This window comes from Odontesthes bonariensis, chromosome 8 (assembly GCF_027942865.1).
Source record: "Odontesthes bonariensis isolate fOdoBon6 chromosome 8, fOdoBon6.hap1, whole genome shotgun sequence".
Lineage (NCBI taxonomy): Eukaryota > Metazoa > Chordata > Actinopteri > Atheriniformes > Atherinopsidae > Odontesthes > Odontesthes bonariensis.
In genome coordinates, this window is record NC_134513.1 from 34462776 (window position 1) to 34586370 (window position 123595).

At 41.5% G+C, this 123595-nt stretch overlaps 6 protein-coding genes across 9 annotated transcripts; 4 read left to right on the forward strand and 2 right to left on the reverse strand.

Annotated features, from left to right (window-relative positions):
- Nucleotides 1-2335: 2335 nt before the first annotated feature.
- On the reverse strand, nt 2336-20182 carry LOC142385598 (tetraspanin-8-like). The gene is made up of 8 exons (XM_075472256.1): nt 20042-20182; nt 6918-6980; nt 6568-6687; nt 6107-6181; nt 5897-5992; nt 3841-3951; nt 3592-3675; nt 2336-3400 (listed from the first exon to the last, which is right to left on the reverse strand). Exons 1-8 carry the CDS (start codon nt 20096-20098, stop codon nt 3329-3331), a joined length of 678 nt encoding a protein of 225 aa, XP_075328371.1. The 5' UTR covers nt 20099-20182; the 3' UTR covers nt 2336-3328.
- A 10938-nt stretch (nt 20183-31120) lies between these two features.
- LOC142385601 (pyrin-like) lies at nt 31121-36763 on the forward strand. Its single transcript, XM_075472262.1, has 3 exons — nt 31121-31211; nt 35001-35302; nt 35485-36763. The coding sequence occupies exons 2-3, from the start codon at nt 35026-35028 to the stop codon at nt 36567-36569; spliced, it is 1362 nt and encodes a 453-aa protein (XP_075328377.1). The 5' UTR covers nt 31121-31211; nt 35001-35025; the 3' UTR covers nt 36570-36763.
- A 1593-nt stretch (nt 36764-38356) lies between these two features.
- On the forward strand, nt 38357-46815 carry LOC142385599 (uncharacterized). The gene is made up of 3 exons (XM_075472257.1): nt 38357-38476; nt 41859-42151; nt 43612-46815. The coding sequence occupies exons 2-3, from the start codon at nt 41875-41877 to the stop codon at nt 44838-44840; spliced, it is 1506 nt and encodes a 501-aa protein (XP_075328372.1). The 5' UTR covers nt 38357-38476; nt 41859-41874; the 3' UTR covers nt 44841-46815.
- A 105-nt stretch (nt 46816-46920) lies between these two features.
- On the forward strand, nt 46921-51791 carry LOC142385600 (uncharacterized). 3 transcript variants are annotated; one of them, XM_075472260.1, is made up of 3 exons: nt 46921-47090; nt 49111-49414; nt 49521-51791. In XM_075472260.1, exons 2-3 carry the CDS (start codon nt 49114-49116, stop codon nt 50720-50722), a joined length of 1503 nt encoding a protein of 500 aa, XP_075328375.1. In that variant the 5' UTR covers nt 46921-47090; nt 49111-49113; the 3' UTR covers nt 50723-51791. The 3 variants fall into 3 exon arrangements, with proteins under 3 accessions (XP_075328375.1, XP_075328373.1, XP_075328376.1); XM_075472258.1 differs by having other exon boundaries at nt 46922-47400; XM_075472261.1 differs by having other exon boundaries at nt 46935-47019.
- A 2877-nt stretch (nt 51792-54668) lies between these two features.
- LOC142385723 (F-box only protein 15) lies at nt 54669-65590 on the reverse strand. The gene is made up of 10 exons (XM_075472435.1): nt 65373-65590; nt 64302-64367; nt 63310-63414; nt 62763-62993; nt 60841-61038; nt 59591-59714; nt 59408-59490; nt 58393-58538; nt 55483-55607; nt 54669-55075 (listed from the first exon to the last, which is right to left on the reverse strand). The coding sequence occupies exons 1-10, from the start codon at nt 65588-65590 to the stop codon at nt 54809-54811; spliced, it is 1563 nt and encodes a 520-aa protein (XP_075328550.1). The 3' UTR covers nt 54669-54808.
- A 4500-nt stretch (nt 65591-70090) lies between these two features.
- On the forward strand, nt 70091-101942 carry dyrk2 (dual-specificity tyrosine-(Y)-phosphorylation regulated kinase 2). 2 transcript variants are annotated; one of them, XM_075472264.1, is made up of 7 exons: nt 70091-70194; nt 85720-85823; nt 92018-92360; nt 92460-92623; nt 93197-93586; nt 93672-93762; nt 93903-101942. In XM_075472264.1, the coding sequence occupies exons 1-7, from the start codon at nt 70155-70157 to the stop codon at nt 94547-94549; spliced, it is 1779 nt and encodes a 592-aa protein (XP_075328379.1). In that variant the 5' UTR covers nt 70091-70154; the 3' UTR covers nt 94550-101942. The 2 variants fall into 2 exon arrangements, with proteins under 2 accessions (XP_075328379.1, XP_075328378.1); XM_075472263.1 differs by lacking the exon at nt 70091-70194 and adding an exon at nt 81682-81989.
- The last annotated feature ends 21653 nt before the right edge of the window (nt 101943-123595 follow it).

The following is a 123595-nucleotide window of genomic DNA, read 5'->3' on the forward strand; positions in this document are numbered from 1 at the left end:
GCATCTTTTGATTCTTCTCCTTACATATAAAGCTCTTAATCACCGAGCTCCATCATATCTTTAAGATCTCATTGTAAGATATTTTCCTAACAGAGCACTTTGTTCCCACACTGCAGGTTTACTTGAGGTTCCCAGAGTTTCTAAAAGTAGAATGGGAGGCAGAGCCTTCAGTTATCAGGCCCCTCTCTTGTGGAATAAGCTGCCAGTAAATGTCCGGGAAGCAGAAAACCCTTTCCACTTTTAAGACCAGGCTTAAAACTTTCCTTTTTGATAAAGCTTATAGTTAGGGATGGCTCAGGTGATCCTGAAACATCCCATAGTTAAGCTGCTATAGGCCTAGACTGCTGGGGGGCCTCATCTGTCACACCTTTCCTCACTTTACTCTCTTTATGTATATGTGACATTATTGTGGTCATTAACTTGTGTTTCCCTGTTCCAACAGATATCCTTTGAATGGTGTTACAGTGCCCCCCCTCAGATTGCACTGAAAAAAAGTTTCAGTGCAATCTGTTGGTTTCCTTAGCTAGGAAATTGTTTTTGAATTGGCTCTATATGAACGAATTGGATTATTTTATGAATAATTATGAATACAATTAATTGAATTCCAATTGGCTTGAATTGGACTTTATTATCTAAGTGCCTTGAGATGACATGTTGTATTTGGCGCTATATAAATAAAAATGAATTGAAAAAATGAACTGAATCTTGGTCTGAGATTGACCCAGCATCTTCGTCATGGCCTCGACAGAGAACATTCTGGCCCTGCTCTCTCACACATTGCGAATACATTGTTTGGTATCTTGATCACTGTGGGAGGTGTGGGACCACTGACAGACAGAATGGACAAGCTGTAGGAATATCAAGAACGATCCTTTTCTCAAAGAGACATGAGGACACCTCTCTCCTCAGCTTTAGGACCATCCGGGCAGCCGGAGAGATGTTGAACTGTCGGCTGTGAGCTTCTGTCCCATGTTGTCTATTGAGAGAGTTCACCTGTGTTACCTGCCAATGTTGTGTGTGACATCTTGTGCCAAGTTGTTGCCAAGCAACAAAAACACCCCAGGCCATAGATGGCGATCTCTGAAGATTTCTACAACACCTTCCTCTCTGCAACACTTCAACTTTCTACTTGTTTGTCAGCTGATTTATTTTGTTATCTATCTGTAACAATAGAATTTTTTTTTATATGAACACTGCAGCAATATCATTTTCCAGCTGGAAATACATTGTGTTAAACTAAATGGTGGTGGATGGGAGAAGCTGAAAATACTGATCTGTAGAAGCAGAAGCTGCAGTTTTTTTCACTTTTCAGTTAAAACGAGGAACGTTTGCAGATTTCTATCTAGAAATCACATCTTGTTTAAATTGTTAAAGCATAAAAAGACTGTGGAGAAGCTTCAAATGCACAGAAATGGCATCCAAAATGTGCATCTGATGCTGGACAATATGGTTTATTTTCAAAGAGAATATTTTATTCAGCCATCCTACTAAGATGCTTTGGCTCTCACAGATGTTCATTTTTCAGTGTGGACACGAGATAAACCTCCGAGATAAACCTCCATTTAATTCATGCAGTGGATGAAGAGAAGCAAGGAAAGTGAGCTCTGGCATTTATCAGAAATGCACTATTTACCCTCTTTGCCTGTAACAGACCAACACACACACAGACACTCACAGATGGAGGCGGCCTGCTGCAGTTCCATTCATCACGTATTGTGTTTAGACAGCTGGAACAGTGATAAAACTTGTTTAAACAGCAGCGGGCTGCAGACACTCACGGCAGCTTCAGCACATCAACAAACGTCATCGTCTCTCACACTTAAGCTCAGCAGGCAGATCAAACTCCGGCCCGGGGACCAACAGCAGTGCAGCAGTGGAGGTCAGGGGTCTCCACAGAAAAATGTCCACAGAAGCTGGATTAGCTTGGATTCTTTCACCTCCTAATTCACTATAAATTACTAAAGAATTTGCTGGATTAAACAAATGGGTTCATAAACCATTATCAGTTTTATGGCTGAGGCAGAAATGTCAGATTAATATTTAATGAACATTTTTAATACTCAAACGTGTGAAAAATCTAAATTTGGTTAGCTTTTCTCTGACAAACATTTCACCAATGAAAACACATTAACTTCTTTTTTTTTTCTTAGAAAACCACCTGTTCTAAGTAACTAACACGTTTTCCTTTTCACTTATGAGTGCCACAATGAGTGAAACTGTTAGGTAAATGATGAGGAATATCTCCATATTACCAACTTGACTTTGGAACATACAGACTTTAGAATATGGTTTGTTCTTGTAAGATGATGTAAAAATTCCAATTGATAATTATCAATTCATAGAATACATATTTTCTTTTTAATCAAGGTTTAATCATGGGACAAAGAAACTGATTCATTCAATAGATTCAGTCTGAAACTAAGTAAAGCTAAACTGTTGTATAATATGACCCTTGATTTAAAGATACATGAAGATAAAAACACCCTTCCACCAGTGAGTGTTTAATAAAAAGCAACTAGAATACAAAAATCAAGCTTTGTGCCATAGGAACCACAATGTAAGAATGTTCAAAACAATAATAATGAAGCAGCAGCAATGAATTTAAGGCTTATTCTGGCATAAAGAGGCAATAATCAAGAGTATGAAAGCCCATCGCTGTCCAAAAAGCAACAAACAAAGAAAAAAGATTTCATGTCCCTTAGGAAAAAAAGAAATATGAAATAAAACTGAGTTGAGATATTTAGGTGAGAATTTTTATTATGAGCAACAAATAAAACTTACACATGGTTTTAATTGATCAGTAATGGGCTTCCATATATATATATTAAGCTCCAGTATTTGAGAAAGTCACTTCGTCCAATTTGTGTTCTTTTAAGGCTTTAATATGAACACAATTGTTGCGTTTGTTAAAAACATTAGCTTACTTTATACAGGACACTTGTTCACCAAAATGCTCATACAGCTACAACATCACAGGGTATCGATACGGCTCAAAGGAACACCGATATTCTGGGAAACAATTTTAACAACAAATTCTTGGCCTCAGTGTATGTTGAATAGAAGGAATGATATTATTAAAATAAATTTACTCTTCACTTCAATGATAATCGAATTGGTCAACTTTAAAATCATTTACCGTTTTACATCAGAGCAATTCTTTGTGCAAAACACTGATTGTATTGGACCTCAGTGTATTTTTGTCACTACTGGGACTCTGTACAACATATACCAGCCAACATATCAGAGAGCTCCTTCTTGTTGAAAGCGCAGGATAAGTTACAGTAGCACTGAGGTTAGGTGGAGGTTACATGGGTCCTTAGGCGGCGACTCAGGCAGTGGTGGCGTCATCCTTCCGGCCGACCTGACAGTATAACATCATAGAGAAGACCATGCCGAAAATCTGTGGAGAGAAGAACACACAAGACTTAAAACTGAATTCTGATGGCGTGGAAGCAACTGGTGCCTTCTGAGAGACAAAAAGCCCTCATAGCATCAACAGTGAAAAATCAGGGTTCAGCTCATCGTCCAAGAAATTAAAGTAAATGTCCTCTGAAGTGCTGTGAACACGACTGTGTTTGTGTGTGAGCTGACCAGCAGGATGGCAATTGCGAAGGCGATTCCTAACACCACCTCCAGGTTATCCTGCATCAGTTCGATGATTTTGTCGGAGCAGGGCTGCAGGATGACACCACACGCATGACATTCATCAATCTGAACAGCACACATATTCAATCCTTCATTTCAGTTGATGGAATTAAATCTTGTTTTCCTCCACAAGTGCACTCTTTCAGAAATGCACTGAGATCATTTCAGACCCAGCGGTCACGCCCTTGCTCTCACCGTCAGGTTGTAGGTGGACTCGCACTTGACGCTTTCAGTGGAGTTGCAGCGACAGGACTCTGGGATTCTCTCCCAGTCACCTGGTCCTTTCGTGAGGCCACAGCACTTGAGCTGGAAGGAAAACACATGAGAGAGAGATTGGAACCACACAAACAGTTCAGATTGTTTCCCGTTTTAAGACAAATAGCCAAACTAAATTGTACACTGAAAAAAACAACTCATAAGATTTACTTAAAAAACTCTTTGTAAGTATTTGCACTCAAATGATTTAAGTAATATTTAATGCTGCAATATCAAGTAACACTCACTTGCCAGTATCAAGTACATTTTACTCACCATAAAACATAACAGTTTTGAAGATACTAAGTAACATTTACTTAATTACATCTAAGTTTTAAGTTATATTTATTTAAACAAATTCAGTAAAGTCTACTTGTTTTTCATAGGTGGGAACATCATTTTACTCAAAATTTTAAGTAAATTTTATGCATCTGTAGTATTTGCTGTTATGAAGTAACTTAGTAGATTTTAAGGATACACTTTCAGAGTAAAGTTTATGTAGTATTTCTAGGTTTATGTACATACAACTATTAAACATTTAAATTGTATGAGGAAACCTAAGTAAAACTAACTCTTCCCCCATAATTCATGTATTACGTTAATAAAATGTTTAATTTTACTTAAGAAGCTCTAGTTCTTACTGAATCTTAAAAATACAAGGTAGAAATGATGACAGCTACTCTAATAGAGTTTACTTCACCAAAAAGTCACTTTTTTCAGTGTATCTTTAAAAACTCAGAGTTCCTTCTATCCCAGTACACATTTGTTACTTTTAAAGGTTTCTTTTAGATAAATATTATACTCAGTTGTGGCTCAGGTGAACCTGAACCACTCCCTATGCTCGGCCCAGGCTGCTGGTGGACCTCTTTCACTGCTCACTACCCATGTCAGTACTGTTGATCTGATCTAAAATGCTGTTTTTCTACATCACATGTGATATCAAAATGAGTACATTTGGGTTCTGGTCTGATGGTCCAATAACAAGAAAGCCAGATGATGAGAAACTCAACTGGTTCCAGCGCTCCCGCCTTATTGGCTGACCATCTGTTTTATCTCTTGTTTAAACTGCATTGCTCAAGAGGCCTGTGAGAGCAACCCTGAAGTAAGGCTGCCCTCTTGTGGTCACTCATGGAACTACAGTGTGATTGAAAGCAGGTCAACACATTCAAAGGACACTCACTGTTACTGTCAGCTTTATTAAAAGTTGATTATTTTTTCTTTAATCAAGTATTAATTAGTATTAATTAAGTATTAATCTATTATTCATAATCACCAGAGTTTTATCAGATTTTCATCTTGTGACGAAGGTTATATTATGGGCTACAAAGCCATTTTTGTTGTGCAACTGCTGGATTAACCAATTCTTATGTAATGTAAATGTAAATAATATCTTATTTACATTTCATTTGGAAGTATTCCACAGTAAACCACAACCTACACTGAAAATTGACTTTTATCAACATTTATTTTAAGCTGAATCTGCATCTTTTGTTTCCAGTTTGGCACATGTTCTTTCCTAGTTATTTTTGTTCTGAGATAAACCAAAACTTTGTGCGCTTGTTAAACTGCTGACTTTGAGGAAAACATATCTTTGACAATATACTCACAATCTCTAAAAGATTCAGTGAAGACTACAATTTTGGCATGTCCCATAGAACCACCAGACCCTTGGAACTGGAAGTTAACTTAGCTGAAATGATGGTTGGGGTTGGCTTAGCATGCAGAAAGAACATGGGAAACTTCTGTCCTTGTTATTCTCTTAAATGACACACTTGTTCCATGATTACAGTTTATTTAAAAAAAAAAAAATACAACTTGTGGTTTTATGTGGTGTTTTTTAGACTTAACCAGAAGTCCAGAAGTCAATGAATTGTAATACGGGCGATATTGGCGCTTTTGAGGACATTTTGACTGGTTTATGGCATTTCAAAGGGCTCTGTAGTGATTTGGATTTGCATGACGTTGGGTGTTTAGTTAGAGGAAAAATGAGTGTTACCTGACGCTGCAGTTTCTCCAGGTCGTCCTTCACATTTTGCGGTTGGTTGGTCAGCGGGGTGAACTTGTCCAGACGCTTCTTCACCCAGTTTTTCACCTGCAGATAGACCAGCACATGACATGAAATGTGAGAAGACCCATTCCCATTTTAAACTGATTAAAGAAGACGGGTTGTTTTGTCATTTTGTCCACATGTCTCTTCCTGCTTTACCTTCTTCTCTTCCACGGCTCCCACGATGCCTGCCGCCAGCAGGAGGATGAAGATGATGAGGAGGCTGATGAAGAACTGAGGGAACAGAATGAACAATTATCTCCGTCTTACAGAATGTCCTCCCAATGTCACCGATCACAAAAGGATTTATTCATATTCTTACAACTTTTCACCTTTAAATCCAAGTTATCCCTATTCTCTTGTTCCTCTTGCCTTTATTTGAGACTATGCCTTATGAAAACTATTTCAACCACCAAAACTCCTTCATTTCCTCACTGAATATCATCTCCTCATTGAACTATCAGGGAACAAAACATCTATTTATGTTTCTATCATCTGCTTTCATGTAGATTTTTAATTTGTGATGTAAAAAGACTGAAGATACAAATAACTCGACAATAAAGCAACAGCTAAACTGTAGTTCCCCAAGTAAACTCCATTCAATCAAAGACAGTCCTCACCACCAGCAGCAGGCAGCGGTTCTCTCTGATGGCGCCACAGCAGCCCAGGAAGCCGAGAAGCATGATGATCACTCCGATGGCGATCATCAGGTCAATGCCAGGAAGAGCTTCGCTTGTGAGCTGTGGACAGAAAGAGGCGGGGGGCAGAGGTTTAGCCACTGCTGGCTGTGGAAGATAAAAGCTTAAACAGCTGATATATCTGCACTGTGAGGAATGAGGGAATGAGGTGGGTGTGAATGTTTCAGACACTCGCAGCGTTGATCAGACACAGACACCACTGAGTCCGAGGCGTTTCCAAAACTGTCATGTAGTTAAGGAGGGTGCATTTATTCTCATTCAGGGTGTCATACCTCATTTCCATCCTTGCTAACTTTCAGGTAGATGGAGACACCCAGGATGATACAACCGCTGATCTGGAAAGAAAAAGATGACAATGAAATAACTAAATAAGCGACATCTGGTGGAGTAAACCAGCAGAACTACAAAGCGGCATCTATGTGTGGGATTGTTTTCCTCTTTAACAAGCACATTGACCTTTTTCACATTTTCCGAGTTTCTAAGGGTAGAATGGGAGATTGGATTTGATTGGATTAGGCCTACAATGAATTGGATTCCAATTGCTTTGAACTGGATTGCAGTGCCTTGAGATGATATTTGTTGTAATTTGGCTCTATAAAAATAAAATAAAATTGAATTGAATGTGATCCTTACAAGGTGGACAGGGCAACTTAACTTGATTCATTCAATTCAATTCAATTCAATTCAATTCAAAATACTTTATTTATCCCAGAGGGAAATTAAATGTTGATGTAGCTCAATTAAATCAAAGAGTTATTATAGATGCTGATGGCTGTGGGCAGGAAAGATTTCCTGTAGCGGTCCGTTTTGCATCCAAACTGAAGAAGCCTTTGACTGAAGAGACTCTGTTTTCTGATAACAGTCTCATGGAGAGGATGTTCAGGGTTGTCCATAATTCTCTTGATTTTATGCAAAATCCTTCTTTGCATTATTGTCTCCAGAGGTTCCACAGTCGTTCCCAGAACAGAACCAGCCTTCTTTATCAGGTTGTTGAGTCTTTTTAGGTCCCTGGTTCTGATGCTGCTGCCCCAACAGATGACGCAAGAGGAAATGACGCTCTCAACAACAGACTTGTAGAAGATCTGCAACATCTTGTTGCAAACCTTGAAGGACCTTAGCTTCCTCAAGAAGTACAGTCTGCTCTGTCCTTTCTTGTAGATTGCTTCACTGTTGTGCCTCCAGTCCAGTCTGTTGTCCACATGAACACCAAGGTATTTATATTCCTCAACCACCTCCACTTCTTCTCCCATGATGGAAACAGGGTTTGATCTGACCTTGTTTCTCCTGAAATCTACAATCATCTCCTTTGTTTTGTTAACATTCAAGATGAGATGATTGTTCCCACACCATGCCACAAAGCGGTCCACCAGCTCTCTGTACTCAGCTTCTTGTCCATCTCTGATACACCCGACCACTGCAGAGTCATCTGAATATTTCTGTAGATGACAGGAGTCTGACTTGTACTGGAAGTCTGAAGTGTACAGAGTGAAAAGGAATGGTGAGAGTACAGTCAACAGACAGTCATAAAGACAACAGAAAGATTAGGAGGAAAAATGATAAGGTGACATAAACTAATCCAATAAATAGACGGAGTCAACTAAACTTAGGTTTCATTGATGCTTTCGAACAAATAAGGAGACACTTGCTCTGACTTGTTGGAATGTAAAACTCAAAAGCACAACACTGTGAGGACTGCTGTCCAGCTGCTCTGTGGGCGCGGCTCAGATGGATGAAAGACATGCATTATTGAACGCTCACACAATTAGCCGCCGCAAACAAGCTGCTGTGAGAAATTATCTGTCATCAATATTTCATCATTAGAGCAGAGAGAAGACAGAGCCGGAAAACAGAGAGCAGGCATCTGCTTCTCCACGGATAAAGAGCCGCCTGCAACAGGGCGGCCGGGATTAAATTAGGAAACATTTCAAGAAAAGGAAGAACTTTAAGGCCAGAGCTCATAGGAAGTTTGTGTTGGTCTTTTCTGAAGCAACAGCTGGGATTTATGCAATGAAATGTATCATGAACATCTGGCTTGAACAACTTTGCAGTTAAAATAATTTCAAAGATAAACTAATCCAAAAAAGGATGAATTTCACTCCCAGTTTAAGTTTATTCATGTAGCTCAGTCCAAAATCGTAGATTACAATGAAGCGGTCTCCAAAAACCAACGTATAAAATTGATGGAAAAAAGCTCATTTACAGGGAGAATGGCAGAAATAATGGAAAAGATGTCCCTAAAACACTAAAATACACATAGAAAATGGTGATTCACCATAAGTATGATGTATCCCCGGGTCCTTTAACCCTGTAACCCTGACCATCACAAGGCAATGCAACATGCGGTTCCCCCAGAACACATTGGACCCCGCAAGTACAGTGGGCTCCTCATTTTTTAACCTTCTAAATATAGACACATTTATATGAAAGTAGTTCAAATCAGACCAGTCATTTTTAGATTAGTTTACTTTCTCTTTATTTAAACAACAATCAGCACCATCCATTTCATACAGCCGAGAACATACTTTTATTTAGATTTTTAAGTATGCTGAGTATCTACAAACTACAAGTCTAAGCATTTATTTAGATCAAATCATTTGCAGATAGCTCACTATTAAAACTGACCGCTAGTTGTCGCTCTGACTTGTTGAATAACAGCCCATCCATATTTCCCCTTCACGGTTCATTTGAGGCTAGAATGTTTCAAACTATTAATAAGTAGTGAAGGATGCATGAAGTTTACTTTTATAAGAGGATGATGGATCACTCGTTCCACCTCTGAATGAACGGAAACAGACGTGACATCCCAAATAGGACGTGACCTCACAGTGGCAGCAAACACACCAGCACCACACCCAGAGTCACAAAAAAAAAAAAAAACAGCCACCGACTCCCAGCATGTCGAGGATTTCCCACACGTGCACACGCCCCACCAGTCAAGCCACAACCTGATGCTCCATTGGGATTTTTCACACCAAAGTCTTCCATGTGTAGAGATTTAAACAAGTTTTACTGACAACCAAGAGTGAATTAAACACCTTCAGTATAAATAGAACAAAGCCAGCGCTTGGTTTAGAAAGAGTCAAATAAAAAAAAGGAGCAGATTTAACTTTGAGCTGCGTATGAAAAGATTAAGTGGATGGTAATAATTTGGACATTTTCAGCAGTGTTACAGTTTAGAAGAACAATCCTAATTGTTGATCTTCTGGAAAAGTGTGAATTTCATTTAGGAAACATGTGGGAAGCTGAAACATTCTGCTCTCATTTCTAAAGTCCTTCTCCACCAAACAAAGTTTTAGCCTTCTTTACATCACCTCTTGTTTTTGTTGGCAAGACATATCATGAGTAGAATAAGCCATCAGCGCTATAGCTAAGGCTTCCTGCAGAGAGGCGAGGGTGGACAGCCCATATTTTCCACATGGAACATTGGAGGAACCTATTCCGACGACCTGCTCGATGGGATGGGGAAGTTCATTTGAATGGCTGAGGAACCAATTAAATGAGGGTCCAAGCAAGCTACAACTGAAGTTAACACAAGCTAGGTCAAAAAGCTAGTAGAAGCAAGAACAAGAAGTTACATATTTACTCCTGGAAACCGGAAACAGCTCTGCGCTGTGTCGCTAAAAGGGAAACACAAGCACCTCTTTAACAACAGCAGGACTGAGATGTGGGCAGGGCCAGGTTAGCATTTTCATAGATCCCCATTCACTGACTCAGGCAGAAAGCACTTTTCAGGTTACTGTGGGACAGGTTGGTGGACAGAGATTAGAAAAATGCTCCATCTCAACCCGAGCGGTCGAATAAAAGCTCCAGATCCAAGTGATGAACTGTGTCTCCTCTTATTTCCTAAATAAATCCTCCTTTCAACGGTTTGATTGGGCCTCTGAAAGCATTACAGAGATAACCGTCTAATATGCAACTGAGGTCTCGCTCTGAAACTTTTTTGGGATAAGGGGTGACTGTAAGATCATCCCAAACCCCATGTGTGCTCTATTTGGATGCACCCCTGAAATCCGTGGCCTTAAAGGCAAAGCAGGGGTAGTCATAGTCATAGCATTTACTTCCCTGTTTGCAAGACGGCTCATTCTTCTCTCCTGGAAGAAAGCCACTCCTCCCACCTTTCCAAAATGGATAAAAGATATAATGCCCTTTCTTACTCTTGAGAAAATCAGATATAAAAATTATAATATAAAAAAATTATAAAAATTATTATAAATTATAAAAATTTGAGAGGATTTGGACCCCCTTTCTAGAATATTACAAAAGCTTACAAACTCCGTTAAATGAGGATTAAGACACCAATACAGAAGTGAGAACGGAATCCCCCCTCCCTTTCCCTCTTCAAACTATTATTACTATTATTTACTTTATTTTATTTATTCATTTTAATTTTATCTTTTAATTAATCTTACTTTATTCTATTTTACCCTTATTATCATTATTATTACTACTATTGTTATTACACATTTATTTATCCTTTTTAAATATATACTGTATATGTATATTTCTTAAGATATCTGAATGTACTTATCTATTACTTATTTTTTTCCATTATTATTATTGCTGTCTGTGTGTCTGTTCAATAATTCATTGTGAAAAATCAATAAAAATTGTTGAAACTAGAAGTGACTAAGTATGAGTTTGTTTGTTTTCTACATTAAATAATCTTCTCCTGGAGAAAAATGGACAGAGCTGCTGCAGTCGGGCTGGAGGTGACCCATGGACACTCCTGAGAATGGCTGAACATCAGTGAAAACATCGACACTGAGGCGTCTCACAGCTGCTGTCTGTGTTCTTGCTCAAGATTGAATTTCTTGTTGCACTTTTACAGGATATTTTTGTCCCCATTAACAATTCAGCTCCTAATGGATTAAAACTGGACCGACAAACTGTAATTTTCCTTTAAGTGTACTTTCTGTAAGTGGTTCATTCCTGTGTGATTGAACGTCAGGCACTAAAAGGAACGAAAGGTTTTAAATAGAAAGATTTCATTTTAAATCAACATAAATCAACAGGTTACTTTAAATGAATGGTATCATAGAAGTATATTAATTGGGTTGTACTGTAATTGATTCAAATTGGATTGAATCGGACCGCATGGAGCTGGGACAGATTGGAAACCTGTTTACATTGTTTTTAAAAGTAGTTTCAAGTGGACAAGACTGTTGAGTGGTCAATCAGGAATTTTCCAACAGTTCCCGATCGGCCACTTCAGCTCTGAATCGAATGCGTAGCAGCGATATTTGTCCTCAGTACAGATGGGGGCTGGTTGTGCAGTCAGAAAAAATGACCCATCCTCTCTTCCTCCGCTCTTTTTTCCTCTACCTTGATGGTCACGGGGTTAAGGTAAGGCAGCCACACTCTGCTCTGATGTGGATCTGCGACTCTGAAACCTCAAATGTTCAATAAATATTTTACAAAAAGGGTTTTAGATATTTCATCTATTACAGTCTCACCACATTGTTACACAAAGTGGACAATATAGTATATTACTTTATCATCAAAGGTGATTTTAAGATTTTAAAAGTGAAATATAGTGCTGTCACATTCACTCTCCTGTCCTCATATTTATTCAATTCAATTCATTTTTATTTATATAGCGCCAAATACAACAAATGTCATCTCAAGGCACTTAGATAATAAAGACCAATTCAAGCCAATTGGAATTCAATTAATTGTAATCATAATTATTCATAAAATAATCCAATTCGTTCATATAGAGCCAATTCAAAAACAATTTCCTAGCTAAGGAAACCAACAGATTGCACTGAATGACAGTTAGTACGACTGGATGGAAATAATTGAGCGCTTTAAACGTTGCAGCTGCAAAGAATTGTGGGAGGGAATTATCTCCTTTATCTCAAAGGATGGCTCAGTGTATCCGATGCAAAAGGAGATCATTAAGGAAGCATGGGAGCTTCTTTCCTCAGTATCTGCAACATTCAAACAGCTCTTATCGCGGTTCTTTCCAGGTTGTTTCATCTACCGCCAGTTAGGATGGTCCATAAACAAATACTGGACCGCACCCATGGCTGCACAATCGAGGCTCTAAAACTGTAAAATTCCTATATTGTTATGGCATATTCATAGGGTGGGAGTTGTTACTACAGCTTTCTAACATCTGCTTAACTCTGTGAAGGAGTCCATTTAAACCAAAATATTTCCCAGAAGCTAACCTGGTAGTTTTGGAGCTGCAGACTGGACTGATCCAGTCTCCTGGGTCAAACATGTACTTATCTGCATGGAGAAAGAAACCTGACAGTCTTGCAATTGCAAAAATACCCTAACCCACACACACAGTGTTTTCCCCTTCCCAATTAAGACCTGACAGCAGGGGCGATTTTAGGATCTGGTCTTTAGGGGTGCCCAGCCCCCAGTGCTCACAGAGGCACATTATTTCTCCCTAATTGAGGCAAACTAGTACATTTATAAATTTTGGAGCCGTATTAGTTTTGCTTTGAGTAGTGTTTTCACCTACAGCATTCAGTTTTGACCTCTTCATTTTAAAAGACTGTGGCTTGACAGGGATAACAGAGAGCCTGAGACAAATATTGAAGATAACTCAACATTTAATGTGGGAGTAAAGAGTTAAAACAAAAACAAATGCTAGAAAATAAATAAAATGGTCACTAAAATAATGCATCCTTGAGCAAAAAAAAAGTGTTTTTGCATAATACTATATTTTAAAAATGTGCTGAGCCAGGCGGTGCCGACCTATCTCACGGTGGTGCCTTGGCACCACTAAAAATACCTTAGCCTCGGCCCTGCCTGACAGCATTTAGTCCCGAGTTCAATTGTTGAACTGAATCTTCTGAAACAGTGCAGATGTTTTGAAACTCTTGAAAGGATCCTTTAATCCCCCTTTAGGGGGGGCTACATCCAGCTTTGTCTCTGTGGTGCCTGCAGACGGGAGCTCAGATCGGTTGAGTGACAAACAAAAGCCTGTTGATGGCGACACAGCCTCAGGGAAAAACCTCCATCGTTCTGCTCATGTTGTGCTTGTTGTGGAGACATCTGTTCTGAGATTATAGATCACAAAAACAAAAAGGGTTTCTTTACATCATCGCCATCAGCTGACACACGGTTTGGTGTTTGAGAAGAGAGGACAGCCATGAACTGGAAACCAGTCTATTTCTGGATGTCTGACTGGGCAGTGCTGGGGTGTTTTACCTGCTTTATCAATGAGAAGAAAAACACGCCTGAACAAAGCTGCTGTTTTCTTTAAAGGCGGTTACAGGGGACATTCAGTGAAAAGCTTCTTCTCAGAGCTGTGCATGTTTGTCAGACGTGCATTACTGAGGCAGCACCGTGACGTGAACGCTCAGGTAAACCCGCAGAACCGCATAGCGATCGCAGGTCGGAAAAACAAACACACCCTTTGTGCTCGCAGTGGTTGCGACAGAGCCAACAAAGACCAGAGAAGACGGCCCAGTTCAGACATGATAAAATATGTCCCCACATACATCTCCAGAGACATCTTGAGACTGGATCTCAGTTACCTGCTCTGTAACGCTGAGCCTCAGGATGCTCACAGCCACAGTTAAGCTTTGGTTTCAGCTCGACGTGGCCAGTTAACTGGACAAATCTTTGTCTCAGTAAACATACACGGGAACAGATAGACTCACTGATGCATGTGTGACGCCGCAGTGCTGTGGACTGTGTGAGAAAAGCCATTCTGCTGCTTCGGAAACTGAAAAAACACACATTAGATGGTTCCTGTCAGAGGCCAAATCTGACCAGACAGACCTGAGCTGTGGTCACGTTCTCAGTTTTTAATTAGAAAAATGGATGTTTTGATCTCTAACATTATGTCTTGAAAGCAGCAGATTCCCCTACATAGCTGGGGAACATGTGATGGGAATTTCATCTGAAAACAACTGCAGTTAATCAGGATTAGAAATGGTCGACTTTTTTCCTGGATGCCATATAGTCCATATTAAGATAACTCAGGATTGGAGTCGATCAGAATTACATTTACCCAGGATTTTAGGTTTATTTAGGTAAAAATGATTTATTATCAGTTCCTCAGGATTACATTGCTTTTCCTCTGGATTAAACCTGATAAATGTCAAAGTTTCGGACCATAAGAAGCCCTCCAAAGTGCATCTGATGACTATCATTGTTGATAAAGTTATTGGGATCATCTCTGTTCTGGCATAAAGTTAAAATGATTACTGTAATCATGGTCTATCGAGGTGATAGTTGGGTGTTAGAGGGGTTAGAGTTTATCACCATAAATTCAGAACAGGTTTACATCTATTCAGGTTTAAAGCTGAATTAACTAAATTTGGAATTTCTCAAAAGTAGATCTGGTTAAATCTGACTGCATTATATCCCATCAGAGTAGTTTAAGTGTATAGTTTCAGTAAAGTATTCTTCTTACTTTAACATTTGTATTTGAGTCACAGCAGGAAGGTGTACTGTTGACTGTCACCTGTTTGCATGTCCACCTTCACAACCAAACACTGAGCTGCACTGAGTGATGAGAGCATGCTGTTATTTACACGGCAGCCATTTCTCTGTCATAATAGTGATGATAGTAGGTGGTTTCATTGTTCCACAGCAGTGACTCACAGGCAGAAATACCACCGCAGTACTGAGTGGTAAACTCATGAAACTGAGCTGATGAGGCAACGCCACCACACAAGTACAGTTTCTAAGGAATTACAGCAGTGATGCAGCCGATAAGCATCCAGGGGTGTACAGTCATGCCTCAGTATCTGTGTGGCTCAACAGGTATCGCATTCAAACAAACGCCACTTCTGTTCTTAAGCAGACTTCACTTTGAGCTCTTCTTCCTTCTGACAGTCACTGACCTCAGTGTTCTATTCAGTCAGGTAACAATAGCCGCATTCGGACAAAGCAGTTCTAAGAACGGTCCTCCTCGAATTTCGTTCTGATAACAGCCCTTCCCCAGGGGAACTGCTGGGGGAACAGCATCAGAGCCGGTGACACCAGCAGTCTTATAAACTTATTAAGAAGGCTGGCTCTGTCATCGGCTGCAAACTGGACTCATTTGAATCGGTGGTGGAGAGGAGGACACTGAACAAACTGTTATCCATCATGGATAACCCCACTCATCCTCTCCACCAGCTGCTGGTTGGACAGCGGAGCTCCTTTTCCAAAAGGCTCATCCAGCCCCGCTGTCACAAGGAACGATTCAGGAAATCCTTCCTACCAGCAGCCATCACCATCTACAACACCTCCCCTCTGGCTGGAAGAGAACTTCAACCTCAATAGGCTTGAAGTCTCTCCTTAAAAAAAAAAAAAAACCTCTTCATACTGTCTATAGCTAATGTTTATTCACTATTTTTATTTTGTTTAATTCTATTATTTTTGCTTGTTTTACTTTAATTGCTTACATATCTTTTACTGTATGCTGCTGCAACACAACAATTTCCCAAATTGGGATGAATAAAGGACTTATCTATCTATCCGTTTCAGTCTGCATTCGCACATTAGTTGGGTCCTGATAGAGACTGATGGGACGCAACCGTCTGCGACTGAGATGTGTTACTTTAGCGCCACATTCAACAACAAAACAAAACAAAACCAAACCCGCGAAAAGTAAGGAGAGAAGAAAAAAACACCACAAAGAAGCTAATATGGAGAGCGGGGAGGCCACCGTGTTCATGGTCTGTATGATGGTGATATTAATCATGGACGATCACATCGGGCGTCTAACATGGAGGCTGGAAGAGCTCACAGAGAGAGTCAGGAGACGAAGGATGGAGCGCAGGCCATTTAAGCCATATTCTGTTTGTTTTTTTTGTGATTCTTCCAGGTTGTTCTGCATCTGTTATTAGCTCGGATCCTCCCATCCATTATCCTCTCTTTGTGAACGGTTTTCTTTGTGCCTCATTTGATCATTTGCTGTCTCAGATTTATTTGCATATCTTTGTGGTTATCTTTTGTGACCTTCTAACATCTTACCAGAATCTGACACGGTAAAACATATATGTTGAGAACAGTCTGTGATCTGTTGGGTTTCTCTACATATTCAGCATTATCAGCTGACTCGGGGCTTTTTGTAAAGTTCACGTAGTTTTTTTGTTGTAATCCGATGCCTGCTGGATGAGTGACACATTTAAAAAAAAGGAACTGCAAGGATAAGTGTGCAACCAAGTCTGCCTCTAAAGACACCTGTGCAACCATCAAAACCCAACAAGTACAATCATCAACCATACAACCAAATCATCAAATGCCATTTAGAAAAAGTTGAAGAGAACAGATAGACTTGGCTGTGTTCGAAACCGCAGACTTCTCCTACTACTCATACTAACTTTAACTTTTTTAAGTTCCCGGATGTATACTAGATGCATACTAGATTCACCGAAATGTTGAGTATTCATCATGAGGTTACTTGTCATACTCAAACTACCCAGGATGCAACGTAACTTGACGTCGCCGATCATCATTTCCTGTCAAAACGGCAGTTTCAAGCTAGCTACAACGAGGGTAGGTTCACTTCCTGTTTTAAAAAAAAAAGCACCAATTGTATCGTAATGGCTTTCCCTATGATAAAAGGCAACGGGTATTTTATTTTGTGAAAATAACCGGAGTAAGTGCGTTACTCACTGCGGCTAGCTTTAGTAGCGCCGAATTCGTGGGAAGGAAATTGTAAATAGCCGGTATTTTGTCAGATTTTCAACACGTTGGGGGTCTAAACGACTACTTTCTCGCCTGAAAATGTTTCAAATGTTGCTAAAGTTATATATTTACAGAGTTTATAGCCCGAGCCGAAATCCGCTTCAGGCCAGCTGATTTCGGCTCGGGCAGGAGCAAAATGCATTGTGGGTAAACACTCTGCATTCTGTCTGATCGATGAGTATGCCGTTTGCAAGTATGTAGTATGCGGTTTCGAACACAGTGTCGTTCTATTTGTGTAAAAGCATTGTACTTCCTGTATGACCTCTGGTGCTTTTCTTGCAGCGTAATTTGCTCAGTGACACCTACTGTTAAGGAGGAAGACTGCAGTGAAAGCAGCTGATGCTTTTCCAGTTCAGCCGCGCTCTGAGCAATGCTAAAATCATATCAAATCAAACAAAATCAGGAAATTTAGGAAAACTGGAAAGTTAATAACTTCATACATAAAAAAACTAATTTAATTATTGAAACTGAGAGGGTTAGGGTTTGGCAGACAAACTGTCCACATGTGGTTTGCCAGAGAGCTCAACGTGCTTTCTTTCTGTTTGGATCATCGGTTTCCTCTACAATGGGAGGAAAGAAGCTGTTTGCACTCTAACTGGCACTAATATGCAGAGACAGAGCGGCTGTAATTGTTTTCCTCTTCTCTCCAGGGACCATGAAACAACACGTGTTTGTATATTTTCATGCAGTCTACATGCTGCTGGATTGTGGAGGATGCAGCCACAGATATTATTTTAGCATTTAGGACCACTGTAATGTATCCGTTCTTATTTACAGTAAAGCACAGAGCAATAAGAGAAGAGTGACAACTCTTAGTCGAACCAACAGCAACGCTTCAGCTGGGAGAAACAGATGGATCATTTCCTTTGTGTCCATGCTTATGACTACAGTGCTCCTTATGACTGTGTTTCAGTGGATGGAACAATCAGTTTGGACGTGAAAGCTACTGCGGCGCCACAATTAAAAAACATGCCGCAAATAGGCCTTACAGTAAAAAACGAGCCCACTCCACCCTCACAATCACCATCATGATGTAAACACATCAGGTCCAGCCCGTCCACTGAGTGCTTCGAATCGTGTTAACATTGATTTCGCATTGTTTCTGGGAGACGAGAACTGAAAGGACCTCAGCAGCAACAGGAGGTTATTCTGAAGGGGACACAGCCAAAGGTGAACTTCAAATCTGCAGAGAATATTTCTAGCTCGCTGGAAGATGAAAGAACAGGAGGGATGGGGTGCAGGGGGTGCACAGTTTGAAGAATCTGAAACAGGAGAGCCTCCAAAGACCAACTGCATACTCTAATTCTCAGATGAACGTCTTTACAGTACCAGATGCCACAGAGACCAAACACAGTCCAACTTCTTGGGGGTTACTTTAAGAAGCATTTGACAGACCAAATAGAAGAATCATGGATGTTTGAGTCTTCTTCCTAGTTTTCTGATTGATGACCACTACTGTTTATTGCAGCCATGTGGGATGTAGCCTATAGCGCCACCTGCTGACCACACTCCAGTCCAAACCTGCTGGTGACGTTTAAAAAGTCGACTTTAAAATTCTGTCAACGGCTGAATGGAAGAAGAAGACTAATGACCTCTTTGGCTCAGTAGGCTGCCCCATCTTTACTTTTTCTTTATCAGAGGCACACCTCACCAGCTCTGCTTTTTAAAAACAATGCCTTGAACTGGTCGTGTCGCTCCGGATGTAACTGATCCTCAGTAATAGAGCCACCGTGGAACCAGTTTTCCTGGTTGAGAGCCGGTTCTTTTGTCCTTGGAACATGAAGAACCAGTTTGTGATGAGGTTCTGGCCCCTGAACAAAGTCACCAGTTTCCTAAAACCAGCTATTTAGCCAAGACACAAGATGAAAGTGTTAGACCATTTTCCTGGGATCTCTCTCTTGAAAGCACCCGGAGGCTTTTACCGTCACCAGGAAACACCAGGAAAAGCTGGTGTGTCACAACTGAAATATTAAGCTGCTGACAGGTCAAACATCTTCTGATTGAACACCAGAGAGTCCCTCTGTTCCTTCACTTTTTAGAAAAACAGAAACAGCATCACTCAAACAAGCACCATAAGGTTTGTGTTGAGCATTAAGTTCATCTAAAATGACTTTGTGGAGCTAAACATTAACTGACATGGGCCATTTGGTTTGAATGGGGAGCCTCCCAGCATGTATGGGGAAATGCAAGCAGGTGAAGCAACTGAATCAAACTTTCACTCAAAGAATTATACAAACAGTCACTACTGAAAAGCAGAAGCAGCTTCAAACAATATAATGTTTGTTTATAACATTTCCATCCCTCACATTCAGCTTTTAAAAGAGTTAAACCAGACTGCAGAGGAGGTGAGGCCAAGCAGCCACGCCCTGAAACCGAGCACATGTTTGTTTGTGGAGGGAGAGGCAAAGGCATGAAAGAGCCAACAAAACCAGTTCTACACAATTTACATGACAGACGGAACATTACGATGTCAGAGAAGAGAGGGAAGCAACGCTAACAACTGAAAACAAGTCAAACTAAAGTGAAAAATAATCAAAACCCCACTAAAAGAAAGCCAAACTCATCTTTAGTGAACACAATAAGCTGCATCTCAGCTTCACTTTAAAACCAACAAACACTGTTAAATACACAAATTCTGCCTCAAAACTGACACAAAATTCAAATGAGATGTGTGGCTCAAACTCTCAGAAACTGGAGTGCCATCATCTCAACGTGGAGCTTTGAAGCAGGTTTTGTAGTCCAGACTCACCCAGAACAGAAGGTTGAAGAAGAAGAGCAGATATTTGACACATTTATTCACAGCCATGGCTTTTCTTTTCCTTTACTCCTCACACACAGCAGCAGCAGCTTACAGGCTGAAGGCAGAGACGCAGTAAGTCAGCCTGTTTCACCTGTTTCCTTTCCCTCCCTCAGCTGAGACCTCCCTCCCTCAGCTGAGACCTCCCTCCCTGTTCTGCCTCCTCATCTCCCTCCCATTTTCCAACAGACCTCCCTTTTGTGACGAAGAGGACTGACAACATGTGAGCAAGGTGACTTTTGTGAGACTAAAGCATTGAGAAGTTGTCTCAACGATTACTTAGAGTACATGAGGAGGATGTAAACACATGTATGGTGAAGAAAAGGAGAGCTATACGGGATGAAAAGCAACCGAACAGCCCTGATACAGCATCATGTGACAAAAGGCTCCGCCATGCAGTATGTTTAAAACAGTAGTATTTGTTATACCATACTCAGATGTTTAGGGTGTTAGAAATGTAACAAAAGTGTTGAGGGATAGTTTTAACAAGTGGTACAATCCATCTCAATAGAGCAGAAATGAACAGAAATGAATAACTTGGTTATATTTTCAAAATAAATAAATAGATAGATAAAAAATTTTGAAAATATCAGAGAAAAGTAAAACCTGAACTCTTTACCTCACGAGAGCGCTGCAGTGAGAATTCAGTCACACTCACACTCAGTGGTAACGTGGATCTGAAGCACTGAAAATACAGATGTTCAGTTATATTTGACAAAAAGTGCCTCATATACTTCATCTAATGCAATTAAACAGAAGCTGTATCCCAGATAGATCATATTAGTAAATTAAGATATGATGTAAATACTTTCTTTTATCAAAGTTCATCTGAAAGGAAAGAAAAAGGCACTGCAGTAAAAGATGTTGCAGGCTGTTCATACTCCTCCTGCTCATTTTTGTCCACATGAATCCCAGTTGGTGTCCCCATGAAAGTTGCTGCTGCAAGGAATTGTGGGAAAGAATTATCTCTCTTTCATAAAGGATTGGTTCAATTTGTTCTGCATTCAAACAATTTCATGACATTTAAACAGTTGCAATCATGGTTGTGACTTACTGTACATTTAACTCTGTTGGGAACCTTCTAATGCAAAACCTTTTTTTAATTTTTTTATTTCACTGGAGACCAGCATGCCGATCAGCCTGTGAGCCACACCAGGCATTTATCCACACCTTCAAATGTGAAGCCCAAATACTGACTCTGCTCCTTTTGTCTTTGACAACCATCATGCATATATATATATTTATGTATATATCACTGTATTATAGTACATGCCGTCCTAAACTGTAAATACCATATTTATCTATTTATGCATTGCTATTATGCTCCCATAAAACTTCTACATCTCATGGTTTATAGATGTTCTTCCTGTAAATACCTGTCCATATACGTCATAAATATGTGCCCTCTGCACAGCACATGTTATACTCTTTAAATCATTGCACACTTCTTACAAAGACACCACATATCTGGATATTATTCTTGTTATTATCCTTGTTTTCTGTTTCATTTCAATTCTACAAACTCCATCTGTATCTCTGTACCAAGAAAACCTCATCTTTGCAAAGACAATAAAGCTTTTTCTATTCTATACGAACATATTTTCTTTTATCATAAAAACTTTAAGCAGGGATGAAATCAGTGTAGAAATCACTGTGCAGCGCATGTTATATTTGAGCACAGACGTGAGGCAGTTAAACTGCCGTTTTATCGTAGTTTTATCTAATCCCTGAAATCGTCAATAGCTCACAGTAATAAAGCGAGAGAAGGCGCTGATCTAATCCAGCATTTGCCACTTTGTAGGACTTTGTAATGTGAGCAAGTTGAAAAGAATTCATCTTCTGCTCAGTTCAGTTTCTACGGAGCCCCTAAAGGGACATGGAGGGATTTTTTTTTTTTGCGAGATCTCGCAAAAGTTTTTTTCCCACGTCAGTGAACCGGAAGTAAAACAGACACAGCGATGGAGGAGCCTACCCATCATCCGTGGGAGAAGTTTATTGATTTCTATTTTAGTATTGGCCTAACAAATAAAGACATCAAATCCGTTCTTGCACGTAGACATGGCTTTGACATAAGTGAGAGACATCTGAAATCGCTGTGTCTGTTGTACTTCCAGTTCACTGACGTGGGAAAAAAACTTTTGCGAGATCTCGCAAAAAAAAAAAAATCCCTCCATGTCCCTTTAGGGGCTCCGTAAGTTCCCCCACACAAACATGACAAACATCATAAAGAAACCATTAAAGAAGTTAATGAGACATGCAGAACGTGTTTTTGGATCAAGGAGAATCCTAGAAGTAACCCAAACATTTGGCAAAAAGCAAGTTGTTTGCATCAATGAAAATGAAGCAAATGAGTCTGCTTAAATATGAACAGCCCGACAGTCACTGCTCCTCAGAGGAAAGCTACATTCAAAGTCTATTTGTGTCATGGCTGTTTTAAAAGGCCTGCAGTTTAACAATGCTGCAGGAAACGCTGGCGTATTTTCCCAGTTTGACACATTCAGTGCAGATAAGCTGCGTTTTGATTGCTGGAAATCTTTCCAGGTATGTAGAAGGTTCTTTCTCTGATCACCATCACTGTGTCTGGGGTCAGTTAGGTTGTACTGACAGGTCCAGAACAAACTTACAGGCTTAGACCACAGGAGAACATGGCTTAAACTGTTGGCCCCATGAAAGTTAGTTTTTGACCAAACACCTGGAAGGGAGACAACCTGTAAATGTTACACACTTGAAACTAAGAAAATCCTCCTGAAAAACAGCTGGTTTATAGTAATACTTCCATATTCTTAAATCAGGACTTTCTCTTCAACGGATGACAAGTATTTTCTTTTCCAGCACTTGCAAAAGTGGCATCAAACCTGAAAGATAACTCAGACAAATGTCCCTCCAGTCTGAATGTGTTAAACCCTTCCATGAACCAAATGATGAGGCCTTACCACCAGGGCCGTATTAAGTCAATGTGGTGCCCCTGGGCACTAAACCTCAAGTGCCCCTAGGCTACATTTTCAAACGTATTCATTCAAAATCAGTAACAATTAAAGCAGCATCCATCTATATACAGTATGTAGGATTATTCAAATATCTCCATTTAAAACCAATCAATTCAATTCACTATCAATCCAAACAGCATCCATATATTAAAATGTACAGATTCAAAATGTGTATCAATTCGAAGAGCATTTGTCTATATTGAAATATATTATCAATTCAAAGAGCATCCACCTATGCAGCACTAACAACACTCCTATTATCCAGGGGGACGTCATTGCCACAGCCGTCCCAGAGCACCATAAGTTGTCTCCCCGGAATGCCAAACCACGCACACTTAAAAACTTAATCAGGGTGCTTGCTCTTTTTCCAAATCAAAATTCCAGACTTTTTCCAGACTTTTTTAAAACTGATACTTTTTTTCCCCAAGACCTTAACTTTATGTACTTGTAACTTGTGTGCCTACTGCCTACTTCAGATTGTACCAACTGTGTTTATTAGAAATGTTAATTTTTATAGGCTAGTATTCAATGAACAAATGCATTATTCACAGTAAATTATGCTTTTACTGATGAAAACGTTTCAAAACATGAAAATCACAAGTACATGAATTTCACATCAAACAAGTGTCACAAAAACTATCTATAAAAATGAATGGATGGATGAATGTATGTAGAATTCAGTCTCTTCACTCACATCTCATCCCATTAGGCTAATACAGTACGTGACCAGTTAGTAAAATTATAGTTTTACAGCCTACCTTCCTATTTCTCATTTCACAATGCCTTTGAGCATACTGTAACATTCTACCATACATTTATTTTCCATACTTTATTAAGACTTTCACACAAAATCCAAGACTTTTCAAGGTCTGGAAAACAGTGCTTCAAAATTCCATACTTATTAAGACTTTCAAGACTTGCGCAAGCACCCTGTTCATCACGGCCACAATGCGTCGCAACACCTCTCTCCAATACTTCGCCGCATCCTCTTTTTGTTGTCTGAGAACAACATTAACCGTACCCGCATTCCGTGACCTCCTGAGAAGTGAGAGCAGACACTCGCGGTGGCTTGCGCTCTTCTCGTGGGCTGTGACTGTCCGGGTCACTGCACGAAAAGAGGGATTTGTGTCACTGTGGACGGCAGTGAACATCCGAGAATTTGCCTAATTTTCGGACGCACCTGGGCGCTTGCAGACAGACAAACTTTAGGTTTGTGGAGCGAGAAAATCGTCACAAACGAACCCGACTCGCGGCGAGCTCTCACAGCAGGGTGCTAATGGCCCAGCGATTAGCATATGAAAAGCAGTGAGAGTGCCTGGACCTCTCACTGGCCTCGCTGGTATTGGACGAAAAAGGCATGTGATTACATGTAAAAGCTCCTGTACTGTCAGTAAAGGCTCGTGTATACTTCGCAGCAGTGTGTCGCAGTGAGCTTGTCGCAGACACGTCGCAGTTATTTTTTATTTATGCCTTGAAGCGCTGTCTGCGCTATGTTAATCCCACGCCACAACGCAAGAGGGACAATCACGAACAAGCTAGGATTGTGGGTGTTACGGTTACGGAGGTCATTCAACAACAATGGCGACTGGACGAATGCGCACTTTGATTGAGATGCAGCTGATCGATCTAGAAATAGAAGAAATATTGCTACTACTGGAGCTGGCAGAGAGGGAAAGAATCGTCACGGTTAGCACGGTTAGCGTCAGCCGGTTAGCAAACCGGAAATAAGCATAGTGTAGAGCGGATGTAGAGTTGACCAATCAGAGGCCTCCTTTCTCTCCTCCCTGCGGCAATGTCTGCGGCACTGTCTGCGGTGAGTTACAATTTTGAGGAGGTGCACCAGAGTGTCTGCATAGTGTCTGCGTAGGGGGGGGCATGTCTGTGTTAACTGCGACACACACGCAGACGACCTGGTTTCCGAGTATAAATCAGGCTTAAAGCTGACCGCCCATTGGCCCATTAGGTTAATATATGCATACTTTATATGGGCAAATCATTCAGCAATTATGATTAATAATTGTGATTATGATTACTAATATTCCTGGGATGTTCGTGTACTTAATATATTCACGTCACTCTTATAAGCTGCACTATGACTAGGCTAATGCAGGCATGAATGACGTGAATTTATTGAGGAAATGAAAAAGGAAACTTTTTTTAAAAAAGCGCTTTTATTGTCACACCACACAATGTACACCTTACATTGTAATAAGAACCATGTTGATAATAAAGAATTGAAAACTATATACACACACTAGCAATAGTAGGCCTAATCAATACATCGCACGTCATAGCCTATTGGCACAACGAATCCATTACCGAACACAATCTCAAAGCTTGGGCCGTGTATACTCCCGCAGCAGTGTGTCGCAGTGACCCTCTTCCTCCTTGAGCAACTTTTAACCGATGCCTTGCTGCCTCCGCCTTCAATGAAAACTCAGGCTTGCTGTAGCGGTAATTCCTCCGTATAATCTCGAAGTAGGTCTTACACGCAGCTAAAAAACAACAACAAGAGGAATGAATAAAATGACCAGTGCTTAAAAGTGTCAGTGCCAGAGCCGTGGTAAAAGTCAGCGCCGCTCACCCTCGATAGTGTCCCCGTCTACCTCTCTGAAGTTCGGACTGTTTGACACCGCCTCCTTCAAGCGACTCGTTACATCCATATTGTGAGGTGACAGTAGCCAGTAAAAACAATAGTTGAAGTTGAAAGCCTTTATTGTCATTATACACAGTAGTACAATGAGATTTAAAGAGCATCTCCTTAAAAGTGCACACAGTTTGCAAAATATAAAAGACTATACAGTAAAAAACGTATAAATACACAGGAAAAACACAAACATAATGTAACGAGCACAGACTTGAGTTCAAGAGCGACTGAAAGGGTATTGAAGATGGAGGTAGCTTGTGTCGGGTAGTGCAGTGGTCAGTGCCAATATTGTCAGTGCAGTTTATATTAGTGCATATTTGCATTGAGTATGGTGACCGCTTTGGGGACTTTCTGGCCCGTATGGACCTGAAGCGCCTGCCAGAGGGCAACAGGTCAAAGAAATGAAAGCCAGGGTGTGTGATGTCCTTCAAGATGTTCCTGGCCCTGCTGAGACAGCGGGAGTTGTAGATGTCAGTCAAGGAAGGCAGAGGGCAGCCAGTGATCTTTTGTGCAGTGTTTGCCACCCTCTGCAGTCTCTTCCTATTGGCCTCTGTGCAGCTGGAGTGCCACACTGTCACAGCGTAGGTCAGCAAGCTCTCAATGGTGGAATGGTAGAAGGTCACCAGCAGGTGAGTGTTTAGTTGCTCCTTTCTGAGCACCCTCAGAAAGTGTAGCCGCTGCTGGGCCTTCTTGACCAGCGCTGTGGTGTTGACCGACCAGGAGAGGTCTGCAGAGAGGTGGACGCCGAGGTATTTAAAGGACTCCACTCGCTCTACACATTCGCCGTTGATGTACAGGGGGGCAGGGTCGGCTCTGTTCCGCCTGAAGTCCAGGATGAGTTCCTTGGTCTTGGTGATGTTCAGTGCCAAGTTGTTTGATTCACACCACTCCCCAAGTCTCAGGACCTCATCTCTGTAGGCCGCCTCATTTCCCCCTGTGATCAGCCCCACCACCGTGGTGTCGTCAGCAAATTTGACAATGGTGTTATCTGGGTGGGCGGGACTGCAGTCAGATGTGTAGAGGGAGTAGAGTAGTGGGCTCAGCACACAGCCCTGGGGAGAGCCAGTGCTGAGAGTGCGGGAGGAGGAGAGGTGAGGACCCAGTTTCACCTGCTGGGGTCGGTTGACCAAAAAGTCTTTTATCCAGCAGCAGGTGGATGGTGGGAGCCCCAGGTTGTGGGTGACTTTTTAGGGATCGGAATGATTATGGCAGATTTCAAGCAGGGTGGGATGATGGCTTGTTCCAGAGACAGGTTGAAATGTCAGTGAAGACCTGTGATAGCTGGCTGGCACATGCCTTAAAGGATAAGACCGTTTTTTTGACATTGGGCCCTTGATTTCACATTATAACATGATGTTCTACTCACCCCTGCTTGTTGTTGGTCATTTGGAGCTGTTCCGAAGATATTCGCGAGGCGTCTGGCTGCTCTCTTGCGATATTCGGCCATGAAACGGTTTCCTATGGGCAAGCTTATACAGGCACAAACTATGCTGTTTATAATTTATTAATTACTGTACATTAGCACTGATAACGTGGAGGTGCGTCGCTTACTTAAAAAAATCCGGGTTACTAATTTTGAATTTTAGCCGAATGAATAAACAGGCAGCAGGTCTGTGGGCTGTCTGTGGCAGTAGCACGACGAGGACGTCAGTAACACCCACTTTACGACAAAAAAATCAAAATTACAATAACCCGGATTTTTTTAAGTAAGCGACGCACCTCCACGTTATCAGTGCTAATGTACAGTAATTAATAAATTATAAACAGCATAGTTTGTGCCTGTATAAGCTTGCCCATAGGAAACCGTTTCATGGCCGAATATCGCAAGAGAGCAGCCAGACGCCTCTCGAATATCTTCGGAACAGCTCCAAATGTTCAACAACAAGCAGGGGTGAGTAGAACATCATGTTATAATGTGAAATCAAGGGCCCAATGTCAAAAAACCGGTCTTATCCTTTAAGCACCTTCCCAGGTACTCCATCCGGACCTGCAGCCTTGCTGGGGTTCACTGCACAGAGCACCCGCCTCACATCCTGTACCTCAAGAGTGAGCGAGGGGGGGGTGCTGAGGGCTGGTGGGGGTTGTAGTGGATGTTGGAGTGGCGTGGCTGAGGCTGAGTGCTGTGTTTGGGACTCAAAGCGGGCAAAAAAGCTGTTCAGCTCCTCTGCCAACCCCACATCTGAGTCCCCGGGTGTCACAGCACAGCCTCTGTAGTTGGTGATGGTCTGTATGCCCCGCCACACCTCCCTGGGGTTGTTGAGATGTTCCTCTATACTCCTCTTGTATTCTGCCTTAGCAGTCCTGATGCCTCTCCTCAGGTCGGCACGAGCGGCACTGTAAAAGGCTCTGTCACCTGACCTGAAGGCTGAGTCACGGGCCCGTAGGAGCATGAGGACCTGGTTCGTCATCCAGGGTTTTCGGTTTGGGAACGCCCAGATGTTCTTTTCCACAGTGACATTCCCAATACAGTACTTGATGTAGGACAGTACTGTCTCTGTGAATGTTGCCAGGTCTTCATGGTAGAATGCATCCCACTGTGTGCCTATGGTTAATAAAAAAACCTGCGTTGACGTAACGTAACATCGGGTCCAACTCAACTAGATATTGGGAGAACATTCACTTATTCTTACCCTTGATCTGGATTATAATGCCACGTTGTATTCTCCGAGTTATGCAGGCGGCAAACTGCTTCCTTTATTGAAAACACGAAATAATTTTTTTTTAAATAAAGCAACTCACACTGGTTTTCACGTGATGGACACAATTAAGTTGAGTTTAGCCTAAAGCCACAGTCAACAACCTACTCTTACCGCGATTTTCGGATTCTGTATCCGCCTTCTCTTGTGCGCTCTTCAACTTCTCTGGAATGTCCACATTCCAGTGCGTTTTCGACGGCCTCCAATCTTGCCTCCAACCTAGCGAATCTCTGGTCGATTCCCTCCAGCACCCTCTCCACGACCGTATCCACAGTGCTGGCCACCATACGAGACATCCCGGTCATAGCATTCAACAGGACTTTCATTTGATCTGCCTGTAAGCAAGTGAGTAAGTAAGTTTAATATATAGCACATTTAAAATCAGCGAGAACTGTCCCAAGTGCTGTACAGTGTCAACAAGACTAAAATTAAACAATCAAACTCTCTTTATGTATATGTGATATTATTGTGGTCATTAACTCGTGTTTCCCTGTTCCAACAGATATCCTTTGAATGGTGTTACAGTGCCGCCGCCGCTGCGGCCCTCCCCCCCTTTCTGTCTTTTCAAAGCCCAGCTGGTGGAGGCGGATGGCCACCCTTCCTGAGTCTGGTTCTGCCAGAGGTTTCTTCCTGTTAAAAGAGGGTCGTTTCTCTCCACAGTCCCCTCAGGCACGCTCAGGCCGGGAGATTGGACTGAATAACAAAAAGTTTTCAGTGCAATCTGTTGGTTTTCTTAGCTAGGAAATTGTTTTTGAATTGGCTCTATATGAACGAATTGGATTATTTTATGAATTATGATTATTATTAATTAATTGAATTCCAATTGGCTTGAATTGGACTTACTATCTAAGTGCCTTGAGATGACATTTGTTGTATTTGGCGCTATATAAATAAAAAAAAAAAAATGAATTGAAAATGGTCATGTGCAAGTAGAAAAAAACACACAAACCTGTAGACCCGCAGAGAGTTGCTGGGGAGTTGAAAGCAAGTCGTCTTCCAGCCATTGTATTCCGCAAACCAGGGCAGTTTTCACAGCACGGGACCTCAGCGATTTCTGTCTCCCTTGCTGCCGCCAGATCTGCTCTTTAAACTTTTTGTTTACACTGCACGACACAATGCTTCTCATACGTGATTGGACGAGAGCTTATGCGAGCCGTTAAGCTCCACCAATCATATGCGTATACGTCATTACACGGAATACTCGCGAGACAACCTCCCGTCCTTTTGCTATTTAATGTTGTCTGACCACAGCTGGCAATTTGCACTGTTTTGACACAAAAAATGGACTCTGCAAGGACAAAGAAAAGACCTCGGCGATATTGTGACCATTGTGACACCGAATTAAGCCATACACAATATTTTGCCCACAAAAAGCGGTATTACAAAAGAGGTGTTTGGGAGAAAAAAAAAACAGATATGCATCACCTGTCACCAGCAGACAGCGTGCACCTCTTCTTTTTCAAGACAACACAGCAACAAACTTGGCTGGAGTTGGAGGTGATGGTGATGAACGTGAAATAGGGCCCCCAAAATCCTAGAAACAGGCCTGCCCACCCCCCACCCCACTTGAAAATGACTGTGGCAGCTCCCGACCTGATCACATTGGCATTTACATATTAAAGGCTCTCCTAAGTAGGGGAGGGGAGGGGGGCATGGGGGAGCAGTTGCCAGGTCAATTTGCGACAACTTGGGCCAAAATTTTCACTTTTACCACCGCAAATGCAGGGGCTTAACGTATGCGGACATGTAAGGGGCCACACACATCCAGAAATCCCTCTTTTCATGCAGTGGGTGTTTCCAGTCACTGTACCCCTCGGTGAAAGCATTTTGCTGCCCGGCCAGGCATTTACACGCAAAACAATACACCATGCCGGTTGAAGGGGAATATATTAGCCAATCTCTAGACACTGACTGTTTGTTCGGCAGCTGGCATTGGAAGAGATCATTTGTAAGAAACCTGGTTTTCTTACCGTCGTGCCGTGCTGATGCTGCATATTTAGCCGCCCGGTTGTGGTAGATGGTGGGACCGTTAGCAATAGCCAGCTGGTTGTCAGCAGTTGTCGATGTTTTTATAAAGAAACGATCTAACACTGGAACATTTTTAATTCCCGCTAAACGCCTGGAGTATTTTTATTTTTTTATTTTTCTCTTCGCACAACCACTCAATTTATGTCTATCCATTTATTTTTATTTTTACCGCGTTTTTTAAAAAACATGATGCATTTCACCATAGGTGGACTGGCTCAACTGACAGGTTGAGGGAGGGGGGTTAATGTTCACATTAGGCCACTATTGCTCAGAATTATGATATATCGTTGCTGTTCTTATCACATTAGTTTTAATAATGAATTTTATATGAATATTTATGTCAAGTGTCAAGTGTAATCATTTTAAGTGTACAAACATTCATGAAAAAACTATTTTTAAAGTTTGTCGTGTGGTGCCCCCCCACTGGCTGTGAATGGTTGGTGCCCCTGGGCACTGTGCCGCAGGCCCATATAGTTAATCCGGCCTTGCTTACCACCTTCTGTCACTCATTTACTTGTGAGTTGTTCATCATGATCACTGGAACCTTTTCAAACAGAAAGGTTGGCGGTTGTTACCATCTAGTGGCAGCTTTGCAGAAGTACAACCAGCAGATGCCACGTCCACAGTTCCCTCCCACTTTAATCTCTTTATTTCTTTTCATGGTCCCTCTTATAAACCTGCTGAACAGAGGTGTGTGATAAGCTCTGCCGCCACGTGTGAGCACATCAGCCCGGACTTTGAGTTTTTAGCCACATTTGATTCTGGTAAGTCTGCACATTTACACGAACCTGACTTAAGCGGTCACTGATGGAATCACCACAGACTTTTACAACTCAGCTGGTTAATATTTAACAGTAAACCAACTGCTTGTGTGTTGCCAGCTCACTGGAAAAAAAATCTAAATTACCAATTATATTTGTCTCATTTCTGGTCAAATATCTCATTACACTTAATATAAGACACAATTGCCTAACAAGTACCATTTCAGCCAGATATTGGGACTTGTTTTAAGACAATACGTATTGAATATCTTGTTAAGTGAAATCTTGACAAGCCGATTTTCACTAGTTCCATTGGCAGATTTTACTGCTTATTTCAAGAAAAAAAGTCTTGTATTTGTTGTGTTTTTACTTATTTTTGGTGGGGCATTTTTTCCAGTGCTGATGGTCATGATTTTAAATTCAGGAAGTCTTTTACTCGCCTGAGGCACTATTTACAACCATGTTCAGTTTGTCTTGGTCCTCTGCCATTACTAGGATTTTACTGACAGCAACAGAAAAAAATATATTTTAGAGATCAGGTCAACATAATGGTCTCAGTGGAAGCGTTTTTTTCAAGGTAACAAGTCATCATGGTAACAGTAAGATATGCAATACTATTGGCACATTGTGTTGTTGGTTAGGAAGAGCCTTAAAATTGAGTATTAACAAAGTGAATATCAACAGAGGTAAAAAAAAAAAAAAAGCGATCCATCCTTGGTGTCAGGGCTTTTTAATGTTACATAAGAATGGCATGTTTTACATGTAAGTTAAAGCACTATACAAGATGGACATTGTCACTTGCTGTCATAAGCGAATAAGGAAGTGCCTTAAAGTTTATTGTCACCGATGGCCAATGAATGCTGGTTCCAATAAAACCATAAGCGCGACTCTCTCAGCTTCCCCCTCTTGTCCAAATATGGTCACAGGTAGCCAACAGTCAAATGCTGAACTAGCCATCAGTGTGAAAATGGCTCTAGAACTGCATTACTGGAGCTGCTACAGTAACATGACAGTTAAATGTAGCAGAAGGGTGTAGGGGGCCACCCAGGGTGTCTTTGATATGAATTGTTCGCTCCATGTAGGGATGCACAGATATTTCAGCCTAACTTTGGCATCGGCCAGTATTCAGCTGGATGACTGCAATCAACCTATTAGCAAAAAAGATAATGAAAACCGATGGCTGTAGCTGATGTTGCACTGACTTTGCCCTGAAACCGACGGGATTAGCCTGCAGCAAATATCCAGTAGATGGCAGCTTAATTCTATACAGAGCATTTTCTATTTTTTGAGAATATCTAGTTTGGTTAGTCAGGGTCATTGAGTAGATCAATTGGGTTCAAAGTTTCAGTTTCATTTCAGCTCCTGTCCGTCTTAAAAGAAACCCGAAACATTTGACCGTACAGTGTCACAGCTTTACAGCATTCCGTCATCCTGCACATAATATCCCCGAAGAGATCAAATATAAAAAAGCTGATTTAGATGTAAAATTAAGCTTCTTCAGCCTGACTTGCACAGATTAATTTAAATATCCTCTTAGGTAGATTCTCAGTGCAAGCAGCATTCACATACATGTTTCCTTAGCTTTGGAAGATTTCCACATGATCTGTCTGATGATTGCAGTAAGTAACCCATCCTTTGAACTTTATTCCAAGTCAGAAATCTCCTGGCCAAACAGATCAGGTAGCATGTCTTTCAGGGAAATGAATTATCCCTAAAAACGAGTTACTTTATGCTATGATTCAGTTTAGTGTAGCAGAGTAGCTTTGAAAAAGAAGGATTGATTGTCATGGGATACGGAATGTTTGATATGTTTCCAAGGTGATTAAAATGCTGTTTTAACTATGAACGATCCAGCATGTTTCAGCTAGCCTCGGAATCATTTTGGCTCTTTTAAAAGCAGAGTTTTTGTCCTTTCGTTGGGACAAAATCTGGTCTTCTTTTTACTTTGTTTGAGAGATTCAAACAAAAACATGTTTGTACATGACAGCATCAGCCACACGAATAAAGCAAGCAGATGTTGTAAGTCTTTCAGTCGGTTTCATCAGAGGATAGTTTTTTTCCCACCAGGATTTCAGGGAATCCTGCAGTTTAAATGGTGGAACCAGCATCTACATGTAGACATACGTTTATTGGCAACAGTTTCTATAGTAACCAGAATCTTTTTTTTTTTTAAAAGTCAACAGTGGTAATAGACACTATCTTCTCCAATAGCCAATGATCCTCTGTCCAAATACAATGAAGGTAGATAACATAAAGTAGGAGCTCAAAGCCGCCATGTGGGTACATCCAGAGTGAAGCTTTAGTTTGAACTGCAGACATGAATGCTGCCTGAGGGTAACTTACAATCTGAGGGGGCTCATGAAACCCACACTGTGATTTTAACATCAATCTTTAGTGTGAAACTGCGTGAAATGTGTTCTAAATGCAGCCTTTTTAAACCGATGAAACGTTAAAACACACGTGTTTAATTGTTTTGATCATTCATTCAGTTGAAGGCAGAAAGAGAGACGATGATTCTCTTTCTTGACAGTCGTGCTCTGGTATGTGAAACATGGTCTACTTGAAATGTTGTGTACAGACTGTAGATTTAAAAAAAAAGTTACTTCCTGTTTTAATACACACGGAGAAGTACTTATGGTCAAATAAAAATAAAAAGAACACACTTTTTCAGTTCTGACAATAAAATCATAATCTGGTCTTTAACGTGTCTTAAAATGAGGTAAATACAGCCTCACAAGAGCAACAACAGATGAAATATTACACTGTGTCAGTATTTATTGAACAAAAACTGAGACAAAATGCAGAAGTCCACCATTACTGCTTCCAGAGGAATTCTCTGATGAATAAATCATCAGTCAGTGTGAGCAGCTCTATAAAAGCAGAAGTTCTGCAGCATTCAGGTGTGTGTTAACACGATGCCAAGGAGGAAAGACATCAGCAATGATCTCAGAGAAGCAGTTGTTGCTGCCCATCAATCTGGGAAGGGTTAGAAGGCCATTTCCAAACTATTTGGAGTCCATCGTTCTACAGAGAGAAAGATTATTCACAAGTGGAAAATATTCAGGACAGCTGTCAATCTTCCCAGGAGTGGACGTCCCAGCAAGGTCACCCCAAGGTCAAAAACCCAAGAGCTACATCTCAGACTCTGCAGGCCTCAGTTAGCATGTTAAAGGTTAAAGTTCAGGACAGCACAGTTAGAAAAAGACTGAACAAGTATGGCTTGTTTGGAAGGGTTGCAGGAGAAAGCCTCTTCTCTCTAAAAAGAACATGGCAGCACAGCTTAGGTTTCCAAAGCTGCATCTGAACAAACCACAAGACTTCTGGAACAATGTCCTTTGGACAGACCAGACCAAAGTGGAGATGTTTGCTCATAAGTTGTTGCAATGGTCCAGTCAAAGTCTGGACCTCAGCCTGACTGAAATCAATAAGTTCAAAATAAGATTGAGCCAAAATTCCTCCACACCTGAAAATTATTATGATTATCATTATTATAAAATACTTTTTATACACAATTGTAAAATGCTGCTGTTCATCTGAGGTTGTATTCACTTCATTTAAAAACCTGGTAAGGACTGCACTTTCTTTTTCTGTCACTGTTGGAATTTTTTTAATGCTTGCAGCAGTAACAGCTGATATTCAAAACAGTTTTCACTGATTGTTTCATTCTTGTTCTGAGAAACATTAAAACAGCAGGTTAATATCAGTTTGTTTGTGTCTTGTTGCCGTTTCAGTTTTCTCAACTCATTATCAAACTGATTTTCAAGTTACTCTGTGTGGATACATGCTTTACAGGTCTGACTGAGTCTCTGGATCCAGGATGGCGACTCGGGAGGATCTCTGGAAGATTCTGCAGAACTTGACAAATGAGGAGTTCAAGCAGTTCCAGTGGTTCCTAAAAGAGAGTGATACAGAAGACGGCTTCTCAGCCATCCCAGTGGCCCGGCTGGAGAGGGCAGACCGGCAAGACACAGTGGATCTTATGGTGCAAAACTATGGCTGCCCTGGAGCTGTCCAGAAATCCACCAGGATTCTAGGGAAGATCGGCAGGAACGATCTGAGTCAGGATTTGTCAAACATCAGCTTAGAGCTGAGAGGTGAGTTCAGGGAGCGTAAAGCTATCACTGGAAAAAAGAAAAATGCATGCATTTCATAAATGATTGGAGTCATATTTGTTATGCTTCAGAGTCGGTGTAATAGCGGTTCGAAAGGAATTTACTAAAGGGAACAGAGATTTCTGTAAGACTGACCAATTCTTTTCTGCTCTGCTTTGATTTAGACCTGAAGAATATTGACTCTGTTGGTTTGGAACGTGCATCTGACAACAAGAAGGCCAAACTAGGGCAGGTAAAGGCTGAAATTCGGTTGATGATACAGGACAGACGGATGATGATCCGTCAAATTCAACGCTCGGCAGAGATCAGCAGGAGATCATCAGATCGACAGACCGCAGACTGTGTGCCGGTCTTCACCGTTTTAATGCAGTCAATCGAGAGAAGTCTGGCTGACGTCATCGAACAGATTGAGGAAAAGCAGAGAACGACACAGAAACAGGCGGATGGGCTCATCCGGGAGCTGGAGAAGGACATCTCTGAGCTGACCAAGAGAGCAGCTGAGGTGGAACACCTTCCCCTAACAGAAGATGATCTCAACCCCCTCCAAAGCTTCTCATACACCCCTAAGAACCTGACACAAGAAAGTATTTCTCTGCCATCATATGGAACAATTGTGATGACCAAGGTGAAGGAACTGCAGAAGAAAATCGACAAAGAGATGGAGAACCTCCTCAATAAGGCCAAGCTGAACCGGGTCCAGCAGTTTGCAAAGGATGTGACTCTGGATCCTGATACAGCACATCCCAATCTCATTCTGTCTGAGGATGGCCAACAGGTTTACTGTGGTTACGAGAAGCTAAATCTCCCAGACAACCCGGAGAGATTTAACTCTGCTGTCAACGTCTTGGGAAAACAGAGCTTTTCCTCAGGAAGATTTTACTTTGAGGTTCAGGTGAGAGGAAAGACCGCCTGGGATTTAGGGGTCGTCAAAGAGTCGATCAGCAGGAAAGGCTCCATCAGAGCGAGCCCCAAAGGCGGTCACTGGACCATTTGTTTAAGAGAGGGACCTAAATACCAGGCATCTGCTGTCTCTCTCAGTGTAAAAGCGCCACTAAATAAAGTGGGCGTGTTTGTGGATTATGAGGAGGGCTCAGTCTCGTTTTATAATGTTGATTCCGCAGAACCCATTCACTCTTTTAGTGAATGCTCCTTTAAAGAGAAACTCTACCCATTTTTCAGTCCTAGTGTTTATCATGACGGTCTGAACTCAGCCCCTCTGGTCATCTCTCCTGTCAATTACACTGACTAGATTCTGCCTTTTAAAAAAACACCACAAGTCAAAGTCATCAGCCATAGTAATTACGGTTTGTCAACAAACTCTCATTGATAATGTTAGAGATAAGGGTCAGGCTTTCTATCAGGGAATATCACCGTTTTCGCCACTAGATGGCGCCACTTCCTCTTTGATGCCGTTACAGTTGTGTACAGAACAATAAAGAAACCGTGTGACAAATGCCTGGTCTGTTTTCTACACCCACAAGCACATTGTTCTGTCTTCATCTAGTTATGGGTTCATGTATTTTCAGAACAAAGCACTTCTTTTGTTATACAATTTAAGCTTCAGTGCAGAAGAAAACTGGGGAAACGTATCGGGGGGCCAAGTAAGGCTAGGGCTGGTGTAAATCAGGAGGGGCAATGGTTTTCTTCCAGTCAGAAGGTGTCTGGTTCCATCTCCAGCTTCTCCAGTCTGCAAATTGAAATGTCTTTTCTAAAACAGCCCGAAGTGTCGGCTGAATAGATGTGAAAAAGGTAAAGTATGTGGGAGTTATGCATGTTAGATGTGTAAGGAGATGGGCAACACCTAGAACAGATGGATCTTTTTAGAGATCCATGAAAGTAGAACAAGTAATCTTGTTGGGTTCCATCTGAAGGCAAGTTTAGTGACTTGAATTTGATATTTGGGTATGGGTGGTTGCCAGTGGAAGCAAACTTGCTGCTGCATTGTGAACCATCTGTAGATGGATCCCAGGTGAAAGATAATTGCACTACATAACTGTGGCTTGAATCAAGAGGGATGGGAATGTTTGTTCCTGCCTTGACACGTTTAAAGGAAAGCAGTATGGTAGGATGTCACAGTTTACTGTGTCAAAAGCAGCGTAATGATGTTTTATATGTGAATCATTTACAGGATAGGACAAATAACTGGAGAAAATATGGGAAAGAAGATAAATACACCTTGAAATACAAATAAATAAATCATCCAGAACACTGAAAAAGTACAGAGCACCATTACAATGTGTATTATTTGCAGACAACACTGGTGATGCTTGTCCTAGTAAGGATTTAAACCAACTTTTGCACATCATGGAAAAATAATTGAACATGATGGATTCAACTCGGACCTGTCCAGGGTTTACCCCGCCTCTCACCCATTGACCGCTGGGATAGGCTCCAGCCCCCCCCCCCTGCGACCCGACCGACGGATTCAGCGGTATAGAAAATGGATGGATGGATTCAACTCGAGCAAATCTGATCTTTTGTACAGAGTAGTTAATCTGATCTGTTTTTTATTCTCTAACTGCTGAACACACAGTACAGTCTGAAATATATCTATTAGATATGTTTATTTCAGGTGTCATATAATGCCCTTTTTAATTCAACACAACTGTCTGAGGTCTTATTGAGATGTGTGAAACAGGCTTTGGGCAAAATAAGATATGGGGAAGTTTCTTATCACTTTTCCACTCACATTCTATGTCAGTTTTAGCTGTTTTTCACCCTGAAATATCAAATGTTCTCTGTGATGCTCACATGAGCAGAACCTTTAAAGCCAGAAGAAAGGGTCAGTTTGGTGTCCCTCCTATCTGTGAACAGCTGTGTGGCTGAGGGAGATGTTTAAGAAGAGGCACAGCCATATGAAAACTGCAATTTTAACATTAAACTTATTATTATTATACAGAAATAAAAAGCTTTGAGAGGGAAAAGGTTTTGTGCTGGATTATATAAGCTGCCCTGACAGCATTGCTTGAACTTTATATTGAAAGAGTGATGAAGGAAGAGGAGGTGACTCTGAAGTTACTAAAGCAGGAAGTTACTCAGACCGTAAACTGTGTCTCTCACTCTATTTTTATCTAGTCATTTTGAGCTGAAGATGGAATCTTCTTGACACAGCCTTCACGCCTACTACATTCCTGGTAATGCGTTGGGTTGAGCCGGGTGAGTTTTTCAGGACCTGTTTTCCTTTGTTCCAAGAGCTGACTGGTCAGCACTCGGAGTTTCAGTTGGTCATTTCCAGCCTGATTCTGTCAGCAGAGTAAGAACGACCCTGAAGTTAGCTTCAGATTCGTGGATTAAAGGGGTGGGCATAGAGAGCCAGTTCACTGCATTCTTTGCATGAGTGGCAGAAAAGAGCTGTTTTACTGAAAAAAATCATTTCAATCCTTACTTCAACAATATCTTAAACAGAGAAATGGAAACCAAAAGGGGTTCACAAAGTTCTAAAGAGATAAGAGGACTGGCAATTTGAAAGAAACTTGAGCCAAATAGACAGTTTTTAATCTTATTATTACAGTGGCAGGTAATCACATTCACAGACAGTAAAGGGATGCAAGACTAAGACTAGGTTGAACAGGTGATTTACAGGCATCTGTTCATAAGAAAGTGTTAATAAAGGGATGAAGAAGGTCTCGTCTGTAAGGTAAGATGACTGTGATGGGAGCAGGAGAAGACAAGCAGGGTCTGAAATGAATGCAGATATCATCAAAGCAGCCAATGCAGAACAGGGCATATTAATGGTTGAACCATGGGACGTCTGATGCAGGCAACAATAAAGGCTCTGGAGGTATTTAGAATAATGACACGGATCGATGCGGTGGCAGAAGTTCACCACGGGCAGATGAGGGTGACAGAACAGCCGTCACTGTTTCTAGATTAAAGAACAGAAGAAGAAAGTCAACAAGTGATGAAGAAGTTCTAGTAATGAGGTAAAATGCATGAAGTTTTTATTTTTCCTGTAGCCAAAGGCAGGAGATCCTCATGGAAATAAAGATGAACATGGAGAGACGAGAACCTCCATGACTTTTGGGACAAATAAAGGTTTCACAAATCCCAAACTAGTTAATAATGAATCTACAGCCTCTTTAGAATAACTGTGTCCAGATTTGAGCAGTCTTACTGTTGTAGTTTTCATACGGGACCTTAACTCATGTGATCCGCATGCAGAAAATGCAGTGAAATGGCCCTTTATGCCCATCCCTTTAATTCATGAATTTGAAACTGTGAATCGGAAGCCAACTTCAGTTTGATGTTTAGAAATGTTTCAGAGTGAAGAACAGGGTGATGTTCACTGTTTGGAACGGATCCCAGACAGCACTTGATCTGTTTAACCGCTTCCACTTCTGGGGAAATGATCCTAAAATGTGTAACCATGGTAACCATAACCAACCTGAATGATGTGCAGTAGAAGTTTGACTGCAGTTAGAGTTAGGTTTAAGGTTAGAAACCCACCCTAACACATTTGAAGGCTAAGACTTTGAGGAACAGATGTTTGAGCAGTGGAATGATGTTGGTGCCAAAAAAAACAAAAATAATAAATCTGTAAAAGACTCAAAGCATTTTTATTTCTTTTCACATTTTTAAAATATGTTTATGTAATTAATGCCTGTGTTTTCCTTCTAGCGTTTGCTCTAAGCCAATCAAATGAAATAGTTGTAATAATTAAATAACTTTCCACTTTGGGATTATTAAAGTTTCATTTGATTTAATCTCATTCAGTTTGAGCCGCAGTTGGCTTCCATAATATTCTACCTACATCATATAAGGTAAGAATTAAAGACAATAATTTTGCAAACAGTCACTCATTTTACACTTACAAGGCCTAATATAAAAGTGCGATTTGACTTATGTAAGATTGGTGTTTAGCTGCACTGTTTGGGTCTGATGAAACAAACTTTTAATTTAGGTCTTGAAAATGTAATGTTGAGTGATATGAATCTACAAGTTCTAAACCTGTGCTGATATGTTTAAGATGGGCCGCATTTGCACCACAGAAACAGAAACTGTTGGGTCAAACACCAGGAGGGCCGAACAGATGGAACAAATACAATAGATCAAGGAGCTCGACTGCTCATTTCTTGCCTCAGACATGTTCAAAAAACAGATTTTGAGGTAAAGTTAAGGTTATATAAGTGGTAGATGCGGTAGTCTTTTCAAACAATTCATCATACATTCGGATGCAGATAAAAGAAAGCAGGCGACCTAATGAACTCGACATGAGAGAAAAAATCCAGCTAGTTTATTTCAGTTAAATTTGAATTATTTTTCGTCAAATATTCACTCTTATATAACTTTTCAAATGAAAAATTTTTTTTCCTCCAGTTTCAATTTTTATACTTTCAGTTTCAGAATTATCTATCTATTCATCCATCCATCCATCTGTCCTCCCCAGTCATATAACCTATCCTCCTTAAATGTTACAGAACACATAGCAGTGAAGAAATGACCTGCCTCCACCTGTAACAAACCAGATCAGATCCAAAACGCTCTGGAGCCAATCCTCACTGCATTACTTTTAGAAGGACATTCATGGCAATGGATTTATTTAAAGAAAAGAACTGAGCATTGTGCCAACTAGATAATGATATTTGTTTTAAAATGGATTAGAAATGTATGGATCAACAAATATCTGTGATATAGAAGCAGCCACAGAAAATTATGGATACAACGCAAACCAAAAGCCAGAATGAAACTTGTCAAGAATGCTGTATACGGGGCGGTCGGTGGCATAGTGGGTTAAACAGACACCCCATGTACAGAGGCTACAGTCCTCACTGCAGCTGGCCCCGGTTCGAGTCCCGCACCAGATGGCCCTTTGCTGCATGTCATTCCCCCTCTCTCTGCCCCCTGCTTCCTGTCTCTCTTGAACTGTTCTGTCCATCAAAGGCATAAAAGCCCCAAAAAAAAGAATGCTGTATATGTCCGAAACAGCTGTACGATGCTTAGCAACAACAAGAGATTGATCTGTAGATACTAAAAGAGAAGGATCAAACTTGTTTTTCAAGAGTAGCTGAATGACAGCGTTGTTAGAATAAACAGGGACTGGACCAGACACCAGTGAAATGTTGAATACAGAGAGCACACAGGGACTGATAGACTGAAATACAGTGAACCAGTTAGGAGGTTAAGATTTCACTGAAACAGAAAGGTGGAGATAAAACGCTGGGCAGATTGGATACACTCTGGAAGTCCCAACCCAACGCTTCTGGGAAAAGAACTTCTCAAAAGAACCACCTCCCTACCAGGACTGTTCTTAGGAATTAAATGTTGTCCATTTAAGTCAAAACGCATGAGATGGAGGAAATTACCACCTAAAAGATGCTGGTTCATGGAAATGAGGTGTCAATCAAAAGCGAAGACAGTCATCTAAAAAAGAATGTTTACATGACAAAAGACAATGTGTAAAGGATATGTCAGCTCATTCCACAAGAGTTTCATAGGCAGCCTGTGGGAATATATTGAAGATATGAGAAAGAATATAAGATCTGCCCAAAGATTTGTACTGAACTACACTACTCAATCTGTTTTCATATCTGTTTTCCAGGACTGACAGAGACAACATGGCTAAGCTTTCCCTGGAGCTCTGGAACATTCTGCAGGAACTAGAACAAGAAGACTTTCAGAAATTCAAGTGGCGGTTGAAGCAGCACAATGTCTTGGAAGGCAATCCTGGCATCCCACCAGCTGAGCTGGAGGGGGCAGAAAGGTGGAAGACTGTTGATCTCATGATTGGGAGATTTAAGAGTGCAGGAGCTAAACAGCTAACAATGAATATTTTAAAAGAAATCGGGCACAATTATCTAGTGGAGCGTCTGAAAAACTACCAAGAACCAGAAGGTAAGTCAGAGAAAAGTAAAAGCAACCTGACATACAACCCCTGGCAAAAATGATGGAATCACCGGCCTCGGAGGATGTTCATTCAGTTGTTTCATTTTGTAGAAAAAAAGCAGATCACAGACATGACACAAAACTAAAGTCATTTCAAATGGCAACTTTCTGGCTTTAAGAAACACTAAAAGAAATCAAGTAAAAAAATAGTGGCAGTCAGTAATGGTTACTTTTTTAGACCAAGCAGAGGGAAAAAAATATGGAATCACCCTGTAAATTTTCATCCCCAAAACTAACACCTGCAGCAATATGTCTCAAAATACGAAAATGCACAACAAAACAAATGAGGAACAAATGGGAGGAAACTGGAGTCAACGTCTGTGACTGTAAGAAACCGCCTAAAGGAAATGGGATTTACATACAGAAAAGGTCAACGAAAGCCATCACTAACACCAAAACAGAAAATAACAAGGTTACAATGGGCTAAGGAAAAGGAAACATGGACTGTGAATGACTGGATGAAAGTCATATTCAGTGACGAATCTCCAATCTGCATTGGGCAAGGTGATGATGCTGGAACTTTTGTTTTGTGCCGTTCCAATGAGATTTATAAAGATGACTGCCTGAAGAGAACATGCAAATTTCCACAGTCATTGATGATATGGGGCTGCATGTCAGGTGAAGGCACTGGGGAGATGGCTGTCATACATCTTCAATAAATGCACGAGTTTACGTTGATTTTTGGACACTTTTCCTATCCCATCAATTGAAAGGATGTTTGGGGATGATGAAATCATTTTTCAAGATGATAATGCATCTTGCCATAGAGCAAAAACTGTGAAAACATTCCTTGAAAAAAGACATATAAGGTCATAATGTCATGGCCTGCAAATAGTCCGGATCTTAATCCAATTGAAAATCTTTGGTGGAACTTGGAAGTTGAAGAAAATGGTCCGTGACAAGGCTCCAACCTGCAAAGCTGATCTGGCAACAGCAATCAGAGAAAGTTGGAGCCAGATTGATGAAGAGTTCTGTTTGTCACTCATTAAGTCCATGCTTCAGAGACTGAAAGCTGTTATAAAAGCCAGAGGTGGTGCAACAAAATACTAGTGACGTGTTGGAGCGTTCTTTTGTTTTTCATGATTCCATCATTTTTTCCTCAGAATTGAGTGATTCCATATTTTTTTCCCTCTGCTTGGTCTAAAAAAGTAACCGTTACTGACTGCCACAATGTTTTTTCTTGATTTCTTTTAGTGTTTCTGAAAGCCAGAAAGTTGCCATTTGAAATGACTTTAGTTTTGTGTCATGTCTGTGATCTGCTTTTTTTCTACAAAATGAAACAACTGAGTGAACATCATCCGAGGCCGGTGATTCCATCATTTTTGCCAGGGGTTGTATATCTCACCAACTATTGAGCCTAAAGGCTTTTGTTGCTCTGTGTCTACATACTGTGCTTTGTTTGGTTTTAGATTTGGAGGCCAATTATTTTGGTAATGAGACAGATGACGTTGCAACAAACAAGAACGAGCTGGAGAGAGTCCAGCAGTCTGCAGTGGATGTGACTCTGGATCCTGATACAGCTCATCCCGATCTAGTCCTGTCCAAAGATGGGAAACAAGCATACGACAGTGATGTGACCAAGGATCTCCCAGACAGCCCCAAGAGATTTAACAAATGTGTCAGTGTTTTAGGAAAGGAGAAATTCTCTTCAGGAATATTTTACTACGAGGTTCTGGTCAAAGAGAAGAGTGCCTGGACTGTAGGGGTGGTCAGAGAGTCCATCAACAGGAAGGGAGACATCAATATGAGCCCTGACAAAGGCTTCTGGACGATATGGTTAAGAAACAAAGTGTATGAAGCTATTGATGACCCTTCAGTGCGACTCCCGCTGAAGTCCCGCCTTCAGAAGGTGGGCGTGTGTGTGAACTATCAAGATGGTCTGGTCTCCTTTTATAACGTAGATACGGCAGATCTTCTCTATTCCTTCAGCGACTGTCGCTTCAACGGGAATCTCCTCCCATACCTCAATCCTTGTGTTAATAAGAACGGCACAAACTCCGCCCCTTTGATCATCTGTCCTGTGATTAAAAAGGAAAATATTGCAAAGCTGAGGAGAGTCCAGCAGTTTGCAGTCGAGGTGACTCTGGATCCTGATACAGCTCATCCTGATCTCGTCCTGTCCGGTGATGGCAAACGAGTACATGACAGCGATGTGAGAAAGGAACTCCCAGACAACCCCGAGAGATTTAACGACTCCTGCAGTGTTTTAGGAAAGGAGAGTTTCTTAGGAAACTTTTACTACGAGGTTCAGGTAGAGGGGAAGACTGACTGGAGCGTAGGAGTCAGCACAGAGTCCGTTTTCAGGAAGGGAAGTATCACACTCAAACCTGAAAATGGCTTCTGGACGATTAGTTTAAGGAACGGAGATGAATATGAGGCTGACGATACCCCTACAGTGTGTCTGTCTCTGAGGGCGCATCCTCAGAAGGTGGGGGTGTTTGTGGATAACTGGAAAGGCCTGGTCTCCTTTTATGACGTAGATACTGCAGATCTCCTCTACTCCTTTACAGGCTGCTACTTCGCTGAGAGACTCCTGCCATATTTCAGCCCCTGTACCAATGTGGGGGGCCTAAACTCTGCCCCCCTGATCATTTCTACGCTCAATCAGTATGATTGGATAAATGGTAGTGTCATCTGAGGGACACCCAAACTACTGTTTTTCTTACGTTAGTTGATTACACTTCAACTCTTCTTTTGATTGGCCAAATATGTCACTGAAAATGACCTAAACTGCCAATAAGAACAATAATGGCTCTAACTGACTCTGGACCAAAAGATCTCATGACAGAATGTTTCACATTGGTCCAAACTGTAAAGTGTTCCAGTTAATGGCTCACAAATTGTACGACTACAAACATTTTCTTTCTCTGTTCGTTACATAGATACAGTTTGGACTTGCTGGCACATCAACTTTCTTCGTCAGAACTTAGATTGCCTAACCTCTACGCACTCTAAGGGTCAGCTTAGGTGTTGAAAGTAGGCTACATGTTTAGTTTTAGGGATGATTTTCTTTCTATCTATCTATCTATCTATCTATCTATCTATCTATCTATCTATCTATCTATCTATCTATCTATCTATCTATCTATCGCAAATGGAGGGTCATGAAGCAAGTGAGGAGATGTAATACCACCAACTGCCACCAGGGCTACAAAACATCTCTGGTGCCAATAGATATTAGTTAAAAGAAGCGCTCTTCCACCCTGAAATATCAAGGCAGTAAGTTTTTACAACACATCTTTCGAACAGTCTTCTGAAAGCGACCCCATAAAAAATGTAAATTTGAATATTTTTTTAAACATATCCAATCAGGTTTTAGAGTGCACTGGAGTGGTTCGCAGCTGATTGCGGAGCAACTGAAACTTATGTTCCAAAGCTGGAGGCCATTGTTCTCACCCGGGTCGGGGATGAGTCTCCCTCGCGCCGCCGAGAAGTTGAATTATCTCGAGATCTTGTTGTCTAGAAGAATTTCACTTTTAAAACTAATGGGGGATGTCACTGTGACTGCACCCACTTCTTTTATATTATTATAGGATGTAAATGTAGCGCTTCGGACTGTATCTTTCTCCCTCCTGTAGATCCATCAGAAATAAATGGTAGGAACCCCTGGCTGCTTGATCTGACACTGAATGTCCCTGGTTTGTCTAAGCCTGTCCAGTGGTCTTTGTTTCCCTCCTGAGAAGTGTTTTAGAAATGCTCCTTGTCCTCTGAGACAGAAGACAGCTGTTGTACGACAGGACTTTTGCTGACTGGAGTCTCCATTCTTTATTTTGTAAGTTCTGCATTTGTGATGAAGTATTCTACCGCTTTGAGAGCAAAGAATAATACAGGTATATTGATTTATGTGGATTCAACTAATCCAGTTTCCACAGTCTTTTGGAGCTCCATGCACTGCCCTCTAAGAAATCTCTAGTCTATCCATGATGTGATGTGAAAAAGTCCATCTGTTCAGAATTATAAGTTCTGATAACATGTGTCCAGCTTTCACAGTGCTACAACGCCTGCAATGATCTGCTGAAAGCACGAGGCACGGGCATAATTAGAACAATGAAATGATGGCTGCTAGTTGCTGCTGAACTAAAAGTCTGTTTTTTTTCCTGAATCAAACTTTTTTTTATCTCCAAATGCTCATGAAAATATGACAAATTTATAATGTGGTCTCAAAGTTTTGGATTCAACTGTGTCGATAACTGAAAAAGTGAAGAATCAGAGGCACAGAAAGTGTTGTTCTCTCAGATGCCGGTTTACACCACAAACTACATCCCGTCAAAGTTTAAGTAGCTCTTTATCTTGTGTAACATATTAGAAAACGACTGCTTGTTGCAAAGATAACTGAAGTGACGTCACTTTTCCGCTGACCCAGCTTTAGCAGCTTCTCACCATGAGATATTCAACGTTCCCTTTTGTGCTCGTGCTGTATGAGCAGAACTGCTAGGGCTGCAGCAAAGGGAAATTTGGTATCTTTCCTGTCTGTAAACAACTCAGTGCCTGAGGGAGAACAGCAAAATAAAAACTGTATTTTTTTTCTATCATACTGACTGATTATGTGCCTTATACAGGCCTCCTGTTGTACTAAATGTTTTGCAGAAATAAAACCGTTTTAGAAGCAAAAAGTTTTGGTTGTGTACTGGATTATATGACCTGCCCTGACAGCATTACTTGAACTCGCAGGGTTGCATCATCTAGAAGGAGTGATGGAGGAAGAGGAGGAGACTCTATGAACTTCCACCAAACAGGAAGTTACTCAGAGAGTCGAAACCGTGACCGTTACTGCCTCTCACACACTGAGGATCGTACTTTTATCCGGACAATTCGAGGTGAAGATGGGATCTGCTTCACACATTCTTCATGCCTTCTACATTCATGGAAATGTTTCGGGTTGAACTGAGTAAGCCTTTTATGGCCTGTTTTTCTTTGTTCAAGTGTGGACTTGTTAACACATGCAGTTTCTGTCGGGTGACGGCATCTCCAGCCTAATTCTGTCAGCAGTGTAAGATCAAGAGTTTATAGAAATGAAAAAGCTGTGAAGGGAATGATCCTGCAGGCTGGAAATGTTACAGAGTGAAGAACAAGGCGGTTTTTACTGTTTGGAACGGATCCCAGGCAGCACTTCATCTGTTTAACCCCTTCCACTTCTGGGGAAATGATCCTAAAGCGTGTAACCACGGCAACTCAAAGTGAAGCTGAAGCTGAATGAGGTGCTGTAGATGCTTTTTTTTTAAATCTCTAGAAATGTCGGAGAGTGTGGAAAAGGGGAGGTTTCCATTTTAAGCTGATCTATTTTTAATTCATCTTTTTAAATGGTTGTAAGGTAAAAGGAAATTCATTTTAAAACCACGTTTAACTTTAATTTTGTATTTCAATGACTGGTATGCAAAGTATATGAAGACAGTACAGTTTTACATCCTGAACCAACCCGGATTTCTTTATATATTTCAGAAAAAAAAAAGAAAACTTTTTGTAGTCCATCCATCCATCCATCATCTTCCGCTTCTCCGGGGGTCAGGTAGCTTGAGCAAAGAGACCCAGACGTCCTTGTCCCCGGCCGCTTCCTCCAGCTCTTCTGGGGGGTCCCCGAGGCGTTCCCAGGCCAGCCGAGAAACATAGTCCCTCCAATGTGTCCTGGGTCTTCCCCAGGGTCTCCTCCCAGTGGAACGGGCCCGGAACACCTCACCAGGGAGGCGTCCAGGTTTTTGTAGTCATTTATTGAAATATGCCCAAACACAAAAGTAGATACTAGGGGTGGGTGAAAAAAATCGATTCATGTACATATCGCGATTTTTTAATGGGATGATTTTAAAAATCGATTTTTCTCCCCTGAATCGATTATATTACGTCATATCCGTGTCCAGATAAACTTCATCAATTCATCAAATTAAGTTATGTTAAAACTAGCCCACATTTGTGCTGTGTGGACATTTCAATTCATTTTGTAACTGTAAACTTTAAAAAATGCCTCTTTTTGTCCCAGATGAAATAAATGTCAGCTGCTGGACTGACTGACACAGACTGATGTGCATTGCTTTTTGGGAACGACATTCATTCTAGAAGTGTATGATTGAACTTGTTTGTTTTTTTAAGGAGGAACAAAATTGCAATTACAGATTATATCGAATCGCAATTATCAAGAATCGTGATACAATCGAATCGTGACCAAAGCATATCGTCCCACCCCTAGTAGATACAGTAAATAAGGTAAAAAAAACTGTGAAAGACCTTCAGAAAGCTGGAGAACTATTGATCAGGACCACATTAAGATATTAGAAGAAAGTCTGAGTCCTTAAGGCAAAATTTACAGAAATGAAGGCTACATCGGGGCTGCACGGTGGTGTGGTGGTTAGCACTGTCACCTCACAGCGAGAGGGTTCCAGGTTCAACTCCCAGCTGGGGCCTTTCTGTGTGGAGTTTGCATGTTCTCTCTGTGTATACGTGGGTTCTCTCTGGGTAATCTGGCTTCCTCCCACTGTCCAAAAACATGCATGTTAGGTTAATTGGTGTCTCTAAAAAATTGTCCCTAGGAGTGTGTGTGTGTGGTTGTTTGTCTCATTTGTCTCTGTGTGGCCCTGTGATGGCCACAGGGATGGATGTGGACTGTCCAGGGTGTATCTTGCCTGATGACCACTGGGACAGGCTCCTGCGACCTGACTGGCGGATTAAGTGGGTATAGAAAATGGATGGATGGCATGGAAGGCTGGATCAACACTGCATTCTCTCTCTCTCTGCATTACTCTACAGAGTGATGCAGGTCACTACTTAATAATCAGTTTCTAACTTATTGTGATCCTTGAACAATGTTGTTGGCTCAGATATGTTCTGGTTTATTTCTGTGAAAGATGACAAAGTCAAAATCATTTTAACTCAGCTCATATTTGCAATAACTGCAATGAATCTCTTCTGTTTATATGCAGAAAATGGCCAGGACTGACAGAGACAACATGGCTAAGCTTTCCCTGGAGCTCTGGAACATTCTGCAGGAACTAGAACAAGAAGACTTTCAGAAATTCAAGTGGCGGTTGAAGCAGCACAATGTCTTGGAAGGCAATCCTGGCATCCCACCAGCTGAGCTGGAGGGGGCACAAAGGTGGAAGACTGTTGAGCTCATGATTGGGAGATTTAACAGTGCAGGAGCTAAGCAGCTAACAACGAATATTTTAAAAGAAATCGGGCACAATGATCTAGTGGAGCGTCTGAGAAACTACCAAGAACCAGAAGGTAAGTCAGAGAAAAGTAAAAGCAACCTGACATGTATCTCACCAACTATTGAGCCTAAAGGCTTTTGTTGCTCTGTGTCTACATACTGTGCTCTGCTTGGTTTTAGATTTGGAGGCCAATTATTTTGGTAATGAGACAGATGACGTTGCAACAAACAAGGACGAGCTGGAGAGAGTCCAGCAGTCTGCAGTGGATGTGACTCTGGATCCTGATACAGCTCATCCCGATCTAGTCCTGTCCAAAGATGGGAAACAAGCATACGACAGTGATGTGACCAAGGATCTCCCAGACAGCCCCAAGAGATTTAACAAATGTGTCAGTGTTTTAGGAAAGGAGAAATTCTCTTCAGGAATATTTTACTATGAGGTTCTGGTCAAAGAGAAGAGTGCCTGGACTGTAGGGGTGGTCAGAGAGTCCATCAACAGGAAGGGAGACATCAATATGAGCCCTGACAAAGGCTTCTGGACGATATGGTTAAGAAACAAAGTGTATGAAGCTATTGATGACCCTTCAGTGCGACTCCCGCTGAAGTCCCGCCTTCAGAAGGTGGGCGTGTGTGTGAACTATCAAGATGGTCTGGTCTCCTTTTATAACGTAGATACGGCAGATCTTCTCTATTCCTTCAGCGACTGTCGCTTCAACGGGAATCTCCTCCCATACCTCAATCCTTGTGGTAATAAGAACGGCACAAACTCCGCCCCTTTGATCATCTGTCCTGTGATTAAGAAGGAAAATATTGCAAAGCTGAGGAGAGTCCAGCAGTTTGCAGTCGAGGTGACTCTGGATCCTGATACAGCTCATCCTGATCTCGTCCTGTCCGGTGATGGCAAACGAGTACATGACAGCGATGTGAGAAAGGAACTCCCAGACAACCCCGAGAGATTTAACGACTCCTGCAGTGTTTTAGGAAAGGAGAGTTTCTTAGGAAACTTTTACTACGAGGTTCAGGTAGAGGGGAAGACTGACTGGAGCGTAGGAGTCAGCACAGAGTCCGTTTTCAGGAAGGGAAGTATCACACTCAAACCTGAAAATGGCTTCTGGACGATTAGTTTAAGGAACGGAGATGAATATGAGGCTGACGATACCCCTACAGTGTGTCTGTCTCTGAGGGCGCATCCTCAGAAGGTGGGGGTGTTTGTGGATAACTGGAAAGGCCTGGTCTCCTTTTATGACGTAGATACTGCAGATCTCCTCTACTCCTTTACAGGCTGCTACTTCGCTGAGAGACTCCTGCCATATTTCAGCCCCTGTACCAATGTGGGGGGCCTAAACTCTGCCCCCCTGATCATTTCTACGCTCAATCAGTAGGATTGGATGACTCGACAGAACAGTACTACACCTGAGCCCAAAGTTGTCACTAAAGGTGGTCTAAACCAGGGGTTCCCAAACTTTTCCATGCCAAGGCCCCCCAAACAGTATTAGCTTCTGGCCGGGGACCCCCTTTGCAAACCACAAACAATGCTACAAAATATGTAAAGAAACATCAACTTTTAGAACGTATTTTCTTTCTTTTCTTCACGGACAGTAGCTTGCCGTGTGAATGCAGCCTGACTAAATGCTCTTCTTTACGTATGAAGAAGTCGACCGTTTTTTCGGACTCTGCCGGATGTTTTTGTATCAAGTGACGCTGAAGTTTCGAAGGTTTTGAACACTCATTTGAGAGGGTCTCCAGACAGAGGACGCATTTCGGGCAATCGTGGCCATTCTTCTGTATGGCTGGATAACCAAACTTAATGTACGCTGCCTCATACTTTCTGATTTTAGTTGGAAGAGACTGAAAGAACTGGCCAAGTCAAAAATCTGTCCATTTTTGCTAGCTACCTACACGCTAGCTTGAGGAGCAGAGCAGCTTCAGAACAGGCGCAAACCGCCAGGTCTACGATGTTTTGACTGGCAGCCAATCAGAAAGACAAGCATGGCAAATAACATTTCGATGATATATTATTATAAATTGTATTTTACAATACTGATTAAAAAAGTGACAATTTTTTATGTTTAAAAAAAATTGAATTCTATTTTTGCATTTTTTTCTTATCTTCACTCCAATTTTCTGAGGCCCCCCCAGCGGCCCCCACTTTGAAAACAACTGGTCTAAACTATCAGACAAAGGCTGACTCCATGTCAAGACAACAGCTGCATAAAGTGTGACATTTCTTATAGTTAGATGAGCATTTGATCGAACACCATTACCCCCATCCCACAAAATAAGCTTCACAGTTATATTGAAAACACCTGACCAAAGCAATAGATGCAATATTTCTCCTCACAGATATCTAACAATGGGATTTAGAGCAGTGATTTATTTTTGATGAAACAGTGCTGACATTTGAATTTTGTGCAACTCTGTGTTTAGTAAATAAAGACGTTGTAGCATTTCCTCCCTGGTGTCATTCTACCAGCTACAGTTGAACTGCAGTTCAGGTCAAACGTGGGACACATTTAAACACGTGTTCATCCTTCACCGGCAGGTCGATAGACTACAGTGAGGAACGCTCTTTGATAAATGGTTTATTTCAGTGTGGTTTCCTGCCATTAGCAGCAGCTGCCTGCCATGTTTCCTGTAAGTGAACTCATTTGAAACGCTGTATGGCAGCGCAGGAAATACCACTTTAGAGACAAGTTTCGAGTTTTTTATTTTTTTATTTGACAGAACACAAAGTGCAGCGGGATGTTATGTGTTAAATACCAGAGTCCTGAGCAACAAAAAAAAATGTTTTTTCATATTTTTACATTTTCTTCCAAGCAGCCAGATTTTGTTTTAATCTTTTAAAGTGGTCCTGATCAATTGTTCTCCAGCTTTCTGAAGGTCTTTCAAACTTTTTCTTTGGATAGATATATATATATATATATATATATATATATATATGGAAACAGAAAATCCGAAGCTGATGACATGTCCTTCTACAAATCCCGTAGTTTTAAAATGGCAGAGCAACATGGAGACATTCATTGGAGTGTAACACTCTTATGTACATTCGTATGCTGAATATAAAGAATATAAGAACACTGCACTTTAGTGATGGAGGTAATTAATTACGATTGAGGTAATACTTGTGAATGATAAGACTCAAATTTGTTAATAGACAACGTGAAATATTACACATTATGGCTTTAAGTAGTGTATATCTTTTAGCATTTAGTTTTATTTTAAATGTGCTGCCATATGAATGAAAGTGCCATAACATTTGTTGTGCAAACACACTTTTAACATCAGCATCTTTCTGTAGGTTTTATGTAGAAGCCTCGCTCCACTGTCTGTTTCCTTGAATGACTTGCTGCTATCAGTTGTGTGTTTTGCCTTTAAGTGATATTTTAGACTGGAACTACTACGCTGAGAAGACAATTCAACTTGGCAGTGTTTACAGATGACTGTAAGAACTTTAAAATGAGAATGGCCGAGTAAAAGTTCCGTACCCTTCTCCATGTTTGGTGGATCCGCCGATTACTTTCTTTTCCGGTTCCGCAGCAGACAGCAACAGACTTTTACAAAATAAAAGCCTGTGAGCAACAGACTTTTACAATGATAAAAATTTTAAAAAATAAATAAATAATTTAAAAAAAAAAGAAAAAATGTGCGATAAAATATTTATCGGCGCTAAATAATTAGCGAGTTAACGCGATAATAACGAGGAAAAACGCTCCTAATCTAACTTTACAGACAGGGAGAAAAGGCTGAGCTGTCCTCCCTCTCAACACTATAAATCAACTGAAATCTTTCAAATGCAACTTTATTGTTAGTTTCTGTTCCCTTGTGGGATTTATGCATGCTGCCTCTGTGGGAATATACAGCTGTTCAAAGGAATGAGCATTCTGCTTTATATTAAACTCTTATCCATGAGTAAAACCTTTCAGATAATCACAGCATACTCCAAATGCCTAAGAACTCTCAAATGATGTCACTTCTAAACAAACTAATACAAACACTGTTTTAACAAACACTCTGAGACATGTATCAACTGGATTTCTACAGCTAACAAAGATGATGATGTGTGACAGAGGAGCTGCACTGCATCCTGTAAAACAGGACGTCACGTGGAGAGTCAGAGCCACTCAGACTGGCTCACCATTCAAACTCGTCCAGTTTAAGTCGAGAACACGATCAATAAATGCTTCTCTGTGTGGGACTCAGCTTGGGGGAATTATTGGTTGAATTGCAGTGCTTTCTGTGTGAATAAATTGCGGTTTAAAGAGCAACACAAACCATTGTCTGACATGAATGGTTGTTGAAATTAGAAAAGCTGGATTCTCTCAGAGCAGAACAGGGTGTGGTCTCAGATTCTTCCTGATAAAGTCAGAAACATGTAAACAAAACAGCCTCTTGGACAGCAATGCATGGCTTAAAGCGTCTGAGAGGGAGATTAATGATTCAGAAACTTCCAGTCCAAACAGTAAATACACAAGCGCCTACTTAGACCTTTTCTTCCTTTTTTTTGGCATAGTTCTAGTCCCTCATCCCAGAGTCTGCTTAAGTTAGTTGTACTTTGGACATTTTTTCCTTGACAGCTCAAATTTATTTTTTTATTTTTTCTAATCACCTCAACAGCAACAAGAATGGCACAGCTGCTCTCTGATCAGACAGAATTCAGACAGAAGAGAATCTTCTTGATTTCAGAGTTTTAAAGGAAGACTATGAAAAGGAAGATGGCGTCCAGCGGTTTGCTCATCCTGTCCCAGGATGGGGAAGAAGTACAGCACTGAAATGTGAGGCAGAAACGACCGAATAAGCCCAGGAAGTTTTACCCCTGGAAGCAGAGCAGAGGTCTGAGGGCTCGTATGCACCAAACCAACAACAACAACAACAACAACCAGCAGCAAAGGCCAAGTCCCACTGCAGGCTGTGACACACTGAGATTCACTTTATCATTGTTATGGAGTAAAACATTGCATCAAAGGAACTGGCAGGTATAAAACGCACACCAATGCAAGAGAAATAAAGTTTTTTTTTTTTTTTTTAAATGCAGGATCTGACCCAGAGATCATGGTGGTGGTCCTCACGGACCGGCTCCATCACCACAAAATCCCCCCAGAAGAAAAATGTTTTGTCAATAAATAAAATGAAAAAAAATGGACACTCACGACTTGAATTCCGTTTTTATCATGTTGAAATTAAAATGAAACTGCTCAGCGTAACAAAACATCCAACCAAAGGGAATTAATCTGACTGAATCCAACAGTTAATGCATCACTGCTCATCTTCTGTCGACTTTAAGCACGTTTGCATTTGCAGTTTAACAAAACATTCTGCATCATGAACCAACTAAAAATCATTTCAAAAGCCCCTTATTCAAATCTAAATTTCGTCTTTTGAAAACAAGCCCGTGTCACGCCAGGCTCTCACATTCTCTGTTTTCACACGACGACCCTCCTTAAACTAAATCTGAGTCCGGCCCAGCGTCAGTACGCTCTGCTGAAACGCTGGTTGACTTTGACCACCGCAACATAGACGGTGAGACTGATGAGGAAAAACTGCTTCTGCTCCTTCAACCAGACCAGCTTCATCCTCACCTCCCCGTCAGGGTTTCCGTACTGCATCAGGAAGTGATCGCCCTTGTAGTCGAAGGACAGCGACGTCTTGGTCATCGTGATGTAAATGGGCGCGCTGACGCACCAGAAGGGTTTCTGGAACTCGTCCAGCAGAGTCAGAGTCATGAAGCAGCAGTTCTACGCGACACAAGAGAGACAGATCAGAGGATCTAAAAGGTCTGGAGTTAGAGGAGTTGCCAACACAAGTAAAGCTTAAAAACATACAAAAGAATAAAACTTATTCTACGTTTAAGCCAGTGGAGAGATGTCTTTTTCTGGTGCCGGTTAAGAGTCTGAACCAACTGCAGTCAGGCTTAAAGAGGCCGGCTGATACCAAAGTGAAAGTGGTTAAAGTAATCCAGATGGTTCCGACCATTTAAGGCGGGGCCGTGCATACAATTTTCTATTTAACATAAATCAGTTGAAATGCGCCACACGTTCTCTCAAACAACATCAGCTCTAAGCAGCAAAGAAAAAAAAAAAGTTCAGAGGTCACAAGTGAATCAAAGCGTTACGAAAGGCAGCTTTGTGTTGGGCAGCGGTACCTCCACAGCGCCCTCCAGATCCTGGAACTTCCAGGGCAGCTTGATGCTTCCTGAAAGCGATCTGTGCTGCGACAGGTTGGTCCTGTTGATGACCCTCAGCTCCACCAGACCACGCTGAAACTGAACTGATCGCCAACAAACAAACACAACAACCACGACAACTTTCATTAAAGTCCCACGAAATAAAGGTGAAGTCAAAAACAGACAAGAAATGATCAGTCTTTAGTAAAAGATCAATGTGAGAACGTATTTAAGAGTCGAGATGAAAAGATCTCAGGAGACACAGAGAAAAGAATCAAAGAATCAATTCTGAGCCTAAACAGGACATAGTGTGTCCTTTTTTTTTTTTTTAACACAATGGGAGTCAGATCCTGAACAAGAAGGAGCTCCAAGTGAGGTTCAACCATAAAGGCTTCAACAGGGACAAGGACAAACCGTCATGACACCAGTTTATATCAGTCTGTGTTTACATACCGTCATCAAAACCTGGACATCCGGTGAGTGATTTAATGCAGAAACACAAACATCATGAAGCTGTTCCTCCAGTCAGACCAACAACAGATACAGATAGTTCCTCTGTTGTTTAGCAGTGTAGCTGTAAGCTAGCAGCAGATACTAGCAAACAATGCTTTCTCGTCAACAGTGAAGGACCAAGCTGGAGATGTACACAGCGTAACTCGTAGTAATGCATGTGTACCGTTAATTACTGCGTTTTGTCCTGTGGTTTAAGGTCATCTGTATCCACAGTTGTATTATCTGAGATTGTTGCTGTTTGTGCTTTTTTTGTTTGTTTGTTTGTGTGTTTGTTCTCTGCTTGTCTGCTTACAGGTGCTCCTGGTGCCTCTAAGGCTGGATTCCCCACAAAAGCCGTGGATTGTCTTCAGTATTGTTTCTACAGTTGTAGCAGCTGGTTGTCTGATTTTTTATTATTTTCTATGTTTGTCTCTTCCTATTTCTGTTCCTTTTTTCTCCTCTTCGCTCTCCCTCTCTCTCTGTCCCCCGGTCGGGTTCAACACTATCACATCATGTTAAGTATTGTAACAAAAATAAATAAATAAATAAATAAATAAATAAATAAGGAGTTGATGGGCATCAAGGGGAGCTTTACATTCATAAAGCTTCCCTTGGCATCGCAAATGTGTTTGGTATAAACGGTATTCAGATTACAATTCTGCTGCCATAATGCTGGACAGGACGAGGGGTTAAAAAATAAATAAATAAAAAAAATAATAAAATTACTGCGTTTAAACATTTTGGACATGTTAAACTCATTAAACAATAGTACTCGGACACCTTCATCTTTATCAGAAACATACCAGTGACGTTAACACACCGAGAGCGGTATAGAAAGCTTCAGCTAACAAAGTAATGTGGGAACAATATTCATCTTTCAGAGAGGAACAGCAATAACTCCTTAGAAGTTGGTGTGCGTCATCTTCATTAGCTAAGCTGTTAGCGTTAGCTGCTGCTAAAGGAGAAAATGCATCAATAAATAAACCATGAGGAATTATTTCACAGATGCTTCCATTTCCTTGCTCTGAAGTTCAGGCTCTGACAGTTGGAACTGATTCCTCTTTAGCCGCTTTCGGACAGAAGAGCGGTCCTCCTCGAATTTCGTTCTGATAACTGTCCTTCCCCAGGGGAACTGTTTCAGTTTGCATTCGCACATGAGTCGGGACTGATGCGGCGCAACCGTCTGCGACAGCGACGTGTTACTTTAGCGCCACATTCAACAACAAAACAAAACCAAACCCGCAAAAAGTAAGGAGAGAAGAACAAACGCCACCAAGAAGCTTACATGGAGAGCGGGTAGGCCACCGTGTTCATGGTCTGCATGATGGTGATATTAATCATAGACGATCACATCAGGCGTCTAACATGGAGGCTGGAAGAGCTCACAGAGAGAGTCAGGATGGAGCGCAGGCCATACTTCTTGGTTTCATGAAGGAAGGAGAGCAGAGCGCCGCAGACAAAGGAGACCACGTGTAAGTGTCCGTGTCGTATGAGGAAACATTTCAGCCGTGACCGCATGACAAAGGGGCGTAGCTACCGACCACCAAACACCTCAGATGTGTTCCTATAGAACCCAGAACAGACACAGCTTCAGAGAAGGAGCTAAAATGGTTCCAGGAACTGAGGGTCATGGTCCCGAGTTCCTGTATGTCCGAATGCGGGAGAAAACGGCCCCATGGATTAAAAGATTATAGGAACTGCCAAAGTTCCTGATATATGCTCCCAGGAACAGGAAGAAGGAGTTTTACACCTGCTGATGACTTCAGACGCCCTGATATATGCTCCCAGGAACAGGAAGAAGGAGTTTTACACCTGCTGGTGACCTCAGACACCCTGATATATGCTCCCAGGAACAGGAAGAAGGAGTTTTACACCTGCTGGTGACCTCAGACGCCCTGATATATGCTCCCAGGAACAGGAAGGAGTTTTACACCTGCTGGTGACTTCAGACGCCCTGATATATGCTCCCAGGAACAGGAAGAAGGAGTTTTACACAACATGTCACCTTTAACCAAGATTTAGCTGAATTATCAATATTTTGATCGAGTAAGGAAGACGAGTATAGAACTGTTTTTACAGCATTCTGCTGCACAGACTGTAGTGAACATGTGCTCTCCATGTTGCTGTCCATGCAAACATTGTCAATGAGAACAAAATATCTGAGGAGCAGAATCAAACTCGTCTCCAGCGTAGGAAAATAATGGGATGAAGCTGACCCACAGCGTCCTCACATAGAGAGAGGACCAATGCAACTGCTTAGCCAACAAGAAATACACAATCTGTAGATTTCAAAATGTTTCTGCATGTGCTGAAAACAGAGCTGATGATGAATTACATTAAAACTCATAATCTGATCACCCAACAGTGGGTTTCTGCTTCTCTGAGTAATCAGATTACCTGTGCGACAGGAGAGCTGCCGAAAGTGTCCCGACATGATCTCAGTGCCGGTGTTGTGCAGGACGAAGTGCAGAGTGTAGCCACGAAGGCCCAAGTCAGCGTCCGAGTCGTCCACAGGTGGAGGGTCCACGGGCTCAGAGTACGGGCTGCGGGAGGGACAAACAGAACACAGGGCGAGGAAGCAAAGCAAAGGTCTTAGATCAGTGTTGTCTCTTAGCTGTTAGCTTCTGTTAGTTTTCTGTTCCGTTAGTAAGATATTTAAATGATGGAAACAAGTATCAGAAATTTGAGCTCAACAGCTCATTAGAAAGTTTTCACTCAAAACAAGGCTTTTAAATTTAAATGCATAACAAAATAGTTTTTTGGACATTATATGATTAAAAAAAATAATAATAATAAAAAAAAAATCCCATCCCATATTGGACATTATTGAATTCATCAGAAGAGATTTCCCAGCAGCTGCAGTGACGTGTCGTGTCCAGCAGATGGAGCTCTGACCTCTGCATTAGTGCAGCTGAACGCCACCAACCTGATCTCCGGTTTAACAGTTTAACCCGCTGATGAAAAATTTGATCAGGGTTTGATGTGTAGTTAAATTTCTCATTACTGCAATTGAATCGGTTTGAACTGAACTCTGAACTAGTTCTGGTGAACACTTCCTGGTTCTGGTTCTGCTGGACGTCTCCTCCTTTTACTGTAATGATGCCGAGTGATCTGTTGGTTTCCCCAGCTGTGGAACATTTTAATAAATGGACATTTCATAAGAACTAATATTCTGAACTGAATAAGAATACATTTAACTGGACTTGCATTAAACTTTTATAAAGTACTCCGAGACTCCTGTTGGAAATCAAATTGAATTAAAGTGACTTTCTATAAGTACATTCCAGTAAACTGCTACATTATTCTGTTTTTTTTATTTATCTCCAATGAAAGTGGGCAGTAAACTCACAGGATAAGAATGAAAACACAAAGAAGAAACTGTGAAGCCTCCTTTAATGAGACGCGAGCTCACCAGGCGGGAGATCCCAGCAGACTCTTCTCCACCAGTTTGTGGAAGTGCAGGCTGACCATGATGAAGGCCACCCTGTTCTGACCCTGCGCAATGAAGGAACAAACAGGACAGATTTTCTGCCACCAACAGACAACCCGACTTACAGCTGTTAAACATCATGTGGATTTTCTGCTGACATCTTACCCTCCAGATGCCCACGATGACGCCCGGCTGCAGAAGCAACATTTTGATCAGTCCGTCTTTGCCGATGACGCGATGCCGCTGAGTCTTTGTGTCAAGCTTTAAAATAAGAGAGCGCCAGTGGGGCCTGCAAGAGGAGGGGGGGTGGGGGGTCGTTAGGTCTTTGTCAATACAGAACACAAGTCCTGCTGACCAGAAGAGGTGCTACAACCGAGCTCGACTTTGAGCCAAGAATGTGGACACAGATGCTCGGTACCCCAGACCCCTACAGCCCCCCCCCACAGAATCCTTCAGGGGACCCGGTCAGAAGCCGTCTCTCAGCCAGTAAAACACATGTAGACTGGATGCTCAAACTCCCTCAACCCCCATGAATCCGACATTATGGGGCTTTTTAGGCTGACGACACCTGTGGAGTGGGAGACCGAGGTGGTGGTTCCTACTTTTAAAGGGGTAGTTCGCCTCTTTTGACATGAAGCTGTATGACATCCCATATTAGCAATATCATTTATTAAATTCGACTTACCTCCTGCTGCGTCCTGTGAGCCGAGTTTTGGCGTTGATGAAGGTAGTTCGGCTAGTTGGCTGGGGTTTAAAAAATAAAGCGTTGTGCTTCTCAAAACAATATGCGTTCAAAAGAGTAATACATTTGCATCACAAAATCATTCATCCAGTAAAAAGTCAGACCTCACAATTGCTTGGCGCCATTTTCTCTCCCTTCGTATCACTGCCGCCTGCCGCGCTGTTACGGCGTTTGCTGCTCGGAAGCAGGGGACTGCTCGGTCTGCACGGTCTACATAGCCCGTAGTGATACGTAGGTAGAGAGAAAATAGGTCTGACTTTTTCTGGATGAACGATTTTGTGATGCAAATGTATCACTCTTTTGAACGCATATTGTTTTGAGAAGCAAAACACTTTATTTTTTAAACCCCAGCCAACTAGCCGGACTACCTTCGTCAACACCAAAACGAGGCTGGAACTCAGCTCACAGGACGCAGCAGGGGGTAATCAATGTTCATAAATGATATTGCTAATATGGGATGTCATACAGATTCATGTCAAAAGATGCGAACTATCCCTTTAAGATGGGGGAGTGTGTGGAGAGGAGCTCCGACTGACCGTTGAACCTCGGTTTCAGTTTACATGTCATCACAGCTTCTTTGTATGCACACAGGAACAAAATGTTTCCTTCAAACATGAGAGCTCTAAACAGAATCTAATGGAACTGGTTAAACTGCGCGGGACGTGTTTCTTACTTCCTGGCTTTGGGGCTCTTCAGCGGCTCCTTCCTGACGCCGTACAGCTGGATGCTGCGGATGTGATGGTATTGGACGTAGCCTCCGCTCCAGCGGACGATCACAGAGGACTCGAAGAAAAACACTCGGCTGTGCTCCAGCGTGCTCTCCCGTCCCAGGTGGTCGCACAGTGTCAGCTCCCAGCTCACATTCAGGCTCCTGGAAGAAAAACACACAACCAACATTCAGGCTTTTTATGTCCACAGCTTCCAGGTTTACGACGTGGGCAGAACCCATTTGTCCATCATACAGACTGATGCAAGGTCAATGAAAAAGACAAATAATCTACAACGTTGAGCTGAGCAATGAGCTGAGCCAGGTAGAAAACGGTCTCCAGGGCAGCTTTAAGTAGAGCTTTCCCAAAGCTCGTCTCTCATCAGTCACATTACTACATAAGGGTGAACAAATAAATGACCAATTATCTGTCAAATCAATGTTTTCCATCCATGTGATAAAAATAAAGTGAACCCTCTTTCAATTCTAAGTTTTTATGAATGAGGAAAACAATATCATCTGGTCTTCCCATCATCATGTGAGCAGATCGAGGCATTCAGCTCCGGTTGCCTGGAAACCCCCCACGGTGACGTGCGAGCTTCAGGGCCTGACATGCGGCGGAGGACTGTGGATATCACACAAACCTTTTATGGAAAGAAAAATGTAACTTCCAATGTGGGACAGCGGTGCAGAACGCAGGAGGAATGCACAGAAATGTCCTGGAGAGCAGAGATTTAGTTCCCGCTGCTCCTGCAGCATCTTTCAGGAAGTTCGAGCGCTAAGAACTTGAAGACAAAAGGCGATGTCGGGTCTGCAGGACTGTATACGTTTGTTTAAAGAAAGCAACAGAATGTCAAATGTTCAGACTTCGTGTTGATGATTATTTTGAAATGGCACAGTACTCAGTTTCTCAGTTCTGTGTTGACGAGCCTGCAGTTGACCTTCCTCAATCATTTACGGTCTAAAATCTAAAACTTCCAAAAACAGCTTCTCAGGACAGCTCAGTTCACCGGTTTCCTCCACTTTAAAGCAACTTAGCAAATACCATTGGCGTATTTGTTCAATAAATAACAACACAGTGTGGGGCTGAACGAGAGGGACAAAATTTCATACGATACAATACGACATGACTATGGGTTCAGTGAAAACTAAGCATCTGCATTCGTGGGGTCTTGAGTTGGAAGTTTGTCGTTATAGAATGGAGCGTTAAACTGACGTACGGTTCAGTCGTCCGGCTCGACCACAGGTCCGTGGTTGCGGCAAAATGTTCAATTTCACGGAGGTCGGATTCAACATTCATTTTACATGCGTTATAGATTTTTGGAATGGCCACTCGATTAAAATATGTTCGGGATGGTATTTTGTAGCGTTTGTCCAGCGTCCGAACCATATTCTGAAAGCCCTCTTTTGTGACGGTGTACACGGGCACCACGTCTTTTGCAATGTGGTATGTTGTAGCATCTGTAGGTCTTTGTGCCTGTGGCATCGACTCATATGGCGTAACGCTACTGAAGGCATCAGCAATCAAACTTTGCTGGGGCTTCACTTTGGATGACTGAGAAGTCTCAGCCGTTTCTCTCGTTGCGATTTCAGGTGGTGGAACATGTTGCCTTACCTCGACCTGCACAACACCTCGCTCTGGTTCACATCCTCTTTTCTGAATCCAAAACACCTCCAAATAATGGAGAATAACTTGTTTTTTTACACTAAATCCATCGCATGCGCAGATTCTGCACCGGCCTCATCTTCCGCACTCATGTTTCTCTTTTTAATTTTAGTGTGTGTGTGTCTCAAAAATAAAAAAATAAAAAAGATCTGAAGGACTGCTGCTTTCAATTTTTACAGTGGTAACCACTTCAAACTGTTCACAAAAGTCCGAAGTCTGGTACCTGAGGACCCACTCCGTCTGTCTGGGCAGGCCGGTGTACGGACTGATGTCCTTCAGCTCTTTCCTCCACTTGTTCATGTCCTGTCCAGCCATCGCTCTGAAGTACATCTTCTTCCAGCGGCCCGCTGACTGATCCCCCGCCGCATCTTCCTTCACCGCCGCGTCAGCCGCCGTCTTCGGCTTCCACTTCTGACTCCCAAACTCCGGCGTGTAAAGCTTCTGCCACATGACGCTGCCACGGAAAAAAAAGCTCACAGATGGACACAGATTCTGCCAGATGAACGAACGGATCCTGCGATCCGCTTTTACAACTTTCTGTCCTGAGACTGGATCGGAACAGCTTTATTTTAGCAGTTATACAGTTTGTATTTCAGGCTCAGTTCTGGGCTGCGTCACACAAAAGGAGACACAGAGATGAACATGCGAATATTACCAGGCCTAAGGTATTACCAGATTAATGTTAGGTGTATCGGTGACTCCACAGGTTTTTGGACCCGATGCCCTGATCTGCACGGGCACACACAGCTCAGATGAAACAAAGCACTCACTCGTCGTTGGCGAGCCGGTGGAGGAGCTTGCTGACGTGGCTGACGCAGAACAAGGAGGCGGCGTCCAGGTACGACAGAATCTTAATCAGAATCTCAGACGGGAGCCTGAGGAGGAGATAAGAAGGTGTTAGAATGAGGACATGATGTTACTCGGCTAAGATGCAGTTTGTATGCTGCCGCTGAGCAGTTCAGCATCACTGCGTCCCCAACTTTATCTTAGACATTTGGACAGTTTTCTGACATAAACATAAACAAAGACCAGTCATAACCCTCTGCTACAAACTGGGCTTTCTTTTTAAGTGTTGTGTCACCAAACAGATTTATTTCTGTACTATATATTTTAATTGAATTAATTGGATTTGATTGGATTATGATTACAATGAATTGGACTCTAATTGGCTTGATTGGACTGTACCATTGAAGTGCCTTGAGATGACATTTGTTGTGATTTGGTGCTATATAAATAAACTGAATTGAATTTAATTGAATTTGTAACTGCTTCAGAAAGTGTCTGAGGTAAAGGAAACTATGTTGGAACCAGCTGCTCAGCTCTGTGACCGAACAAGAGGTCAAAACTGGAATTAAGACCTGAAATTCAAAGACATTTACATTGCAAATCTGATCAGGAAATAAACCGGAAGGATTCAACTCGTTACACACCCCTTAATCATCTAAAATAATCTTAAATCGACCCAACAATTCTGTGTAGCTTCTCTAATGCCAATCGTTAATTATCTTATCAAATCAAATTTATTTGTATAGCACATTTCATGTACAAAACAATTCAAAGTGCTTTACATAAAATAAAAGCATTGCAGCAGGGAGTGGAAGAAGCATTAAAAATACATAAAAGAATATAAAGAGAAACAAATAAAATAAGTTAAATGAATTTAAAAACAAGCAACAGTCCAGATTAGTTAAAACATATTGTGCAGATTTCATGCATAGACACATGAGAAAAGAAATGTTTTTAACCTGGATTTTAATCTTACCTTTCCAACCAGTTTTCTTTGGAGGAAGATTTTATTTGAGGAAAGCCTGCTGCCTGACCCGAGCAGCTGAGATAAAGAAAAAAAAATTAATTAAAAAAAAAAAAAAAAGGCGTATCGCACATAAATTAAATCCAGGGGTGGAAAGTAACGAATTACATTTACTCACATTACTGTAATTGAGTACTTTTAATGAGTAATTTGTAATTTTCTGAGTAGTTTTTGAAATGTGTCATTTTTACTTTTACTCAAGTACATTTTGACCCAAGTACTTTTACTTTACTACATTTGAAACCCCTCACGTTACTGAGTAAAACAAATATTGATGGTGAAAAATAACAGCTGTCCCGGAACTGAAAGTTCACAGAGTAACACATTGCTTAGCTCTTCTCTTTACTCGTTTCCATCAGCCCACAGAACGTTAGCTCCCTCTAGGAATTAAATGGTAGCCCTGTCACATTCAGTTTGAAGGAGTTAATCTTTTTACCTGAGACTGCATTTATGCAGCAATTGACCGACCCCTTCTGAAACAACTCGCTTTGCTGTAGTTTTGAAAAAAAAATACGGAATAATTGAATAATTAAATTAATTTAATGCCTAGCTAACTGCAGCAATCCTACAGTAGGCCTATTACAATCTGCATTTTTGATAACCGTGACAGTAAAGCACTTTTTTTTTTTCAAAAGGATGAGATTGTTCTATCTTAAAAAATGTATTTTAAAAATAGTATTTCCTCAATATGAGTGTGCCTACGAATACACAACTATACACTTTAATACACCTCGAAATCGATTAAAACAACTTGTACTGAATTTTGATTCATGACTCCTTTTTTGCTTTAAGAAACTGAAAGTAATTAAGTAACTTTTACTCAAATTACATTTTAAATGAAGTAATTTTGTACTTTTACTCGAGTAAATTTTGAGATGGGTAATTTTACTTTTACTCTGAGTAGAATTTAGGCAAAGTAAAGATACTTTTACTTAATTACAATTGTTTAGTACTCTTTCCACCTCTGATTAAATCTATCAAAAAAGACGTCGAGTAAAATCCATTTGAATGAACGCCCATCACCTTGGCTCAGTCCCCCTGACGGGGCTCTGCGGCGCCCCAGGCCGCCTCCTCGTCCTCCTGCCGCCCGCCTGTCCTCTATCCGGGCCCGCAAACCTTCCATCAGCACCCGGTCTTCCTCCTCCGCCATTCTTTTGTCGTGTCACCGCAACAGGTTGGGCAGGGATTCTATCTAAACCCTCCATGAAACTCCGAAAAAACTCACCTCTTCCAGTCGCCATCGCAGAGTTGTTTGAACGACGGAGGAAGGCTGACTTCCGGTTGATTTCCTAATAAAAGTCCGATTGGCGTGCAGTAGGGCAGCCGATGCACTAGATGCCAGTGTAGATTTATCTACGTATTAATTGGCTATTTCGTCCATTAACTTAACAATTTGATTTATTTTGATTATTTATTGAGAATAGTTGTTATCATGCATTTTATCGTCATTTTTAAGCATTTTTATGTGTTTTATGGGGCAAATTCACAATGTTGTATTTTCTCATTTGTTTAAAGTGTAATCTGTTTGGCCTGGTGGACCACCTAAACCTCTAAATGTCTGTGTTGACCCCTTCAGACAGACTTTTGGTGATGAGGTGATGAGGAAAGACTGATCAAAGTTATCCAGATAAATTCCAACAGTGTGCTTATTAATTCAATATAGCTGTGTATGAAGCACTTACTTTGTTTCATAAGTGTACTTAAAACAGATTTCAAAGTTGCTTCTAATAAATATATTTAACAAAACCTTTGAAATGATACACTTCAGTAACAGCAAATAACTTTAACTTATAGAAAATTTTCTTTTAGTATTTTCCAATGAAGTGTTCTATAATACAATTATTTCAAACGAGAGAAAATTGTTCTTGTGAAAAACATGACAATTGAATAACTGTGGCAATGATCCTAATTAGCCTGATAGTTGAACAGTAATCGGGTTTCTCTTTTGTTTAGTTATTTGAGTTGCTGTGTGTGTCTGTGTGTGTGTTACATAAGTACGCTCCAGTGTTTAATTTACCTAAAAGCTGTGAAACCTGAGATCTCTTTCACACACATACACACGTGGTGATTGAACAAACTTTATTGTCCGCAGCAGCACCATCTCTTCGCCTGTGGTGTAAACATGTTGCCGGTCTCCAAGCAGCTTCATAAACAAGGTGTAAAGTGACAATGTCCTCATATGGGCTTCAGGACAAAGGCAAACCATCGTCCTCAGACAGTTGGTTCAGACAGATGTGGTGAGAGCGGCATCTCTGATATCTTTAAATATGTTTTGTATATACATATATTAGATAAAATGTGAACGTTATTCCACATTCTTTTCCTTCATCAAGCAGTTTACAGAGTGTATTGGTCTCTTTATCCTGTGTGTTCATACTGAATTGCATGGCTGCTGTTTGTCTAAAGATGCTTTAAAGCTGAACTGAACTACAACCACAGAGTCACACATGTTGAAAATATAGTTGTCTATCTGAATATGCTGTTTGAATAAAAACTACAATCTAAGAACCTTAAATCAGCACATTTCTTAAAGATCAGATGCCCATCCTCTTCTGTGCTGTCATCAGCTGCACCAGTTTGCTATTCTATGGGTTAGTTTTCTTCTTTCAGTCTGAATCTTCTTTGGATTTCCAGTTTTGTTGTTCTTGGCGGCCAACTTTCTGTTTCGGCTTTAAGTCAGTTTTCCTTCTGCATCTGAGCTAAACTTCCTGTTTTATCTTGTAGTATCTCTTGCAGTATCTCTTTATGTTTGCTTCCTGTCCTTGTTGCTCTCCTGGACTGATTTCACAGATTACAATCCGCCTGGTTTGTATTTTTCATAAACTCCCTCAGTCTTTGTATTCCCTGGTTTTTGGGTTTCATTTGAAAAATCCCCGTTGTTATTTCTTGATCTGTTTGTGTGGATTCATGTCCTCTTTTCCGGGTTTTCATTTTTCGGTTTTTATTTCCATATACAAATCACATTTCCAGAAAAGTTTAAAAAAAAATTCTAAAATGCAACGAAAACTTAAATTTGTAGATTGTTGATTGGGTCTGAAACTTAAAATGAACTGACAAGGGTCCAAAGAGAAAAACTGACGTCGACTTCTACAAAGATGAGAAAGAGCATCCAGGCTGTTCTCAGAGAAAGGTTTAAAACCAGCGTCTGTGATGGTGTGGGGGGGCATCGGGGTCCATGGCATGGAGGGCTCCATCTGTGTGAAGGTACCACTGATGCAGAGCTGGATGTTGAAGGTTTGCTTGACTGACCTGTCTGCAGTCCACATCTGTCTCCTATTGAAAATGTATGGAGCATCACAAAGAGGTGAATCAAACAACCACGGACCAAACATCTCCACTTTGGTCCGAAACATCTCCACTTTGGTCTGGTCTGTCCAAAGGACATTGTTCCAGAAGTCTTGTGTTTTGTTCAGATGCAGCTTTGCAAACCTAAGCTGTGCTGCCATGTTCTTTTTAGAGAGAAGAGGCTTTCTCCTGCAGCCCTTCCAAACAAGTCATACTTGTTCAGTCTTTTTCTAATTGTACTGTCATGAACTTTAACCTTTAACATGCTAACTGAGGCCTGCAGAGTCTGAGATGTAGCTCTTGGGTTTTTGACCTTGGGGTGACCTTGCTGGGACGTCCACTCCTGGGCAGACTGACAGCTGTCCTGAATGTTTTCCACTTGTGAATAATCTTTCTCTCTGTAGAACGATGGACTCCAGATAGTTTGGAAATGGCCTTCTAACCCTTCCCAGATTGATGGGCAGCAACAGCTGCTTCTCTGAGATCATTGCTGATGTCTTTCCTCCTTGGCATCGTGTTAACACACACCTGAATGCTGCAGAGCAGCAAACTGACAGAACTTCTGCTTTTATAGAGGAGCTCACACTGACTGATGATCAGTTAATCAGAGCATTGATCAGCAGCCCTGGCTGCAACTTACCCTCTCAGTTCCTGTGGAAGCAGTAATGGTGGACTTCTGTCCAGTGTAATATGTCATGTGATGCTGTTCGTCTGAAGTTGCATTCACTGCATCTTTGGGACTTAAAACTTTCTGATTGAAAGAAAATTTACTTTCTGTTTCATTTGACAGTAGATATAAAAATAGAAATAGAATAGAAAAATACATTATTCATCCCCCAATGGGGGAAATTAAAAAAATAACTGCAAAGAAACTCAAAAAAAAGAACAAAGACAAGGAAAGAACAAAAAGGCACTAAGTGAAAATAAACAGATGCAAAACAGCCACAACGAACTGACTCAAATAGGAACACAGGATTAATATTCATTGATGCAAAAGCATTGCAAAGACAAAATGAGTGCAAAGAGATCATTACAAAATGCAAAAAAAAAAAAAAAGGACATGGCTGATTAAAAAGATGCTAAATTATCACAAAGAGCTTCTTTCAGTTTTCTATCCATGTGAGATGGAGGGCCTCTTACAAAGCTGTACCCTGGGGCACTTTGTGTCATTATCAAACCTACAGAGGGATTTCTAATACTCAGACTAGAAATACTCAGTTGAGACAGTTCAAACAAAGTCGTGTATTACATAGCTATAGTTCTGAATGGGCACAAACTGTGTTGTGGTAACAATGTAGTTAGACACAGTACTGTGCAAAGAGCTTTAAGGAGTCTTCAGGAATAGTTCTCCAGGCTTCTTGAAGGACATCCCAAAGCTCTTCTTTGGATGTGGGCTGCCTTTTGTTCCGTTCTCTGCCAACATGATCCCACACTGCTTCAGTAATGTTGAGGTCTGGGCTCTGGGGAGGATTCATCCCTCCATCAGACCTGCTGCCACTGATTTTCAGCCCACTTCTTGTGTCCTTTGGCACAGCTCAGCCTTTTCTCCCTGTTTCCCTTCCTTAAGAACGGCTTCTTGACAGCCACACTTCCATGGAGCCCATTTCGATGAGGCTTGGGCCAACAGCAGATGGATCAGCTGAAGGTCCAGATGCATCTCTCAGCTCCTGTGTCAGGTCTTTGCTGGATTTTTTCCTCTTTCTTAAGGACATCACTTTCAGATCCTGTTCATCTGCTGTAGATAGTTCTTTAGGCCTGACACTTCTTCTTCTGTCCTCCACTTGTCCAGTTTCCTCAGATGTTTTAAGGACACACTGCACACCGTGCTGAGATATGCCAAGTTTTCAGCTAACAGCTCTTTGGGAATCACCTTGTTGCTGCAGAAATCCTGTTTTGTGCCTAATGATCCAATTTAAAATGGCTTCTTTGCTAAGTTGCCTGTTCATTTGAAATGGTCATGTGCAAGAACTGGACTAAAAATGAAGAAAAACGTGTAAAGACCTTAAGAAATTCTATTCCTCAAGACCATATTTAGAAAATTACAAGAAGGAAATATAAAGAAATGAGGGCTGGATCAAGAATTCTGCAGAGTAATTGGGATTTAAGCAGAAATACAGCACCTCAGTTCTAAGAAAACATACAATGAAGTGGCAATATTTGTGAATTTCTTCTAAATATATGTTATATACATAATGCCATCCCAAGTTCCAAAAACTCATTTCAGGGAGATGCTTATCGAACTTCCATTGCAAGCAATATTAAAATCAATACATTTATTTATGGATTAGGTTTTTCGGTAAAATAGCAAAATAATCGGGTTTTTAATTAAGCTTGATTACATTTAGATTCATTATAAAACTGAGTAACTCTCTGTAGAAATTGAGGTAAAGGGAGTGTCGAGAGAGATTTGGAAGAGGAGGAGAAATGGGAGGTGTAGGAGGAGGAAGAGGAGGAGCTGAAGATGGAGGAAGAGGAGGCGTCCTGCTAGTTCTGTGACCAGAGGAGAGGAGCGGCGCCGCCATGTTAACCAAGAAGCCCGGAGCCTCGGTCCTCCCGACGGGTGAGCACTGTTTCTGTAGCCGCTTTTAAAGAGCCTGGTACCGCCCGTTGTGGCGGAGACACGCCGCTGTTTCTCCGCCTCGTTTGGACGTGACCGCAATGAGTCCGAAACACGAAAACACTGCTGGAGAGGCTGGAGAGGCTCTGCTAGCTGTCTGGCAGCAGCTCACAGTCCCAGTGGCTCGCCTTTCTGCTTCCCTGCTCATTAAATGATATGTAATCTCATAATGGCAGGCAGACAAGAAGCTGCGCTCCGAGTGTAGCAACTAAACTGATAATAAGCAGCTAAATCGGAGGCACCTCCGGACGTCTTCCTCGCTGTCTGTCATGTTTATTTTTAGCCATCAGATGAGAAGTGACAGCAGCAGAAGCAAAAGCAGCTTTCCTGCTGGTGTCCTGCTGTTCGCTGCCTATGTTTTTGTCACCATTAGCCATTTATAAAGCACTCACAGCAGTTCTCGGGCTCTGTTTGTTTCATTTTGGCGTCTGTTCGGTTGGTGGGTGTAACGGTGACTTTGGTATTCGGTGGTGTTTTGTGTGTGTTTTCGGTTGCTTGGTAATTCTTGGCCTTCAGGTTGGTTGATTGGTTGGTTGGTTGGCAAGAATAAAGCTTCCGTTTCAGTTCGGACTGAGGTCAGTTTATTTCTCTTTGGTCCCTAAAATGTCTTTTATTGGATGTAGGTTGTCTCGTTTAAAAAGGTTGACAACGCAGTAAGGGTTGTTATGGCGTGTTACAGCTGTGTTTGTACTCGTATTAAAGTGGCTGCTGGAGCTGTGTGTTAGCTTGAAACCTGCTAATGTCTCAGGAAACCCTGAAATAAGCGAACCGTTCCGAACCGACCCGTACCGGACTGCATAGTGGAAACGGGGCTTAATAAAACCATCAGAAGAAATTGTACTTTTCTCTTTAGAGATCTGTCGATTTATTTTTTGTATAGTGTTTAATGCTTCATCATATTTTAGATTCAAATGTTTAACTGGTTAGAAACAGTTTATGTTTAGCATGTGGAATCTTAACTAAGATGATTGTTTTGGGAATTAGAGATGTTTTAACACAATTAAACACTATGGTATTAGAGATGCTATCCTCTAACAATCCTATAATCTCTTGTAATTACATAATACCACAGATGCATTATATTTCGACAGATTTAACTGTAATGTATTTAGAAACTGTTATAGGCTATTACTGTCTTAATATAGACAAGACACCATAAGCTTCTTTGTTAGCTTCAGAAAAAACCACAATAGAGCTTGGAAATTTGATGTCAAAAGTTGTGGAAACTGCTAACATCTGGCTTTTGGGAAAGCATGTCTCAGCAGTCGTAGTGGGTATTTATTGGCTAGGGTTCCCATCAGCATTAATGAGAACACAACACATTTCATAGGCCAAGTTTAGCTGAAAGTGCTGCGCACTGGGTTGCAAGAGTCAACACAGCTCAGCACAGAGGTAGTAGTAGTTAACAGACGGTTAACGCTGACCGTTAACATGTTCATGCTTTAACTATGTCTTTAAACAGTTAAAACATCCTAATTTTGGTATGAAAAAAAACACCAAAAAATCAACAATGATTCTGTATTGCTCTGACACAAATGTTATGACCAGCTTATAGAAATGACACCAGAAGATGTGCCTCTGTTTATTGACAGTAACGTACCTTTGTGAGAATGACATTTTTCATTGTTAGGTTGGAAATTCAGCAAAGATTGAAGATGGGCTTCAAACGATTTATAGTTGTTGAACTGCTCAAATGCGTAAGCCCACCCTCCACAGACAAGACGGGGAAACTCATCTGAAAAGATTACATGCAGTAGTTAATTGAGATCACTCAGTCTCTTTGTTCTCATACAGATCAGCACCTTTGTATTTTTTCAATTTTCTCAGTGCTGTTTTGCTTCATTTTTTAACTTTTCTCTGCAAAAATTCTTAACTTAATCTTGACCTGGTCCATATGTGTTTTTTCTATTATAATGATGAATCTCTGTCATTCCCTGATGCCTAATGTGCTGTTTATCCATGTCTGTTTTGGTTGTGAGCTTGACAGGCATGACAAACGATATGACAATCACTAACTAGAATGCAATGTCCCGGGATGTCGTCGCCTATTCTCTATTGATGCATCCCTGTCAGTAAACAAACTACTATCTGTAAACCCGGGACATCTACAGCCATACAGATAAAGTTGTTGTCATGTTGGTGAGGCCACAAAGAAAAAAAAGACTAAATCAAAAGCCCAAAAGAATTACAAGCGACCGTAAAGCAAAGCGTGTAGTGCAGGGCTCCAAACCGAAGTCGTCAATTGCGGTATCTCAGCCACCGGGTTCTCCGGAGGAGTTTCAGGCCTGGGAATGTGCATAACAAAGACAGTCCGCTTCAAAACGAGTCAGAAGCGGGTTTTTTTGCGACTCACAAACTTCTCAAGTGTTGCTTTAATATTCTCAACTGCTTTGTTAGTTAAACAAAATACCTTTAACTTCTATCTTAGCCCAAATGAGATACCTTTAGCTGCTATATTTACCCACTTAAGAAACCTTTAGCTGCTGTATTAACCTAAATAAGATATATTTAGCTGCTATTATAGCCTAAATAAGATACCTTTAGCTGCTGTGTTAGCCTAAATGAGATGCATGTTAGCTGCTATATTAGTCTAAATGAGATATGTGTAGTTGCTATGTTAGACTAAATAAGTTAACTTAAGCTGCTATGTTAGCTAGCATAATATATTTGTTAGCTGCTATGTTAGTCTAATTGAAATACCTTCAGCTGCTCTGTTAGCCCAAACAAGATGCAGTTAACTTCTATATTAGCTCCTTGTCAATATTTTGTCCCAAACGAAATACAGCTGGCTTCCGTGTTAGCCTGAAGAAGCAATTGTTAGCTGCTTTGTTATCATTGATATGTCCACTTGCTGCTGCTTTGCTATCCTAAACAAAGAACTTTACCTTCTACGCTATCTTAAACAAGATACTACAGCATTTTTTACAATGAAAGCTGATAAAATGACATTAATTGTGATTATAGCTCACCATATTCATGCCTGCCAGTCATCTGAACATTTCATTTGTTAGCTGCCCTGTAAGTTTAAACAGCTTTAGAGCCTACATCAGTGTTAGCAAGAAACTAATATCTGCTATATAGGGCATTACAAAAATAACCTTGACTTTGATAAACTAATGAAGATACTTCTAATAGATTAATTTTAATTATGGAAGGATTTTTGGCATTAGCTGCTATATTAGCCTAAACAGGATACCTTAGCAGCTATGTTAGCTTCAATAAACCCTCAGTTGCTTTCCTGTCTTAAACATTTTCTATGTCATCACAAGTAAAACTGTTTGTAGTTTCACCAGCTATTTTATTTTTTTCTATTTGTCATGAGCTGCTTTGTTTTACTTTCGACTTTGGCTCGTATAAGATACTATTAGCTGTGATGTTATAACAAATATAGTGTTGACTTTTATGAATCATTTGTGTGGAGCATCTGCCTCAGACATGAAAATCTTGTTGACAATTAATAGTCATACAAATAACTGAATTAGATTTTTTAAATGATGGGGTCTTGGCACCTTTGTCCACCACATGGTGTTCCAAATCTGATCAAATACCTCCTCCATGTTACATGGCTCTCTGTTGTCCTTTGGCTAAAAAAACAAAGTGTGCCAGCTGTAGTGTTTGGCTTTGCAATTAAATCTGTCTTGCTAATATCCCAAAAAGACTATGAAAATGCAGTTAATGAAATGTTACAAGTTCAACTCCTCTAGATGGAATGTCCATAGCACCATGGCAGAAGAGGTTTCATTGAGATGACAACCTCTTGGTTTTGGAAGGAAATGCACTTATGATTTCTTGTGACCTGAAGTTCTTTTGCCTACCGATGTTGAACGCACTTATTGTAAGTCGCTTTGGTTAAAAGCGTCTGCAAAATGACCGTAATGTAATGTAATAAGAGTTCAAACCTCAAATCATAGAAGATGAAATGAAAATACTACCAGGACATTACTGGAAGTCCATTCCAACTGTCTAAAGATGATTGGTGGTCAGCCTGACTAAAATAAACACTGTATTGGCCAGATGTGTTCTAAATACTGGGAACACTCTGTCTGTCCGTTAGACCTGAAAAAACCTCTTGGACGAAGGTGAACCATCTTCAAAAGCCAAAACAAAGTCCAGTTGTCTTCTACTTAAGTTCTTAGGATTATCATGACCTGGATGATTACAGACATGTTATACAGCAGAGCTGATCCGATCCAGTACCAGGCGACTTATCCCTTGAATGCCAAGCATTTCATCTACACATCTTCACATGCTGTAATCACAAGCTGAAGAGTTCCATTTGAAGGCTGCATAACGCTAGCATTACAGGATGTGAATGCTGTGATGACATGTTGTTAATATGAAATTAACGCCTGAAGTCATCTCACCTTGAACTCTGTCCAGAACCAATCTACTGGGTTGGTTGTATTTTTAGCAGCTTGTAGAGGGTTTTATGGGCATATGTTGCAGAGGGAATCTGAAATTAAATGTTTTGGCAAAGAGAAAGGTGGTGGCTCGGACACATGGTGACATTTGGCTTGCGTGGCGTTACTCTTGATACGTGCCGGCACAACAACCTGGAGTTTTTAAGGTGGATAATATCTCAGGTTAAGATAAACAGAGTTGTCCTAGCCTGACGTAACTAAGTAATGTCGGATGAATGCTGAAATGTTCAGTGTCCTTGAGATGGCTACACACCAGACATACTGAGTCACTGAGTTGCCATCTTGCTACTTCTTGCCAGTCAAGTAGTACAATGTTGTAGCTTTGCAGTTGTGGCCGCCTCTGGTCTGCTGTTTTGCTAAAATCTGTGTTATTTTTGTTTGTTTGGATATGTTAATTGATTATAGCTCAGAGATGCTTGCTGACATAGCTCTGTGGTTATTATTAGCCTACTTTAAGCCTGTTCTATATTGTCCATATATACCGTTTACTTTGGTTCAAATCCTGAGTATGTTTTCTGAGTATCTGCTTCTTTAGAGCTCCACATCTTTGTTTTTCATCCCAGGTGTGTGGCAGACCTCCCCTACGTGTTTCTCCCTGTAAACTGTGTTCTCCGTCCCCCTCGTATCACGTTTTGTAACCGGTTCGTTGGTGTTTTGAATTTCCAGCCTGCATTTTCTCCCCCTGGCTCTGGCGACAGTTTGTGCTGCCTCGGGCTGTGTTCCAGTTTTGTTCCATTTTCTGTCACGGCTTCATATTGAACACTAACAAGCACAGACTTTGCTGTACGAAGAATTGTTGTCGGTTGAGAAGAACTATGAGAAGAACTATGCTGCACGGTGACAAATGCCTGTCAAACTGGCTTTAGAAAATTGCAATTTTCAGTAGCTTTCAAGGGAATTTTGATAGAATAATTAAGTTTTCTAAGCTGTCTGCAGAGCTAAAGATTGGGTTATTTTCAGCCTAAACTGAATGTTTTGTCTGATATGAATCAGTATGAAAACTTTTTTTTTACAGAACATCATGTTTGTCAAGCAGAGCAGCTCTGGCTGGAGTTTACAAGACTCAGTATTGTCTGAACTGACGGTGGTGGAGTGAAACGCTGTCTTCGTTGAAAAGTTACTAATTTGTAAAATTCAGTTTTATCTTGTCAGTCCAACGACAAAACCAGCAACAAAGAGCTTCTCTCAAACCTTTGAAAACCTTTGCTGTTGCCTTTTACTGAAAAATCTTCTGAACTGCTCATAAAAGTTTGAACGGGTGAAAAATGAAAAATAGAAACCTAATTGAAAGTCCAACATCTGAACCAGTTTCCTGTAAGAAGTGATGGAGGTTGCATCGCTCCGCAGCATGTTGAAGAGGAAAGGATACCTTTTCACATGAGATGCGTAACATAAATTACCTCATCATTCTGTTAGAGTGACACCATTCAGTCATTCATTGGTCACTTTTGCATTAATGTTGCAAATGATTCATTCAGATGTGAAAGTGATGGAAAGAGAGCCACAGTGCGTGCCATGTTCACCATTTTTGTGAAATCGGACAGTATAATAGAAAAGTCTTCATAGAGTCACATTTTTTCTTTCAACAACATGTCATGCCATGCCAAATTGGTATTGAAGCTGTCTTGTTTGAATTGATATTGAATCAAATTGGAAATCAAAATTTAAATTCTGACGTGGAATTGAATCGATTCCGGAAAACGGAAGCAACACGTTGTTGAAATGTCACAGAAAAGCACCATAAGTTTAATGAACACTTAAAGCTGCAGTCGGCAGGTTTTCAAAATTGCGAGTCAAAGTCGGAAAATTCGAACTGATACAACTTTCAGGTCCCTCCCCCAACCTCTAACAAGCTCCGATCGCCCCCCAAACCCCTCCCCCTCTGTGGACGAGGTTGTGCACGTGAGTTCACACCAGTGTGAGCGCACACAAGCTGGGGCAGACTCACGCTCAGCAGCGTGTGCACAAGCTGTGATTGACAGGAAGGATTCCTCCACCTTAACTTGATTGGTTGAAAACAGCCGGGAGCGCTCGGTTTTTGCAAGCATGATTACAGGCTTCAGAGGGAGCTACAGATTTCGTTATTTTTCCTAAACAGCCTATTTAATATTCTACTTCCAGAATCCCATGACAGTTCAAGCTAATATGACTAAAAAAAAGTTGCCGACCGCAGCTTTAACAGTAGTGGTGCAACGGATCATCATTGATCCGTGGTCCGTTCGGATCAATTATTTCGGTTCGGCACACACATGATCCGCGGATTGATTTATGAAAAAAAAAAAAATTGTGCGCATGTTCAGTCCTCACACAGCCGTTATACTAGTTTGGATGCAAAATGGACCGCTACAGGAAATCATTCCTGCCCACAGCCATCAGCATCTATAATAACTCCTTGATTTAATTGAGCTACATCAACATTTAATTTCCCTCTGGGATAAATAAAGTATTTTTTTAATTTAATTGAATTGAATTTTGAATTGAATTGAATATACTAGTGCTACGTCTGTTTCCATATACTCGCGCTGCCACACAAACATAGGTTAGGCTAGGTTACCACACAGACATAACACGGAGCTGACATAGCGATAGCTAACATAAAGAAAACCCCTAACCTGCAACACAGCGTGGTCATGGCGATCGGAGGAACAGAAGAGCTTCACGCCCCACGTCATTTAAATCCCCTGTTTGGGAGCATTTTGGCTTCCCTGTCAAATTTAATGAAGAAGGAAAGAGGTTGGTGGATAAAACCGTGATGGTGTGTAGGCACTGTGGCACAAGAAAGCCACACAACAGTGCAAACACATCGAGCATGGCCACGCCTTTGCAGCGACATCCCCCCGGTGTTTCACTGACAGGAGTGAAACCGAAAGCGGGTGAACAACCGCTCATCACCGCGGCATTTAAGCAGCCCCTTCCTTCACAATCCGACCGGGCTAAAGCGATCACAAACGCTATCGGTGTGTTTATAGGTGCAGACATGAGACATGTTGAAAAGAAGATGTTAATTGTGCACTTTAAGTTGATTTTATATATTTCAATTTAATAATTTAAAAGTGTTAATAAACAAAAAGACAAAACATGTTTATTTGTCTTGTCTATTTTTTTATTTTTTAATTTTTTATTTTTTTGCTGATCCAAAAAATACTCTGATCCGAGGAACGATCCGAACCGTGAGTTTTTTTGATCCGTTGCACCCCTACTTAACAGCAGCGCGTTCTGTTGCCATCTCCCTGCGCATGTTGCAATGCATTTTGGGCCACGGGTAGTTTTTTGGTTACAGCACCATGAGTGACCACTGGGGAAACCGCCGCTGTCTCCGGCTCCCTGAATGCAACGTGCTCCGTACAGATCGGATGTTTCCATTCATCTTTCTTTGCTTCGGTTAATAATTTGTTGAGTTTGTTTTCTTTGGACTTTTCCTTTATTAATGCATCTATTGTTGCAACTTTTCCACTTCAATCCATAAGTGAAGCTTGAGTGAATTTGAATTAGCTGGTTATTGTTGTTTTTAAACCCCGACCTGTACCACGGAACACTGCCTTCTCAGTGCAGTTTGGCAGGTTTGTCTTTGCTGCCTTGTTTCTGTCCGTGATGTGGAACTGTAAGTGCTTTGTACCGCTCACCAGAGGCCTTCATTCTTATTGATTATCTCAGATTACTGATGGCTCAATAAGGCGAAGATTTAAACCCTTGATTTGTACGTTTTGAGTTGGAACAGAAGCTTACTGTTTAGTGTTTTGAGACAATGAGAAGACAGGAGACCGGTGTCAGCTGATCACATTGTAGAGCAGCATTTCTTCCAAGAACTAAAAAAAAAAAGAGATTTTAAAGGTGTAGAATTTTCTAAGATATTCAGCAACGGCTCTGCATTTCATAAAATGCTGTCAGAACACAACCATATGCATCTCAGACACACACACATACCAGACGGTCGTGATCATTTTCCATCTGTGAGCAGTTCAACGCCACATTCTGATTTCTGACTATACCTACCTGTTCGTATGGAGACAGTGCAGATGTTTGAGCAGCGATTCATGTAAGGGAGCCTGTGAGGGACAGAAAGAAAAAGGATAAACGCTGTCGTTTCCAGGTCATTTTCTGAACTTGGTTAGCTGTCTTTTAGCCCTGTGCTGCCGTGCCACATCACTGGATGGTCACGTTGCTGCACATCTCCTCACTCGTCCTGTCGAGCAGCATGCCAGGCGTACTCGCCGGCGCGCTGGCATTTCCAGCCCAGTGTCGGGTTCACATTCAGCATGCTGCTGTTCCACTCTGGTAGCATGCGTCTGTCAGGCTCGCAGCAGAGGATACAGTATGTGCTTTCCAGTATAGATCCATGTTACGTTATCAGTATGTGCTGCAGGGGTGAAGTCATGTATTGTGGCGAGCTGCAGGGCTGGAGCGTGTACAGCTGATGAAGCTCTGAGAGGAAACCTCAGGGACAGCTTTAGGAGGAGCCTGAGCAGAGCTTTGGGTTTCAGGCTGAGTTTGATCGGGATATATTTGCTGATATACTGTGTGAAAGTCCTGATCCAGCCCTCATTTCTTCATATTTTCCCTCCAAGCAGCCAGACTTTCTTGTAATCTTTAAAGTGGTCCTGATCAACAGTCTTTCAGAGTTTTTCTTTGGACATTTTCTGCTTTTTCCCTCATCCTCAGTCCAGTCCTTGTACCTGAGCATCTTCAGAGGAATGTGTTATTTATCTGTTAAGCTACTTAACTCTGACCTATGAACCATTCAGGCAGGAAAAAACGCTCCTAACTCAAGGGCTGAACCAGTGTTGTGTCCACACAGAACAGACAACTTAGCAAAGAAGCCATTTTAAACTGGATTTTTAGGCACTTTACATGTCGTCATACAGACAGTTTACACTTTGTGATATACTATACTATAGCTGTTGTGATATGCTACTGTTAATAACAGGCAGCGTTACAAATGGTTCAGATTGATGTGTTCTTAAATCTGCTGTGACATGAGGACATTTAGTTTGTTGAAAATTCGATGTTTTTTTTACCTTTTTTCTTTTTTTTAATGTGATTGGTTCAGACGGTCTGCTTGGCCTCTGCAGAGGCTGTGCTGTCTGAGGCTTTTACATATTTTGATGTTATCTCACAAATAAGGATGAAAGACATGAGATGAAAATGTCAGAGCTTGTGTTCTTTCTCAGTTGATCTAATTATTTCTCCATGGGCAGGGCTGGACGTACAGGGTTGTTGCAGTTGGCGTTGCTAACAAGATTACGAAAGATCTACCAAGCTGAATTTCAAGAACGCTGCAGATCTGGATTTCTTTTGATAGAATTGTGAAATACAGCCTTATGTTTGTTGCATAATGTCTGAAAATGCAGTAAACGAATTGAGTTGTTATGTTGGTTCAGTTCAGCTCTTCAATAGCCCCTTTCACACTGCGACCCGCTATCTTAGCGGGTCCAAATTGCACCTTCGACCCGCGTCGAGCAATGTGAACGCTTGGCGTGTCAGGGTGACCCGTGTCGCCTGAAGCCGAGTTCAGGGGGAGTTGCCTAGTGACAGAGCGTCACATGAAACACATAAAATGCTGGGCGTGTACAATGACGTAGTCACAAGCCATGCGCCGGAGGTAGGGTATACACCTGTCTGCATCAAATTTTTCAAACAAACGATGGCGGGACACCTTGAGAACTCGTTTTTGCAATGCAGTTCATGGAGATGTTACTTTACGGTGCGTCTTGCTGCGTGGGAAACCGCGCTCTCCCATCTTTCTCGCCAGCCCTTCCAGCAGATGTCCATCTTTCACCGTCCCCGACATGTGGCGGAAAATAACGTCCTCTGCTCGGGGGCTGAGGAGCTCGCGGACCTCCTTGTCTCCCCAGTTGGCCATATTAAAAAATGTCTCGAACTTGATGTAGGCTAAAACAGAGTAAAACTTGTCCTCACCTGTCGCTGTTGTTCTGAATCAGCTGTCCATTCTGTCTTTTAAACTCCTCACGTCACGCCCACGTCCGACCCGCGTCGATTGCGTTCACATCAAACTCGGCTCGGCAAAAAGACTAGGGTCCGACGCGGGTCGAAAGGCGAGTCGAGTTGACGCGGCAGCCCGGGTCGGCAGTGTGAACACAACAGCGGACACGCTAAATTCGCGAATTAAACGCGGGTTATTCGGCAGTGTGAAAGGGGCTAATGTCTTACAGCCCAGAATCAGAAAAAGTTTCTGAAAAATCTCAATAATGTAAAGAAAAAGTGAGTTCCGTGTTTACTTAGATTTTTGTTTGATTGCAGACGGTATGAGATGTTTTTTCTCGTCTGTCCTCGTTTAATTTGGGAATACCCTCGTCTTCCTCAGCCGGGCCTTTGGAACGTGTGCAGAATGTGCTTTTCCATGGTCTGCTTGAACAGTGCACGTACGTCCCTGGAACAGATGTGGTCCTGAAGGTAGCACATGTTGCTGTAAAACCTCAGTGAACTTTTCTGCATCAATGCTGCTATCCCAGAAGTGGAAATGAGCTTTGCTCATTGGGGCCCTGATCCAAGCCCATCCCATCCCAGAGCCTGGCTGCAGGGACTGCTTGCTGACAGCAGGCTGGATGCTCCTTTGGCTCTTTGCTCCATTTCTTCCAACAAAGATCTGGAACACTGATGGCTCTGACCACAGCACACGTTTCCACCGTGTGACGCTCCATCCCAGACGCCTCCGAGCCCAGAGAAGTGGACGCCGCCTTTCTGGGCCTAAAGAGCAAAAATTGATGTATATTGAAAAAAAAATACTGTTTACAGACTGTAATTTCACACCCTTACGTTACAATCCTCACATCTCAGAGTCTGTAAACAACAGAACTTTCTGTAATCGTTTGTCTGGTGTCACATTTTCACTCAGGAAATGAGAAGTTGATGTAGTCTGTGGCAGAGTGAGGAAACGCTTCTGTTTCCGTATCAAAGAACCACAGCACTGTGGAGCCTGTGTTTTGGTCACAGCAGCAGGATATATCGTGTTGTTTTCATCACGTTCAGGCAGCGTCTGCAGGTTTTTACGGCTTTCTTCCTCCTTTGTAGCAGTGTTTGCTTGGACTTTGTCACGTTGGGTTGGGCCATGTTGGCGGCCTGCAGGGCGGCTCGTCTCTTTCTCGGAGTTGTCCTGATTAGTAGGATTACAGCGTTCAGATTAAAGCTGGAGAGCAGCAGCAGATACCATCTGTCTGCTGGAGCCAGGAGCCGGACGGTGGCCTGCGAGGGTCCTGCCAACACTTTGACTTGACTCTGAACCATCTGGAGACTCCTTCATGCCATGCGCAGCAGTTCCAGTATCAGAAAACATGTTGTTGATCCGGAAGCTTACCTCAGGTATCATATTTCTCAGAGAACATCCTTATGAAACCTTGTAAAAACATTCGACTTGGATCTGGCTTTATTATTTAAAATGTGTTGTATTTATTTACCTTCCTTCCTTTTATGACTATTTGCTTTTGACTTAGTGGAGGGTTCACTAATGAATTCCTAAAACAAATAAGATCCGTTGCTTTAAATAGTCTTTTTCTCCTAAAACCTTGCGTTTCCTCTTTTATCATCTAAGAGCAACAGCAGTCAGCTGCTTGGTAACCGTTCAGGAAACAGACGTGTCGAAACTGAATAAATCACCAACGTGTGACACTTCTCTGCCGCGTAAGCTCCATGAGCTGGATTTATGGCTGGATATCACATTGTTGAGTAGTCATAGATTCCATCCCACACACCTTTCCGATGTCAGAGAAGCAATATCTGTAACTTCCTGAAATCCCAACGTTGGCGGCCTGATTGGCTGCGTAGAAGTGGGAGGAGCCTGACGCTGTGTTCCCTTTTTCTAGCCGACCCTTTTCACTCAAGATTCAGTTAAATTATCCAAAATCATCTGAAAGTGTACACCGTTCTCCTTGTTTTTAGTATCTGAAAGCTTCTCATTTGCATTTAAAAACCAAACGCCAACCTTTAGTTCTCCGATCTTGATCAACTTCAGCCGTTTTTCTGCATTTTTCATTTGATATCCCACAAACATTCTAACATAAGTCATCTTTTCAGTCAAACTTGATGTTTCTGAAGACTTCTGGACTGAAGCAGTTGCTTTTGAAGTGTTTTGGACACACTTTGTGTACAGGCGTCCTCGTTCAGGCCTGTTCTATGTTTATCGTGCCACACTAATGTTAGAAGTTGCTTCTGCAAGCATGTGAACTGCTGCCAGATTAGCAGAGAGGGACTGAGACAGGTTTTGAAATGTCAGTTTCTCTTTTCTGGCTGCCGAACCTTCGCTGTGTCTGGATTTCTTGCTTCTGCTTTTGCTGTTCTGTCTGAAGCCAAAAACAGATGAGAATGCTGGAGGGAAAGTTGGTCAAAGTACACCACTATCAGCTGCCGCTGGCCTCTCAGCTGTGCGCTGAATCTTTCACTCTGACCTTTGACCGCTGACCTCTGTGTTGTTGCTGTTTTAGGAGGTGAGTGTAACGGCAGGCATCAAATCGGGGGATTATCAGACTATATTAAAGCCTTCATCCTCCTTAGACCGAGTCAATCTGCTGGACCGACTGCAGACTGGACCAGCTCACTTTAGCATGGGTCAGTCCAGTCCAAAGCTGCAAAGCCGTCCGTCTGCTGCAGTCTGTCCAAAACGAAGCAAACATTTTAAACTGGTCTCCTGCTGATTTCAGTTAATGCATTGGTGTTGAGCTCAAACACTGCCAGAGTACAGCTTCCAGAAGCTTTACTTTGCTCATGCTGTACAGACTGTAATTAAGAGCTTCAGAGCTGCTGACGACTCGCAGTGTTACTGTCATTTAACAAAAAAAAAAGAAAAGTTTCAGAATCAGGAGACGGCACGGATGCATCACCACAGCTTAGCTTGGATCAACAGGAAATGTATCTGCACTTCTGGGTGAACTTCTCATAGAATCCAGCCTCTTAAATTTACAGCTTTTGATACTTTCCTTTATAAGAATGGATGAAACACAGAAAATATTGGGTTTGTTGCTGAGACAAAGCCTCCCTGAAGCATCACACTAAGATTTTTGGAATAGAAACAAGTGTTTTTCCTTTACAGAATCACGACTTGAATCTTGGCTTTGCCAGAGCTAATTCTGCTGACCGTGTAAAACGTCTCCATGAGCCAGGTGGACTCAGTCGTGTTGTTCGGTGTGTGTCCTTTATGAAAGCTGTGTTTCTGTAGCAGGATTCAAGGAGCTTCAACCTTTAGTTTGTTTTCTTCTTTCATTGTTTGGTCATAGACCACTTTGTGACTGAATTTCAAGTGGAGGAGTTTAACAAATCTTGGTTAATATTTTCACTCCTACTGAGCGCTCCTGGGGATCAGGATTGAAGTGACAGCAACATGGCGTGTCGCACAATGGTCGTTTCTGGTTGATTACACTGTTTTTGTAAATGTGAGAAGTCTAAATCGCACCTGAAACTGAAATTCACTCCTCTGTAGTTACGTACTGTGCAGCTTCTTTATATTTATCTTTGTTTTTTCTTCTTTAATAACCCCTTCATCCGTCATCTGACGCTGAATCCTTTCTGCAAACCAGGCAAACAACCGTTATTTGAATTCAGTTAATCCAATGATAATTAACTTCTATAATGTCTGAAAGTATAAAGAATTCGAGCCACTAAAATTCCTTTGACTGTTTAATTGACCGAGCAGAAAAGCGGATGTAGTACAGCATGATTTATACTATCTGAACATGTGAATCAGGGTTTCCTCTGCAACATGGGCGTCCACTTTCTGAACCCCGGTAGAGTTTATTTGTTTATTGGATTTAGGTGGAGCCTTTAAGTGGTGTACATAATATAGAGGAAGGGATGGAATGAAACATTAAATCTTTGGAAACTGACGAGCATGCATCCTGGTTGATGAGTGGAGTTATCAATAAATTATTTCCTTTTTTTTTTATTCTGTATCGAATGTAAAGCTCCAGCCGAGGAAAAGAGGTAAAAGCCTTGAATTCTACCTCTCCAACGAAAAGGACTGCCAGAATAAACTGCGAAGTTAAGGTTAAAAAAAGTAATCCTGTCAGCTTTGTTTTATTTATTCAAGTCATATGAATCAAATGAAGAATTTCAACAAAATGATTGTTTGAGCTGGCCTTCATTTGTTATTTCATTAGTTGTTTGGATGTAAAGGACTGTTCAGTGCATCACATGACAGCAGAATCTCTTAACTTGTTACTGAGTTTGAATCTTTGTTTAAATGACACAAGGATTTTCAGTGTCTTCACTGACCAACTTAATTGTATTTAGGATATTTTAACAAATATAGAATCTGACGCATCTACTGTAACAGCGTGAGAAACCGTCATCACGCCACCATGAGCCATACAGCCACATGGGCTCAGGAGGAGCTGGGAGAATCATTTCCACTCAACACGGTCCACGGCCGCATCCAGAAATGTGAGCTGAAGCTGCACCACACCAGGAGGAAGCCATATATCAGCTGTGTGCAGGAACACGGCCCAGTTCTCTGGACACCAGCTCGTCTCAGATGGACAGAAAGACAGAGGACACGTGTTCTGTGGGCAGATGAGTCCACGTTTCAGCTGCTTCTGGGACAAACTGCTGAGAAAGAGCATCCAGGCTGTTCTCAGAGAAAGGTTTAAAGCCAGCGTCAGTATCAGTATCCTCAGTTCCCAAAGCATTAAAAAGTGTCATTAAAAGGAAGCTGATGAAACATGACTCTGGAACAGCTTCTACTGAGTGTGTTGCTGCATCTGATGCTACATTTCTTTCTATTTTATAAATACAATGAAGTTGGTCAGTGAAGACGCTGAAAATCATTTCTTTGGTCTTGTTTCTGTTATATAAAGGTTCAAAATGATCAACAAAATACAGATTTAAGTTTTTGTTGCATTTTCTAAAAAACTTCTGCAGCTCTAAAGTGTGCTTGATTGCTCCTTTGAAGCTGATAGTTTGATGTGAATACTTCCTGAAACTATCGAAGGAAATCAAAAGCGTTGAAAGATCCTCTGACGTCTACAGAAAAAAAAAAGAATAAATAAAAATCTCAGCAGATCTCCTTGAAATTCCTGAACTTTTGTCTCTGTTTGTCCTTCAGGCAAATCGGGCGAGCCGGTCTACTCTCCTGGTCACAGTGGCTCTCAGACAACGTCACCCGTCACCCTGCCGCCACTCCGCAACAACAACCATAACCCACTGACGGTACAAACACACTCACACACACACACACACACACACACACACACACACACACACACACACTCGCTTCCTCTTCAGTCACATGTGCAGCATATTTCTCACAGCTGCAGATGTAGTAATCCTGATGATGGATCTGGGTTCTTTCCAGCGAGTGGAGCTAAAAGCTGCATCATAAGCATGAAAAGTGTTCAGTTTTGAATAGATCCTGTTAAAGTTTCTGTTCGAGTTGTAATGTAAGACTGTGAATTCATCTGACCTGCTGTAGTTCAGAGAAGGGTTCAAGGGGAACTCCGGGGCATTTGAAGCGCAATCCCATTGCTAGAGGTTGTCAAATACTGACAGTAGGACACAGACTGGTGCAAATCGGCGCTCCCTGTGCGGCGATTGCGCTGTTTGCGCAGCCTGTCATGCTCGCCAAATACGTGGTGGCCAAGGGGCAAATAATAAACCTTCCACGTAAAACAACAACTTGCACACTGCAGAAACGTCACACCACTTTATAAACCATCCGACAATAAAGTCACAAGCCTTAACATCAAAACCATATGCATGGTTCTCACATTACTGGCATGGGGACATTACAAAACAACTTTATAAACAGCATGTCACTTACCTCTTGTCGGTATGCGCGCGCACGTTAAAGCCCAAAAGAGTCAATGGACGATACTCCCATATACAAAGCAATTATCTTCTCTAGAAAAACTGCGTTCAAGTATTTAAAACATTACAACAATATTACTGGGCATGTATTGTTGTGCGGAGATTTTGGAAATTTAAGGTAAAAATTGGCCATTCTAGGGGTACCCAAAGGGAGAAATTGTACTTTAAAAACAATAAAGTCTTAATGGGAGATGTTCCCATCTTTGCTTTTGGTTAATTAATTCAGTTAATAGAGGTGAAGGTTTGAAGCCCCCGGCATCAACAGAGTGTCTGCCCTCTTCTTTGCCTTCACGTATCTGTCCCGTAGCTTCTTCCACACATTCTTACAGAACTCTCCCTCTTTCCCCAAAGTTCTGCCAATCTCTCTGCACCAGTTTTGGGAGTTTACGTGGTCCCTGTGCTGTTTCACTGCAGTTTCGTACAGCTGCCTGTACAAACGCACCTCCTGACTGAGCCTGGTCTCACATCGGTCCATTCGATTCGTTGTTCTCGGCGCAGCCAAGTTACAAAAATCAACTGGTGCACGACAACGCGCTGCGCCGTCTTTTCAAGGCAAGCGCCATGCCTGAAACGTCATTTTGACGCCACGGTCCGCCACCACCGTGACAGACGCGGCAACCATGCTAGCGCCTTCAGTCAATCGCGCCTCGTGGAGAGGACTGCTTTCTGTTCTTTTCTCGAGCGCCAAGTCAACTGCACGTTCAGCTTAAATGATAACCTGATCAGCTCATCACATATTGTATGTAAGAAGCTTTGAAAAGGCACAGCAACCTTGACCGTTTTTGCTTACTTCAAATAGGGACGGGTAAAATAGGCTACAGCTATTCTAACATGATTTCTGCCGAATCCCCTTACGTGTGCGCTTCTGTGTGTGTGGGTAACCATGGCTACGGAGCACTCTTACCAGAGATTCTAGGAGCCACGGACGCGGAGTGCCTCTGCCTGGAGCTACAGTTTCGTCTGCGGTTGTACTGACAGGCAGCGCAACCTTTCTTGGCTGCCATCGCGAAAAATGTGTCAAGTTTGTCAGAAAGGTGAAAATGGCATTGATCTGGCGTTATTGTACAAATAAATACAGACAAAATGCCGCTACGCTGTATTGAAAATAATCGTAGCGGTCCAAAATTATAGCGTAGCGGGCCGCGCCGCAAGTTTGCCCTAGCTAGAACCCTGGTATTTGACAACCTCCAGCAATGGGATTGCGCTTCAAATGCCCCGGAGTTCCCATTTCACTTGATGGCAATCTGCAAATCCACCACAAGATGTCGCTAAAGCCCTCACCATCAAACCTTAAACAAACTGCTCCGAGTAATAGACGTTGTGTGGAGGTGGGCTGAGTTGTTTCTGTCATCAATTCTCCTCATAAAGAATGCTCCTAGCTTCCTTCTGCTCTCTCCTAGCTTCCTTCTGTTCTTCCCTAGCTTCCTTCTGTTCTTCCGTAGCTTCCTTCTGTCCTCTCTGCTAGCTTCCTTCTGCTCTCTCCTAGCTTCCTTCTGTTCTTCCCTAGCGTCCTTCTGCTCTTTCCTAGCGTCATTCTATTCTCTCCTAGCTTCCTTCTGTTCTTCCCTAGCGTCCTTCTACTCTCTGCTAGCGTCCTACTGCTCTCTCCTAGCATACTTCTGTTCTTCCCCAGCGTCCTTCTGCTCTCTGCTAGCGTCCTTCTGCTCTCTGCTAGCGTCCTTCTCAGCAAACAAGCCGACTGATTTCCATTAAAATGCTAGCGTGAAATGTTCCCTTGTGTTTGTTCCGCTCAGTGGACTCGATATGTGAACCGGCTGCTTTCTGCTGAGATGCTGTAGCATTGACATTGTGCTATCCTGCTAAGCTAACCGGCTGCTTTCTGCTGAGATGCTGTAGCATTGACGTTGTGCTATCCTGCTAAGCTAACCGGCTGCTTTCTGCTGAGATGCATTGATGGCAGCATTATTTGTCTGGAAATGGAGGGATTGTTGTGGTATTCTGATCTCTCCAGCACACCTAAATCTGTAAACCAACAGGGTTTTCTTTATCTGAATCAAAATTATTTAAATCAAACTGTAAGTGAAGAAGTAAGAACATAGTAAAGTAGTGACAAACATGTGAAAAAAACCAGAACCTGCTGCTCTTCTACCTTCACAACTCGGTACAACACTTCTCCTTGAACATCTTAAAGTGCCATCTAAGTGCTAGATGAAGGCAACTGGACGTACTCTCATGTGAGAAGCTTCTTTACCTCTAACTCACTGCTGTGAGATCCAGGCATTTAACCTCTTGTGGGGTTGTAAATGCCTGCGACTCCACACCAGTCAATTAGGACTCAAGTGCTTCATAACTTCTCGAAGAAACTCGATTACGTTTGTTTGACGCCAGAAAAAACACGAGCTGGATGACTTCTGTTTCCCAGGAACAGAAAACCTGCTCGGTTCAAACGAAAGTCGGCGTGTTTGCAGGGGAATGTTGCTGCACAGATCTTTAAAATGTACGACATGCAGAGCAAATCTTTTTCTCTCATATAGATGCATAGATCCACCGGATTGTCCAGGGTTCAGCAGGCAAACCACTGATTGGATTCATGAGAATCACTAAACAGATTATCAGAGTACATCCCGATGAATTAACTTTAATCCATTCAGCCGTCCCTGGAACTCTATTTGGGCCCGTCGAATTTCACCAGTCGTCATGTTTATTTATAAATATGAAACAACGAGAGCGTCTTGGAGCAGCAGCTTGCGTGTTAGCGTGCCGTTCGCTCTGAGAAGCAGTGAGCCTGTGGAAAAGTCAGCTGTAGCCACGTGGCTAATAATAGCTTCCATCTCTGTCTGAGATGCTTTAAACAGCTGATTGGTTTATAGGCTGCTGTGAAGGACACACACACACACACACACACACACACACACACGCACACAGGACTAATGGTGTAAAAGAACTGCTTCAGCACAAACGTGCTCCATTACCCTCAGAGTGGTTTGATACTTCTGTTAGCATTGAGAGGGTTTCTTCTTGCACATTAGCAAAAGCTCATGAAATGTTAATATGAACTTCTGAGCAGACAAATCTGAAGGCTTTTAATGATGTAACAATGTCATGCAGATCAGTTTCTGGGTGGAGAACCTAAATTCCAGGAGTTGTCCTTGCAGCATTTGTGGTTTCAGTGGGAATGTTAGCGGTTGTCGTCACATTGGTTGAAAAAGACAAAAAATGCCTGTAAAATCTGAGTTTCTCATTGTGACGTGTTGCTTTGGTTAATTACAGCGATCAATAAATCGCCTGCTGAGCAGAGTACACAGATCCTCAGCAACCATTATTATTACATGATAGGTGTATTAGGCGTTTCTTTGTCTTCTCTGGGGCTAATGAGGATCTTAAACCCTTAAAGACTTAAAACACTTTTCGGGGTCCTTTATTCGACCTCTTTCTTTTCCACTGCAAGAACCAGGAGCTAAACAGAGTTCCAGGGGAAGTACTTCACCACTAAACACTAAACAGACCTGGTTTAGGTGTTTTTGGGATTACTCAGAATGTTCAGGGTGTGGTTTGCTGCATTTCATTTTTCAGCTTTCTGTGTCCATCAATCCAAACCTTTTCTGCCACTTATCCTGGATCGGATCGGGGGTGAACAGAGTGAACAGTGTTACCCAGAAACACCTCCTCCAGGACCTCCAATGTTCCCAGTGATATCATTTCTCCAGTGAGTCCTGGGTCTGCACCCAAGGTGGCCAGAAGGCCCCCCTCCCAGATGCTTAAACCACATCAACTGATTCAGAGTAGCAGCAAACTCCCCTCTGAGCCCCTCCCAGATGACTATCTCCTCACTCTATCCCTAAGAGTGAGCTCAGACTCTCTTTAGATGACACTCATACCTCAGGTTTAGGTTCAACCTTAGGCTGTTCTTCAGGAACGTCTGTTACTGCCTGTGAACTCAAAGTTCAAGTCTCTCACAAAGCAGAGAGGACGCAGCCTGACGTGCCAAGCAGTCTCCAGAAGGTATTAAGACGGAGCTCAGGTATGAAGCAGGAAGCAGCACATCTGAGCAAGAAAACACAAATAAATTAATTTCCATAATAGCTCATGAATTTGTGAACTGGAGGATATTTGTTACTGTTTGTACACACATCGCTAAAACTCAGATTCATTTTAAGAGGTCCAGAATGAGGAGACCGCTCAGGCTGGGACGAGAAACCAGTTAAGTCAGAGCAATTTAATCTTTCATTGTTTTGCAGAGCTGTTAAGTTGTGGGTGCTGTTGGATATGATGCATCATGCTGCTTTGTAACTGAAAACTAATTTAGGTCCTTTTTGTTTGTATAACAGCTTCTGCAGACTCATAAGCATGACTGAGGAGTAGCTGCTGAGGTCGAGAGGATATTTTTACAGCTAAATTCACTGATTACAGGATCATTGAACAATTCAATGATATTGTGATAAACAATTGTTTGTATTTTTTAAACAAAAAAATATCTTTTTCTGTTTTCTATAATAGGAAACAGTTTGTTTTTTTGGCTAAACAAGACATTACCATTGATTATAGATAATCTTTGATTATTTGGTGGTGAAAGCGGATCAGTTGTCTTGTTGTGTTCAGGTGACGTCAGGTGTGGGAGGAGTCATGACGCCATAAGCGCTGAGATGTCACCATAACTGCTGACACACAAACCTTAATACGTGTGTGTGCGTGCGTGTTGTTACATCTTGCACTTCCCTCACTGGCCAGATTAAAGTCTCACACACAAACACACACACATCGCGGTGTTGTTGTGTTAAACAGCGGGTCTTTGAACTGAGCCGCTCTGAAACCAAATGCACCTCTGTTATCTGAAAGGACCCAGGTGTACTGGTCACCGTGGCAACAAGGAGTGACTCACGGAACAACAGACAGAGGCCGAGAGTTGTTCCTGAACAAGATTTAACTGTCGTCATTCCAGGAAATTCATTCCTAATTTGTAGGCGCTTCATTAGCTGCACATTTACATTGTTGAGCATCTTTTTGAGAAATAAGAGCATCTACACTCTTGAGTTAGAAATACGAGATAGAGAGAAATAATATCAGTGGCTGAAGAAAAGCCCAACATACTCCCCAGATCTGTGCCCTACCACAATCCCGTATCTAAGCTCTGTTGGCATTTCTTTTGAGCTCGTGGCTTGGTTTTTGCTCTGATGTGCACATTCAGTTGTGAGGCCTTCCATAGAGACGTGTGTGCCTGTCCAAATATGTCCGATCAATTTCATTTACCACAGGTGGACTCCAGTCAAGGTTTGGAAACATCTCAGAGACAATCAAAAGAAATGGGAAGCTCCTGAAGGGCCTGAATACAAAAATGTGTTTTCACTTCATTATGGGCAACAGAGTGCAGATTAAAGAGGGGGAAAAAAAATGTATTCAAACTACTGTAACATCAGGCTGCAACATAAAACAGCCACTGAATGGTCTGATGAGGACAAAAGGATAACTTTGAGCAGTTTTCACACAAAATCCCCTCTGCTGTTTGATTTGATGTGAATGCAGTTTAGATTGTCCCGACCATATGTCCACCCTGACTTTGTGCTTCTGATTGCCTCTAGGGGGGTTCTAAAGCCGGCATGTCGGACGCTGTCCAGCTATCGTCACAGCCGCAGGTGCACGTCACCCAGCTGTACGAGGAGAACACCAACAAGCGCTCGGTCCTGACCTCCCAACCCAACGGGCTGGCTCCGCTCAGCTCCACCCGCCCGGGCCTGCCGCTACCGGACCGGCAGACCTCGGCGTCGGAGTCCGCCCATCACTGTCGGCAGAGCAGCGCCACCTCCAACAAGTCAACGGACAGCAAGCCCAAGCACAACATCCTGTCGCCTGAGCAGGCCATGAAGCAGTTCATGTCTAAACTGTCCTCGTTCGAACACCACGAGGTGTTCAGCTACCCTGAGGGTGAGCGGATGCACGTGATAACAAGTCATTTACTGGCAGAATACAAAGTGATGAATGATTAATAATCCCTTGAGCCCATTCTTGTATCTTCATCCTCAGTTTACTTTGTCGGACCCAACGCCAAGAAGAGGTCAGGAGTTCTGGGCGGAGCCAACAATGGTGGCTATGACGATGATCAGGGGTCCTACATCCAAGTCCCACATGACCACGTCGCCTACCGCTACGAAGTTTTGAAAGTCATCGGCAAGGGTAGCTTTGGACAGGTACGCCCATAGCTGCTCCTGCAACGTGCACACAAATTCAGTTTTGACTAAATGACACAAATCATTTTTTGTCATTTTGCATTAATTTTTCTCCTTGAGGTTCTTTTGAGTCTAGTTTTTTAGCTGTTTTTGGACTCTTTGTTGTCATCTTTAGTGTATGTGCTCATTTCTCTCATTTTGTGTCTCTTTTTGTTTTGTTTGCTGCAATTGTTTGTGTCTTTCTGGCTGCTCTAAGCCTTATTGTCATTTTTTAATCTCTTTGTGGTCATTTTATACTTTTTTTTTTATGACATCAAAAACCTAAATTTTTTTGTCTAACCAAAAATCGTAGGCCCATATTTTATTGCTGATGCATAAAAAGCTGCTAATCTGTATTTAGACTGAACGCAAGACTTCTTCTGACTCAAAGACCTGCTGCTGTGTTTTATGTCATTTGGCTCCAAAGCAAGGGTGCAGAGGAGAGTAATCCACAAACAGTAAAAGTACCCCGTCAGTCACTGTTCTTCGAATTTTAACCTTGATCATAGGTTTTTAAAACATTTATCAGAAGGAATAGTATCTGGTCTCCTGCAGGTGGTGAAGGCCTTCGACCACAGAACTCAGACCCACGTGGCTCTGAAGATGGTCCGCAACGAGAAGCGCTTCCATCGGCAGGCGGCGGAGGAGATCCGGATCCTGGAGCATCTGAGGAAGCAGGACAAGGACTCGAGCATGAACGTCATCCACATGCTGGAGAACTTCACCTTCCGAAACCATATCTGCATGACTTTCGAGCTGCTCAGTATGAACCTCTACGAGCTCATCAAGAAGAACAAGTTCCAGGGCTTCAGCCTCCCGCTGGTCAGGAAGTTTGCCCACTCCATCCTGCAGTGTTTGGACTCGCTGCACAAGAACCGCATCATCCACTGCGACCTCAAACCCGAGAACATTTTACTCAAACAGCAGGGACGCAGTGGCATCAAGGTTAGACTTCTGAGTCATGTGGTAGAAAGTACCTTCCTTATTTTTCTAGACAACTAAAAGTGTCTTTGTCTTGGCTCTCCCCCAGGTCATAGATTTTGGCTCTAGCTGTTATGAACATCAGAGGGTTTACACCTACATCCAATCCAGGTTCTACCGAGCGCCAGAAGTTATACTTGGTAAGCTGCATGTAATGGATATTCACTCCAAGTTGAGTTTTATTTGAATATGTTGAAGTACATGGCTGATGCCATCAGTCTAAGAACTAGATATTAACCAGGATAAGATTTCACTCAGACTGCTTTGTCCTGTCTTTCAGGTTCCAGGTATGGGATGCCTATCGACATGTGGTCACTGGGCTGCATTCTGGCTGAGCTGCTGACCGGTTACCCCCTGTTGCCGGGTGAAGATGAAGCTGACCAGCTGGCGTGCATCATCGAGCTATTGGGTATGCCCAGTCAGAAGCTCCTAGATGCCTCCAAGAGGGCAAAGAACTTTGTGTCATCCAAAGGGTATCCGCGGTACTGCACCGTCACCACGCTGCCTGATGGCACCACGGCGCTAAACGGCGGTCGCTCACGGCGAGGGAAGGTACGCGCCCCCCCAGGCAGCAAGGACATGAGCGCAGCACTGAAGGGCTGCGATGACCCGCTCTTTCTGGATTTCCTCAAACAGTGTCTTGAGTGGGACCCGGCGCTTAGGATGACGCCAAGCCAGGCACTGCGCCACCTGTGGCTGAGGAGGAGACTCCCCAAACCGCCAACAGGAACCATCACAGGGGACAAGACTTCTTCATCCAAACGGGGCACCACCACTACTGACGGTGCCATCACCTCTATCTCCAAGCTTGCCACCACCTCAACCACCAGCTCCTCCTCCTCCAAAACAAGGACTAACCTGGCAGCGATTACGGATGCCAACGGAAACATCCAGCCCAGGACAGTTCTGCCCAAACTGGTCAGCTGAGAGTGAATGCACCCCCGCTCGCTGTGGTGGGAGATGAAAGCTGAGCTCATGAGTAGCCAGCTAGACCTGAATAAAACTGGTTTTGTCCAGTTTTGAAGAGCGTTGGGGGTTTTTTCAAGCGTTGCTGGGGTGCGTTCAAGATGAATACAGTCAAGAAAACACGACATTAGTGTTAAAATGTGCAAAGTGGCCAGGGTGGGATGTAAGCTGAGCTGAAGGAAATTTTATTGATAAGCTGGGGTGCGTTCAGAAGCCTCAAATTCTCAGCCCTGTTGAATAACACTAGATTTACATTTTGAGCAGTAAGGTAGGAAATTACATCTTGTTTGAAATGACAGTGGGGCTGCTCAGACAATCAAAAAAAAGCATCACACCACTCTGTAGCTCCAAACTCACAAACACAACAAAAACATGGTGCTGATAGAGGGAACAAGGCTTTTCAAAAATATTTTTTAAGCACAGATTCTGTTAAGTTCAGTTGGTTGATCAATTTAACACCAAAAATGTTCAGTCTTCAGTCTTACAAGGTTATATCTATAGACCGTTGTTAGGCTTTACCGACAAGGTTCCTGTTTTAAACTGACAAGTGTGATATATCCTTTTAAAACTAAAGCCACAGCTTTAGCTAGCTGGTTTTTGTTTCATATCACTATGAAACAATTAATATTGTGTTGTGTTTAAGTATGTGGATGTTGGTGGGCGTTTATCAATATTTTTATCTATATGACTCAATCAAAGATCCTACAACCCTGATATAACTAACCATCCACCTGTTGGCTAGCTAACTTTCTTTGCTTGCTTTTGTTTCATATTAAGTAGTTAGCCAGTGCAATAATACTAGCGTAGTGCCTGCAGCTGGCTAACTGTTAACTGGCACTGGTTAAGTTATTAGACAGCTATTTGTTTGTGTTTAGCTGTCACATTTCTATCTATTTACAGTTTTACTGGCTATCAGTTAGTCTAGCAAACTTAAAGGAGTCAGTTAACCAAAGCTGGCTTGCCGTTTGCCTTCTTTGGCAGTCTTGTGGCTATACTTAGCCATTTTTAGCCATAGTGTGTTAGCTCTCCACTGCCCAGCCTTATGAAACTTAGATAGAATGAGGCAATGTTTTTACTCTCTACAATTTAGTGTTTTAAAATGTTTGTTTTAAGGGTTAGCAGGAAGGCGAAACGGGTTAAGAAGAGAACAAATGCATGCAAAGGATGTTTATGCTAACAGAAAACAGTTTGTTCCCTTTTTATGAACCCTATCTGACAGTGAAACCCACAAACTGGCTGTTGAATGAGCAGTGAAGGTAGACTTAGTGTTTTTTACTGACAAGTTATAATGTTAAAATCAAAGGGCTCTGATATCAAAAGTGTTTTACTATTTTAATGTAAGACAAAAAAAACTAAACTCATTTTAAAATTATTTCTATTGTTATCAGCCTTAAAAAAATGGTTGAAACCATAATATTGTCCGTAATAAAATCATATATGTTTGTGTCATTGTTAAATAGAGCCTATTATGCTTTCCTTATTTTATTTTTTTTTTATTTTAAAAGTAGCCAAAGTTCCACATTGGTAAACTTCTGTAAAAGTAATCCGTGCTAACCAAAAGCTCAGGCTTTAGACTGCCCTGAATACAAAGTTTTCATCCAGTTTTATTTCCGTTTTTAAAAAAGAAATTGGTTCAAACGACTAATTTGAAACCATGAGCTGCATAACGGGCTAGGTGAAGCTAAATAAAGTTTTTTTTTTTTTTCTTTAATTGTGCATAGCTAATTGAATAGAAGCACAGTATGAAAATGTAGTGCTGCAAATTATCATAATATGTCTTCATTAATTGAGTTGGAGAGGAGAAAATGGCACAGCACACCTCTGGCTGTTTGGAGGACACAGTGGCTTCAAGAATTTACACAGTTTAAAATCCTCAATTTAAACTGTTTAAAAGTGGCCTAAAGGAGAGGGGGGCATCTTGTTACTGAATTTTTTTTTTTCCTGTAACTGAAACTCCGCAGCAGATACAGCCTGAAGCTACATTCAGTTCAAGCTGAGTGGACGGAAATGTGAGCTTTCAGGTGTATTTTAGGGCGACAAATTAGTTTATATGTTGTAAATAAATGAAGAGTAAATCTTTTATCCGTTTGATGTATGATTATCGAAACTATGCGGCTCTAAGGGGAAGTTTGTAATCATTTCCCTGACCGTTTTTTGCGTTTGTGCAGATTATTGTAGCTGCGTAATGAAAGTATCTCCAAGGAGGCTGACTCACATTTCTTAACTCATCCGCTAGCTGCTCCGTACTCTCCCGCATTGTGACATAAAATTTGCATTGCTGAGATTTGATAGGTGTAGGCAATAAGTTTGGTTTTAATTTAGGGTTTTAACTGCTTGTTGTGTTGCTCCAAATTCAAACAGAATTTCCAGGAATTTGGCGAAACGTAAAAGTGGTTTAATTCATGTTCATATCAGCTGCCCTTGTCTGAATTTTAAATAATTAACTCAAGACAATAGAACTCCATTCAGCTGCCATTAAAGACCAACTTGCAGGTAGAATCCAGCAGGTGTTTAAATATCTTGTTTTTAAAGTTTTGATTGTTGGTCACAGTGATTTTTATAAACGGTGAAAGTCACTGTGATGCTAAATTATTTACAGTGAGGTCAAATTAGGATTAAGTCATAAAATCATAGCAGCTCAGACTACCCTGGAATGCCATATTAATCAATACTGAATGGATAAGAAACACTCAAATACATTTTATATTAAATTAATAAATATAGCCGTTAAATAAATACAGAAATAGATTATTACAATATATACATGTGTATATCATTTTATGCATTTTTTTAATTAGGGGTGCTTTTATTCGTCAATACCACATTTGTTTTTACTTGCATCTCTTTTATTCAGAAGAAGGTCCTATGTTGCACCAACTCCGATCTGAATATATGAGATGCAAATAAAAAGCTTTTCTCTTTGAAAAATGTCATTCTTGTTTGCGTTTTTCAGTTTAATTAATTAACTTTTCTATATTCTTGTATTTGCTTTATTACTGTCATCCATACTTACTAATTTCATGAGCATATTTATTTATTCAAGCATGAATTTATTATTTAATATTGACCAAAATGGCATTCCATACACTTCTACACTGGGCACCAAGGTAGAGACATTTTAGGGAATAATTAGCATTTTTAAAAGAAATGCTCAAAGTTCTTGCTCTCTTTGAAACCTTTTAAACACATAAATGTGTGTCGGAAGAATTTAAAGAAACATTTCCTAGAAATATCTGGCAGAAACTTTGTGAAGATTTACCTGCAAGTTGATCTTTAAGACGTCTTTTCTGGCATTCGATTAATTCTCTGACTGTGTCCGCTCTTGGTGTTATTTATTTATTGCATGAGGTTTCTTGTTTATACGTGTCAAGAGATAGTAGATGATGGAGCTTAGTCTTTCTTCCTCATTAGCTTTACAGTTTGTTTCCAATACCACCTGAAGCCTCCTCACCACATGATGGAGTTACTTTGCCACCACCTGCTGTGGGCTGTGAGCCTATCAGAAACCCCACAGCAGCACCAGATTCTGATGTAGTCCTGCAGAACAAGATTTAATCGATCAGTAAATTCCATTAGAGATCGATGAGCAGCAGATCTGTGACTCTGACTGCTTTTTACTGATCCAAGTTCAGTATTGGTAAATGGATCTGTCAGTGTGATTGGGGATGGGATGAGGATGGGAGGTGTGCAAGAAGATTTGTATTTATTTGCCACTTTTTAATATTTATAGATCGAATCTATATTTACGATAATGTGCAGTTCATACTGTACTGTACTGTACTTGAATGTGTGTGTGTGTGTGTTGTAGCAGTATGTGTGTGTGTGTGCAATATTAAAAGTTTTCTTAAAGCTTGTTCCCTCACACAAACACATAATTATAACTTATAACTTAAAACACATACATAACTTTATCTGAGCGCACTCTGAGAACTAAGTCGTATGAGGAGCTGGGGGATGGAGTTGAGGAGGGAGAGGATTGGGATTGGCCATGAACGCAGTCGGCCTGATGATGTAATGTAGCACACGGGAAGTGGACGACTATGATGCGATGCACGGGACGAACGGAAAGAGTGTGGAACACAAAGACACTACCTGCTCCGCCCATCTCAGGGGAAGCTCCGCCCCATCCTGATGGAGAAGGAGGAAGTGGGGAGAGAATCCTCTGTTTTTTTGCTTTTATAGGGATTTGATTGGTTGTGTGGTTTTGTTTTATTTCAATTTTTTTTACGTTTTTTTTTTTTTCTTTTTTTAGTGAGATAGAGTGCTGAGAGTCGTAACTTTGTGCCTTCAGTATCTCACCGCCATGACACCCCTACACAACACACACACACACACACACACACATTATTACAACTTTATTACATAATATCCTGAAAACTCTGAAAGCTATCAGGAAATCTTAAAGTATCTTTTGGTGCAACTCAAAACAACGTGAGGTTTGTTGGCCAAAGTTTGCTTGCTGATTGGCTCCTGGTTTGTTTCAGCAAATCCCAAAGACACCATGTGAACCCATGTGACTTCAGACACATTCAGAGACACCAAACCATATCCAGTATCAGTTATCTCAAACAAAACGCTGCAGTAGAATAAAGGAGTAACAAGAATCATTTTCAACGAATCAATGTTATATCATAGACTATTATGTTAAGCTGTGTTTGCAGCATATAAATATTTTAAAGTTTTAAACCACCTTAGCAATAAAACCTGATGTAACACAGTTGGGGCCAATCAGATCCACTTGGACATAGTTAGCACACCGGCACCAATATAGACACTGTTTGGTTCTGGGTTCTTAACCTAATTTAAAACCTTTCTGAGCATTTCCACCTCAAATAAATGCAGTCCGAAGTGAGAAGTTGGTTACACGAACCAAATCACTGTTCACTTCTTACTGTATTAAAGGTGAAAACATTTTCAAACTGGAAATAATCATTGACATGTCATTAATCTTCACATGCTTGCTGTCTGTCTCTTCACCATATCTGCAATATGCTAAAAGCTTGATATGTTTCTCTAACAAAGTCTAATAATGCTAGGCTGCAGTTCCACTATAAACTGGTTGGGACGTCAGTTAGTTGCAGATTTTCCAACCTGGGTCCACAGTATAGTTTTTTGCATTAAAGTGGCAATTAGCAGACTTGAGAACCAAATAAAACCTTGTCCGACAAATTAAGGCCCGATTTAAAAATGCATTACTTGACCCTTACCTCTGTAAAACGGAGGGATGGGGTCAAACATTTAGGCTAAGTGCTAATGTATTGGGTTGGGTACAGTCCCTGTGGGCCAAGTGGAATGCTAACGCACGTCGTCGGACCCAATCCCTTAGTAAAATTAAAATGTGACCCTTAAAGAAGAGCAGTTCTAAATACAAACAGCCTGGCTGTGTTAAAGGCCCAATAAATTTCAGAAGCATTAAACTGTGAACGATTCGTAATGATGTCAAATTTATATTTCTGTCAGTGTTACTAAAATGCCCCATTAAGTATGTACAAAAACAAATGAGTTCTAACAACATTAGCTCCACTTAAAACAATATGAATTGGAATATTAGCCTAAACTTTAGGAAACTCTTAGCAGGTATAGCAGAAGAAGCTTTTAGTTTTAAAGGACAGTGGTAAATACATTTTGTTACAGACGACAGGATGGTTTCAATGGAATAAATTACTGGCTGATAAAATATTTTAATTTTAATGTTTTCTTAGGTCTGTGCCGTTTTGAATTCCTTTCATATTGTTTGAACAAACACATGATAATTTATATTTGACTTAGTTTTTAGAATTTTAAAATTCTTTAATTCATGATATTTGACACAGACAGACCAGAATTGTCATGGTTATAGTCTTTTACTATTATAGTCTGTAGACATTTGGACACATAAGATGGTCATTTTCTCTTAGAAATCTCAAATTCCAAGTTTTTACTTCAATTGAACATCCTGTTTATGGAAAAACAAGTCAGGTAAAGCAAGCAATAGTCCAAGAGCCCCAAAGCAAATTCTATCTCGATCATAACGATAATGATTTCAGTGTCTGAAAACTATGAAATTGAATTTGGGGAAATGATGTTTAAAACCAATTACTTCGCAAATTCTACTTGTGGTTCTGATACTAGTTGCTTTTTTGTTAGTTGACTATGAAGTGAATCTATGTCTTGGTTGTACTTTGAGGCCTATCAGAAGAGTCATCCAGCCATCTTGTAATTTTGATTTACTTTGACTATTTTGTTCCTTTAATTTTCATATGTGGGTCTCCATGATGTTTACAGAGCCAGCAGAGCAGGCTAACGCACCACCCACAGATTGTAGCTTTAAACTGATCAGCACTGACATATGTTTGTGTGTGTGTTGGCATATGGGGTCCGTAACATGGCTGCACAATGTACAGACGCATATCAGCCAACAGTCGCAACTTGTCGCCTCAGGACTCATAGGCGACGCCTGCTGGCGACAGGGCTAAGCTAATACTAGCCGTTTGACTGCTAGCGTCAAGCTGCTAGCTGCTGCACTGACATTGATTTTCTCTACAGTGAAGCTAACACTAGCCTACTGCTAACTGAATGATAGTAGCAAGTTTTTGCCTGCTATCTGCAAATAAGTTGAGCACTACTGAGGGGCTCACACGAACTGTTAGCATTAATGTGGTTTTAAAGCATTATTTTTCATGTTAGTACCTCAGATTACATTAGTGTTGTCATTATGACTAACTCCCAGGGCATTTGGTTGAATCTACCAAAGTGCATTCCTTAACAAAGCTAGCTAAATACTAGCCGCTCAAGCAGACACACATAGGCAGTCAGAAAGTACAACAGAAAGCAAAAATGTAAGTTTATAAAGGAAGCAATCAGGGAGAACCAGCCCCCTCTGACATAAAAAGAAAAGAAAAATGTGATTTAAAAAAAAAAAAAAAAAAAGAAGAAGATTAGTTACTGACTGCAGTCACAGAGGAACATGAAGTCTGGTTTAACTGACCTCTTGGTAGCATTCAGAAAAGATTTTTGCTAATGTGTGAAAGCGGCTGTAGCTCGTAAGTCTACTAGCTCAGTAGCCATTTAGCTTCTCTCGGGAGGTTTTTGCAGCCAGAGGTTAGCAGCTGTTAGGGTGAGGCTATGCTGTATTTCTGTGATGTTTGCCAGCTGGGTTTTATCGTTGATTTTATCTGTAAATAATGTGCAAAGTGTTTGAATAATACATTTTTTTCGGGGTGTTAAATGCGCTGCGGTGCCACGGCGCGGCCAGTTATACAATGTACTGTATCTACTGTACAGAACACAGAAGTTGACACTTTTCTAGTGAGCCTTTGTTAAATTTTATTGTGGTGGAAAAAAATATTATTAATAAAAACAGTTTTATTGTTCATCTTTATGTACTGGTCATTTATGAAATTAGTCTGTCAATGCTTTAAAGCTGCCGTCGGCAACTTTTTTTTAGTCATATTAGCTTGAACTGTCATGGGATTCTGGAAGAAGAATATTAAATAGGCTGTTTAGGAAAAATCCCAAATTCTGTAGCTCCCTCTAAAGCCTGTAATCGTGCTTGCAAAAATCGAGCGCTCCCTGCTGTTTTTAACCAATTACGTTAGGGTGGAGGAATCGCTACCTGTCAATCACAGCTTGTGCACACGCTGCTATCGAGCCCCCAGCTTGTGTGCGCGCACACTGGTGTGAACTCAGGTGCACAACTTCGTCCACAGAGGGGGAGGGGTTTGGGGGGAGGTTTGGAGCTTGTTAGAGGTTGGGGGAGGGACCTGAAAGTTGTATCAGTTCGAATTTTCCAACTTTAGACTCGCAATTTTGAAAACCTGCCGACGGCAGCTTTAAGTACAAACAGGATGTTCTAATAGAAACTTAAAATAAGGCTTAAATTCATATTTTTATATTTTGTTGATTATATTGTTTCACTTCCGGGGGTGAAAGCTGTCATTAATATGTGAACTTGGTAGCATTCAATGTGTTTTGATGTTCCATAAGCTGTTCATCAGTTAGCTAGTAACTTACAAACATTACATGACATACCAGCTAACTTCTGCATGTTTTTCATCCTTTTTGTTTTCAAATTTATCCTTAAAAATGCTTCTTACAGGGTGTAGCATCCAGTGTGTATCCAACACCTGAATGAAGATTTGCTAATCATGCTAATGTCATGTCATAATTTGATTACGAAAACTAAAATGGAAACCGGGAAAAGATTCAAGTTTTGAGATTAAAGCTGTGATCTCTGATCCTACTTTTGCAACATTTATTACTTTTATTGAACTTTTCTATGATTAACTGCCACAGAGTACCTGCAGTACAGACCAAAGTTTTTCATTTTTAATCGTAGCCCAAATAGACTATAAACAGCAAAATATTGGTTTGGACCAAATGTATAGCCACTGAGTTTTGACTTGCAGTGCAGTACAATTTTCTGTAGGATCGGTTTTTGGAAATACCTGCAATTTTTCATCTTTACTTCACATCACACTCAGAGAGGGAAGATTATTATTATTATTATTATTATTATTATTAAATTTTATGCCTTTATTAGATAAGACAGTGTAGAGAGACAGGAAGCAGGGGGCAGAGAGAGGGGGAACAACACGCAGCAAAGGGCCGTCCGATGCGGGACTCCAACCGGGGCCAGCTGCAGCGAGGACTATGTACAAGAGTACATGGGGCGTCTGCTGTACCCACTACGCCACAGACCGCCCCAGAGGGAAGATACTTAAGTAAATTCTTTGAGGTTCATTCAAAAATGCATCTGTCTGTACATCAAGGGACCAGGCGCTTTAAATCGACGGGATTCATGTTGTCATGACAACACGGACTGCCAGGTGCTAATAAATGCAGAGCTATCACAGAGGAGGACATTACATCACATCGCCATGAGGAAAAGTGAGGTAGGCTATCATGACAACTGTCAGTATCACTTTTGAGATTAGCACTCATAGCAGAAGGTGGTGGAAACAACACACACAGGATGTAAAGGTGTCACTGTGAAAATAACCCTTTAACAGGAATTTTAAATATAGCGGTTAAAAATCAACGTGACTCATCTGTGAGCCTCAGTTGCCATACACAGTACCAGCCAAGACTCGTGACGTTAAAATTTTTTAGTCATTTTAGTCTAAATTTCTTAACACTTGCACACAGTGATACCCCTCTGCTGCCTTTAGATACAGGTGTCACTGTCAGCAAAGGCCTGTTTCCATCCCATCAGTAGACGTACTTTTACCTAAACACTCACACCTTCATCAGACCGATAAAATGGTGGCTTTAAATTTGTGCTGAGACTTTGTGTGCCTCACACAACATTTGGTGTCTAAAAGGCAAGTCTAACCAGTTCAGGAAGTTACATGTTACGTGGTAATATTACACTGTTAAGCTGCCTGGTTATCACGTCCTCGGCCTGCAGGAAGAGCTCATTGATCTCCAACAATTCTTTAGCAATCCAAGATAATCCCAATCAGTACCTCTGAACTGGATGACACCATAACGTCTGAGTCTCAACACACTGAAACTAAATGACTGCTGAAAACAAACAATCTGAGACTTCTTCATATCTATAAACGTGCAAATTTGTAAAAACAATTCCAATTATTAATGATTATTCAACGAGTACCAGCTGGTAGAGTACGTAGTCTGTGCATTTGCATCCTTAGTCTGATCCTTTATCTGGTTAAAGGTTAGTTTTGTTTAGGAGATAATTAGGTTAATATCAGGTTAAGAGATTATTTATGGTTTCAGCATCGGCGTGTTCTGTTAGGTACTTGTGACGTTCATTTTTTATCTACAGAAACTAGTGTTGGTCCTCCTCAGATGTTGGTATGCAGCCCAATATTTGTGAAATAAATAGATAATGACAGAATGGATTTATGAGGTGAACTGCCTCTGCTAACTTCGGGATGTTAGGGCAACTGTTCCGGAGTCTCTGAGGGCAGATAGATGACTTTTTTAAGGTACTTCCACAGCACTGGAACTTTCTTCTTCAGGAGATACCTGGACCTGCCAGATGCGTCTCCAGCTGCCTCTTCCCCTGAGAGCTGGCGACAGATTTAGAATTTTCAAGATTTCACAATTACACGCATGATTCAGAAATTGCTCTGCAATTTGTAGACAGCTTTTTTCAGCTTTTTTCAGATTGCTGAGCTCATTCTTACGGCAGCCCAGAGCGGACGTGGTACGTATAAACTTTTTTTTGATGGTTTTCTCGAGATAACGAGATAATTATGTCGTTATCTCGAGAAAACAATGATCAATTTCTCGAGATAACGAGTTAATTTACGGATGGTTTTCGAGGCCACTTTTTCTCCCCAGTCCGCCCCTGTTTATATGTGTTTATATGTATTTCTGGCAAAGGTGTACCCATTTTTACCCGCCTTTCATTGAAAACTGAATAAAGTAGCCTATGAATCAAACATGGAATGTGGAGCGTTTGTGTAACAATTCTGCTTGTGTAAGCAAATCCCGCTGGTGTGACAAGCATTTGAAGAATGGAATCAGGTTTAACACAAACCAATCATGCCGTTATCGTTTTCTCGAGATAACGATAACGGCACCTGTCGTGCATCATTCGGTAACCATGGAGACGGCCTGGTCCCCTCAGCTGGTGACTGATGAAGTTAACTACATCAGCAGGATCACTGAGGTGTAAACGCCTGTTGAGCTGCAGTCGAGCCAGCCGTCTCCTTAAAGGCTGATATGAAAGTTATCTCTACAAGACAAACAAATTGCAGTTTCAGCTGTTAGAACTATACAGAAGTCAAATCTGATGTGTTGATCTATGTCGGGTTCTCCAAAATCTGACATTTTCAGCTTGAGTCCGTTCTTAGAAAGGCTTTAAGAACACTGAGAAACTGATCATGAGCATTCAAGAAAAGATAGTCATCTCGTGGCCTTGAAAAACCATCGGTAAATTAACTCGTAACAACATAATTATCTCGTTATCTCGAGAAAACCATAAAAAAAAAAGGTTTATACGTACCACGTCCGCTCTGGGCTTCCGTACATTCTAAACTCTGAGAGACTCTGCCACTCTAAGGTGCTCTTTTTATACCCAATCATTTTACTGATCCGTTGCAAATTAACCTAATTAGTTTCAACATGTTTCTTTTAGTAGCACTCACTTTACCAACCATTTGTTGCTCCTGTCCTAACCTTTACAGAGGTAAAATGTCTCACTTTCAACTTTTGTGTTGATTTAGTAAAATATTGGTTTTTGAGATTTACTGTTTTTGTTTACATTTTGCACACAGTACCCATCTTTTGGAGTTTTAGGTCTTCACCCTAAAATGTTCAGATTTACTTTGTGGAAGCTTTTTGTCCCTAAAAGGAGTCCCACAGTGTTAGAATCAGCCCACATCACGACAACACACACACAGTTTATCACCCGTTCCTATCTTCTCTCACACACACATTTCTCTTTTTTCACACTGTCGCTCTTTCACGCCCGTCATTGACAAGATAATAAGTTAACCATGGTAACGAGGAGCAGCCATATGATTGGAGCAGCTGTGCTCCACATTAGGGAATGAGGGAGATTAGCAGGAAGGACACGGATGCTAATTATAGAAGGTAGCAACAGGCTAACAGAGTAACAGTTCAAAGCAGAGCTGCAGGAGCAGCTGCTGCCTGGCTCAAGGGCAGCTGGTTGGTGGTGGACTCTACCCATAATATAGCAGCTTGTCATTCAGACAGAGGCAGAGTTAAACGTTTACTTCATCATCAATCAGCTTGAAACGTTTCTTTCAAATACCCGTTAACAATCAAATTATAATCAAGAGGACTGAATTCAACGAGCAAGTGGCTACTGTTTATTCAATCACTGATTGGCTTTATAGATGAATTTATTGAAAATATAACTCGAGATTTAATACTTTAGAACTACTTTAGGGTGGCAGGGAGGGGATTTTAGCCATTTTGCCCAAAAATTGTAAGAATTTTCTAAAAAAAAATGTTCCACTTCCAGAAGCAACTTATTTGTCAAACTAAGAGTCTGAACTTGGATATATTCAGATGACTATTATTAATGACAACCAAAAGCAACAGATCACCACATCTAAAGAGCTGCAACCTACTAAAGTTTTGTCATTATTGCTCAGAAATGATGAAAAAGATTGAATTTGTTAACATAGTTACTGATCTTTTTTTTTGTCTTCTCCCTCCAAATGATGTGTTAAGTCTCAACTTATTATAAAGTGGAAAACGTGTGACAATGACTCACTCAACGGGGAAAAAGCCAACTGTTTACTCCCTTTAAATGTAGATCTATTAAAACTTTGCACAAAGCGTCTGTTTCCTCTGAGTTCATAGGCTGGTTCCTGAACTGTTTGTCAGGGACAAATGTCTCTGTGCTGCATTCCTCAGGTGTTTAAGAGGATCAGGAGGAGGAGTGGAGGAAGTGACTCAGCTCTCACTTTAATCTCCAACACTTAACTTAACATTGTTCAACCAGCTGAAGCCTCTCGGCTGTGTCGGCCAATCAGGGGAGAGCAGGGAGGGAGGTGCAGGTGAGTCAGCAGGTATGTGTTATGCTGTACATGCATACAGTATGCAACACAACAACGTCAATCCATGTAAAAAAAAAATCAAACCTGGGAATTCCCACCTCAAGTTGTTGGCTGTGTTCAAAACCGCATACTTCTCCTACTTCTCCTACTAACTTTTTGAGTTAGTATGCCAGTTTGAGTAAGCGAGAAGTTCCCGGATGCATACTAGATTCACCGAAATGTTGGGTATGCTCACCACGGCTAGCTTTAGTAGCGTCGAATTCGTTGGAACAAAATTGTAAATAGCCGGTATTTTGTCAGATTTTCAACACGTTGGGGATCTAAACGACTACTTTCTCGCCTGAAAATGTTTCAAATGTTGCTAAAGTTACAGAGTTTAGAGCTTAAATGAAATCAGCTTCAGGCCGGCTGATTTCGGCGAGATGCATTGTGGGTAAACGCTCTGCATACTGTCTGATCGATGAGTATGGAGTATGCAGTATGGAAGTATGTAGTATGCGGTTTCGAACACAGCCGTTGTTTTTGTTCTTTTGTTGCAGGTGAAAATTGATTTTTGTGATTGTTCTGTCGATATGAGCACAAAATGATGTTTTGGGTTCCCGAAGTGCAGTCATGTAAAAAACATTCATTTTAATTCCAAGATTTTATTTGTTAGGACGTAGTAAGAAAAGAAAATCTGGGCCTCATCAGGTGTTAAAATGAGGTAAAATAACCTCAGTCGAACAGCACATGACATAACTGAGACAAAACACAATGACAGCAGTGTGTGAAAAACTAAGTGAACCCCTACTGCTTCCAGTCCATCATTCTGCAGAGAGAAAGATTATTCACAAGTGGAAAACATCTTCCCAGGAGTGGACGTCCCAGCAAGGTCACCCCAAGGTCAGAAACCCAAGAGCTACATCTCAAACTCTGCAGGCCTCAGTTAGCATGTTAAAGGTTAAAGTTCATGACAGCACAGTTAGAAACAGACTGAACAAGTTTACTTACAAACTATGCTTTTCACATTTATAAGTAACCTTTTTGAAGCCCTAAACTTTCTCACCAATCAATCTTTAAAAGTTTGATTAATTATTCCACAATGGCTCTACTATTATTCTCCATCATACGATTGATTATTTACCAGATAAAACGGAGAGAATAAAAGATAAGTTTAACAGAGACCTGAATGTTTAAAGCACAGATTAAGTAAATGAGATTTTCCATTGAAATACATTTCATATGGACAGTAGATATTTAAAATCCAACATGTTTGGAATATTCAAAGTAGCCTTAAAAATCTGAAAATCACTTTTGTATTCATGGATGGAAAATAAATCATACAATTTCATGTTTTCAGCAGATGAAAAATAGTCACATAACTTCAATTATTCACCATTTAAACCATTTTGGAATCAAAATAATTCTGTTCTGGGATTTTGTTTTTAACACTTTTTGTTTAATTCAATTTTTAATTATTTGTCAATTAAAGGAACAAACTAATGTTAATATCACAAACTGAATGTACAGTAAAAAAATATAGTATATAGTATAATATAGTATGTTAAAAGCCATTAAAATATAGGAAATTTGACACAAGTTTGCATTAAAATACACAGATCAGCCATAACATTAGAACTACACACAGGTAGAGTAAGGAAAACCTGCATCCTGGGACTCACATGTAGTTCACTCTGACACCGACCTAAACATTTCTGCAGACCAATCCCCCCCCACAGACATGCAGCGTGGCAGCACCCCTCCCCTAACGAGCAGCTTGCTGCAGAGGGACAGTACTGAGCCTTGCAAAAACAGCTTAGGAAGGGATAAAAAACATGTCAAAGATCCTGAGGTGTTCCCCTGTCCTCTACACTCCCCAGATCAGAGGAGGAAGTGGTGGGATCTGATCGCATCCGTGGGAAGTAAAGACCCTCCCCACAACCACAGGGGTCCTGAGAAAAGACACTACGGGGCACCTTCAGATGTTCTTTGACCACGCTGGGTGATGATGAGGATGAGGAGAGCAAGCTGTAGAGTGTCTATAGAGTAAAGTTTTTCACTGTTAACATGAAAGAAATATACATGAAAAATGTCTTAAAGTTTAACATTTATTGGTTGCTAAACTTCTTAAAAAATAAAAGTACAACCATCTTCTAGGCACATGCAACTCATTTCATAAAAAATGTAAGTGCTTTGACATGACTGCCGGTTCAGAATAGTTGGCTTAGTTAAAAATGGGATATTACAGGTTTAGTATGGAGGGATACTGCTGGGCTCTGGGTTTTCTGGGTTTTTCAACTTCATATATATATCTACATTATTTGTATATGAACATCTTTAAACTCATCGTTGTATACTTGCGTTCTCCAGGAAGTGATATTTAGCGTGTGTTTAACATGTTTTTAACATGTTTTTAACATGTTTTCCTGTGTGTTTGTGTGAATCAGGTGACTGTCGCTGCTGAGTCAGTGAAGCTGCTGAGCTGTGACGTGGTGAAGTAGGTTAATCTGGACTCTGAAGTTTGGGCCGTTTCCACCTCTCTGCAGCTCTGATGACAGCAGACGAAGGAGATTCACCTCGAACATGCGGAAACAAACCTGCGAGAGCGTCTATTTTAAACTGGATGTAGTTCAGAGCTCAGTGGGAGGTCATGACGGCTGCACACACACACACACACACACAGGTAACCTGATCGAGTGTGACTTGCTGTTGAGATTAAGGGTCCAAATTAATATCCACTTACAGTACAAATGTCAAACCACATGTACTGTGTACTTAGTAATGAAGCAGCTGTTCTGATATGACATTCACTGTTGACTGTAAATTCCTCTCGTCTGTTTCCGTATTTTATGAACTGTTTCTTTAGGTTTTAATGTTTTTACTGTTGGGGCACAGTATAATACAATAGAAACGGATACTGCAAATATACAAACATTGTTTGAAAAAAAGTTAGTTTTAAGTTTTAATCTTTATCTTTTAGACCCCACTCCAAAGAAATCCTTTTCAGTGTCTTCGCTGACCAACTCTGTTGTATTTAGGGGATAGAAGCAATTCTACACTCAGTAAAAGTTGTTCCAGAGTCATGTTTCCCATCCTGTTCCATCAGCTTCTTTAAAGAGTCTTTTTAACGCTTTGGGAACTGAGGACACTGATTGTTGCAGTTTTTCAGAGGAATCTGGGTCCATTCCTGCTGCATCCCAGATTTTAGCTGCTCAGCAGTCCCTGGCTGTTGTTGTTGTCTGATTCTTCCCTTCATGATGCTCCGTACATGTTCAGCAGGAGACAGATGTGGACAGATGTGGACTGCAGGCAGGCCGGTGGAGCTCACACACTCTGTGTGTATGAAGCTGCTGGAAGTCCTGCAGAATGAGGTCTGGCGTTGTCCTGCTGAAATAACCACGGAGCTCCCGGGAAAAGACGCCACCTTGATGGCAGCATCTGTCTCTCCAGAACTCCAACATCCAGCTCTGCATCAGTGGTACCTTCACACAGATGAAGCCCTCCCTGCCATGGACCCTGATGCCCCCCCACACCATCACAGACGCTGGCTTTAAACCTTTCTCTGAGAACAGCCTGGATGCTCTTTCTCAGCAGTTTGTCCCAGAAGCAGCTGAAACGTGGACTCATCTGCCCACAGAACACGTGTCCACTGTCTTTCTGTCCATCTGAGACGAGCTGGTGTCCACAGAACTGGGCCGTGTTCCTGCACACAGCTGATATATGGCTTCCTCCTGGTGTGGTGCAGCTTCAGCTCACATTTCTGGATGCGGCCGTGGACCGTGTTGAGTGGAAATGGTTCTCCCAGCTCCTCCTGAGCCCATGTGGCCGTATGGATCATGGTGGCTGTATGGATCATGGTGGCGTGATGACGGTTTCTCCTGCAGTGCTACCTGAGGGCTCCCAGCTCATCCAGCAGGGCTTTCTGTCCTTGGCCTTTCCACACTGAGATTTCCCCAGACTCCCTGAATCTTTTCACAATATTCTGCTCTGTAGATGTTGAAAGACCAAAGTTCTTTATAATATTACTGAGAAACATTTTCTGAACTTATTGATGATTCTCTGATGGAGTTTGGCCCAAAGTGGTGAGCCACGACCCATCCTTGTTGGAGAGACTAAACCTTTGCTGGATGCTCCTGTTATACCCAATCCTGACACCCTCACCTGTCAGCAGGTAACCTGCTGGTTGGAGAAGCTTCCAGAACGCTGTTACTGTAGATTCTATAAACTTTATTTGCTGCTGTAACAGCTTTTACTGAGCGTGTTGCTGCATCACATTCTAGATTTGTGTTTATTTTGCAAATGCAGGTCAATCAAGACACAAAAATCTTTTCTTTGGACCTCAAAGATTCAAACAAATGAACAAAGTACAAATTTAAGTTTTCATTTAACTTTGTCAATAATGCTGGTTATACAATTTAAATTACTGCAGGTGAGTTATGTTTTGGTTTTTACATTTTACCTAAAAAAAACCCTCTGTTTGCTTGTTTGTGGCATGCACATAAACATAGCTATTAAAGTTGATGCTCCAAACAGGCTTCTGCAGCGCTCCTGCAGCTCTCCCAGCATGCACTGGGCTGAGCACCTGCTCACCTGAGCAGATGGGGAGGAATAGGTGGTACTAGAGTGTGGTGGAGTCAGCTGAAAAATAACAACATTACCCACTGCTGACCACTGAAGGTGATGGTGCCAGGGTGAGTAGTGGCTGATGTCTTGTTTGTATTGCTATGGTAACATATTGACCATATTGTGTTTGTGTTTATGCATTTGGCAGATGCTTTCAAGGATTCAAATTTGTCATTGTATTCCTACAACCAAAAATGTGTTGGCTTTCAAGAGAAACAGACAAAACAACAACAATGAATAAAATAAAGTGTTGAGTAGTCAAAACAGTTATAAATGTAGTAGAAAAAGATGTATACAGTTCTAAAAATGGTGGAATTATAAATATGGTGGAAGTAAATATATGGAATATAAAATTGCACATTTCACATTGAGGTAGTGATTATTGCACTATTTCTATTGCACTGAAAAAAAAGTTTAAATCCTTGTTATAGCGTTTATTCGGATTTCAGTTTGTGTTTGGGGGTGGGATTGGGGGGGGTGATGGAGCTCTGTCGGAAAAGCTGTTCCTCAGTCCGTTTGTCCCGGTTTGATGGTGCGGTACCTTTTCCCTGATGGCAGTGGGACAAACAAGCAGTGTCCTGGGTGGCTATTGTCCGTACAGAGGGTACAGATGCTGTACCCCACCGTACAGCCCTGGCAGAGGATGCTCTGGATACTGCTCCTGTAGGAGTTGTTGAGGAGCTTTTTCCTCAGGAAGAGCATCCTCTGCTGGGCCTTTTTCACCAGATTGGAGGTGTGTCGTGTCCATGTCAGATCTTTGGTGATGTATGTGCCAAGGAATCTGACTGATTCCACCCTCTCCACCTCCTCACCCTGATGTAGATTGGGTGCTGTGCCGTTCTCCCGGTCCTCCTGAAGTCAAAGACGACCTCTTTAGGCTTGGAGGTGTTGAGGACCAGATCGTTGTGAGCACACCATCCCAGGCAGGTAGGGTAAGGGGGTCTTGCCTGAGGGCCCCCACTGGAGGTAATAGCTTTCATGCAGGGATGTCAGATTTGAACCCACATGAAAGGTGGCAATCTTACCACCACACTATCCAGTCCAGTTTTGTGTGTGTGTGTTGTTACATTATAAGTATATTTAACCAAATCTAACTCAGTTCTAACCTTCTCTGATGCACCTTCTTTGTGTTTTATTACTTTTCTTGAAATTTCCAATGTGAAGTTTTTGGGGTAAAATCCAAAATTATATCCATGTTTTTATGAAGAAACAGACACTGAGGAAGGTCTTTAGTAGCCTGGCGACGCCATCCTACATACTTCCGCACAAAGATTTTGGCTCCGCACATAGTCTGGCCAAATCCCCCTACCTCGGTTCGCTCAGTGTTTTGCCAATCAGCAAACAGTTGCGAGTGGTGACGCAGAACTCACGCGCGGAATCCATTGTAGTCCATATAATTGTAGTTCAACCGCAGCGGAAATAAACATGGCGACGGAAGAACGCTAGAAGCTATCCATGAAGTTGTCTCAACTCTGGAGATCATTACACAATTAAAACGAGAGCAAGAGGAATGCCTCTTCAATTTTGTTAGTGGCAAGGATGTCGTAGCTCTCCTTCCAACTGGCTTTGGGAAAAGTTTGATTTATCAAATGGTACCGGTATAATGAAAGCGGATGTGGGAAGCGTGATTCGCGAGCTAGAGCCTCGCGAGAGTAAGCATGAACCTCGGCGCATAACCAACGTCATTTCTAAACATTATGATTGGTTAAGGGAACTCCGTTACTCCAATGAATTTAAGTTGCTGGGTAAGGTCCCGCCCTCCATGGAAACGGATTCCTCTTGGGTTTTCCCAGACTGTTTGACAGAGTCAACAGTCGGCTTTCGCCATGGCTAGGTCTTTAGTGGTTTTGGCTGACTTTTTGGATGCAGTATGAAACTTCACCACAAGAGGGCAATAAATCCAACTGCCAGAAATTGTGAAACCATACATCCAAGTCTAACCCGCTCTCAAAAAAAGGTCAAACCTTCTATCAACATACCAAACCCACACACATCCCATTTGAACTCTTCCAAACGAACTGTGTTCTCTCACTAATTTCACTGGTCTGGCAGCTGATGACCAATCCTGAACTCGTTTATGTCCATCTGAAAACCTATTTAACACTTTTATAATTCATTCAAAAATCATTAGAATGCATCCTAAACCATTTACTAATACTCTTTAATCTTCTTTAACCTTCTCACCACCCATCTTTAACCTATCAGGACTCTTTTAGGGGAGATGCTTTTCTCATGATCTTTCCTCTGGAGTCTCAGGCATGCATTATAAAGCGGTGCGTCGCAGGATGTTGTGAAAACTTTGGTTTAAAGTAAAATTGTGATGAAGGTGGAGGCATGTCCACTCAATGCGAATATGAACCTTATTTGAGCTAAGAGATCATCAGAAAATGCTTTTTACATGCCAGTATCTTACTCAAAGTAAGGTCTAAATGGGGTTAATATCAGAATGTTGCTGTGCATGTAAACACAATAGAAATCAGTGCAGTGAATGACCCAAATGAAGAATCTAAAGAGTTTTTATGAAACTTACAAAACACAGAGAAGGCGCAGCTCAGCCAAAAAGTCCAGTAAAAGAAAATACACAGTGAATTCAAAAGGTATAAAAATTTAAAAAATAAAGAATAAAACAAAAAGGGAGGTTTTGGTTCTCCAGCATCAATGAGGGCATGAATGTCATTTGTTTTTCTTGTCAGGACGCCAAGTTTGGCTCTGCGCCTTTTAATCAAATTAAAGAGTTCTTTTTGAATTTCTTCCATGCCATGAAGTTTCAATCATCCAAGTCTAATTATCCAATCTTCCAAGCTTTTCCGATGTCCAAGCGTGTCCAAAAGTGATTGTTTTACTTAAATGTCGCGGCCTTCTAAGTTTCCAAACTATATTTTCTAAGAAAGGCCGTGGGTGGCAACAGGTGGTTTGATTCTTGCACGCACTTCCGACTTGATTGTTTAAAAAATATATGTAGTTTATTTCCAACAAAAAATATGAACAAAACAATAACTAAAAATCTCTTACAACTTAGATAAATCTGATTTTACAAGCTCAAAAAGTGGTCAAAAAATAATTTTACCAAAACCTCCCGTCTTCACACCGGATATTTGACAAACAAAAAGCTCCTCCAACACGCCCCCCCGGTGTGTTCTTAATGGGAGGGTCTAAAAGTTGCCCAAATAATCTTAACAATTTCAAATATAAAAATGAATTTCAGATTTTGATTCCAAACTAACTAACGTGTATTCTAACTGCCAAAAGAAAACTAAATTGATAGAACTTATGATTTACAAACATAAATGGCCACAACACTCAATAAAACATCAAACAGGAGAAGAGTTAGTTAGTAAGTGGTTGAACAGTTCACCGCCTTAACCCCTCAACCACCTCACATTTCAATATATATAATATATATATATATATATAGATACATTTGGTCTGACGGGCAGTGGATTCTGATGAATTAATACTCATGTCACAGAAGCAGAGTTATTATCATCTGAATGTGGTTTAATGTGGGGATGCTTGAGGTTCTTTAATTTACTAAAAAGTCTAGAAGAATGCAAATGCATCAGAGTTATTGAAAGGTAGAGTTGGAGTTGCAGAACCCTGTCAGTTTTTACGTAAAGACACAACGTCTCAAATGGTGGAGTGCTTGTTTCACACACTAGATTTGGCAGAATTGGCGTCCACGGTTCTCAAAAATCTTTGATTTGCTCTCCTGGTGATGTGGAGTTAATAGCTAATTCTTATAAAAGGCAAAAACTGATGTGCAAATTCAATTTTTTTGCAAACTGAAAGAAAAAGGAATATGCAAAATGTTTAAAATCCAATGAGAAGCCAAGCGAATACTAACCGAGCTTAAAAAAAAACGAGTTTCAAAGACACCAAGAATCCAGGAGAACTCAACGTCAGCGAGCATCAGAAGCTCCAGAGAGCCACGAAGGCTCAAAAATTCCCAGTGGCCTTTTCTGAAATACTTTTTGGGTTTTGTGTTAGGCTCAAATCTTGTGAAATTAATTTCAAAGCAGCTCTAATCAGATCATAAATGACTGTAAACCTGCAATAACTAATTCTACATGTGTTCCCCCAGAAAACCTGAAATCCTTCGTGTGCTTTAGACCCTTAAACATCCGAATTGTTCTACTATCTATGACCCTTCTGAACTCACTCCAGCCCAAAATCTTTCTCCACTTTTCCTCACTTATCACTCATCTCTTCAGAGAACACTTCTTTTCCAAACTTGACATTTCTTTGCACTTCTTAACCTCTTCTGTGTGTACTTTACTGCCTATGCCAGGGTTTTCTTACTATACTGAAGCTGTAATGTTGCCCCCCAAACTGTTCCAATAAACCTTGAGAACACTCAAACCTATTGATAGATGTAACCTGTTCTAACCTCATTTCCCAAACTGTTAGGATCCACAATTGTGAGCTCTTCCAAACTGTTATAAACCTTGTGAACCATCAGCCTTACTTAAAGGATACTTCTTCCACAGCTTTCTTACAGCAAAACCAACCCAAAAATGCTAACCCAAATGTTATGCAAGACTGAATAACCAAGTGGCATCCCATTCTTTCCAACCCGTCTCAGTTTAAACCCATTCTAAATCCATTCTAATCCACCCGTCTAAACTTTAACCTCATTTTCAGTGCAGTCTAAAGCTACTACAGCTGTGCACAGAGCCACGCGGTCAACTTTCCAAGCACATAAATATGAAACCATGTTGAACCATCTAACACCATTCAATCCATTCTAACCCATTCTGAGCGGGCTCTAACCCAGATTAACTGGTCGTAATGTCAGAGTTACTGGAGTGGCTTTTCACCTCAAACATGTCACCTTCCTCAAACCCTAAATATAAAAGCAGTCATGGAAACTGTCTCTACCTGCCTCTCTGTCCGTCTGGCTGTCTGTATAATTGAATATAGACCCCAGCGGGCACACACTGATCTGCTGCGAGGGTCTCCGAGTTCAGGACAAATGGAAAACCGTGTGCGTATGTGTGTGTGTTTTCAGAGGGTGTCAGATTTGTCAGGCCAGAGGTCAGTTTATTTCCAGCGCCTGTCTTCATCACACGACCACCTCTCGCACACGCTCAGTCCGACCCGTCAGTCATTGCCCGCAGGGTGTTCCAACCATTCTGACCCTCCTCGCTTTTCCAGCTGAGTGCATCCGTTCAAAGTTGCTGTGACAGAAAGTGAGATGTTCAGAGAAAAAAGTTCAAACACTGCGCCTTAAATCTCAGGTTCACACTCTGCTGCCATCTAGTGTTTAAAAGCTGTCACTGACCGTTTCAGGTTCATGTGCCGCACTGAACATTTAGCAGCTTATGTTTAGACAAATGATCTTTGTTGGGTGGATGAAGCTCAGAAGGAATTCATTAAGTCCCTAAGTTATTTCTTACTCAGGTATTTAGTGAGTGATTAACCGCACTGTAGGCCTCAGTTCAAACTAAAAAGGTCAACAGTGAGATATTTTGCTGTTTAATGAAAACTATCAGCTCATCTTGAATGGCCATGTTTGTCCCCTGTGCTTCTGACAGTGTGTTAACATCTTGGAGCTGAGGAGACCGGCTGCTGGACCTTTGCAGGGAAGGGCAGGGCAGGGCAGGGCAGGGCAGGGCAGGGCAGGGCAGGGCGAGGCGAGGCGAGGCGAGGCGGGGCGGGGCGGGGCAGGGCGAGGCGAGGCGAGGCGAGGCGGGGCGGGGCGGGGCGGGGCGGGGCAGGCAGGACAGGGCAGGACAGGGCAGGGCAGGGCAGGGCAGGGCAGGGCAGGGCAGGGCAGGGCAACTTAACTTAACTTAACTTGAGGAGGGGGTTCTATTTATAAACTCTGGAGATATCATTCTGTGATGTCATGGACAGAAACTGTGACATTTATAGAGTGATGTCACTCTAATGTCATTGATTGTCAATGTGACCACTGTGACATCACAGTGATGTTATTGATGACATCAGACTGATGATAACTAATTACTGAATACATCACTGTGACATCATTCTGATGTAATCGATTGCCAAGTTGATGATGTGACATCCCTCGATGTCATCAATGTCAATGTGACGATCACGGTGATGTCATCTATGATGTCATCATATTATTCACGTTGGTCAGTTTTACTGAAAAATGTCACAGTTTCTGTCCATGACATCACAAAAATGATATCTCCAGAGTTTATAAATAGAACCCCCTCCTCAAGATGGTCGCCACACCTTTGTAACAATGCCACGACGCAGACGCAGACAGGCTTCTCGCCCCATCCGCAGACGCCGGAGGGTCCGTAGGGCCTCTGGTGTCCGCAGACGCAGGAGAGTCGCCCGACGCAGACGCTGATCGGCCTCACTTAGCATGTAGCAGTAGCATCAACAGATCCCTGATCAGGGGTTTGTGTGGGTCGATGACTGGAGAGCAGGTTTTGGCAGGTCCAACCTTTTCAGTTATGTTGAAAGGACCAAATTTTAACATTCTCTTTTAATTCTTTCCTCACAATCATTCTGTAAACAGTAGCTTTTTTTTTAACTCTTATTATTTGCTTTTACCTGGTGGTTATGACCACTGAGACCCACTTTGTGCTCACACAGGACACATGCCTTTGAAAATGAATGTAATGTGCACTTATATCAGGCACATAAACCAAGTGTTGCCAACTTGGTCGATTTGCTGCCAGATTCGTCGACTTTTCAGCCCCCGTTGGCTCTTTATTTTTTTTCTTTTGCAGAAAAGCGACTCAACAAATCTAACAACTACTGCCTGAGCTACTTCATAGGAAAGACAGTTGCTCAGGTTGCTCCACTCTGCTGTGTTGCTGGCTAATATAATTGTCCTTTATGACCTCACAAAGCAAGTGACATCATTACACCTGATGTCATATATGATGTCATACATGAAATGGAATTTTGAAGAATCTCACTATGGGAGATGCCGTCCTTTGTCCCCTGCTGCCTGCCCAGGGCTGGACTGGGGAAATTTTTCAGGCCGGGCATTTTTAACCAAGACCAGGCCACCACCAGGTATTGAAAGGGAAAAAATTAAGTGCGCTGTGACGGCGTGTTTTTTTTTTTGGTCCCTTAAACCACTGTTTCCCAACTGCTTTTGACGTGCGTACCCCTTAAGCCTTTTTGTCATACCATGAGTACCCCTTCACTCATGCTCTATGTGACTATGCTGCACACATCTGTTAATTTTTCCACATACCCCCTGCAGTGTGCTTGCGTACCTCTAGTGGTCTACGTACCCCTAACCCCTTGTTGGGAATCACTGCCTTAAACGATCAATGTGCACCAGGAGACACAAACATTTTTAACACTATGAGAAGCATTATGAAAAGTTCTCCCAAAATACTGTTATTATAGGCTTATCAAAATTATGATCTATTGACCGTAGGTCACATTACTTTTTAGACATGTGTCATTTCTTTCAGCCTTCTTACTTAAATTTAAGTTAAGGAATTATATTAAAAGATTAATTCATTCATTTTAGTTAATATAATTATAATAAATGTAATACTGTAGGCTAAACTACAGTAAACATATCCGATATTTTCAGTCATTTCGCAGCATCTGCCTGAAGGGCTGCTTTCTTTTGACCCCTGGCTCTTTCAGCGCCACCCTTCCTTTTCTTCCCACTAACATCCATATTGCCCGCTATCGCTCTGCCTGGCACTACCAACCTAGGTTGAACCTACCAACCGAGGACGAGATGGAGGGGTAGGCCTACGATGGGCTCACACCGTAGATCGCCAAAAGAGTAAGATTCTGATCACTATTTTTTTTCCCCCATTAAGTTCCGATGTGTGGCTTGGGGGGGAGGTCTCACTAATACAAAATTATTATGACTTGATCAGGTGCAGTGACAATGCATCCTTGTTCATATTTCACCGAAAAGCATTCCCTTCCAAACATCAAAACCAATCAGATAAACTAGATATATAGTATATAAATATCACTGCAAATATTGAATATAATTTTTTTGGATGAATGTTATTTTAAATCATTCAACAAAACTTGGATTTAAATTCTTCTTTTTGTTTGACAGTCCACAGGTCTGGCCAGTCACTACTGATGTCTACAGAAAAACAACAAAAATGATGCATGCATCACACATCTCACACACGCTATTGTGATCACAATATTCACCAGCAGGACATACGCGTTACATTAACACTCTGGGCAAAGTGAGGCTACACTTCTATAAAGTGGAGATGCATTTAGCTGCCTTTGAATACTCTGACCTGGTGGTGGTAGCCTGGCTCCTGTGTCTGCCCACACTGACTTGCTTCAGGTTGGGAGCTGCCAGGGCTGCTGGTTTCATGGCTGGGGTCTGACTGGGCCTGATCTGGGTCTGACTGGTGCTTCTTTACAAAGAAGTCTGCAATATTTCCCGTTCTTTTCATTGTTATCTGTCCCTACACAAAATAAGACAGCCTGGTTAAACCTCTATTGTGTTAATCTTAAACTATTTGTCTCCATTCTTGTGCTTTAACTTACTTTAAAACCAACTCCAAGCCTAGCTGCTATAAAATTAAACTAGATCATGTAGGTCAGTCAGTTTAAGTACATTGGCTAAAGTTGTACTTTTAGACCTTTATAATAACAAAAAAGCTTTTCATCAGTTTCATCTAACGTTACAGTTATGAAATCCTTATGAACTGTGTTGATTATACACTTACTGAAAACCAACAATGATATGTCGAAACACCCCCATCCCCCACAGGTGCGACGCCCCTGATTCCATGACTGAATATCTATCACCTTTACACCTGTGTCTGGCCCAACATGGCAAAAAAGTCCATGTTCTTGATCGTATTTTTGAGTTTCCTAGAAAAACATTTTTGACCATCATTGTTTGATGTTTATGAGTAATCCTGCATCCAAAGGAGTGTGAGTTTTGCATGGAGATCACTTCTGTGCAGGTTTTTTTTTTTTTTTTTTGCCGTTCTAAATCCTAAAGCGCTACTTTTCTCCAGAGGAACCCTCCATTTAAATCCTGTATCCCTCTGTCTAAGTAAAGAGAAGGGGTTCCATTATGAACTGATGTGATCCATGTGTGCTTTTACCACTTAAAGCACACGTCACAGCAACATTTTCAAGGCAAACCAACAACTGATTTAGAAAAGAGGACAAAGTCAGTCATTTACAGTTAAAGCGTGATGCATTACTTCTACTTTTACTTAAGTATATATTTTGCTGGGTATTTATACTTTTACTTAAGTACTACACTTCAGTACTTCCTCCACCACTGGTTATAAATATTACTTAAACATCATTCACCCACTGAAATTTTTAATTTACGTCATATTTTGTTGATCCAACCAGTTTTTCAAGGCGTTGTTGCAGTTTATGTCCACTAGATATCAGCAGAGACTTCAGATTCATATCTACAGGGAAGCTCTGAGTTACTGTCACTGTCAGTCTTCGCCTAAACTGCATGTTCCTCCCTGCAAACAAGACAAAAGCTCCAGTGTGAGCAGGGCCGCTGACAGGTTTGGCTGGGCCCGGGACAAAATTCTGCAAAATTCAGCTGACCGGGGATGATTCTCAAATCAATTCAGCCTGATTGGCGTGCGTGCCTGAAACATTTGGACATATTTGCGGACTAATGCGCATATTCCTTTTTTTTTTTTTTTTTTTTTTTGGGCCCCCTCCCATTCCTGGGCCCGGGACAAAATACCCGTTTGTCCCCCCCTATCGGCGGCCCTGAGTGTAAGTATACATATCAAATGTTAGTCCAATAAAGATGACACGGGGGCTAAAAAACACAGGCCCAGACCAACTAATTTCAACAAATTTTTCTCCCAGTTCTAAAACTTCATAAATCAGCAACATGTTTCCTCCAGAGCAGTTGTTAAAGCACCTCTAAAAGTGTGTAAAGGAGGGAGTGTTTGGAAATTGATGATATTTTGAAGCTTTTCTGCATCAGGAGCAAGGAGAAGCAAGCACCCCAGTGCACCCTAAGAAACAAAATCCAGTTGCAGATCTGGAATAATACTGCATGGTGTGATATGACAGAAAGCTGGAAATGTAAGCTGGTAATTTACTGCACAATGTCTCTGCAATAAACAGCAGGATGATTTTTCAGACATGCTTTGAGGGGCAGGGGGGTGTTTAATTCATGTATTTCACAGTTTATGTTGATAGATATGAGTACATCCAACATCTAATAAATGCTCCTAATCAGCTGCCCCGAACAAATCAGTTTCAATCCAAAATCTTTCTTTTGAGGTCCAATTCCTTTGGGAAATTGACAACATGGCAGTGAAGTTTCTGTATTGGGGAGGTTTTCATGCCCAGGTTAGACTTTACCACTACTTCACATGCAAGTTACTATGAGGAAGTGAACTACAACCGATGCCAGGCAGGAGATCCTATCAGTCAAAGCGATTCTCTTTTTAAGCTCCAAAGTTTAGCTGATGCTCTCACACTCACATGAAAGGTGCACTAACCACAGAGAGTTCATGTTATGAATGGATAGTTTCATAGTTAAGCTGCTATAGGCCTAGACTGCTGGGAGGCCTCATCTGTCACAGCTTTCCTCACTTTGCTCTCTTTTTCCCCCATTTAATTTCTCAAATGATATTATGTACACGTGACATTATAGTTGTCATAAACTCGTGTTTCCCTGTTCCAACAGGGTTTGAATGGTGTTTCAGTGTTTGTTGTTCCCTGTTTTCTGTCTTCTCAAACCCCAGCTGGTGGAGGCGGATGGCCACCCTTCCTGAGTCTGGTTCTGCCAGAGGTTTCTTCCTGTTAAAAGGGAGTTGTTCCTTTCCACAGTCACCTCAGGCACGCTCGGGACGGGAGATTGGACTGAAGACAAGTTTCGGTGCAATCTGTTGGTTTCCTTAGCTAGGAAATTGTTTTTGAATTGGCTCTGTATGAATGAGTTGGATTATTTTGAAATTAATTCAATCGATTTCATTGGATTATGATTATAATGGATTGAACTCCAATTGGCTTGAATTGGACTATATCATTTAAGTGCCTTGAGATGATATTTGGTGTAATTTGGTGCTATATAAATAAATGAAACTGAATAGAATTGAATAGTTTCGTGCCGTTTTATAGTTCTCATTCATTTCAATAGTGTCAGAGTTTTCATGTAGTGGCATCTGGTGGCCGTTAGCGGAACTGCAGCAGTCCACTGCTGTTGCTCCTGGGTGTATTTCCATAAGCCTGTTTATGTGTCTCTAACAGAAGTTCTCTAACAGAAATAAAACTTCCGTTAATAGACTCCGTTTCTCTGGCAGAGTTATTGTCAGCAGCTGATTTCAGAGATGCAGAATAAATTTAACTTTGTTTGTTACAGTGCAGCATTTTCAAAGTCGCTGTAGTTTCAGAGTCCATTAAGAGTCAATCAAATTCAGTTTAAAGGTGTAATTAATGAATCCATTGAATACACTCAGACACCTGCAGACATCAGTCAAATCCAACAGGAACATTATGAGACGCGGCTGAAAGCTCCAAGAAAAACACTTGTTGGCTTTTTGTCCCATTTCATTTAGTTTGTTCATGTGTCTCTGTGGCACTGTCACAGTTTCTATTCTTGCATGCTGCCAGTATACAAATGACATGATACAAAACACAACTGCTTGTGTGTGTGTGTGTGTGTGTGTGTGGTTGCTGTTAACCCACTCAGGGCTTCCTTTGCAACAGGAAACAGCACATAACTTCATGGAAATGCCACAGTGTGTTTTTGACAGATATGTTAATGAGCTGTGTGTTTAATGAAGCTAAGGTGTTGCCTTTTTTCTTCAGTCAGCATTTTCATTGAAACTATGAAACTCTTTGGGAAAAGCTTGTGTTAAAAACACCTTCAGAAAGTTTGCTGAATCATCTTGTCATGTACAAACAGAAAGCTCAGCCCAACTTTAGCTTTGTTAGGTGCACGCTTCTACCTCAATACCAATGTTGGAAGGACAATCTGTTTCATTTT

What these genes read in the sequence shown, in the direction of transcription:
- LOC142385598 (XM_075472256.1), bottom strand. Translation starts at nt 20,098, where the DNA reads ATGGCTGTGAATAAATGTGTCAAATATCTGCTCTTCTTCTTCAACCTT. An exon ending in TTAGCAAGGATGGAAATGAG is followed by an intron (nt 6,688 to 6,917) that starts GTATGACACCCT and finishes TTCTGTCCACAG; the next exon opens with CTCACAAGCGAAGCTCTTCC. An exon ending in AGTCCACCTACAACCTGACG is followed by an intron (nt 3,676 to 3,840) that starts GTGAGAGCAAGG and finishes GTCATCCTGCAG; the next exon opens with CCCTGCTCCGACAAAATCAT.
- LOC142385601 (XM_075472262.1), top strand. Translation starts at nt 35,026, where the DNA reads ATGGCGACTCGGGAGGATCTCTGGAAGATTCTGCAGAACTTGACAAAT. An exon ending in CATCAGCTTAGAGCTGAGAG is followed by an intron (nt 35,303 to 35,484) that starts GTGAGTTCAGGG and finishes GCTTTGATTTAG; the next exon opens with ACCTGAAGAATATTGACTCT.
- LOC142385599 (XM_075472257.1), top strand. Translation starts at nt 41,875, where the DNA reads ATGGCTAAGCTTTCCCTGGAGCTCTGGAACATTCTGCAGGAACTAGAA. An exon ending in AAACTACCAAGAACCAGAAG is followed by an intron (nt 42,152 to 43,611) that starts GTAAGTCAGAGA and finishes GTTTGGTTTTAG; the next exon opens with ATTTGGAGGCCAATTATTTT.
- LOC142385600 (XM_075472260.1), top strand. Translation starts at nt 49,114, where the DNA reads ATGGCCAGGACTGACAGAGACAACATGGCTAAGCTTTCCCTGGAGCTC. An exon ending in AAACTACCAAGAACCAGAAG is followed by an intron (nt 49,415 to 49,520) that starts GTAAGTCAGAGA and finishes GCTTGGTTTTAG; the next exon opens with ATTTGGAGGCCAATTATTTT.
- LOC142385723 (XM_075472435.1), bottom strand. Translation starts at nt 65,590, where the DNA reads ATGGCGACTGGAAGAGGTGAGTTTTTTCGGAGTTTCATGGAGGGTTTA. An exon ending in CACCGGCTCGCCAACGACGA is followed by an intron (nt 62,994 to 63,309) that starts GTGAGTGCTTTG and finishes TTTCCGTGGCAG; the next exon opens with CGTCATGTGGCAGAAGCTTT. An exon ending in GCAGCTCTCCTGTCGCACAG is followed by an intron (nt 55,608 to 58,392) that starts GTAATCTGATTA and finishes GTTGGCGATCAG; the next exon opens with TTCAGTTTCAGCGTGGTCTG.
- dyrk2 (XM_075472263.1), top strand. Translation starts at nt 81,929, where the DNA reads ATGCCATGCGCAGCAGTTCCAGTATCAGAAAACATGTTGTTGATCCGG. An exon ending in GATCCGGAAGCTTACCTCAG is followed by an intron (nt 81,990 to 85,719) that starts GTATCATATTTC and finishes TTTGTCCTTCAG; the next exon opens with GCAAATCGGGCGAGCCGGTC. An exon ending in ACAACCATAACCCACTGACG is followed by an intron (nt 85,824 to 92,017) that starts GTACAAACACAC and finishes GATTGCCTCTAG; the next exon opens with GGGGGTTCTAAAGCCGGCAT.